At 32.0% G+C, this 136,611-nt stretch overlaps 5 protein-coding genes and 1 long non-coding RNA gene across 12 annotated transcripts; 3 read left to right on the top strand and 3 right to left on the bottom strand.

Annotated features, from left to right (window-relative positions):
- Positions 1 to 5,370: 5,370 nt before the first annotated feature.
- On the bottom strand, positions 5,371 to 13,074 carry LOC143047033 (PI-PLC X domain-containing protein 3-like). The gene is made up of 3 exons (XM_076220021.1): positions 12,899 to 13,074; positions 7,852 to 7,981; positions 5,371 to 6,438 (listed from the first exon to the last, which is right to left on the bottom strand). Exons 1-3 carry the CDS (start codon positions 13,013 to 13,015, stop codon positions 5,597 to 5,599), a joined length of 1,089 nt encoding a protein of 362 aa, XP_076076136.1. The 5' UTR covers positions 13,016 to 13,074; the 3' UTR covers positions 5,371 to 5,596.
- An 8,783-nt stretch (positions 13,075 to 21,857) lies between these two features.
- Positions 21,858 to 24,465, top strand: LOC143045756 (uncharacterized). 4 transcript variants are annotated; one of them, XM_076218480.1, is made up of 2 exons: positions 21,858 to 21,991; positions 23,211 to 24,465. In XM_076218480.1, exon 2 carries the CDS (start codon positions 23,342 to 23,344, stop codon positions 24,206 to 24,208), a length of 867 nt encoding a protein of 288 aa, XP_076074595.1. In that variant the 5' UTR covers positions 21,858 to 21,991; positions 23,211 to 23,341; the 3' UTR covers positions 24,209 to 24,465. The 4 variants fall into 4 exon arrangements, with proteins under 4 accessions (XP_076074595.1, XP_076074597.1, XP_076074596.1 ...); XM_076218482.1 differs by lacking the exon at positions 21,858 to 21,991 and adding an exon at positions 22,799 to 22,872; XM_076218481.1 differs by lacking the exon at positions 21,858 to 21,991 and adding an exon at positions 22,872 to 22,958.
- Positions 24,466 to 32,471: 8,006 nt separating this feature from the next.
- On the bottom strand, positions 32,472 to 35,883 carry LOC143045755 (ribulose-phosphate 3-epimerase-like). Its single transcript, XM_076218479.1, has 2 exons — positions 35,810 to 35,883; positions 32,472 to 33,485 (listed from the first exon to the last, which is right to left on the bottom strand). Exon 2 carries the CDS (start codon positions 33,466 to 33,468, stop codon positions 32,770 to 32,772), a length of 699 nt encoding a protein of 232 aa, XP_076074594.1. The 5' UTR covers positions 33,469 to 33,485; positions 35,810 to 35,883; the 3' UTR covers positions 32,472 to 32,769.
- A 2,310-nt stretch (positions 35,884 to 38,193) lies between these two features.
- Positions 38,194 to 67,674, bottom strand: LOC143045754 (uncharacterized). The gene is made up of 11 exons (XM_076218478.1): positions 67,604 to 67,674; positions 63,516 to 63,622; positions 61,402 to 61,515; positions 61,068 to 61,173; positions 59,953 to 60,126; positions 59,115 to 59,223; positions 57,962 to 58,140; positions 57,107 to 57,181; positions 56,120 to 56,237; positions 42,318 to 42,440; positions 38,194 to 41,903 (listed from the first exon to the last, which is right to left on the bottom strand). Exons 2-11 carry the CDS (start codon positions 63,593 to 63,595, stop codon positions 41,767 to 41,769), a joined length of 1,215 nt encoding a protein of 404 aa, XP_076074593.1. The 5' UTR covers positions 63,596 to 63,622; positions 67,604 to 67,674; the 3' UTR covers positions 38,194 to 41,766.
- A 313-nt stretch (positions 67,675 to 67,987) lies between these two features.
- LOC143045753 (unconventional myosin-VIIb-like) lies at positions 67,988 to 128,194 on the top strand. 4 transcript variants are annotated; one of them, XM_076218475.1, is made up of 26 exons: positions 67,988 to 68,074; positions 79,454 to 79,879; positions 96,645 to 96,772; positions 103,419 to 103,585; positions 103,874 to 104,048; positions 104,747 to 104,821; positions 105,178 to 105,262; positions 105,707 to 105,813; positions 110,214 to 110,283; positions 110,382 to 110,438; positions 111,090 to 111,208; positions 111,616 to 111,754; positions 113,089 to 113,219; positions 114,676 to 114,849; positions 115,127 to 115,230; positions 115,565 to 115,764; positions 116,311 to 116,365; positions 117,265 to 117,364; positions 117,980 to 118,079; positions 121,720 to 121,823; positions 122,779 to 122,873; positions 123,311 to 123,484; positions 124,822 to 124,903; positions 125,398 to 125,497; positions 126,002 to 126,138; positions 126,893 to 128,194. In XM_076218475.1, the coding sequence occupies exons 2-26, from the start codon at positions 79,600 to 79,602 to the stop codon at positions 126,923 to 126,925; spliced, it is 2,991 nt and encodes a 996-aa protein (XP_076074590.1). In that variant the 5' UTR covers positions 67,988 to 68,074; positions 79,454 to 79,599; the 3' UTR covers positions 126,926 to 128,194. The 4 variants fall into 4 exon arrangements, with proteins under 4 accessions (XP_076074590.1, XP_076074588.1, XP_076074589.1 ...); XM_076218473.1 differs by lacking the exon at positions 110,214 to 110,283 and having other exon boundaries at positions 110,312 to 110,438; XM_076218474.1 differs by lacking the exon at positions 110,214 to 110,283 and having other exon boundaries at positions 67,992 to 68,074; positions 79,530 to 79,879; positions 110,312 to 110,438.
- LOC143045752 (uncharacterized) lies at positions 70,335 to 75,393 on the top strand. The gene is made up of 3 exons (XR_012969020.1): positions 70,335 to 70,628; positions 72,239 to 72,460; positions 75,083 to 75,393. It is a non-coding gene; the product is annotated as an uncharacterized LOC143045752 (long non-coding RNA).
- Positions 128,195 to 136,611: the final 8,417 nt, after the last annotated feature.

The following is a 136,611-nucleotide window of genomic DNA, read 5'->3' as shown; positions in this document are numbered from 1 at the left end:
GGGGCCAGCTTTAGCACGCCTCCTGGTGCGGGATTTTCTCGCTGCATTAAAGTCTCATTGGTGGTCTTCGGCTGTTATCTTCTCTCTGGTCGGGTTGTTATCTCTTTGACACATTCCTCATTTCCATTCTCAATTTTATTGTATGTTAATACATTTTAGTTTATTTAGTTGTATATAAGTTTAGTATGACCTCCCTTTTCACTGAACTAGTACACATTTCTGTTTAGGGGCCAGTTGAAGTGTGCATTATGATGCGGGATTTTCTCGCTGTGTTGAAGACATGTTGGTGGCTGTCGGTTCTTTTTTTGACTCTTTGGTCGGGTTGTTGGCTCTTTGAAACATTCCCCATTTCAATTCTCTATTTAAATATGTAACCTTCCAACTTTTTGTGTCTATCTTCACTATATATGACATTAAGCAATGCAAGAAAAATAAATTACACAGTGCAGCTTCCAACAGGAATACAACAAGAAAATTCATTATAAAAATGCGGTCAAAAGTCAAAATTTTCTCAAAGTGAAAAAATGCAACAGCTTGATATTCAATTGAAATAAAATAGTTATTATGATCTACACAACGTTACTTTTTCCAATAACAACATTCGAATTATTTTTTTTTTATTTTTTTTTTTATATTAGTTTACAAAATTTTTACAAAGACCACATTGTGACTTCAAAATTAAGTAGATCATAAAGCCGATATTCATTATCTTTTTTCTGTTGTAAGTTTAATTTAGTTTTTTTGTGTCATGAATTGGTATTGATGCCATCTTGTATGTCCCGGTTGTCCTATACGTCAATGAGACATCAAAAACGACCAAAACAAATAATAAAAAGAGACAACATTCATTTTTCAACAAAAGAATACATCACAAGAATATATTTTTGTTAGAAAGGGACCAAATTCGTGAGAAGTTGTGTAGGACTTGATTGGCCAAAGCAAACTGAAACTGACAAATATCTGAATGAAACGATTTATGGTATTAAGTATTAAAAAAACAATACAAATGATTTTTTAATATCAGGAATTATTCACAATAAAACCGACATGTATGCATTGAATTAATAGAACTTTTAACTGATCACAACTAAGAAGTATTTATGCTCTTAATCAATAAGATATTTTGTGAACTAACCCCGTCAACTTAAATTGTTTTACAATTAATAAACGTGTTTTGTTTTATGATGTCAGCTCTGAAAATTATTATTCTTAAAATTTGAAACTGTTGTATGTGGTGGTATAAAAAATATTTAAAAAAAAATCCCTTTATTAAGTTTTGTGAAAAGAAAGTTTCATTAAAAGAGGGACGAAAGATATCAAAGGGACAGTCAAACTACTCATAAATAGATAATAAACTGACAACGCCATGGCCAAAAATGAAAAAGACAAACAGACAAACAATAGTACACATGACACAACATAGAACACTAAAGAATAAACAACGCGAACCCCACCACAAACTAGGGGTGATCTCGGGTGCTCCGGAAGGGTAAGCAGATTCTGCTCCACATGTGGCACCCGTCGTGTTGCTTATGTGATAACAAATCCGGTAAATAGTCTTAATTCGGTAGGTCACATTCATGAAAGGGAAGGGGATTGTAGTTACGATGTAAGGAACATATCCGATATCATTTGTGAAACGGTTATTCCATTACGGTCAACCAACTCGTGATGGCGTCCGTAAAATTTACGAAGGGATGATTTCAACTTCACCATTTGGAACTCTTGGTTTTATAGCTTCCTTGTGAGCAGCAACCCTCTATCAAGAAAATCATGATAGGAAATGCAAGCACAGGAATATCGTATCAATTGGGAGATATATATCCCGTATGCAGGTGCTGCTGGAATGTTGCTACTTAGAAATGGAAAGTTCACAATTGGAAAGCTGAAATCATCTCTTTTGTCGTAAAGTTTTGTTTTCAACCGACCCTCATTGTCAATTTCTAGATGTAGGTCAAGATATGAGGCCGACTTAATTGTATCTGTAGTATCCTTTATCTCTAGTTCGATTGGATAGAAGCGTTCCACATAGTCACCAAATTTTGAATTATTTAGTGAAAGAACATCATCTATATAGCGGAAAGTAGAGTTAAAGGATATCGCTAACTTCTTATCTTTCTTCCTTAGAAGTTCCTGCATGAAGTCAGCCTCATAATAATAAAGAAACAAGTCGGCAAGTAGAGGGGCAGAATTTGTTCCCATTGGAATGCCGACAGTCTGTTGAAAAACACGTCCTCCGAAGGTAATAAGTATGTTGTCAATCAAGAAATCAAGCATCTTGATAATATCAGTTTCAGATAATTTTTTGTTTGAATCAGAGTGATCCTTTACAAAATAGGATTAATCCCTCCCTAAGACAAGATACTTGTATCTACGTTGGCCATTCCTTTTTATGAAGCAAAGCAATACCAACTCTTTCAATTTGTCTTTTAGTTTGGAATGTGGAATACTTGTGTAAAGAGTAGAAAAGTCAAATGTTTTAATACTGTTACAAGATGAAAGAGAGTTAGATTGTATGTACTCTAAAAGATCTTATATTTACGATCTGAAAGATCTTTGGAATTTTTAAGTATCCAAATCTGGTTCACACCACCTCTAGAATAGGCAGTTTCACAAAAACTTTGAAGCCCGTCTTTGATTGCTGATCAAATAGATGTTAATAATTTAGAAAGAGGTTTCGTGGTGCACTTGGAAGACCCAGCAATATACCGTTGTTTGTAAGGACATTTATGTAGTTTATGTATCCAATACAGTGATGGAAGATCGAGTTTTTCATCTTTGGTTGAAATTCCAAAGGAACATAGAACAGACCTATGATTATCCAGGATTTCCTCTTTGGTAAGTGTCGTGAGGGTATATGTTGAGTTTCCAAGTGAATTGTCGATACATAATTCGTTTATCAAGCAGTTAATGTAATGAGTTTTACACACACAAACGATGTTGTTTGGGGCTTTATCTGCGGGGACAACAACATATTTGTTATAGAGGTAGGATAAGTGTTTTGCAACATTTTGGTCTTTAAAGATTGACGTAGCATGGGCATTGATAGACCCATTCAGTTTCTTAATTCTGATTCGTCTCAACGACCTCACTGCCTAATTATGACTCATTAAATTTATCGAAATGTGTAACAAGTGATCATTTAAATCCCCACTGGACGTCCTCTGATCTCTGAGTAAGCATAAACTCATTGTTAACGATAGCCGATGACAAACAAGTTATATGTAAACTATTCAGTATTATTACCAACAAAAGGTTTACGGGTGCCTACACTGTTATGCATATGATTCTACTAAGAATACGCAATTCTGTTCGAAATCTCTTGGGAGCTGTATGAAATGGAGATTGCATTTACATGGGAATTTTGAAGAAGAAGATATGTAATCAAAGAATATATCCCTTAATTTATATATTTTATACAAGTCCTGAACAATTTGAAACTTCATAAACAAATTTCTTAATATTGATGTACATAGTTATCAAAGGTACCGTAAAATCAACAAACCTTTCCGCTGACTTACTCTTGCTGCGGGAAAAGTAAAATCACAAATATGTATAGTTTTTGTTATTATTGATCCAGGGCCTCAATATTAGTGACTTTGTTTCACACTTGATCAAAAAATGTGTCATGCAGATAACCCTGCCTACTAACCTGACATCGCTGAAAAATAACATAGGGATAAAAAAAAGTTGTGGCTATCATTGTTTTAACCGTTATAAATAGAGAAAATCTGAAAGGAAAACATATGTTTTGAAAAATGAGCTCTACCAATTGTCCATGTATACGTCAAAAATGTTCTTCAAAACAAATTCTTATAGGAGTAATTGCCCACAAATGACAATTTTACGATTTTGTCTCAATATAGGGATAGTAAGCTGGCGTTAACTAACTTATTCAAAGCTTTATATTTTAGAAGGTAGAAAACCTGAATGCTTCATACTTTTTATAAAGATGCCTTATGTTATGAAATTTCCGTCGGTCATATGTCCATTGTCCTTGACCTCATTTTCATGGTTCAGTAACTACTTTAAAAAAAAAGTTAAGATTTGTTTGTAATATTAATTTCTCTATTATTATAAGTAATAGGATAACTATATTTGGTATGTGTGTACCTTGCAAGGTCTTCATGCCCGTCAAACAGTTTTCACTTGACCACAACCTCATTTCATGGATCAGTGAACAAGGTAACGTTTTGGTAGTCAATTCCATATATCAGATACTATAAGCAATAGGTCTAGTAAATTTTGTGTATGGAAGATTGTAAGGTGTACATGTCCAACTGGCAGGTGTCATCTAACCTTTACCTCATTTTCATGGTTCAGTGTTTATAGTTAAGTTTTTGTGTTTTTGACTGTTTTTCTTATACTGTATGCAATAGGTCTGCCATATTTGGTGTGTGGAATGATTTAAGATGTACATGACCAACTGGCAGGTGTCATTCGACCTTGACCAGATTTTCCTGGTTCAGTGTTGATAGTTAAGTTTTTGTGTTTTAGTCTTTTTTATAATACTATGTGCAATAAGTCAACTATATTTGATGTATGGATATATTTTATGATGCTCATGTCAGTCTCGCAGGTTTTATTTGACCTTGATCTCATTATTGCGGTCATTGCTCAGTGTTAAGTTTTTGTGTTTTGACTGTTTTCTTTAACTATAAGCAACAGGTCAACTATATTTGTTGTATTGAAGGAATGTAAGCTGTACATGTCTGCCTGGTATGGTTCATCTGACCTTGACCTCATTTTCATGGTTCATTGGTCAATGTTTAGTTTTCATGGTTAAGTCTGTTTCTTAGAAACTATAACCAATAGATCAACTATACTTAATGTATTCTCTTAGTGTATTTCTCGTTTGGTTTATATAACCTTGACCTCATTTTCTTGAATCATTTTAAGTTTATGTGATAGTTGTAATAAAACTTTAGGACTATCAACATAGTATCAATAGTAAGTAAAGAAGACCAGACATTTCAGCATGTGCACTCTTTTTTTTCCTTCATTTTTTCCTTTTATAATGAAACTATGATATTTAGAGAGAAACCTTTTCTGTTATGCCTATTTATGATAGATAAATAAACCCTCTAAATTACCAAAATGATCAGAAAGTCAAGATCTATTAATATGTCAAAAAAAACTAAACAGACCAACAAGATCAGTTATACAAGATCAACAAAACAGAGATTTTTGTCATTGTCTATTCTCGTCTACAATGTTGGAGAGTGTTCTTTGTTTGGTATGCCCTTAGATCACCAATGTGCGCGAAAAGGCTCTTAAGAGGATCTAGTTTAATCTAGTAATACTACAACTGAAGGTTATACGATACCTTTACACTTTGTTGAAATCTAGCAACAAGATAAACTATGATGGTGGTGATTTTTTTTTAATTTCCCTCTTATAAATATTTTACTGTTCTCATTTTCCAAACATATATACGTGTGATGAGTAAGTCAAATCAACACATCAACATGATGACAATTAAAAATCACCAGTGTAAATGATTAAATTTTTAACATGATATAATAATGTGTTTCCAGGAAGGTGTAAATTTTATGTTTTATCTTTAACACTTGTTTTTACAGTGCTGTTGGTTTGTTTATAGAGGTTTATTGTTAGCACGTATAACAGTTTTAATAAAATCATGCTCTTCAACGAAATCCGCAGAGATGATGTTAAACGGAATATTCGGACGAGATTTTATCCACTCCACCATAATCTCTAATATTGGCGTGACAAATTCCTGAAGATTTGAAAAACTTTTCATTCTTTCTAAGTAGTAATCATCTTCGAAGGGAGTCAATATCCCAGGCCACACAACTATAATATCTTTTCTAGAAAGGTTTTTGTATTCATGTATAAGATTGTCCACCACTGAATATTTATTTGCTGTAAATGGCCACAAAATATCAACTTCATCACGAGACCATATATGCTCGTGGTCTTTACATTTATTTGCACTACCATACAATACTATTACACGTGCGTTCAATTCCAATAGTTTTGACAGTGTTATTTTACTTACAGTCATATTATTATACAAACTTTTTTTCCTATTTAACATCATTTCATTGAAAGATTTTTCAATGATCGTACAAAGGGATCTGTGATTATATTTTCTCATATTGTAAAAATGATTGAAGTCCAAAAGGACTACTTCCTTCTTATTTTTATCAAGAAATCTCCGAATGTCTTTCAGGTACTTTTCGACCGTTTTATGGCTGAACAGCCCGTGGACAAAATGAAAATTCCCTGTCACGGGGTGCTTTATAGTCCTAAGATCAAAGTATCGAACGCCAATCTTCAATTGCTCGGTAAAATCTAGGTTTTGTGTTTTAAACCATCTTTCGAACTTTTCTTCGGCCAATTCAATGTTTGACGTGTCGTCGTTTGCTCTTCCACTTCCCGGGTCAAGGTCGAATGATGCAGAATCATGTGATCCTACCAATGAAATGCAAATAAATAAAGGCAACAGTAGTATACCGCTGTTCAAAACTCATAAATCCATGGACAAAAAACAAAATCGGGATAACAAACTAAAACCGAGGGAAACGCATTAAATATAAGAGGAGAACAACGACATAACACTAAAATGTAACACACATAGACAAAATCCCACGAGAATAACAAATATAACATATATATATAACATCAAAACCAAATACATGAATTTGGGATAGACAAGTACCGTGACACGTCTTATCGTAATGTGAATTTACACTCAAAAATAAGAGAAAACAAACGACACAACGTTATAATGTAATACATACAGAAACGAACTATAATATAACAATGACCATATTCCTGACTTGGTACAGGGCATTTTTAAAGGAAAAAATGGTGGGTTGAACCTGGTTTTGTGGCATGCCAAACCTCGCACTTTTATGGCCATGTGAAATATAACGTCACTTAATTGTTACTAACTAAAAACGATTACCGGAATAGTCCAAGTAAATGCTTGCTTATATATATATATTTATCTTACCTCCTATAGATTTATAGAGATATGATTGGTTAAAGGACTACACGTGGTGACTATGTATATTTAATATAGGGTGTCCTAAAACTATTTTGATCTGAACATCACTGATGAGTCTTGTGTAGACGAAACGCGCGTCTGGCGTATCAAATTATTAGCCTGGTACCTTTGATACTATTTACACCACTGAGTCGATGCCACTGCTGGTGGACATTTCGGCCCCTACGGTATAACTAGCCCAGTAGTCAGTTCTTCGGTGTTGACATGAATACCAATTATATTGTCATTCTCATAAATTTGCTGTTTGCAAATGTATGAATTATTCGAAATACTGTGGATTCATTATTATTCGTTGGATATCAATTTTCGTGGGTTTCGTGGGTACAGGTGAACCACGAATTCAAATGTTTAAGGAATAACATATTCTCAATAAGCTTTGTATACAGAGGTTGGCAAAACCACGAAATCAAATATCCACGAATATGCAAGTTTTCAGCAATCCACGAAAATTGATACCCACGAAAATAAATGAATCCACAGTACTAAGGATTTTCTTATCGCAGACATATATTTCTTTAGCGGTATTTGGCACGTTTTTGAATTTCTGGTCCTCAATTCTCTACAACTTTGGCTTTATAACTATTTCGATCTGAGCGTCACTGATGAGTCTTATGTAGACGAAATGCGCGTATGGCGTATCAAATTATAAGCCTGGTACTTTTGATAACTAATACATAGCATCTTCATCATATTAAATTTTCCTAGTATTTCAAATGACAACAGACATTAAATTGAAAAGACTTATAAAAGTGAAAATATCAATAACCATGTTAGCATTAAAAGCTACTATCTTACACTTTTTATGTGATTGTTACCTGGTATTACAAGATCTTTCATCTGGGTTTGCTCTGTAACGTCTGGCGAAAGATATTCCATCCATTTTTCAGGGTGTTCCTCCGGAAGACTTTTCCCGACTTTAATGCTCATTTTTTCATTACAGGATACCTGTAGATTAAAATATATATATATATATAACTCGTCCAAAATAACAGCCCAATAATATTAGATCTGTAAATTTGCGTTAGTAATTTTTTTGTTTGTTATTCCCTGGCCGGGATTTGGACTCAATTAAATTTGCTTCTGCAATATCGTTGCACCAAATCGCTATGCACTGTGCCCAACGCGCTAGACTACTCGACCACCTACGAAATTGTTATATATATATATATATATTTATATACAACTCGTCTAAACATCAACCCAACATTGTTAGATCTGTAAATTTGCTTTCGCATTTTTTTTGTTCTTCCCTCGCTGGGATTCAAACCGATGCTAGTGAGATATCGTGACACCAAATCGCCTGCACTGTAGCCGTCCCGCTAGACCACACGACCACCTGGGCTTCATAAAAATGAAGCTTTCGGTGGCCGGGTGTTACCTTTCCACGTCAGTTTTAATCTAGCGTCGTACTACAGTACATGATATAAAAGGCATGAAGATGTTATTCTTACAGATCAGCTAAATTATCTATAGTAAAGGATCCTATAAATTAATGTAAGATACAGTCACAGAAAATAATTATATATAAGTACGTCTGAGCCAGTGACAACTCTACAATAGATTTATCCATCGGATCACCAGCAGTGATGATGATACATGACTGTGTACATTGTGTATATACTACTCGTCTAAACATCAACCCAACAATGTTAGATCTGTTAATTTGCTTTCGCAAATTGTTTGTTCTTCCCTCGCCGGGATTCGAACCCATGCTACTGAAATATCGTGACACCAATTCAACTGCACTGTAGCCCTCCCTCTAGACCACCTGGGCTTCATAAAAATGAAGCTTTCGGTGGAAGGGTGTTACATTTCCACGTCAGTTTTAATCTAGCGTCGTACTACAGTACATGATATATAAGGCATGAAGATGTTATTCTTACAGATCAGCTAAATTATCTATAGTAAAGGCTCCTACAAATTAATGTAAGATACAGTCACAGAAAATAATTATATTTATAAGTATGTCTGAGCCAGTGACAACTCTACAATAGATTTATCAATCGGATCACCAGCAGTGATGGTGATACATGGCTGGGTACATTGTGTATATACAACTCGTCTAAACACCAACCCAACAATGTTAGATCTGTAAATTTGCTTTCGCAATTTTTTTGTTCTTCCCTGGCTGGGACTCATGGGTTCGCTAAAAATGGAAATTAAACAATAATAATGATTTTCCGATTTACGATGAATACATAGAAATCCGTTTACTAACAGTTCTGCATGCATTTGGATTAAAAAATTACAGACAGTCTACCCTCTCGGTCTTAATGATAATATCATGGGAATTGGTAATATATCTAGAACCGATTCCGTTAACATTTTGGATATAGTTTCTAAAACTGTTCGTAAAAACCGTTCTCACGGTCGTAGGACAAATCGCAATCAAAGAATTATATTTCGGACCAATCATACCAATATTTCGGACCTAATTTCTATTTAAAAAAAACAACGGCAGACATTATCTGTTAACAAAACTCTGTTCATTACCGGTTAATAAGTTAAATAAAATTTTGGAGGATTGCAACACAATTTCATATAGCAGTCCTAAGCATGAAATTGTTCAAATTATTATGGCATATTGTTATTCTAAACTATTTCCCATAATTGATCGCCCTGAAGATCATAAAAAACATTTTATTAAAATAAAGTATGTCAATAAAGGTTTTGATTTTGTAAATATTGCCGGTATATTTAACGACCATTCTGTTAAAGAACAAATTCCTGGATATTTTGACAATACTGAGCTACCTCTTATTTGTTATATTTACAAGAAATCTACCCGGAAATTTGTGTTTAATTATAGTCAACTGTGTAAAGATGTTAATATCAGTGAAAATACACCTACTTCATGTAATTGTAGTACCTCCGAATATATTTATGGACCCATTTCCCATGTTATAACAGGAGATCTTAACATCGTTCAAGACCGAGAGTTAAAATAATTCCTCAGTAAAGGACCTAAATATCGTCCCCCGTCAATAATGAATTGGAATGAGTGTCGTAATATCATCCACGACTCACTCCATACTTACTGTATGAAATGATCTGAAATGGATAAAACGGGAAAAAGCTGACAAAAAATCTTTGGACTCTTTTTTAAGTCAGTAATGAAGATAGTTGATATACGTATTCAACATTTTAAAGAACATTTTACTCTTAATAAAAACTACAAAAAAACTATTTCTCGTATCAAACATAAACTAAAAGAACTAGCCAAGAAATTTGTTTTTGTCCCGGCCGATAAAGCTGCTAATAATATTATTATTGTTTGACGTAAATTTTACATTGAGGTTCTGAAAAAAGAAATCACCAATTCACCAACATTCCAACTGACTCCATTTTCAGAAAACGACATCTGTAACAAACATAAACTTTTAGCTACCGCTTAACAAGCAGAGCCAAATACAATGAAAGTCCCAACTATATACTGGTTTCCGAAGCTACACAAAACACCTTACAAATATAGATTTATTTCGTCTTCAAGCCATTGTTCCACTACTAAATTGTCTATTCTTCTTACCAGCACACTTGATACAATTAAAAACCTGATAATAAATTGTTCAAATAAGGCCTTCGAAAATAGTGGAATTAATTACTTTTGGAGTGTCAAGAACTCGTTGGAAGTACTTAATAAATTGCATGCTTATATTGGTGATTTTAAATTTTCCACCCTGTATACCACATTGCCTCACATTCTCATTAAGAAAAAATTCACACACCTAATTAAATGGACATTTAAAAAGTCAGAATGTGAATATATATGTTCAAACTCTTTTAGGTCATTTTTTAGTAGCAATAAACAAAAAAACTATGTCAATTGGACATGCTTTGATACTATATATGCCCTTGAATTTTTACTAGATAACATTTTTGTTCGCTTTGGGGATTCCGTATATCGTCAGATTATCGGAATTCCAATGGGGACTAACTGTGCACCACTTATTGCGGACCTGTTTTTGTATTGCTATGAGTTACAATTTATGACAAAAATAAGCAAAGACCCATCGAAACAACATCTGATAAACAAGTTTAATCATACTTTTAGATATTTGGATGATATTTTGGCTCTCAATAATGACGACTTCAGTATGTATATTAAAGAAATTTATCCTGTTGAACTTACTTTAAATAAAGCTAATACTAACAATGACTACTGCCCTTTCCTCGATCTTGATATCTATATCACTAACGGAAAGCTGAATACTAAAATTTATGATAAAAGAGATGATTTTTCATTCCATATCGTTAATTGTTCATTTTTAGATGGTGACGTTCCCTTGTCACCATCTTACGGTGTTTATATATCTCAACTTGTACGATTCGCTCGTGTATGTAACAATGTTTTAGATTTTAACGAGAGAAATTTATGTATTACTGAAAAATTATTACACCAGGGTTTTCGATATCACAAACTAGTCAAAACATTTACTAAATTTTATCATCGGTATAAGGACATCATTCGTAAATATAGCTCAACATGCAGACTTCTTATACGTTCAGGTATTTCACATCCAATTTTTTATGGAAATATTCTTTATAAAGCACAAAGGTGTCAGTATTCACCTCAAAAATTAACAAAACATTTGAATAGACTTATTAAGAAGGGATATAGTTACGATACTGTTGTCAGGTCATTAAAGATTGCATATTTTGGCGTTAATATTGATTCACTTATAGGGTCTTTGCATCGGAACTAAACACATTTATTCAAAAACCAGTTGTTGGCATGACACGGGTTATATTCTTCTCATATATGTTATGATGGTATGATACTAAACCCCTAACGGGAAGGATTGTGCCTGATGTTCATATGATGAACTCATAATCTTTCAGTCAGTTTATAAATTGAAGTCTGGAGCTGGCATGTCAGTTAACTGCTAGTAGTCTGTTGTTATTTATGTATTATTGTCATTTTGTTTATTTTCTTTGGTTACATCTTCTGACATCAGACTCGGACTTCTCTTGAACTGAATTTTAATGTGCGTATTGTTATGCGTTTATTTTTCTACATTGGCTAGAGGTATAGGGGGAGAGTTGAGATCTCACAAACATGTTTAACCCCGCCGCATTTTTGCGCCTGTCCCAAATCAGGAGCCTCTGGCCTTTGTTAGTCTTGTATTATTTTAATTTTAGTTTCTTGTGTACAATTTGGAAATTAGTATCGCGTTCATTATCACTGAACTAGTATATATTTGTTTAGGGGCCAGTTGAAGGACGCCTCCGGGTGCGGGAATTTCTCGCTACATTGAAGACCTGTTGGTGACCTTCTGCTGTTGTTTTTTTTTTCTATGGTCGGGTTGTTGTCTCTTTGGCACATTCCCCATTTCCTTTCTCAATTTTATACATGTATTGACACGTTGTTATATAACATAATAATATATTTACCCGGTGTTTGTGGTGTGTTGCTCCGTCCTTGGTTTTCAATATTGTGAATAAAGTAAAATCACAAAAATACTGATCTCCGAGGAAAAGGTGTTAGATTAGAGCGGGTATCAGATACTGTTGTGTATCTTTTGTTCTTTTTCTTTCTTTGCCATGACGTTGTCAGTTTATTTTCGACTTATTAGTTTGAATGTCCCTTTGGTATGTTTCGCCTTTCGTTTACAAACACTTTTGTTTACATTTTCATATTTTCCCACTATATATGTTCTTTTTTCCAATATACATTTTTTTGCTGCGGTTGTTTGGGTTAAATATAAGCAAATTTTAAGTACTATTCACTGATTTATAATAAATATTAGTATTGAATAAAAATAGATGTAAATAAAATCCGGTGTCCCTCTAGTCCTGATCGACAATTAAAAAAATATTTTTTTTTTGCCTTGAATTTGATTGTGTACTTGGTTAGTTTCTTACCTTGTTAAAAACAAAACGATACCATGATGTACAGCTACCAATTATAACAGTCAAAAGAAATACTTTTGATACGAAATAAAGACATCTCAATTGAAAACAATGCTGTTGAGTTCGCATATTGCACGAAACATATATGACAGTTCATATAAATATGAACAAAATAACTGTTAACACGGTTAGGCCTAGGGATTCAATTTCGATTTTGAGAAGTGTGTCTTGCAAAATCGATGCAACATACTATGTGCAGTATTGAATTGAATAAGATTACATCACACATTGTGTCGATTTGTTTTTGGGGTTTACCAAAGGTTTTATGTTACGGGAAAATTGGGAATATTAACTATTGTACTGAGCAAAAATATAAAAATAAGCTGATGTAATGTGTTTGCCAATGTGACATCAGTAGGGATATCCGCGTCGTACGACCCTTAAAACTCAGACGTCGGACGCCAACGCCATATTAAGGCCTGACCACGGAGGCCAACGCCATATAAGACCCTTAAATCGGGACACGAATATCATACCTTAGGGTTGGACCATGTGACTCTGACCTCGAGACGCCGACGCCATATAAGCCCTTTAATTCAGACACGAACACCATACCTTAGGGTTGGACCATGAGACTCTGACATACCTAAATGTTGGACCAGGCTACCCTTCAAGGTGGACACTATAAGTGACGTCACACCCTTGAAAGTGGATAAACACTCTCCCACTACCAGATACAAGATCTGGTTCAGGACGGACTTGAGACCTGCTACACATACATGTAGGTGGTTTAAGATTGATATTTTTATTTTAAAACGGGGTCAGATCCTTCATAGCTAAACGCTTTAATTGAACACCTTTATATCCCCTTTATTTAACCATAAGCCTGCACTACGTCGTAAAATGAAAAGTGTATGATGCACAAGTAAGGCTTTTATTTTGAAAAAAAATAGTGGCCATTAAAAGGGCCGTTGTGAAATTCCCATATATGATGGGACCATTGTTAAAATCGTTACATAGTGACCGACCATCTCCATATGGCCGCTCACCTCGTTGGTGGAAACCCAGGTACCATCGGCTCTATAGGTCACACCAACCAACTCCTTAAAATTTATAGGAAAACTTCCGGAATCCATCAGCTCCCTGCTTAGTTTCAAAGGCCATCATTTCTTTACTATTTAAAGGCAGCTTGTTCCATTATCTCTTCATTCCAAAACAGGGATTTCAATGGAAATACTTCCGAATTGACTTCTACATTGGTAATAAAAATGTTGCGTCTTGCAATATAGAACTTTGTTTTAATGCTTAGTCTGCACCCAACTATATGTTTATACTTACAAAAAATGTATCCAACAACACCAAATACAAAGTAAAAGGTAGCTATAAATGTAATTATTCATAAATATTTCGGAGAACAGATATCCTTCCTCACGATCACTGCTGGTGATCCGATGGATAAAATCTGTTGTAGAGTTGTCACTGGTTCAAACGTACATATATTATATATATATACACACACATATTTGGACGAGTTGTATATACAGAATGTACACAGCCATGTATCACCATCACTGCTGATGATCCGATGGATAAATCTGTTGTAGAGTTTCACTGGTTCAGAAGTACTTATATTATATAATTATTTCTGTGACTGTATCTTACATTAATTTGTAGGATCCTTTACTATAGATAATTTAGCTGATCTGTAAAAATAACATCTCCATGCCTTGTATATCATTTACTGTAGTACGATGTTAGATTAAAACTGACGTGGAAAGGTAACACCCGGCCACCGAAAGCTTCATTTTGAAGCCCAGGAGGTCGTGTGGTCTATCGCGCCGGTTACAGTGCAGGCGATTTAGTGTCACGATATCTCAGTAGCATGGGTTCGAATCCCGGCGAGGTAAGAACAAAAAAATTGCGAAAGCAAATTTACAGATCTAACATTGTCGGGTTGATGTTTTTAGACGAGTTGTATATATATACACATATATATAGTAACTTCGACAATGTGTAGTTTGACTAAGCTATGCTAAACAAAATGTGGGTACAGAAATTATCAATGCGTCAAAAAATGGCCTACGCTTACAGAAGAAAGGTATGAGAAAACTGAATAATGTAAAATAACACTTACACATTCAGTGTATTTGGAACACTATTCTGCATTGGTATAACTTCAACGGGAATGTACAAAAACAAGAAATTGGAAGATGTAAATAATTAATGAAACTACGAGCTACTGCTCACTGATGATGCACCCGCCGGCCAATGAAGTTGTTGAGTGATGAATCTGAAAACCCATCACCCAGTATAGCTGACTATTAAAGTTTTGGAACCAAATATCAGAAATCCTTATGATGCATTTTCTGAGAAAGATGCAACGAAAAATGTTCATGGGACAGACGGACGGAAGGGACAGACAGACAGAGGTAAAACAGGAGATCCGAAAAACGCATGGGGTAATTAAAGAGATGTGTAGCCAACCGGGACCTGAATGTTTACAGCTGAGAACTCACAAACATTTATTGATAATATTACAAGTGCTTTGAGCAGTTTTCATGAAACTTTGGTGACTGGTTTCTACCTATTAAATTAAACCTCCTTTAATTCTTTTTTATTTATAAATTTATAACATTGAGGACTTATGGAACTTTATTCTTTAAAAAGCGTCCAGCATATCATGCGCTCGTGGCAGTCAGCTCTTAATTATCTAATCATTGACAATTTGGAAACCTTTTCTCTGATTTAGACTAATTGAACGAAAGAAAAGTTTCTGATTGTCAATTTGGATATCTTCATATTACTTTGATTTAAGTATATTTTTATTTCAATTTACTAACTGTTGTCTCATAAATATAAGAATTCTTTTATTTTGTATTACAGACCCCTGGATGAGCCCAGATGAAAGTTCAGTCCTACACCTGAAGGAAGACGGTTTCATTTTAGTAGCCAGATAATGATGATGTAAGTATTTGCTCATTACAATTGTATTTGAAACTTAGTTAAAATTTGTTACATAATAAAAAAATAGTTTTCAAATTGGTTGGAGAAACAGCTTGAAAATTAGTTTTCAAATTAGTTGGAGAAACAGCTTGAAAAATCATTACAAATTAGTCAAAAATCTCTTTTTCAAATTTATACTTGAATGAAATATATTTTATAATTTATACAAGGAACGTATATATACTGTACCAAGGTTTAACGGTCAGATTATTTATACAATATTGAAAACATAACATTTATGAAGCCATGATGTTTATTTTTTATTGAATACATCGCATAATATCATTCATTACGACTATGTGTTATGACCAGCAACAACTTTTCAAAAAGCTCCGTCTTACATGGTAATCATATGGTCATCTATATTCTCCCGAAAAAAAGCTAAAGAGAATAAATTATATAGTGTCACCATTGTATGATATACTGTTTTGACAATTAATGCCATTACGCCAGCATGTTTCTGGAAATTATTCTCAATCGACAAAAAAATATATTTCTGCACATAAACTTCTTCAAAGTTCTTAACAGCTTCCAGGGACTTGAAGGACCTCGTTCCTTCTTTATCAAACATTTCGTTTTGGCTATTTGCAAGCAGTAATTTCAAATTTCTTTTCCTATTTTCTCCCGTAATTTTAAAACACTATGTCCCGAAATTTTTCAAAATATTATTTATTTTACTTTATTTCACATAAACATAAACAAACAAAAAACAGATGACACTCAACGACTTCACAGGTAAATGGGAAAGCGGCAGGCGTCCTAATAAACACCTATTAAACACCGAATATTGATGTGTACCATATATGACTGTGCCCCCAGTTCATCCAAATCTCGCATATTCTCGTATGAATTTCAATTAAACGCTTGACCCACTTAGAATTCTAGGTCGCGAACAAGCTTTCCTGAACTAGAGTATTGCGTCGTCAAGGGCCATCAAGGGACCGTATCAAAGAAGACCTGTATAAATGACCGAAAACTTTAGAGACGTTCCGAGAATTTTATTCTGACTTTCGGCCGAGAGATATCGAGTGGCTCATAGACACATCCAAAACTCGCCAATATATAAGGTTCATGCAAAAAAAACCCCGAAATTCTAAGTAAATTCAGAACATGTAACCAACCATACTTTGTTTAGAGAAAAATATACTTTATAAACTCCAGCGATATACTTAATGAATTTTATACTTAACTGTTTTGCTATTCTCGGTTGAAATTCGAACGTAGAGTGTATATTTGTAAATATCTAAATAGTTACAGAGAAAAACCATTAGTTTTTAAAAGCGTGTTTATTCTTAAAATGTATAGATAAAAAGGTTGACCCCTTCTAGTACATGCATTCAGTCATACTTATTAATAATTTGTACATATTTCATAGTACATTGCATACTACTTCTTCATTCACGTGCACAAATGATGCGATTAATGTTTCTTTTTTGTTTCTATATTTCGGGGACAATTTGCTCCGTTTATGATACGTAAATTCTTAAACCAAACGCTTAGCTCCTGTGTAACTTTCTGTATCTTCGTTTTATAGCACGAAAACACTAAAAGAGGAATATGCAACCCATCATAACTTTTTGTAATTATTACAAGTGTGGACACAGATCAATGTGGATAATATGTTTGAATGTTTGACGGTGTTTTCTGATTAAAAAAAATCTGTTCCCCCCCCCCCCCCCCATAGTGTTCCACAGTGACAGCCATCTTCAATATCAGATCAGTACCAAACACTAAAAATGTGTAGTGTTGGTTTTTTTTTTCAATATTTGGGTTTTATGTTCAAGATTATCTTGGAGGAGACACTTTTTGTACACAATATATGGATTACCAAATGATTCTGTTAAAATGAGATCCACTACTTTACTTTTGGATAAAAAAAAATACAAAAAAAATTAGTAGAGGAACACATAAGCTGCATTTCTACATTGTTTGTAATTTTGATATGCAAGATGGTTTATAAGAACCTGTATGTATGTTCTTCTCGTATGGTTCTAATTATGTCCATTGTGATGGGCATTTCTTACTTGGAACACTGTAGTCAAGGATCATCCCAGTATCATTAGTGAAAGATTCCCTTTACATGTTCGACATTGTTTCTTAGATGTCTAATAGTTCAAAGTGATGATAATACCTGGCATGCACATGGGGCTAGATGAGCAAGAAAGTACACTTCTGGTGTATCACACATATATTTTAATTCTTTCTTTGAAATTGTCTTTATCTTAGATTCTCCATGGCCTGATTGAAGTTATATAAACATGATAAAAGACACCAGAATGAAATAATTTTAATTACATGGTATATCCAATTTATTTGTTTATGCTAAATAGATTATTACAAATAGTGTACACTATAAAAAATATGAATAAGGTTTTGCAGAATTATTCTTGTTTCAAGGTTTTTGGTATGTGGATAGAAATATAAATGAAACTTGTAGGATGCTGTTTTGTTGTGGCCATGGTATAAAAATAAACGGTGCTGTAATCCGTCAATTAACATCAACACAAATTAAAGAACCTTAGTGAGCGCGCTCACATACCCCACGCCCCCACATTGTCACTGGACAAATAAAATAACTGTAAGAAAAAAATTGAATCATAATTTCCTGTCAATAAGCACATCAACATAGTATGTCCTTATTATCTAAAAAGTTTCATGAAATTCTGTTGTGATGTTTCAGAGGAGTTTTGATGACAAACTGTTGCATTAGTATATTGAGGCAAATAAGTTCAAAGGGGAATACCTCCTAGAAAAAAATTGGAATCATAATTCCCTGTCGATATGCACATCTATATAGTATGTCCTTATTATCTACAAAGTTTCATGAAATTCTGTTGTGTGATTTCAGAGGAGTTGAGATGACAAACTGTTGCAGTAGTATATTGGTGCAAATAAGTTCAAAGGGGCGTAACTCCTAGAAAAAAATTGAATCATAATTTCCTGTCGATATGCACATCTACATAGTATGTCCTTAATATCTAAAAAGGTTTCATGAAATTCTGTTGTGTGGTTTTAGAGGAGTTGCGATGACAAACTGTTGCAGTAGTATATTGAGGCAAATAAGTTTAAAGGGGCGTAACTTCTAGAAAAAGAATTGTATCGTAATTTCCTGTCGATATGCACATCTACATAGTATGTCCTTATTATCGACAAAGTTTCATGAAATTCTGTTGTGTGGTTTCAGAGGAGTTGCGATGACAAACTGTTGCAGTAGTATATTGGGTCAAATAAGTTCAAAGGGGTGTAACTCCTAGAAAAAAAATGAATCATAATTTCCTGTCAATATGCACATCTACATAGTATGTCCTTATTATCTAAAAACTCCTCTGAAACCATACAAAGTCAGAAATATTTGTGATATGACGTATAAATGTAATGTCTTGTACTTCCTAAATTTGTTTTTGAAACAATCTTTTTTTCCACAGAAAATGCCAATTTTTGAGAAAATATCTAAATTCGGAGACCGTTATCTATCCGTGTCTTATACGCTTTCGCATGCTCAGTCGATGTACTGCCCGCAGAATTTAACTTTATATATAAATAATATAGGACAATGGTGTAGATTAAAAATTACACCATTTCAGGCCCTTTTGTTTTCCACATAATTAATATTACCAATAATTAAGAAGTTGCGGGTCGAATCCGATACCAATTCCAATAGTATATTTCACAAAATTACCTGATCCCTGTTACATAATCTGTACATTCCGCCTCTGTCAGGCGCACAACCAAACGGTGTATTGAGGATTTGCTATAAACATGGGTAATAATCACACCTGAACTTCGTCATTATACAGGGAATAACTGTGCAGCTTATAATCAGCATGACTTTACCAAATGACAATACGAATTCTAAAAATCCAGGCTAAAACTAAGGGGTATATCTTTTTCATCCGTTTTATCCGGTACGCTTACGTTAGGTGTCCGTTTTATGCGTTACTCGTCCGTTGGATGTACGTTCGACATCCGTTCTGTCCGGTACGTGTCCGTTTCTCGTACGTTGCATATCCGGTGTGTGTCCGTTATGCATCCGTTACACGTCCGTTTTATTCAGTCATTACATCAACGGACTCCCAACGGATAAATATTTTGTCAACGGACAACTTTTATTTTCATCCGTTAAGCGTCCGTTCGTGCTATCCGGTAAGGTGTGACCGAGGCTTTAAGTAATGATATTTTTTGTCTATTTCGATTTTACCAAGGTGGATATGCTATAGCAGTGTGACCAGTATATAAGAATCTAATAGGTCGGTAGACTATTTGCAACCGCATTTAAATTCCGCCATTGCATCATCACTTCAAATAGAATTAGTCGGTTAAACCATGTGATTGAAAACAATAGACTGAACAGGTTGTTAACACTTGCAACTATTAATAGGGTCAAGCAACATTTTCGAAATGATAAGTTCATGTAAGCGTTAATTTTGTTACAGTTACGAAATTTTAGTGATATTGATCCAAAAACATTAAGCCAGTAATGATCTAGGTTTGCGAATTATGTTTGCAGTTTTCTTGACATGCATTGTGACGTGTCATCGTATTCATTTTATATTAGAAACCATAGCAGTTATATTAGAAAAATATCGCATTCATAAATTTTTGATATTAAAAAATCATCGCTATGATATAAGACAAATATCGCATTGATATAATAAAATATAGCAGTATCTTTGACTTATAGGTGATTTTGGCTTAGCAAACAATTGAATTCATCTCAATTGCATTCCACTGAATTTTCTACATGATATTTATATAATGTGTACATCTACAAATGAATAATCGTGCATTCATGTTGCATTTATTCAACAATTCAATTTTCTCGTTTAAATACATCTTGCTTGTTATTACATAAAATAATTCATGGAAATTATACACCAGACGTATGTCGTGTTAAATGTCACCCAGTTTTAAGAAAAAAGTCATTTCTTTATACCGAGAAATTTGCCTTTCTTCGTACAAATGCTAACATTCGTCTGAAATTTCCCACAATGCAACTCGTTGATATAAGACAATATCGCTCGTTGATATAAGAAAAGTTTTTATCGAATCGCTTCTTCCATAGACTGAAATATATAAAAGATATTACTGACACTATGCTTAAATCGCGCAAAATAGCAAGTTTGTTGTCCCCGAGATACCAGCTCGTTTTCGAATTATTAACCACTAGAAAATTAACGATACAGTGGAAGCAAATAAAAAAAAAACAAGCATACGATTTTGCTGCGTTAGAACCAGAAGTCAGAAAAAGCCAAACATAAATAAAATACAAGGGGGAGGGGCTATATAAGATGAAAGGTTGTTAAAAGAGTAGCTAGAACCAACTACAATTAATTCTATCAGAAAGGATTTCGAATTAAGATTTTAATTTAATCATTATTATAAAAGAGGGACGAAAGATACCAGAGGGACAGCGGCAAACTCATAAATCGAAAATAAACTGACAACGCCATGGCTAAAAATGAAAAGGACAAACAGACAAACAATAGTACACACGACACAACATAGAAAACTAAAGAATAAACAGCACGAACCCCACCAAAAACTAGGGGTGATCTCAGGTGCTCCGGAAGGGTAAGCAGATCCTGCTCCACATGTGGCACCGTCGTGTTGCATATGAGATAACAAATTCGGTAGGTCACATTTATGAAAGGGAAAGGGATTGTAGTTACGACGTAAGGCCGTTTAAAGTCAAATGAAAAGAAGCAAAAGAAAACAATTTAACATCTAACATGTTTGTCACCATCCGTGAGCCTAAATGCGGAATACCAAGTTGGTCTATATCTAACTATAAATTAAAAATCTTTCAAGCTTATATCTACGTTATCAACGTACACACCGTAGTAACTGTATTATTAACCGAATTTAAATATTCGATGTACTAGTCGAACGAACAATTGCTATTCAAAAGGTTAAAGACAATGACAGATAAATTATAGTATTGTTGCCTCTTCAATGTGGTATTTCTTTAAATATTGAACTCCATTTATTTAAACACCGTCAATTTAAAATTAGAGATAACATCCCTACCCGAATATACTTCAATGGAGGGATTATGTTGTGAAATTAAATAAACTATGGTATTCATCCTTTTAGATATTGAACGTAAGTAATAACGAAATGTGTATTTTGAGAATTCTTCTGTAATAGTTTCTTGTTATGATGAATATACCAGAAGATACAGCAACACACCTTAACGAGTTGACAAAAAGGACATCTACAGCTCCGTTACCATACGATCTTGCTAGACAAACATAAAAGCTGTAAGCATGGTAATTAGGTACGGCAGAAATTGCACCGAGTCTTGACGAGTTGTAAATTCAACAAATATCTGACAATATTTAGCATCAAATTTTCGTTCAATAAATAAAAATATATGCAAAGCCAACTGTACCCACTGACATGATTAATTTAACATCAACAAGTATTATAGAAAAATGGAGAAAGTGGGAAAGTAAGACAGCACTAACAAGTGGCGAGGTAAGACTTGACTGACATTCAAGGGACCAGATCAGACTATACTTCCACATCAACAAGTGGCTAGGAGAAGTTTTTTTCTTTCTTTTAAGTTATACTAGTCATAAATTATTCTTTATAAAAAACCGGAATGTGTGTATGAAAAAAATGTTCCACTTGGAATAAGGTCGGTGTCACAACAACACAGCGGACCCACAACACAAGATGACAAAAATAGTCAGATGTTGATTTTTAAAATATGAGACCTCCAGTTAGACATACATTTTGAATAACTTAATCATTTAATTAAGTTTAACAGATAACGATGTCAAATGTATAAAATTGTTTTTGTCTTTGCGTACCCTGATCTAAATTATACAAACAAAGCGACCATTTACTCGGCATTGTGTTTTTGACAAATGTTTGATATTAATAACGATAACAAGTTAAATGATGTCAAATATATTTCTGTCATGTCTGTGTAGGAGAATTTTCTCATGCCTTGATGGAATGAATTTATTCAAAAATCGGTAAGACTTATAATGACTCTTTCCGATGAAGACTGAAGCAGCGAATGGTTCTTTTATGTCGGTTGTAAAATTAATTTTAATACTAAGTACGTCTATCAATTAACTGCTGAACTTAAAATCATTAATTTCTCTAATAAACTTCTCTCTTCTGCAACTTTAATGAGTGTGCATTGAGATGCATGATTAATGTTAAAATTAATTTATCAAAAAAAATAAAATTTTTATAAGCTTTATAAGCAAACAAGACAGGGGATAATATCAAACTATAACAACCGCTGTATGTACAGGTTTATTTAATTTAATTTAAATTTATCTTTTTTTTTTTTTTTTTTTTTTAGAAAATTACATCATGAACACTTAGCTACCAAGGATTAATGTGATGGACGCGTGAAGATAATCTTACATCATAAAATTATACTAAACAGAATTATAGTGTCAGATTTTTTCAAATACAAAAGAGTCACCAAAAATGAGTAAAATAATGAAAAATCACAATTTGCAGACTAGAAAAAAGGGTGTGATGAAAGATATTGAAGACTGGATAAATGAAAAACACAAACGTGAAGGAGAGAGTGATTTTGATGACTTTATGAATCGTAGTAGTCATAAGGATTCTAGAATGTCGGGAATACTTCCAGAGAATGTTACAGAAGAACGATTGCTGAGATCCAGACTGTTTGAACTCGGAAATGAACGTTATAAATTTCTGGCACGATTTACATTTGAAAAACAGCAGTTTCAGGATAAGAAAGTCAAACGAATCAATGCAATGAAAGCACGTGTTATGTCAGCGTCGTCTGCTCCAGGTCGTCTTGGAACATCCGTTTCACGACAGTCGATGATGTCGGAGAAAGGTGACATGAGATTACGTCGCTGTAACGATGCAGAATTCTATGACACAGGAGAAAGAGATCTCCCTTCACGCGCAAGAACTGTTCATTTCATGCCATCACAATCAAGAAAACCAGAATGCCGAGTTCTGAAAGCTTCTACGCCCATGGGCTATCATCATACAGGATCAAAACTAACTAAGACAAATAAGTTCAGTAAATTTGGTGGCGCTATACCAGGACTAACTAACGATCCAAGGTATTCATTTTTGGAAAAGTCTTTGTCTCCAGCGTATGTTGAAGGTAAAAACAAAAGATCTGTTCGTGAAATTGTCAAGAGTATCGAGTCTTTACATAAGCTTCCAGGAAATGGAATCAGAAAAGTAGACATGGGTGCAAAAATTCAGACTTTTGTGAAGGAATGCAAACTTTCGTTTTCAGGTGTTGTGAAGCAACAAATGATAGCTCGACGTTTAGTGAAGAAATCTTCTGAAATAACTGTATAGATCTGTATAGTTAAAAGATTCACATTTAAATTATAATAAAGAAAACTTTGTCAATGAATTCTTGAATTATATGCTGATGAGAAAAGACAATTAGTTTTCCCTTTTTGAAAATGTCAGTATGTTGGTTGTGTGATAAAAAATGGAAACAAAATGGCAAAAAACAACAAACAATAACAGCAAGGTAGATTGTGACGTGCTTAATGGGAAAACCAGTATACCAGTATACTTTATAGAATAAAAAAGTATTAAAAAAAATAGTGATATTATGTACTCTGGAAAAGTAACCTAACAGTCAGTCTACTTGCGTTTAATTTACGTCATTTCCCGTGTCTTTGGATAAGAGATCGTAATCATCTACGAGAGTTCACCACTCAAAAAGTTCTATAATCGTGATCCTTTTCAAAGTCGTTCACCAGAGACTTAATAAAAGTAAGGCAGTGTCTATTTTGTCGGCTCTGATTAAATTATCTTAATTCAAGCCGGCAAAATAGCATATTCTTGTAAAAATGGCTATTTTACCGACACTAGATTTTTGTAGTCAAAATGACGACTAAAGGCAATAGACATTTTTAGATCTTGTATATTGCAGATAATTTTCTGTTATGTACATTTCAAACCAATCTATTAAAGTTTTCCAGATAATAGGCAAAATTAGCCAAAAAATGTTCATCATTTATTAAAGGGAATTAACTCTTATCAGGGGCGGATCCATGATTTTGGAAAAGGGGGGGGGCGAAGTTTTTTAAAGATTGCCGAGCGGAGCGAGGCGAAACATTTTTGGGTCCTTTTTGGGGCTAAAAAACATAAAATAAGTGTAATATGTACTTTTTAAACGTTTCCTCGCGTGGTGCATGTATATTTTATAGTTGCTGTAAAGTGTAAGGGTTGGACATTTTTTATGCTGTACTCTCCCTATTAATTGTTTATCATAAAATTATAGTATGGATCTTAAGCTATGTATACTGATATAATTGATGTGGGATTTGTCAGTAAAAAATAAACATGGAAATTCTCGCCGGTTTGTTGTAAGGTAAGTTATCATAACCTTACAGATTTTTTGTGGTAAACAAGATAAGACTATTAGATGAAATTTACAATACGACCGACACGAGTCAAAAAAGACAAATTTATTGTCAAACGAGCAGTTTTTATCCAAATGTTTAGTTGATACGTTCCACCCAACAAAATTACGGGAAGTGAGGGGTTCCAAATCAACCGCCAAATGCTACGAATGATTCTGTAATGACAACGAATTTATGAATGACAGTCGACAAAGTCACACCCAGCAGGCAGGTAACACTCTGGTCTTGAAAAAAGTATTCAATATACAAGTCCGGCGAAACAGACATTCCGGTCAGACATGCAAACCCCGGCTACAAAAAATAATCGCCCGTTTTTTATTCATCATGTTCATTTAAGGCTAAATAGTTTTGTTGGAAATTACCGTTTCTAATAGCAAACATATGGACAAGTCTCTATAGACTATTACACTCTCATGTAAACACCCTTTACGCCCCCTCTGAATCCGCCGCTTCTTATAACAAGGCATGTTGTGACATCGACCTTATTTCAAGTGGAACATTTTTTTTCATATAATAATGACATAGTGTCTATAAGGGAATATTAAGGGAGTTTGCTTCTCAGTTTCAACGTAATTAACTTTTCAAAACACTAGTTTGTATTGATAGAGGATTAATTAAGGAATCAAAAGAGCAAACAAAAAATATATATAGGTCACCGTGCTTGTTTTCGAGATATTAGCCATTGAAATTTTGGCGGGAAAATATTCTCTCTTGACTTTTCATACAAGGCCGTAACTACCATTGAGGCAAGTGAGGCAATTGCCTCACTAAAATTTCGACATGCAGTGATTTTTTTTTTATGGTAAATATTAAATACGAAATATAATTGTCATTTGTTGTTCTGTCTCAACCTTAATTTCCATAACTTGTCATCATTCATTTTAAATTATTCTTCCTGGATATAACTCGGCATCCCAATGGGTGATGTTTCTCAATTAAATCAACCTAGTAACGATAATCATTGTGGATCTCTGGTTAAAAACAGGCTCTTGCAGAAAAAATAAAAGCGATACTGAAGGTAAATAAAGAATAATTCTAGTAAACTAATGCTGTTTGTGAACAGAATCTGAGTATTGAATATAACTTCATTGGAACTAATCCAAAAACCATAACATGGATAAGTAGACTGACAAATCAAGTACTGGGCATCGCAAGGGGACAATCCTGTCTGCGTATTCATTTCTCCGTTTCACCAACTTTACTTGTTCTCTGTTTACAGATAAACAAAATATAAATAATATGAAACATGCATGGATTAATTTTTATCCATGTTTCTTTAACCTTAAAAATTGAAAGAACATCCCGTATTCCAATTTGACATTAATGAGGAACGGTAGGACCTTTAAAACGGCATTTTGTCTTTACTTATTCAGGACTACGGAATTTCGTGTCTTTATATTCGTGATTTCGGAATCGGACACCCCAACCACTAACCCCTAAATTTATAGATTCTGGAACTAACATATCTTACCACCGACTATTTCCCGAAATAATTTGAAATCACGGACCTACATGGAAACGGCGAAAACTCCATTCCAATTCCCCTGTACCCATATCATACAAGTAAACTAACTCCAGATAGAATCATATTCATGTATCTTATCTCACTCTATTCCAAGTTTGTTTACTCTTTGTCAGCATAAAAGCGAGTTTAATATTTTGTAACAGCGACAGTATGATGGTGCTAACAGAAAAGCTAAATTCCCTTTTTTCCAACCCAACTGTTACTACCGATGCTGCTATCGAATTGTTGATGGAGAAGGAATCAGAAGAAAACGTCGATCATTATGTTGATGATAGTGTGCTACCGCTAAAAACACAGTCTGTCCTGAAACGATTGAAAACTTGGGAAAGGGCATGCATGGGTGGCGAGAGATTGTGCTGTCTTGCCATGCTCCATGTTCATCGCGATAAGGATATCAGCAGACAAAATGTTCTGAATCGATTTGACGAAACCGGCCATAGAAAAATTGGCAAACTTTACTGAAGTGATGTCTGTTCTGGCGACAGACTCAAACTGATATTTGAATGTTTATCTGACATTTAAATTTAGATAAAATAGTTAAAAATTTAATGTTTGTAAATGTTTTTAAATATGAAAAATTTATATAAAAAGTGTCCAAATTCAAAACATTGTCAAGCTCTCTTGAAATGCCTAGAATGCAGGATTTTGCACCATTCATTTCATACTCTCAAAAAAAAATTTCGCCTCGCTTCGCTCGGCTCAATTATTATGCCTCACTAAAATATAAGGCCTAGTTACGGCCTTGTCATAGCTTTATCATTGACAAGTTTAAGTTCTCAAAAACTATTAAAAAATAATTAAAATTTTATAAGACTTTAACAGATGGCTTATCATTATACATGTAAAAGATTTACAAAAAGAAAAATGGGGGTCACCGGGCAACTTTTTTTCAAGGCATTCAAATGGATAAAACCAGAAGATTCCGAAAATCTGACAAAAAATCCAAAACATGACAAGCCAGCTTCCTTAAACTTCTCAATGATCAAAATAATTGTTTGTCAAACTGCTATATAACCAGTCTAATTTTTCTGATAAAACGGTTGGTTCAATTTGAATTTTTTATATTTTTGTCAAAGGGTCAAAGTAAATACTTTGTCAAAATTTGAAGAAAATTAAACGAGCCAAATTAATTTTAGGTAAAGTGTTAGGTACCAGCTTAATATGGTAGGTAACCCAAAACATATTGATAAATTTGAGAAGATATTGTATAAGTTTTAATACATATTTTAACAAGAATGAGTCCCAAGTACACGGATGCCCAATCCGCACGAACATTTTTCTATGTTCAGTGGACTGTGAAAATGGGATAAAATCTCTAATTTGGCATTAAAATTAGAAAGATCATATCATAAGGAACATGTTTAATAAGTTTCAAGTTGATTGGTCTTCAGCTTCACAAAAAACTACTTCCGGACCAAAAACTTTAACCTGAAGCAGGACAGACGGACGCACGGCTTAGAAAACATAATGCTCATAAATGGGGCAAAAAATGAAGTAAAATATATAGGGAATGCGTCCCGTGATAGGACACAGATGATATCCCCGCTTGCATATCATATAATAAAGTTATAAAGAGACATAACTGAAAAACACGGTAAAAGTGACCCTACCAAATTTTGTACTTGATCTGAGTTTTGTGGTATAATAAGCATTGTGTACAAGTTGCATAGCATTTGGTTGAGGCAGACTAAAGTTAGAGAATGGAAACGAAAAATTCTGCAATTTGTGAAGGGGCATAACTCTAGAACGGTTAAAGTGACACCTGCAAAATTCTCAAATTTGATTTGTATTTTGGGGTGTTGCTAAACGGCGGAAAAGGAAAACGGTATTTTTTGGTAATAAGCATTGCTAAGGCAAACTTAAGTTAGGAAACGAAAACTTAAAAAATAGCATTTTTTTTTCATTTGTAAAAAGGCATAACTCTAGAGCGGTTAATGTGAAGCCCCTAACATTCATACTTGATCTGTGGTAGTTTATAGCATTGTATAATTTTTTTTACAGCATATGGTTGAGCTAAACTAAAGTTAGAGAACAGAAACAATGAAAAAAACGTTTTTGTTTAGTTTGTAAAGGAGCATAACTCTAGAACTGTTAAAATGACGCATCCAAAATTCAAACTTGATCTGGGTCTTTTGGTAAAAACGTTGTGTATAAGTTTCATTACATTTGGTTGAGGCAAACTGAAGTTGGAGAACGAAGACTAATTTTGGGTCGTACGGACGGACGTGCGTCCGTTCGTTCGTCCGTACAGACGGAAAAGGATCATAAAACTTAATCACGATGGGTGCCCGACATGTAGAGCAGGATCTGCTTAATACCCTTCCGGAGCACCTGAGATCACCCCTAGTTTTTTGGTGGTGTTTGTGTTGTTTATTCTTTAGTTTTCTATGTTGTGTCATGTGTGCTGTTGTTTGTTTGTCTTTTTCATTTTTAGCCATGGCGTTGTCAGTTTGTTTTAGATTTATGAGTTTGACCGTCCCTTTGGTATCTTTCGTCCCTCTTTTTTAATCCCTTTCAGCTACGACGGGGGCATAAAAATTATTTTGTTAACCTACTACTGTTAAAACTTAACAGATATCCCTAGTCTAGTTCAGGGAAACCTTGAATTTTAGATAATATTAAGATGGTGTATGAAATGAGAAAATCACATTGCATGCAAGAGAGTTTTGTATAAATATGTTTGTAGAAAGCACTTAAAGTTATCTTCCCACAAGACTAACCAATCTTTATATCATTATTTAAAATTTTAATATAGTTCTTTCACAGATGTTTCCATAAACAAATCGTACCTTTTTAAAGTTTCTAAAGGAATATAAACCCATAGCAACCTCAAATACCAAATGGACATTCAATCTAATTAGTGGGAAAAAAACTGACAATGCAATGACAAAAAAACTCACCAAAAAGCATTGAAATGACAAAAAAACTCACCAAAAAGCATTGAAATGACAATTTCATAATGGTGTCCTTGAAAATTCCATATGTTTTCAACTTCACCAAAAAGAATTGTTTGAGTAGCTTCATTATAAGCAGAAAGCCTCTATCATGTCTATCACAGAAATCATGATGGGAAATACAAGCTCTGGAAATTGCAAACTCTTCAGAGCATCCTTTACAAATGATGTTACATGCAAACTTACAAAATCACTGTCAAAAGTTTAAACAAACAGGCTGATATTCTAAGTAGTTCCAACTATTGTATCACTAGCTTGTCAACAGTGATGTTGTGAGTTCGAATCCTGCATGTGGCAGGTACTGTACTCCAATCTAAATTGACGAGGGTTGTCAGTTTGTATGCCAAATTTGGATGGTTCTCTCCAGGCACTGCAGCTTTTTCTGACAATAATGAAAGTGTTTGAACACTGACAATAATGAAAGTTTTTGAACACTGAAGGAAAAAATATTGCTTAAATTTATCAGTGGGAAGAAAAAATAAACACTGCATTGTATAATAAGCAATGGTTGTACAAAAAGCCGTTGATTCGACTACAAAGGAAGATAACTCCAATTTTTAGCTCATGTGAGCGTATGCCATCACTTTGCGTCCGTCCTCGTCCGTCATCTGTCGTCGTAAACTATTTTAAAAATCTTCTCCTCTGAAACAACTGGGCCAAATACCTTCAAACTTTAAATTAATGTTCTTTAGAGTATTTAGTTTATAAATGTATCCAAAGTTTTGATCCATCGACAAACATGGCCACCATGGCTAAAAATTGAACATAGGGGTCAAATGGAGTTTTTGGCTTATACATGTATCTCAGATATGAAAGCATTTAGAGCAAATCTGATATGGGGTAAACATGTTCCAAAGGTCAAGATCTATCAGCACTGAAATTTTCAGACGAATCAAACTACCCATTGTTGGTTTGCTGCCACTAAATTGGTAGTTTTATGGAAATTTTGCAGTTTTAGGTTATTATCTTGAATATTATTATAGACGATATAAACTATAACCAGCAACAATGTTCAGCAAAGTAAGATCTACAAAAAAAATTGATATGACCAAAATTATCAATTGACCCCTTGAGGAGTTATTGCCTTTTAAAGACAATTTTACACATTTTTTTCATCAAGTTTGCTGCCACTAAATTGGTAGTTTTATGGAAATTTTGCAGTTTTGGGTTATTATCTTGAATATTATTATAGACAGATATAAACTATAAACAGCAATAATGTTCAGCAAAGTAAGATCTACAAAAAAATTGATTTATTGACCCCTTGAGGAGTTATTGCCCTATAATAAACAATTTTACACACTTTTTTCATCAAGTTTGCTAACATTTAAAAATATTCTCCTCTGAAACTATTGTGCCTACTACTTCTCAACTTTGAATGTTCCTTTAGCAATCTAGTTTACGAATTGTATCTGAAAACAAACATGGCCACCATGGCTAAAAATAGAACATAGGGGTCAAATGCAGTGTTTGGCTTATATCTCAGAAACTAAAGCATTTAGAGCAAATCTGACATGGGCTAAAAATGTTCAAAAGGTCAAAATTTATCAGCCCTGAAATTTTCAGACAACTGAAACAACCCATTGTTGGGTTGCTGCTACTTTAATTTTGCAGATTTTGGTTATTGCCTTGAATATTATTGAAGGTAGAGATAAACTGTAAACAGCAAAAATGTTCAGCAAAGTAAGATCTACAAAAAAGTTTTATTACCTAAATTGTCAATTGACCCTTTAAGGAGTTATTGCCCTTAAAGGACAATTTATACAAGTTGTTTATGTTTTTTATTAACTTTAAAAATCTTCACAAATGAATATAGTTTAAATTTTGTATTTTATTTCCCTGGTACATAAAGAAACAAAGACACTAAGGCTAAAATGGAACATATGGGTAAACTGCAAAAATAATCATTGATGAAAGATTTAAGCAAAAAATAACAATAGGTGAGCGATTCAGGCTCTTGAGAGCCTCTTGTTAAGACTACTTTAACGATGACATCAATGATATTTTTAGAACCAATATTAGATTCCTGCACCTTGCAAAAGAATTTAAGATATGTAATTTTCTTGACAACTATAACATTTTGAAACTTGAATTACTGAGCATATATAGTGCATTGATAGATTTCTAGAAATGTTCATGGATAGGAATTTAAGAATGTTAATAACATTGTTATGATCAATGCACTATATTTTGGGTATCTCAAAAGTTTTGATAAACCTTAAAATATATAGATATAAAGTCATTACTATAGAGTTTCGATTGCATGAAATGCAATCTTTACCAAAAAACTGTCCTCCACAAAATAGCCGTAATGCATTAGTGCTGAAAGTGGCTTATAACACCAATTAATAGAAATATTCAACATGTTCAAGAGGAGATAACAGTTAACAAATGGACTGATTCTACTAACTTCATCTAGCAACAGGAGATTAAACAACCTTAGAGGCAGTACAGTGACCTATAGTTGTCCTTTTGGCATTGGATAGCTGTCTCATTTGCAACCATACCACACCTTCATATTTTTCATTTAAACTGCATAACAATTCCAAAAGTATTTGTTGACGAAAAATTCATTTTCAACTTAAATTGATTTTTATACAGAACAGCAACAAAGTAAATGATGTGTTTTTAATCGTTTCTTCAGAAAAAAAACTTACAAAATAACAAAAAATACTGTTATGCCTGTAGGAAGAAAACAACCCTTAAAAGAATCATATTTTATTATGCTTGCTGGAAATATCTGGTCATTGTAACAATTCAGATCAGAAGTAAATAAATAAAAAAAGTATTTTTTTCAATAATTTTTCCTTGTTTCATACTCCAATCAAAGAATCTATCAATATATAGGAATAATTTTGTTACCAATAGTGACTTAAATCTATAGATTCTCACTACACTTTTTAAAGTAAAATTTATGCTTCATCATGATCATGTTTTAGTCATTCAATTCTGAAGTATGAAAATATCAAAATTCAAATTAAGTTAGCTTAGCTGTTAATTTTATCGTTCAAGTTGAGATTTTTGTATTGAATCCTCCACTGTGTTCCTCAAAGTTTGCATTACTTCCCTTGGATTATCACTTTTCATTAATGCACTCCCAGAAACAATCATATTAGCACCGGCATTTGCACACATTTGAATTGTATCAAGACTAACGCCACCATCTACACCTATATTTAAATCACTAAAATGCTCTCTCAAATATTCTATTTTAGGCATCATGTCTGCCATAAACTTTTGACCTCCAAAACCTGGTTCAACTGTCATAATCAAAACTGTGTCTACAAGGTCAATAAATGGATCCAAAACCTCAACTTTTGTACCAGGTTTAATACTTATTCCAGCCTTCATGCCAGCCTCCTTTATTTTCTGCACACATCCAGGAACATCCTGTGTTGCTTCATAATGAAATGTATACATATTTGCTCCACTGGCTGCCATATCCTCAATCCATCTTTCTGCAGGCTCTACCATCATGTGCATTTCAAACATTGCATTTGGCATTTTGGGTCTGAGACATTTAACAATTGGGTGGCCAAAAGTTAAATTTGGTACAAAATGACCATCCATAACATCTAAATGAAGATAATCTGCACCACTATCCAGCATTCTTTGACATTCTGATGCCAGGTTAGAAAGGTCAGAGTTGAGAATCGACGGACCAATTTTTCCACTCAAACATTTTCTTGGTGATGACATCTTATAGCTGGAAAGTTCTGTAAATGAAAATAATACAAAACAATTAATGTAGAATTTTTATTATTATAAGAAGAAAAATTATTCAATCATTTCTTCAAAGTGATATTACATCAATAGACAAATAGATTCATGTATTAGTTCCAGGTAGCATATAATGAAATTTCCACTAGAAGTCAAATGAACAATAGGTGTACAATAAGAGCATAATGTGGATGCATTGTTATTTGTGGTGTATAGGTTGGGGTCAGACCTAGAATCTGATAGTCCAGTAGTCTGACAGTTCCTGTCCAATAGTCTGATAATCAGACAGTCTGTCTCTGATGGTAAGACATGAATATGTGCTGAAGCAGATGATTGATCTATTAAAGGAAATCCTGAATATTTCAGACATCGTATTGAGTGATTTGATCGTTTCCTCTGTGAAAAATATTTTCTATAGGCTTGTATGATAAATTTAGTTAAAACCATTACAAAATATTGATGTTTTTTTGTTATTATTGAAAATGTAGTGGCCATGGTGGCACACATTTCAAGTATGTACAGGATGGTAACTGTTAAAATTTATGTAATTGATTACATGTTTACCCTAAGGTCACTGATGGAAAGTAGATTGTCACTAGAAATAGGTATGTTGGATAGTGTCAATAATTTTTCCTTGCAACAGAAAACCTAGGGACCCCTCAGAGAGTTGCTGCAAGCGTTCTTTGACATGGACAGAGAGTGGAATTCTACCTAGACATGAAGCATCTGATTTAACGCCACATTCCGTTATGGATGTCCATAAGGTAAAATAGATTTATCATTGCTTGCTTACATGCATAAGATACAAGCGAAGGTAATAATCCATCAAAATTTAAAGTGTTGATTTGTCAGACATTGCCATATTAGGCAACCAAAATTCATTGGAAAATTTACTCCATGTACTCAAAAAGCAAGTCATGTGAATTTAATAGCAGTTGCAAAGGAAAACTAATTTGCAGTATAATCAAACAGACAGACACCAATGGCATTATGCAGGGCATGAAATTTAAAGCAAATGAAGGAATTGAAGGCAGGTTACTTTTCCTTAATTATTACAAAAGTTCAATGATGTCATATAACATGTATAATGATAGTTATTTGTATGTTAAATGTTTTGATGTACATGATGTACATGTGTAAGGTGTGAATATCTGCAAGATGTTATTCATGAATAATTTGGAGTTTAGTATGACATCCATTATCACTGTACTAGGATATACACTTGTTTTAGGGCCAGCTGAAGGACAACTCCGGGTACAGGAGTTTCTTGCTGCATTGAAAATCTATTGGTGACCTTCTGCTGTTTTCTGTTCTATGTTCGGGTTGTTGTCTCTTTGACACATTCCCGATTTACATTCTCAATTTTATTAAGAATATAATACGACAAAATTAAGTACAATACAGATACATGTACATGTAAATTTATAGAATCTCCAGCATCTTAACCATAGCTTTTCTGTTTTAAGTTCTAGCATATGCCTATACACATTATCGCTATTTGTCCGACATTACTGGATATCACACAGGTTTCTGTAAAATTTTGACGTCATAAAACAAAATATCTGACCCCACAATGGAAAAGTGATTGTGTATGACGTCAATAGTTCAAGCGGCCTGGTCAGCCGGGATTAGCGATAAGGTGTATTGACCACCCACCCCTCCTAAAGAAGTTTCAAGTAATATGGTGTAAAACCAGAAAACATCATTCACACACCTTCAGATACACCACAGGCACTTGTCTCAGAATATTTTTTTCTGTATACTTTAATTTTAAATATTAAGGGGAAAAAAATTTGAGACAAATGCCTGTACAACACATCTATCTAATCAGCCTATCAGGTATATACATGTACATCCAACATTTGTCCAAAGGCTCCTACAGATTTTAATTTTTCCCATACCTAAACATCTAAAGGTGTTAATTCACAGACAGTTGATTCTTTCAGACAGCAGTTCACATGTGCTGTTCTCTTCCCTCTCATTTAAATATTTTAAACTCACGTAGGCTGTACATACTATGCCTGTTCGGGTTCTTTGCAGCTTCTTTATTCACTTTACAGTATAATAAATTGTTGTATATATATACCAAAGTCTGATCGTCGACTTTGGTATATTTTTACCCCCTTGTTGATAGGATTTCAAACTCCTGTGACAAAAACGAACCATAATAACTACAGTGTCAGTGATTTTTTTGTGTGTGGATTGTTATCCTTGTTATCTTTGAAGTCGTCAACTCTTTAACAGCATTCAAATATATGCTAAATGACACATGACTTCAAGTTGTAAAGTGTCTATCCTCTTTTAATTAAATTTCACATACCTTTTCCGGTAATTTAGCAGAAACCATCAGAGAGAAGGGAAAGATACTATAAATGTACGTTTGATTAATAACTTCTCCCTGTCTACACAAGAACCTCCTATGTAAGAGCACCGCCGTTTATTAACTAAGGAACGAGAAACAGACTGCAGTAACTGTATCAGTTTTGGTCAATACAGTTAATTTGTGCATTGCTTTAAAGCTCCATATACCTGTCATAACATGTTTATTTAATATACAAGATTTATTCAAAATAAAAAAGAGAAAATTATAATAAAAATTCAGAATACAATGGTGAACAGGACATCATTCTTTTATGGGGGTCTCATTGGGGGAGGGGGGGGTGTTCTGATCCCGGATCCCGCTTACTGTTTTTTCAGATTCCTGCATCCTGGTAACACTATGTACGTAAGCAATTCCCATTTTTTTTTGCAATTTCCAGTTTTCATGGCACAATAATTTGCCTTTCACGTGTCATGCTTACAAAAAATTGTCAATCCTGCGTCACACTTAGACCCCAATGAGACCCACTTCCATGTTCAGTGAACCATAAAATCAGGATAAACACTTTAATTTGGCCTTACATTTCAAGAATTATCCTAATGAACATGTGACTAGAAGGGAGGAAAACAAAAAAAAGACAAATATCAGTACAGACAACTAAAGACTGAGCAAAATGAACCTGACCTTAAACCAGAGGTCAGCTCAGTTGCTTCAGAAGTGGTAGCAGATACTGCTCCACATGTGACACCTATCATGTTACACCTATAAAATATTGCTTAGTTATATCATGGAACAAGATTTCATGCAATCATGGATTTGTAAATGACTTTTAAAATCTATTGATTTTTTTCAGATTCCTGATGTTTTTTTCCCCCTGCTTTCCTAATCTTGATAGTGATATTCCTTTGGCCATCTCTAATGTTCAGTGTGCCTATGCTGGCCTGTGTTTGAAGTGTCACTTTAATTACATATCAAAGAACACAATCTTTGTATACCTAGTAAATCATATAATTATAATTAGTTTTTTTGAGATAAAGGTTATCACAAATTTCCAAGAGACTGTTTTTACTGAATTCTTTAATTATACATTAGGAATCAGATTGAAAGATTGGTTGTAGGAATAACATTACAAATTAAGCCGCCAATATCACATCTTATTTTTTGTTATGATCAAATGTATTTCAGTGGTTTTCCTTGGTAGCTGTCTGCCTTTTTTTTCTTTGTTTTGAACATGAATCAGCCTTTACGTTTTCCCTTTTCAATTGTTTAGAATTTCTTAGTGGCTGGGCTTTTCATAGCTTACAGTATGAGATGAACTCATTGTTTAGTGCCATATAACTTACATTCAATGCCATACAGTTTGATTTCTTGTTGTTTGGTCTCCAGTTGATAGTTATCACATTGGCACTCATACCACGTCTCCTAATTTTTATAATGAATATATGACAAAATATCGTAATTTTATAATAATAACTCATATTGAGAAAAAAAAATCATGTTATAACAAATGAATTTTCTTTTATGCAATCCTTGAAATTAAAATATTTTAAAATATAAGCTGTTTAATACAATGTAAAGTTTTTGGTTGGTTTGTTCCACTCAATCAACAGAAAGGTTCACATTTGGACTTGAAGTTATATAACCCTTCATAGTATAAATCAGAAGAAAACTTGATAATCATTGGAAATCTACAAATAATTTTGGAAAAATTCAATATAGGGACACCAGCTTATGGTGTTTTTTTTATATATTCTTCATTTAAATCACCTGTAATGTTGTCATTCGAGAGAATCAGATAAAGTTTTTTTTAAGTGTTTTTACTCTCAGCCTTCCTGCTGAAGATTCCAAAAATGTTTGTCAAATGCAAAACACTCGTTTATAAAAAAAGAATTTTTAACTTTTAATTATAATTGAGAATGGCAATGGGGAATGTGTCAAAGAGACAACAACCCGACCATAGAGCAGACAACAGCAGAAGGTCACCAACAGGTCTTCTGTTTCCATTTAAAAAAAAATAGCCATTTTGATTATGAATTTTTCCAAACATCTGCTAAAGTTATGCATTTGTTTCCCAGAGCATACTGTGGATTCCTTTATTTTTTGGGTACTAATTTTCGTGGATCATTAAAAAAATACATTTAATGGATATTTAATTTCGTGGTTTAGCCAAGTCTGCATACAAGTCTATAGAAAAATTTATAATTGGTTGAATATTTAATTTTGTTGTTAGCTTCATCTTGTATAAACAAAAATCAACGGAAATTGGTATCCAACAAATAATAATGAATCTTCAGTAACTTAAAACCTGATTAATAAATGTAAAATGCATACTGTAATTCGATTAACCTACATTTATTTTTGTGTGATAATTAAAACACAACACATTGTAAGATAGTGGTAAATTTTATAAATTAATCAATGATTACATATGTCCAATAACAAACAAGTATTTTTCATTAAAATATTTAACTTGTAAAATGAAGTAAATAACAACATCAAAGTGTATAGATTATTTGATAACAACATCAAAGTGTATAGATTATTTGATAACAAATACAAATGTGTATAATGAGGTTCTAAAAAATATGATTGATAATACGTCCTGAGATAATTAACAAATATACTAAAATAAGTTAATAAGAATAACTGGCAACAAATTTATAACACAAATATATTGAAGAACAAAGATAGATAAAAATAAAAATTATGAACTGTATATCATCAATAAAATACATAAAAATGTTCACATTTTGGTTTTAGATTTGTATATAATTTACACATTTCAAAGTATTAAAGATATATAATAACAAATTTATTGTAAGTTGGGCAGTATTCAGCCTAATGAGTTTAAAATTCAATAATCTTCTAAAGACAAAGAGAAGGAATTTTATATATTGAAAAGAATATATATAACTTAATTTCAAATATGTTGAGGAGAAGAAAATAACAATAGTGTTTCCTTAAGACATTCAAAAATTATAGTATGTATTCTATATTGGTCAATTACGTGATATATACTGGTATAAATATTTTCAAAAAGCTTTCATAATAAAAATGGTTGGATCAAATAATTTTAACTATATAACATGACAAAATATATAAGAGTCACCAAACAGATGGTCTTCATGAAGTAATAAATGTAACTGATTGGTAGTGACCATAACAAGTATAGGATTTCTGCTGGCTGTGAAAATTGTAACTGGCAAAGAAAATAATTGGTGTATGGAACTTTAGGTTTCCTTCACTGAGGTTGACATTATCAATTTTTTGTATATCTGTTTTTCATTATGAATGATGGTTTCTAAAGATTCTTTGTCTAAAAAATAATCTGTCTGAGGAGACATGTGAGGTATAATAAAAAAAAAACAATACAGGGAAAACCCTGTACATATTTTACCACAGACTGAAACATGAACATTACATTTGTGCAATCATATAAATACACACACATATATCACAGAATTTTTAAAGTATTATGAAGTATATATAAAAAAATGTAATACACAAAAAAATTACCTTGATAGTCATCAAGCATCATTCATCAAAATCATGATGAATACGAGGACTGATTAAAATGTTTATGGACAAAACCAGGTGCTCCGCAAGGCGCAGCTTTATACGACCGCAGAGGTCGATCCCTGAACAGTTGGGGCAGGTATGGACAAAACATTTAAGCGTGATACAGCTCTGAATTTGGATTGTGATCAAATTTTTGACATTATATGGGTTTTTTACACAAAACAAATGTCAAGATTTTACAAATCAATTAAAGATTTCTTCTTCAAACTTATTTAAATCTAAAATTAAATAGTTGACACAGCATAGTTTCTGACACAGAATGAATGTGGTCTAATGAACTTAAATTTTTTTTTTTGCCTTTGAGCAATTCATTATGCTGTTGAATATTAATCCTGTCAAAAAAATGTTTGAAGAAATTTTCTTTTTATTTATGAAATCTGAAATGAGAACAAGTATGGACGCAACTTTTAAGTTTGATACAGCTATAAATGTGGATTGTGATTAAATAGTTGACACAACATAGGTTTATGTCACATTATGAATTTGGTTTAAGAAATGAAAATTAGAATTTAAAGTTTTTAAATTTAATATTAAACTATTATGGTTCAATATCCAAAATATAAATAGTCATGTCTGGCAAATGTCCAACATACATTATCTAAAAACATTTTAGATAAGATAAGGAAAAAAAGCTTCATTACCAACATTTTATATTGGCAAATTTCCAATGAAGTTATTTACATAAAGTTATTGGCAAATAAAAATAGAAAATGACATCATAGTCATGTCTGGCAAATTTCCAACATATATAATCAACTACTATTCTATACAAAGAAAGATAACTCCAATTGAAAATTAATTGCTATTGCACAATATTGTGCAATTAGATATTTCTTGCTATTGTGCAATACTGTGCAATTGAAAATTTCTTGCTATTGCACAATACTTGATATGGAATCCTGATTTGGACCAACTTGAAAACTGGGCCCATAATCAAAAATCAAAGTACATGTTTAGATAAAGCATATCAAATAAGCCCAAGAATCTAATTTTTGTTAAAATCAAACTTAGTTTAATTTTGGACCCTTTGGACCTTAATGTAGACCAATTTGAAAACTGGACCAAAAACTAAGAATCTACATACACAGTTAGATTTGGCATATCAAAGAACCCATTTATTCAATTTTAGATGAAATCAAACAAAGTTTAATTTTGGACCCCCATTTGGACCAACTTGAAAACTAGGCCAATAATTAAAAATCTAAGTACATTTTTAAATTCAGCATATCAAAGAACCCCAAGGATTCAATTTTTGTTAAAATCAAACTAAGTTTAATTTTGGACCCTTTGGACCTTAATGTAGACCAATTTGAAAACGGGACCAAAAATTAAGAATCTACATACATAGTTAGATTTGGCATATCAAAGAACCCCAATTATTCAATTTTTGATGAAATCACACAAAGTTCAATTTTGGACCCTTTGGGCCCCTTATTCCTAAACTGTTAGGACCAAAACTCCCAAAATCAAACCCAACCTTCCTTTTATGGTCATAAACCTTGTGTTTAAATTTCATAGATTTCTATTTACTTATACTAAAGTTATGGTGCAAAAAACAAAAATAATGCTTATTTGGGCCCCTTTTTGGCCCCTAATTCATAAACTGTTGTTACCTCAACTCCAAAAATCAATCCCAACCTTCCTTTTGTGGTCATAAACCTTGTGTTTAAATTTCATTGATTTCTATTTACTTATACTAAAGTTATTGTGCGAAAACCAAGAATAATGCTTATTTGGGCCCTTTTTTGGCCCTTATTTCCTAAACTGTTGGAACCAAAACTCCCAAAATCAATCCCAACCTTCCTTTTGTGGTCATAAACCTTGTGTCAAAATTTCATAGATTTCTATTCACTTAAACTAAAGTAATAGTGCGAAAACCAAGAAAATGATTATTTGGGCCCTTTTTGGCCCCTAATTCCTAAAATGTTGGGACCAAAACTCCCAAAATCAATCCCAACCTTCCTTTTGTGGTCATAAACCTTGTGTTAAAATTTCATTGATTTCTATTCACTTTTACTAAAGTTAGAGTGCGAAAACTAAAAGTATTCGGACGACGACGACGCAGGACGACGCCAACGTGATAGCAATATACGACCAAAAAATTAAAATTTTTGCGGTCGTATAAAAAGGAAAAAAAAAGAATTGCTTCAAAATCAAGATCTCTAGTATAAGGAGTTCAATCACTACAATGTATCAACATATCTTATCATCATACATACAATGTTTATAAGTGGAAAATAAAAAAAAATAAGAACGAGTGTTAAAGCTAATGGAATGCAATAAGTATGGCTAAGTAAACACCATTAGTGGAACTATAAATAATTGTTGAAATCAACATGAAAATATATTTTTTTAATGTGTTACATGAAATTTATTTATTATATTTTCATCTTTTCCGTCATTTTCTGTATAAGCTCTAACATCAAGCCTTGAGGAAGTGATGTAAATGATGGTAGTCGTACTACCTCTGCCATGTTTTCCTGCATGTAATTCTCACAAATAGTTTTGATACTTTCTGAAAGATAGAGGCAAAAGTCTTTAAATAACAAGTCTAACCAATGAATTTTATTTACTAAGAATTCAGTATACAAATTCCACATATCTTGAATACAACATCCTCCTTTTAGACAATATCATATTCCACTCAATTTAACATGTTTGAGCAACAGTTATCAGATACATATTAAACAGCCTTACATGCCCATTAAAAACTTCCCCTAAATATCACAGATTTTTTGTTGTTGCAGAATATTAGGGGGAAAAACAACATTGAAAACTACAATTTTTCTTACCATGAGTATCATGGAAAAGGGGATAAAATTTAAATCTTTAACCTTCTTGTTTATGATATATAACTAATTGATTTAGGTAAAGGTATAGATTTATTTCTCTTTACAGCAAGGCATTTTTATATGTTCTAATTTCTTACCTATTATAGGAAGTGCAGAGATAACATCTACATATACCTCTACAACATTCTGTATAGTTAATGCTGAACTCAGTTCAAAGATGGCCAATGACTTCAAACCATCTAAAGAAAACCTGTCTGCAGCTACAAATAGACCAATATGAATAACATGTGAAGTATTGTGGATTCCTTTAATAAGTGAAAATGTGAAGTATTGTGGATTCCTTTATTTTTGTGGATTTAAGAAAAACTGTATTTGAACACCATACCTAATGTAATATAAAGAACTACTTTTTTCATTTTTAAATCTTTATACAAATTCCCTATCCAAAAACAACAAAAATAGACAAAAGAAATGACTTGACATCCTTGATTCAAGGTTTCTTTTCCTGACAAGCCAAACATAATTGATATAAAATCCATTTCCTAGTATAACTGAGGTAATCCAATATTTGAAATTGAATTAAGTTAATGTTTATAAAGCGAGTACAAGCAAAAAGGTTTAATGATAAAAACTTATAGGGTGGTTTGCTTCTAGCTTTTGTTAGTTTTGTATGATTTTAATTTTAGCTTCTTTTATATATTTTGGAGTTAAGTATGACATTCATTATCACTGAACTAGTATACATTTTTGTTTAGGGGCTAGCTGAACCAGCATCAGCATGTCCAGTGCACGATGATTATTCAATATTTTAGATGTCACGATATCTACAATGTTAACATGATGCATACATGTGATAGACTGTGAAACTCAGATCAGGAGATTTGGAAATTTTGGTCAGGAGATTAGGACTCAGATCAGGAGGTTTTTTATCGACATAAATTTTTTTGTAAATGTAACTGTATGATGTAGAAATTGTGTTTTTTCTTCAAATTTCCATCAAATTGTAATATGTTTATAGTACCCTTATTGCCTTTCTATTGAATGAAATAAAATATTAAGAAGAATCTGTTTCTTGTTTTGTTTTGTTTTTGATAAATGGTTGTTCACTGCTTGCAAATAAATCATTATATTTATTTATCTTATCTGTATAGATTTGTATTCATGACTCCATCTCCTTATCATTGGTAACTGTATAGACAAATAAGAAAGAAATATGCTCTACATGTATATTTGCAACATCATAAATTAATTAAAAAAAACAATAGTACTGCGTGGCTTTTAAGCATTATGAAAATCATATTTCTAGAAACTTTAAAAAGACTTAAACAGTGTAAATGTTTTGCTATCTCTAACTAAAACAATAAAATATAAACAAGTGAAACTGCGAGCTACTGCTCACTGATGATACCCCCGCCGCAAGTGGATAATATTAATAGTGTAAAAATATGCAAGTGTTCAGTAAACAGGAAGTTGTCAAGTGATGAATCTGAAAACGCATCACACGGTATAGCTGACTTATATAAATCCTGAAACCAAATTTCAGAAATCCTTGTATTGTAGTTCCTGAGAAAAATGTGACGAAAATTTTCAACTTGGCTATCATGTGTAAAATCATACAAGTGTTCGGTAAACAGGAAGTTGTCGAGTGATGAATCTGAAAACGCATCACACAGTATAGCTGACTTATATAAATCCTGAAACCAAATTTCAGAAATTCTTGTATTGTAGTTGCTGAGAAAAATGTGACGAAAATTTTCAACTTGGCTATCATGTGTAAAATCATACAAGTGTTCGGTAAACAGGAAGTTGTCAAGTGATGAATCTGATGCATCACACGGTATGGCTAACATATATAAATGTTGATACCAAATTACAGAAAGGGTGGATGAGTAGTTCCTGAGAAAAATGTGACGAAAGTTTCATGGGACGGACTGACGGACTGATGGACGGACTGACGGACGGACAGACAGAGGTAAAATAGTATACCCCCCTTTTTTAAAGCGGGGGTATAAATGTACTAACATCTACAATACTCAATCCCAAGGTTTTAATTAATTCCTAACTATGATTTTTATTCAGTCTAAATGTACATGTTGTATATTCCAATCACATATTTAACAGACAGATTTAATAAATAAACTTCAATTTAATCCTTGAAAGGAAATCTAGATTGCTAAAATAATTTATAAATTTATATTTTTTTATTTGTCCCAAAACATTCAAATTCATTCAATTACCATCCTTTTATGATTATTTGATTAAAGTATTAATCATTTATAGTCTTTTTACAATTTACATTTTTAAAAGCAAAATAACTGAAAGGCACTGGCTACGGTTACATGGAAATGTAACAATAAAAAAAATATTATTGTTACATTGGAGACTAATTGTCGGAATGCAAAGTTGGGTGAGGAACCGATTAATTACAAATGTAACAATAATTACTGAGGCTACGGTTACATTACGTTATTGTTACATGAAAAACAGCAATGTACGCTAGCTAGATTGATTAAACTTAAAAATCTTCTATAGTTGTATTGCTTCATTCTTTCATATGTACTAAACAATACTTGTAATTTAATACTGATAAATAATAAAATATTATTATTCAACAAATGGTGTACAACTTGAATAGTTTTACTACGTATTAATGGTTTTGATGTTCTTAAAGATACTACTCAAGATTAGGAGTGTGACTGTCAAAGGCGAAAAATATAGTTCAATGGTTTCACTTTTTTAAAGTATTTAACTGCACACCTACTCGTATTACTGTCATTATACTTTTGACCAATTTTGTTTATGGTGAAAAAAATAAAACTTGGGATGCGTTTTAAACGAAACTGAAACAATAACAAGACATCCATTTCATACAGCTTTATAACTTGACGCAAATTGATAATCAAAAGCAAAGTTTGCTAAGAAATTATGTATGTACACGTATCCGTGGAGGACGTAATTTCGTTCATCAAAAATGTGTCGGACTTTAAAACAACTTACTGGATTTGTAGAAATTGACATTGTAAATAAAAAATTACAGTAAATAAATTGTATGTTATAAATGTATGTAATAAATGTCCTCAACTTTTATTATTTAGTACATATTACTAGTCCCATCATGCAGTCTGCACGGTTAGCCACTAGTCCGATGCCCCAGACTAGTAAAATTTCATTCGGACTAGTAAGTTTTTGCAAAACTTTGTTTGGCCAAATAAGAAAAATGTCAGAATATTGGTCTACGGACTAGTGGTTGAAAAAGTTTTTGGTGCAGACTGGCCCATCGTACATTGCTTTTTTTCATGTAACAATAACGCAATGTAACCGTAGCCTCAATAATTATTGTTACATTCGTAATTAAACAGGTCCTTAACCAACCATGCATTCCGGCATTTAGTCTCCAATGTAACAATAATATTTTTATTATTGTTACATTTCCATGTAACCGTAGCCAGTGCCTAACTGAAAACAGGATAAAACAAAGGGAAGTAACAAAAATGTATTTCAATTATTTCCAATACTCAACGTCTTTATTAAACAACGGCAGTTAGCCAGAGGTAAACATCGTTGATTACCAGTATGTTTGACACTCAAGCTGTCAAGTGAAGCCATATAATTATACATCGTCTTTGATTTACAGGTAAAATTTAACACAGGTGTCAATTACACCCGTACAGTAGTAAAATGAAAGTGAAATGATCAAATATGGTGTCCGAAAATTTTCGTTCATGAAATATTTCATACACGGGAGGACGGGAGGAGACCCCTGAAAACGGGACTATTGTACTCCCGTCGGGAGGTTCACATGTATGATGATGCTGTGTCAACATCGTTTACATTGTTTGAACCCTTGTATATTGTTTACATCGTTGACATTGTTAACATCGCGATGTATACAATGTTAACGATGTTCAGATTTGTTCTGGTTAAAATAATGCAAACTATACATGTAATCTACAGACTTTATTGAATAATATTGTAACAAACCTAGGGTTACTATAAAACTTTAACTCATTGTGTCGTTCAGGAGGAGTGGAATCATTGCTTAACTCAACAGCAGCGTGAAGAAACACTAAGATTTGTAATACATAACAATAGTATTTATTTCAGTCGTATTTTGACTCAGTTCTTCTTTCAATATAATAAACATCAAATACACATTCATCATTCAACAGATAAAGCAATAAATCGGGTGGTCAATATAAAAGGTAGTTGACGATTCAAGAGATTGATTCAGAATGACATGTGTGTCTACAGGCTCCTATTTATGTCTTTTGGCACTTACTATGACGTTAGAGTAAACATCTAATCGTCCAATCAAAAGCAACGTTTCTTACGTCTTTTGGCTTGAAATGTTCAAGAAGACAATCAGATTTTGTTATTATTAAATAAAGACTCGTTATTGAGTTATATACTGCAGCTGTGCTATTTGAGCAGTCAAATTGCATTGACTGTATATTCATATGTGATATACAGTCACTGACCGTATATCACCTTGTTTATGACGTTGACAATGTGTTTCCGTAGAGTTTTATTTATGACGTCAATAAAACATACAGGTTCGCGGCAATTTTACGTTGTCCGCTCACTATTAAAGAATGACGGTTTTTACCCTAAATACTTCATTTTGAACAGTTATAAGAGTTGCAGTATATAAAGAATAACCATACATTGTCTCGAAATATCAATCTGTTATTTGTACTCGGCTCGAAACAGGTAGAAATGCTCGGCACAGCCTCGCTTTCTACCTGTTTCTAAGCCTTGTACAAATAACATTGATATTTCGAGACAATGTATGGTTATTCTATATGTCCTCATTTTGTCCTTCTTGTCCGAATTATATTTAAAAGCAAATAAAACCAAAAGGACATTTATACATAATGCTATTTTTAAACGGACAGTAAATTCCTTTCTCGATACGGCGTATGAACTTGGGTGTAATTTACATAACCTTACGCATTAGATATAATGCTTAAATGAGATCAATGAAAACCCTGTTCTATCATAAATAAAAACAATGTTAATGAAAAGGGAGGCACAAACATAATAAATACGCAATTTACCTGCATTGATAAAGTGTTAACTTGAACAAATAATAATATGAGATCGCAAAGTGAAAGTACAGAACGGTGTCATGGCAGATGTAAACAAGTTGAATCTCACGACGATATTTGTCAAAATAAATCACTATATGACGGGATAATCAAAGTATTACATAGGTAAACATTACCAAGATATACATATAAAACTGGCCCTTATCACTTGCAAAGTACAAATAGTTTAAATCATGAGTATGAAAGTCAATGCATTTATCAGTGTTTGTGCACACCCGAGAAGTTGACCACCCGGCAATATTCAAATAAATATATGTAATATACAATTAATAATACAATAAATAATAACAATTATCAGTCCAGATTTGTCACAATTTCCCCCACCCAAGTCTTAAAATACTCCTGTATTTTCTGGAGGTAACAGTATACCAGTACTTTTATTTTTGTTTACTTAGTCTCTGTGTTCTTTAGTCTTTAAAGGGAAACTTCGCAAAAAAATCAAAAATTGATATTATGTTCATTCTGTATAAAAATGCTCAAATTCATAGATATTAAAGTTTTATTCCGCTAGATAAGCGATCGCCATCGATTTTAAATTTAGAGTATCAATTCTCTGCGTTCGGCCATTTTGTCTTCTTTCTCGATTAATAACAACGATATGTCTATAAACCACAAAGGAACAAAACGACAGTAACCGATGTAGTCGTAATTGCGCGTCGATATCTTGTCACTCGTACGGTTGTTTTATCCGACTAACTAACTTGATACGGAAAATATTCTTATTTTTTTTTTAATTACCATGGTCTGTTGTTAATATTGGAATTAGGTAAAAAGTCAAAGTTGAAATCATAAATAAGTGTTCCGTGAAAATTGTTTTCGAAAATCTAATTTGTTCATAATTCTTTAAAGTAATAAACTTTTTTTCATATAAATTCTGATCTTCCCTCATCTAATCACCAGCATGGCTAAAGGTATTACTTCCAAAGGTATTGTGAGGGGTGTGAGGTCACACGTCCAGGTATTCAAGCGATTTTCTGTCGGGCTTGCAAGTTCATGCATCGTTTCACTTCTGCAGGTATTGATCAGTGTACACGGCCGATAACTTATAACTTTCCATTTTGAACTATCAGATGTATAATATATAAGTCTGTCTTACTTGTCATTACTAAACTCATACGCTTGTTTATAAATAACATTTCTGGTGTAAAGAATATTATTCATAAAAATATAAATAATACCCCAAAAGATAAGATTTGATGAAATTAAAATCTATTTAAATATTTTTTCCACGGGTGAATTTGGGAAAATGTAATATATACTCGTTGTCAATAGTGAAGGACAGAGTGGAACATACCAGAAATATTGATTTAAAAAATGAACGCACTAGTCTTGTCGACGATTCGTTTATACGACTGGGTAGAAAGTTACGGAACTATAGCGCAATCTAAAATATATACATGTATACATTGAACATAAGAAAAATATATATATTTTGAATAAATTGGGGTAAAAGTTTTGTAAATAGACTAATCCACGTATGCCAACAGTATGTAATCATCGAATGTCGATAGACTATTGTATACCAAAAGAAGAAGAAGAAGCGAACCAATTTGAATTTAATACAGGTCGATGTATAACTTGCTTTGGTTCATCGAAGTTGTGGACATAGTAAAATCACAGATTTATATTTCAATAAGATTGTTCTCGATCAAAGGAAGGAATTCGTCATCACAATTGTTATATATGCCACTGGACGGACACTAATTATAAAAATAAATTGCTTGTCCGCTAAATAGGGGTATTCTTGTCAGATAAAAGACTTTTAGTTATATTAAAAAAATAGGGAAATATGACATTAAATTGGTTCTGTCTTTTTTTTTAAACATCGTTAAAAAGATGTGTGTCTAAGGTGAACGCCACAAGAACCCTGTAATAATAGTACGAGAGTATAGCATGTAAACATTCCTTCTCAATAATATGGTTGTATTGGAAATCTTTTCATACAGATTGACAACTCATGGTCCGATATGCATGTAATATTTGCCACATGACGCCCATAGTTCTTTCTACCATCATCATCTTATTCTTTAATATTGCTGTTAACATCGATGGTTCATACCCAAACAAAATGGGAGTGATGTACCTTCAGAGCTTCTCCGTGTTATAACTTGTGAATCTTAATATATAGACGAAATTTCGGTATTGAAATGAATCTACATCTCACAAACAGGATGTTTAAATAACGATTTTGAGTAATCCCCTAACGAACCAATATAAACGTATGGCAAGATATAACCATGATTGAAGGAATTTAGTTTTTGTCAGACGCAAGAACTCATCACTATCATAAACGTATACGTATATATGCATGCAGTTTCAAATATCAAGAACAAGCGGTCGATGTCGATAGTCCGTTTTCTAACTGTTCAGAGTTAGACATGTCACTTGTTCATTCTTGGAAGCCTTCATATTCCCCGTCCAACGATTGGAACTCTTTCTGGTTGTTTTGACTATATATGCTTGTATGGTTATTCTGTCGTTCAAATTATCTGTACAACTGGTTGCATTTCCTCTCCTTTCCCAACAAACAAACTAACGAAACGCTACTAGTCTGCTTTCTCTTGAGCTCATCCTCAATGGCGCTTATACGTCGGGAAACTTACATGTATACTAATAATTATTGTTTCAAGAACAACGATGTAAGGACGAACTATTCTAATTTCGTCAATATTAGTTATGCATGACTAAAATATAAGTGTTATTACAACACTGTATTTGGTCTCGAATGTATGTTAACTAATTAATGTGTTTTTATAGACTAGCTCAAATCCTCATCCAAATAATATAATCTATAGGTAATAATCGTTTCCTACCACACCGAGATTTAATGCCAAGCGGTAGACATATTTTAGGTACTAATTAAATAATTAAATGAACAATATTATTGATAACAATAATTAATCATTAATGTGCAAAGATTAAAAAAACAACAGTAGTTTTTCTTTATATGTACGTATTATATTCCGCTTCGGTAGAGTTATCTTCAAATAGTTTCAGATAATAATTAATACATGGGTTTCAAAAGTCTAAATGTAAGTATTCTCGGACATTTTTTTGCCTAATAAAGACAATCAAAATGCTTTAGTAAAGCTATTTCTAATTTCTAAGTTCCCCTTTTTTATGAGACATAAATCAAGGACAAGAGGTGTATATCATTTCATTCTGACACATGAATTAAGTTTCCCGTCTTTAACCGAAAATTATTTATTTCTTAGTAAATTAATTTATTTGAATTCAAATAAATAATAGCACCAAATATAATTAAATAATTCCACGGCGATCTATTTTCATTTGTCACCAACTTGAATATGTATTTTAAATGTGTGTATTAAATGCTCCCTTGTTTTATAACCTACTGATCCAAATAGACAGTCACACCTGGCAAGGTGTGCCCTAGAGGCGTGGTTAAATACCGAAGTGCAAATAACAATTTACCTTTCAACAAGCCATCTACGAGTATTGCCACAGAACCGTGAATACACACATCGTATAAATCTAGTCATAGCAGAGACAGTAAAAGGTCAATAAGAGTACACCAACATATTGTCTTTACAGATTATTGTACTTTAATTTGTTCACCTTAACAGTCCGAAAATGCATTAATTAAAAATAAATTTATAACATTTTGTGTTGTCTAAAAAATTAATTTGAATATATACGTTTAACATAGAAAATGTATCTCATGAATATGTACAATTGCACGTCTGTGCGTTTTATCTTCTTATTATCGGCTGGTTATTAGATAAAGCAGAAGTCATCGACGCGCTTACGATTACGTTAAAATATGATTAAAAACCAAGACTTTTAATGATTGTATTTTAAATCCCGGCATGCAAAAACCAGGAGAAAACGTCACGACCTACAGGAAGTTGTTAATATTTTTTCATTGATTATTGAATTTCTCCTTAATTACTGCAATTATAGCGATAAAACTTTGTGAATATATATATTATGTCATAATGAACATATTTAAACCATAAGTAAAAAATCGCGAATTTTCTCTTTAATGGAATATATTCACACTGTTTAATTATATCATCCACACTTCTGTGTCTTCAGGGAAATCATCTTTCTCTCATCTGTAGATAATTTTCGCTATTACACTCATAGCAATTTCTGATAAGACATCGGACACGTTTTAAAAACCATAGAGAAACACTAGAGCCATTCACGAATTTCTTCCACTTATCTACAAAAACACAGTATCACTTTAACATCAAATAATAATTTCTGTTGACGCTGCAACTATAATTATTAACTACCTTGGAAATATCACAATATTCCACCAAATTTTCTAGAAAACCCCCTCTTTTCAACCAACTCTGGGGTGATCAGTCCCTATAGGCAAATCTGGGCTACGTTTCTAGAAATATCACATAACAACTGGATGCATTCACAACACTGCACCAATACTTCTTCATATACACTATATCTCAACATATGAATAATCTTATTCATAAAAAATAATAATAACGAGTGATACACATTTATACACATAAGCACAATAAATTTTGAATGGCGTCTTGTCCTCTTCTTTGGTTTTAACTTTACTTCTTGCTAGATTATGAGACACTTTCTTTTATCACTTTGAACTGTTTCCAATATATTCTGTGAGTCTATATATGTGAAATACTTTTCCTGGTTTCTTTGTCACTTCAATATTCGATAATTCACTGGTACTGCACAAATTTAATTAATAAATCTTGTTCTAAAATTTTATCAAGGTAATATCCCAAATAATCACATTATTTTCATAAAACATATTTTGCCAGAGTTCTCTTATGTTTGTCCATAAACTGAACCATGCATATGAAATCAATTATCTGTTATTTTTCTTGACCCCCTATTTGATTTATTCTGCTATTTATAATTGCAGTCTGAATTTCATTTCCAACATCTTTAAAATCATTTAATTAACATAAAATACGACTTCTGTAACCGTCAACTCCCGACCTATTAATAAACGGAAGGTTGTCTCCCTGAACCGTTTCCATAGTTGTATTTGGTCTGAAATTTCTAAAATTCTGTGAATTCGGGGGTTTATTCTCCCTAAATTCATGACCATTAGACATAGAACATTGTCTATAAAAATGATCAGGCGAGTCACAAATGAAGCAGGTCCTTTGATTCTGTGTATTACTCCCGTTTTGGTAATTGTTGCGGCCAAATCTAAAGTTGGATCGGTTGTTCGTATTCCGAATCTGATTTTCTAACTTATACATTCTACTTAAAATCATTTGAATGGTTTTGTCATTATTTGGCTGTTGGGAAATTAATCTGATATTTGGGTCACCATTATTTTGCCATTCCATGTCTAATTTATTTTCACTACAATTTTCATAAGAAACTGAGCGGACACTAGTTTTCTTTTTATCACTTGACTCCCCTAAAAGAGCCTCATATCTTTCAATTATATCTACAGCGTCAGCGACCGTTTTACATTCTCGATCTACGCATCGACATTTCATTTCTATAGGAATCGACTTGTATAACTGATTGAGCGCCAACACTTCTTGTGCCAATGAATCCAAGTTACAATAAGCTTTTTGTACCATCTGACGGAGGTCATCATCGAGATCAGCAACTGTTTCACCGGAATTTCTTGTTCTCATTTCAAAACGCGATAACCATCTGTTTTGTTGACGGGCACTTCCGAATCTTTCTTCTAAGCGTCGGACAAGAATACTATAAGGTCGGCGTTCATGTGTAGGAAGACTCATATAAAAAGTTCGTGCAGGGCCCTTTAAACTTGCAGCAAGTGTCAATACTCTATCTTCCATACTCCATCTGCCGAGTTCTGCACAATCTTGAAAATGCGAAAAATATTCTTCCCAGTCATCTGATCCACTATAAGCATCTGGACGAATTGTAGCAGGATGTCCAGCAATCGTCAACTGTTCACGGCAAAATCGTGATGCATTTCCCCATTTTCGTTCATGACTGTTATTATTTTCAAAATACGACACACCTGGTTCACCTTCAAAATTCCTTTCCACCTCTACTGTATCTCTCTGTCTAGCCATGTCGTCTCGTACGTTGTTATTAAATGCACTTTCAATACCACCTTGTCCCTGCTTTGCTGTATTTAATGCAGAGTCTTCATTATTTTCCTCGACTGTTTCACGTTTATCCATATTAAACTCGATTTCTGAATCAGATTCGTCAGACATTGAAAATTATTACTAGTTCGGGACTAGTTCACTATTTAAATATTGTTGAAAAATTAAGATTTCTATTCAAACTTAACAATCACAGGCAAGGTATTCGATCTCTGGATGACAATTATTTTTGTCATCCCACTTCTGACACCAAACTGTAACAAACCTAGGGTTACTATAAAACTTTAACTCATTGTGTCGTTCAGGAGGAGTGGAATCATTGCTTAACTCAACAGCAGCGTGAAGAAACACTAAGATTTGTAATACATAACAATATTAGTTATCTTGGTGTAATCAGGGGTGTACAGAATTTTACACCGTTGTTGAAAATTCATACACCCTGAGGCGCAGCCGAATGGGTGTATGAATTTTCAACAACGGTGTAAAATTCCGTACACCGCTGATTACACCAAGATAACGAATTTATTTCTTATGAGTTTTCAAAAAAACAAAAAAACAAAATATTTTTTAAAAATTAAAAAAAAAAAAAAAAAAAAAAAAAAATTTTTTTTTAGCATTTTCTAATTTTAATTTTTTTTCTTAATTAAAGTTTTTTTCTTTATTTTAGCAAAATTTTATTTTTTAATTTTTTTTGGCATAATTTCATTTTTTTTTAATTTTGGAAAAATTTTATTTATCCCCGGGTGAACAAGGGTGGGGTGTTATTTACACCGGGGTAGTCAACCAATCAGATTGCAGTATTTTTGCTCCATAAGAAATAATAGTATTTATTTCAGTCGTATTTTGACTCAGTTCTTCTTTCAATATAATAAACATCAAATACACATTCATCATTCAACAGATAAAGCAATAAATCGGGTGGTCAATATAAAAGGTAGTTGACGATTCAAGAGATTGATTCAGAATGACATGTGTGTCTACAGGCTCCTATTTATGTCTTTTGGCACTTACTATGACGTTAGAGTAAACATCTAATCGTCCAATCAAAAGCAACGTTTCTTACGTCTTTTGGCTTGAAATGTTCAAGAAGACAATCAGATTTCGTTATTACTAAATAAAGACTCGTTATTGAGTTGTCCTCATTTTGTCCTTCTTGTCCGAATTATATTTAAAAGCAAATAAAACCAAAAGGACATTTATACATAATGCTATTTTTAAACGGACAGTAAATTCCTTTCTCGATACGGCGTATGAACTTGGGTGTAATTTACATAACCTTACGCATTAGATATAATGCTTAAATGAGATCAATGAAAACCCTGTTCTATCATAAATAAAAACAATGTTAATGAAAAGGGAGGCACAAACATAATAAATACGCAATTTACCTGCATTGATAAAGTGTTAACTTGAACAAATAATAATATGAGATCGCAAAGTGAAAGTACAGAACGGTGTCATGGCAGATGTAAACAAGTTGAATCTCACGACGATATTTGTCAAAATAAATCACTATATGACGGGATAATCAAAGTATTACATAGGTAAACATTACCAAGATATACATATAAAACTGGCCCTTATCACTTGCAAAGTACAAATAGTTTAAATCATGAGTATGAAAGTCAATGCATTTATCAGTGTTTGTGCACACCCGAGAAGTTGACCACCCGGCAATATTCAAATAAATATATGTAATATACAATTAATAATACAATAAATAATAACAATTATCAGTCCAGATTTGTCACAATATAATTGAAAAAAAACAACTTTTTTGTGAATATTGTCAACATTACAATGAGTGATGTTGATGATGTAAACGATATAAACAAGACATTGTCAACATCATTATGTAAACAGAAAGTTATAGAGTCGATCATAAGCACAATGTTGACACTATATTGTTAACATTCCGTTGTATACGATGTGAACGATGTAAACAGAAAGGTATGGACTCTGTATACAATATAAACATGAAGTTGACACGATATTGTTAACATTGCGCTGTAAACGATGTAAACAGAAAGGTATGGACTCTGTATACAATATTAACACGATGTTGACACGATATTGTTAACATCACGATGTATACGATGTGAAAGATGTAAACACAAAGGTGTAGACTCTATATATACAACATTAACACGATGTTGACACGACATTGTTAACATCATGTTGTATACGATGTTAATGATGTAAACACAATGGTACATAACATATAGATAGGATACAATGTAAACACAATAACGACACTATAAAGGTGACATTGCAATGTTTAAAAATATCGACAAACATCGTTCACTGGACGCCTTTAGTGCAGAATTTTCTTGCTGTATTGAAGACCCAATGGTGGCATTTGGCTGTTTTCTGCTCTTTGATCAGGTTTTTGTCTCTTTGGTCAGGTTTTTGTCTCTTTTGACACATTCCCCATTTATATTTTCAATTTTATTAGTTACTTACTTCTCCAAACTTTTGGAAGACTCTGACTTTGACAGTTCTGTGGTAGCTTGTTTGTGTAGATGTAATGTAATATGATTGAGAACCTCTGTCATTATTCACTCACTTCTCCAAACCTTTGGAAGAATCTGACTTTGACAGTTCTGTGGTAGCTTGTTTTTGTAGATGTAATGTAATATGATTGAGAACCTCTGTCATTATTTACTTACTTCTCCAAACCTTTGGAAGAATCTGACTTTGACAGTTTTGTGGTAGCTTGTTTGTGTAGATGTAATGTAATATGATTGAGAACCTCTGTCATTATTTACTTACTTCTCCAAACCTTTGGAAGAATCTGACTTTGACAGTTTTGTGGTAGCTTGTTTGTGTAGATGTAATGTAATATGATTGAGAATGCTCTGTCATCCACGTCCTTTAACTCAATTGGTTTCTGTTAAAATAAAAATGGTCAATCATAAGTAAAATTTGTCTCCAAAGCCTTGTGTTTATGGTAGGTAAAGTTAACTGAAATCTTCAAATATGTGGAACCTTTGCTATAAGGTTGTGAAAGAGGGAGAAAACAATGTATTGTATATAGAGGACAACAATGTCTTATCCCACCAGTTAAAAGTCCCTATCTGTTCAACCAAATTTTGCAATTTTCACAGCTTTCTAAATATTTTACCTTAAGTTTAACTTAAAAAAAACTAGGTATATGCTGAATTGTACAAATGTCACCTTTCTGTATGCCAATTTTCAACATACATTCAAAATCATATAAGAAAAAAGAGAGCTCCCGGAAGGAGGTACCACTAGTTAAAAATAACCCCTGGTTTTCTGGAAATCTTAAATTAGTGTACCATGGAGCGCATTAATCCTCAATTTTAAATGCAAAATCCTAGACAGGTAAAATTTGGCATCAATTGGTCTTAATATATTTCTCTTTCAACAAAAGTTTCATTTCTGCAAATTTGTTGGTTAGTTTAGGTGAACAATGACATCAAATGCACTATTTTTTGTCCAAGTAGGCCTACTTTCACATACATTCTAAATTTGAGGGAGTAATTGGTGGTATGACACCTATAAACAATTATCTTATTGAGTTGGCTATTTTACACATAGTGAGCTTTTAACTTCAGAACAAAATTGAAAATTATGAAAACAAACTAAACCAGAGTTTAAAGAGGCATAAATTTTGTAAACATAGTCAAACGAAATCAATACAGCCTTATAAAGTTTTAAAAAATATTAAGATAGTGTTATCATTCAAATGGAGCTTCAACTTGGACTTATTGGACAATATTAATCAAAGCATCTTACCTCATGTGACAATGAAAGTGACTCATATGATGGAGGAGATTTGTCTGATAAATCATAACTTGTTGCTGATGAATTCTGAAAAAAAGAAAGAAAAATGTTATGGCTAAGCAGGACTGTAAATAGAGAATGTCATCTGGGTTTTACTATATCACACCTGTATCAACCCAAGACACCAATAATTGAATATAATCTCAACTGCTTTGCTCAAGGGATTATGTTGGTAGATAGTTGATACAGAGTGTGATATTGAAAAAAAACCCATATCAGGTGACATGACGTAAATCATATATAAGGGGTTTGATAAAGCCCTTGTAAAAATTACTGATATCAATGATGTGACATCATAAAGATTAGTGGTTTGATAAAGCCTTTACAACCATAACTGATATCAATATCATTACAGGTGGCATATAGTCAAATACAGCATTATTGCCATTGATTGTATTGCACATACAATTTACTTGTATTTGCTACTAAGCATAGTTAAAACTTGGTAAACCAAACCCTGATAAAATCGAATTTCAGTTTAAACCAAACAACCTAAGACAATTATGAGGTCATTATTTGAAACCTGATTATAAACATGATAAAATGATGTAGGTAAAACTGTACCATTTCATTTTACAAAATTTGATCAGATGTATCAATGTGTTAAAATATCATACTGATAGGACCTTAAAACAAAATTCAAATTAACATTCAATAAATCATTTTGGATCCCAACTGGAAGGCTCATCTTATTTTTCTATTCATTTTAAAAAATCTGTTTCCTTAGTTCATTTATCCTTACATATCATTTTATAGATGTTTAATTGTTATACAATATATGTAGTTTTTAGTGCTCTTAGTTTTTACCTTTTGACTGGAACCATCAAAACTGAACATAGCTCTGAAATATTCTGATCTCACAGACATGATAGCTCGGTGACCATGGAATATATTCCTGTTTACATTAAACGACACATCACTGAACTGAGAATTGTTCACCAGCTTGGCCAGATCATTGGTAATATCAGCTGGAGAAGGCGGCAAGTCTGTAACAGAATAACACATTTATCAATTATACTTTAGTTTAAGGTTTCAATTTTTAAATAATGGTGTCATACTGAAATGAGCAACTGTGTACATCAATCTATCAATATTTATATTTCATGTGTTTACTGTTAGATCCTTGTTTATAGAGAAATGGTAACTTTCTGTATATAATTATATTAGATGAGTGGTCTATGAAGAAGGTCAATATATGGATCATTTGTTAACCAGACTTAATAGTTGTGAGTTAGATATGAAGACAATAGAATTTGGCTTTTTATTGCATTTCATGCTAAAGATCTGAAGTAAGCTTTTAACAAAAGTTGAAACAAGAATGTGTCCATAGTACAGGGATACCCCCACTCGCACTATCATTTTCCATGTTCAGTGGACTGTGAAATTGGGGTCAAAACTTTAATTTGGCATTTAAGGCAGCAACCATTTGATTTTCTGGGGGGGGGGCTATGGTTTTTTTTTTTCTGGACAAATTTTTTTTTCGCCTGCGGTGAAAAACAATCTATTTTTTTCGCGACAAGTCGAAAACAATTTTTTTTCTTTCAATTTTAGCATTACATATAGTGGCAGCTGAGGGTGAAACAAACATTTTTTTTTCTCAGAATCAAAAACAAATTATTTTTTTCTCCAAAAACTGGAAACAAACTTTTTTTTTCAAAAAAAACCATAGCCCCCCCCCCCCCAGAAAATCAAATGGTTGCTGCCTAAGTTAGAAAGATCATATAGGAAACATGTGTACTAAGTTTCAAGTTGATTGGACTTCAACTTCATCAAAAACTACCTTGACCAAAAGCATTAACCTGGAACGGGACGAATTGACGAACAGACAAACGAGAGGGACAAACAAACGGATGCACAGACCAGAAAACATAATGCCCCTCTACTATCGTAGGTTACCATAGGTGGGGCATAAAAAACCTATAAACAACAATATATACATGTATGTAGAATATGAAATTACCAAAGTTGAATTTTGTTCCAGATATTTTTACAGCATCAATCTCACACCAGTTACTAGCAACTGTGCAATCAACCTCTATCCTAAGTACATTGCTCTGGAAAGACAGTCTCTGTAAAATGTTAAGAAATAGAATCAAGATTAGAAACAATTTCAAATGAGAATTATAGTGCATGTATTTTTGTACTTTCTAAATAACAACAAATGTGTTATAAGAAGGAAAAGAATGGATGTGACTGATTGATTTATAAATACTTTATGTCTAGTGGAAATTCCAATAGGGGTTGAGAAGATAAAATTTTTGGTCATTGGAATACACTCTGCTTTTCTTTAGACTGATACAATAAATTTCAACTTAAGCATGCTAGTTCACCAGGTAGTTATTTATGAAGACATGTCTTCCTTCCATGAGACATTATTCTGATTCTTAATTATTCATTCTTCTGAGTGCTTAATGTTTGGTGGAGAAACAGTAAATACCAATTTTAAAGTAATAATTTGACACAAACCTACAAACTAATGCGCTAAAGGGAAGCAATCTAACATGAAATAATTGAGATAGTTACTATTTAGGATAAACAGTGGATGTACACAGGGCAGAAAAATATCTCTTGCTAGTTAAGGAATACAAAACCTTAATAGATCTTTGCAACAGTGTTCCTTTTGCTGTTTTATTGAAAGCAACCAAAGAGATAGACGCTTTTTAACATGTTTTTGTCCTTTGATTGCTATGAAAATTTGTGCATGTAGAAAATGTAATCAAAATGCATTACATGTATTATGCTTTTAAGATTGGTAAATTTAACCTTTTAATATTGGATTTTTTTTTACATAATTTTACCTCAAAATCTGGTGAAAATATCCTACTATGTGTAATACAACTGACTTTGGGAGTATTCCATACTTTAACCCAACTTCCATTTGGATGTTTTGCCTTTATACACTTAACCATCCCTGCATGGTATGTCTCATAAATATCTATTTTATCAATGTAGATCTTCTCTTCATATTCAATCTTAAAAAGATAAAATTTTCTTATACAATAGTTATAATAACACATGAAAAAAAGAATTGTTGGATAAACAATGTACCATAGAATAAGAAATTTGTTTTCTGAATTTGTTTATGCATTTGTTGATCAATGAACATCATCTTCATTTCCATCATTACAATGTTAAATTTCTGTTACATTGTCAAAAGATAGAGAATTTTGCAATATTGATGTTAATTATTTTGGTATTTTAATTGAAGAAACTGTAAGATTTTTATACATCTTTGTTTTAGAATTTTTTTAAATTTAAAGATTTCACAAGAATGTTTAGGGAAATCTTTAAATGGGTAGCAGGGGCCTCAATGGCAGAGTGAACGGGTGCACTTGACTCCAATTTTAATTCATTATTGACTAGGATTGTCAGTTTTCCCATCGAAAGTTGGTGGTTTTCTTGTAGCACTCCAGGTTCCTCTACCAATTAAAACTGGCCGCCACAAAATAACCCAAAAGCGGTGCTTAAAAGTGGTGTTACTGAACTGTGTAGTTTTTTCTTAATACTAGTATTTATAGAATAACTAGTCAAAGAATTCAAATAGAAAAAAATATTCAACGAGTCACCGCACAACACATTAATTCACGAATGCGCATAGCGCATGAGTTAATTATCAGTGTTGATCGATCACGAGTTGAATATTTTTCGATATTTCAATTCTTTGATTATTTTATTCTTTTTATTACATTGGCAAATGACTTTCTTTTATAAAATTTATGTAGAAAATGTAAGGAACTATATTTTATTCCTACACATTCACAATTTATTTTGATCCGATGTCTTGACAACGCCTATTGTTGTATGACGTCAGAGAGTGAAATAACCACGTTTATTTCACATGTGAAATTATCAATTTTTATCTAACTGGGAAATCAATGTAATTCATTGCAACCAATGTAATAAATAAATATACCTCAATAAACTGATTAGCATCTTTCTGTTTTTGAGCCCAAGCTCCAGCTATATCACCATACTTTGGGTACACCCTAGGTTTTCCTTCAACACAAGATGCTGGCCAACTGTAATAAAAACACAGATGATTGGGATATACATTGTATCAAGGTGATCACTTGCAATGAAATACATGTATGTATGTTTTCCACATTTTTTGCACCATTAATACATGTCTGTTTGGTTCGGTTCCTAAGTGTCATCACTGCCCAATGCTGGCTACATCTTGCAACAGCCAAAAAAGGCAACTATGCAAACAAATAGGAAATAATGGTAATATGTGAAAGTTAGTTTACCTTTGAGAATCATACTGTGAAGAATAGTGAAGGACTTTAGACACCCACTGTTCTACAAAGTTTGGATTGTTTCCGTTACTGTTTGTCACTGCCTTGTAAGCCATTTCATTAAGTCTGAAAAAGTCTCTGAATGTTAATACTCCAGCATTATAAACACCGTGTATCATCAGTACACCAGACATAGGTACTAACCAAGTGGGCATGATCGATTTTGACCTTCCACGGTAACGAAAATTTTTGTTTTGCTTTATCAATATTCAATGTATATTTCTCAACATCTGAAATTCCTGCTCCCAAATAATTTTCGCATCGATTTTTTCCTTTTCATAAAACAACTTTGATTTTCTAATAAGAAAAATTAACTTGTACATGCGCAAATAGTTGTGAATGTCAACACCAACTTTCAATTTCGATACAGTTCTTAAGACATTTACATGTTTTATCTGAAAGAAACCTAATACAGGGCAAAAGTAATAGTTACCAATCATAAACCTACCTGTGATTACTCATTCCTTGAAACTTTTTGGGTAATAAACGAGTATGAAAATAAAGTTTTTGTGTACGGTGTACAACAACTTAACTATGCACCGTACATAAGGATTTATGTGGTCAGCTAAACACCGTACACAACGCTTCTTTAGGGATAAAATATTGAAAAATAACATATGTATGAAAGATTTCAATGCCAATTATTGAAACAGCTATACTTATTTAACACACACATTGACCTTCTATCAGAAAAAGAGTTGCAATGAATATAGAATTATATCGGAATGAGACGAGGGTCAACTTCTTTGACAAGTATTTGCACATGCTTTTACAATGTTTTAGTAATCCCTCTTGTTTTGGGAAAATAATGAGACATCTGTAATCAAAAAGTACAAATTGATATTATGTAAACAAAACAAAGATTTTCGTTACTGTGTAAGATAAAAATCGCTCATGCCCGCTTGGTTAGTACCTATATCCGCTGTACGATGATACACGATGAGAAAGTTGTTATACAAATGCAATGCACAAATTTTCAACATTTAAAAAAAACTTTATCTCAATGTACTGTAACACCACTGTCCCTAGTTAAAGGGAGGGTTGGAATCCCGCTAACATGTTTAACCCCACCACATTCTGTATGAATGTGCCTATCCCAAGCAAGGAGCCTGTAATTCAGTGGTTTTCATTTGTTTATGTCTTACATTTTTGTTGTTTGTTCATTTTTGTACATAAATTAGGCCGTTCGTTTTCTTATTTAAATTGTTTAACATTGTCATTTCTGGGCCTTTTATAACTGACTATTTGGTATTGGCTTTGCTCAATGTTGAAGGTTGTACAGTAACCTATAGCTACCTTTTTCTGTGTCTTTTGGTCTCTTGTGGAGAGTTGTCTCATTGGCAATCATACTACATCTTCTTTTATTATTTTTAAAGACCATTTTGCAAAACTTTAATATCTGAACTCATCCATGTGTAAAATGAAAGTCAAAGTGACTTCATTTTAGTGTAAAGGCTTAAGTTTTACAGTAAAAAAGAAGTATTATCTGTCAAAACTTGATTTTTTTTTATTTGCAGTTACTATGGTTGGAAACCTAGCACAAAACTTGACATGAACAAAAGTAAACAAACAGACAAAATGCTATATTGAATATTCCTCCTTAATTTTAATCTGGAGAGAGGTTAATCATGTTAATAATTTGTTAAATGTTATTATTGTTGTTGTTTGCAAAGAACATTCATCTCTATTTTTTCTTAAAAGTTTCTTTTCATTAAAATAGCATGTAAATTTCCTATTCTTCTAGCATGTCTAGTAAAACAATAACTAAAGTCTTTCTGCAACTACTTTTAGGCTTTTTTTTTTTTTTTAAAGTAAATTAAGAACATTTTGCTTAACTGCATATATAGTTTCCTTACATTTTGATGTATGCTAAACACTTATCTCAAGGTGACTTAATCTTAGTGTGGACTTTCAATATCAATGACAGAAGATCATTTCTTTGATTGTATGTAGTTGCTAAGATCTGAAACTTAACAATTATTCTACTATATCACAAGTTACTATTCTGGTACTTTCTGTAAATATAAGTATTTCAATAAATATCTTTATTTTTCACATCAACATACTGATCTTGATTTGAGTGCTTTCCTTTCCTTTGTATACACTGTGTGAGTAAGGACAAAATGGACCTTTTGGAATCTGTCATCCATAAATTAACTCTGCCTTATTCAGTCTGTAAATCAGAAAGAAGAAAATAATACATATAAGTATTTTTTTATATATAAAGTATTAATATATAATAAACTGTTTGATATGTCTCACCTTTTTGTTATTTTGATACATTGCAGTAAAACGCAAATGTTGAAATTTAAATAGCCATACTTTAAGATGAAGGTTATACAAAATATTCTGTTAATAGACTATGACTGAGGCCAGTGAAGGAGCTGGACCAAATAATCTCCATGGAAATGAGATGTGCCAATGCTAATACAACTACATACAAAATGTACCAATTATCATTGAACTACCACTAGCAATTTCCCATTAACTGACATGATTACAAACAAAGACATGAAAACTTAGTAAAAGTTTCAAAGTCAATAGACTGTGGGGGCAGGACAAATAATCCCCATGGAAATGAGAAAAGCCAATGCTAATACAACATTTCCTAATTATATCTTGATAGTTGTGGATATCAAAACCTGCCCAAATTTAGATATGTAATTTCTCTAACAATTTTGAAACTGCTCTTTTCAGGATGTTGATATAATATAACTTTGTAGCCTGATTTACTACAATGGCAATGTGTAGATCTTTCAATATGGCATAACAAGTTAAACAGGTTGGGGACAACCCACCAAATGGGGAACTGTTCCCCAAATGGGAAACAATGCCTCATGTGAGTAATCTTTTGGTAGTGCTAAAAAACAAAATTTTCATAACAATTACTGTGTCTTTTTTTTTAAAATGGCACAATTATTTTTGCTGTTGTTGTTATGAAGTTCTTGTATAAATTGAATTAGTTGTGATTCACGTGATTTCGATTTTCAGAAACCATGTTGGAGGTCGTAGAGTATGTTATTTGCCTCTAAATAGTTCATGATGTTACTTGTCACAATATGCTCCATCAATTTACAACAAATACAAGTGAGTGAAATTGGTATCCAGACCACTTGCTTTGTGTGGATTTAGTTTATGTAACAATTTTTCGACACCTGGTGTTGTGATGTTTATTTCTGGCATTTTTGTGTATGGGCTTGGACACTTATCAGGAATATTAGATGGTGGTTCGTTAGTAAATACTGACTGAAATTGTTGTTTAAGAATGTCTGCTTTTTCAGTAGTGTCTGTTTCAAGAATACCTTCTTTTTTCAGAGGCGCAATTCCTGTATTATCATTTCTAGTGCTTTTGATGAACTGAAATAGCTTTTTCAGTTTAGTGTTTGTGGACTGATGTTGGTCCGGTTCATTGATTGGTAAATCACAAATAATTTGTTCTATGTAGTTCCAGTATGCCTTCCTTTGTTCTTTTTGGACTGTTTGTTTTAGTTTCTTGTATTTAGAAGGATTTCTATTTCTGTTTTTATAACACTTATTTTTCTTGTTAATGAGTTTCCTAAGGTTGTTGTTTATCCACGGTAGTCTATGCTTGTATGTGAGAATTTTGTGAGGTACATTTGACTCTATTGATTTGAGAAGATTGTTTTTGAAGGTGTTCCATAGTGTATCTGCATCACTTGAGTCATACAATTTATTGATGGTATTAAGTGTGGTAGTAAGGCCATTTTTTATGTTGTTCCAGTTAGCCTCTTTATATTTAAGTATTTTTCTTGGTGTTTCTCTTACTCTTTTAAGCCAGGTGCCCATTTCTACATAAACTATATCGTGATCTGCTGAGCCAATAGGTGGTAAAGTGTTAAGTTTATTGATGATAGTTGGATTGTTTACAAGAATGAGATCTAATATGGGGACGAAGTCCCCAATTATGGTAGAAAAATAAAAAAAAATAAAAAAATTGGGGAAAATTTCCGGAATTTTTCATTCTACTAATGAACTCAAAATCGTTAACTTTTTTTTCAGATCTACTTCCTGTTCCGGTTTTCCCCGCATTCGAGCAGAAATCTACTTCCTTTTCTGGTCTTGTTTGCATGAGACTTTAAATAAAATATATATTTATCAGTCTAGTAAAATATAAGATTGGAACTCACTTAATACAAATTCATTTTTAATAATTGTTTGATATGAAAAAAACATTACCTGATGGAAGCGTTTCTTTTGTTGACATTGGATATGACGTCATAACTTAAAGAACGTCACACCTAAATCAATAACAACAGAACCAAATCGGGAACGTTACGGTATTTCTGTTTCCTTTATCAATATGTTTGAATTAAAAAAAATAATGCATACAGACTTCGTCCCAATTCACAGGTTATGCCTGCCTCATATTATGGGGACGAAGTTCCCAGTTATGGTAGAAAAATCAATAAAAAAAAAAGAACAAAAAATCGGCAAAAATTCCCGAATTTTTCATTCTAATGAACTCAAAATCGTTAACTTTTTTTTCAGATCTACTTCCTGTTCTAGTCTTGTTTGCATGTCCGGTCTTGTTTGCATGAGACTTTGAATAAAATGTATATTTATCAACATATCCACAATTATAGGAAGGAATTCAACACCTAATCATTTTTAATAACTGTTTGATATGAAAAAAAACGTTACCTGATAACAGCGTTTCTTTGTTTACATTTAATATGACGTCATAAAAATAACGTCACAACTAAATCCCTAACAACAGAACCAATATCGGAAACGTTACAGTATTTCCGTTTCTTTTATCAACATGTTTGAATTAAAAAAAAATTAGTACAGACTTCGTCCCCATTCACAGGTAATGCCTGCCTCATATTATTCTGTCTTTACGTGTTGGTTTGTCTGTGGCTTGGTGTAAGTTATGATTTGATATTATGTCTAATAAAAGCTGATGTTGTTTAGCAGTCAGGGGACTTACTGAAATAAGTGATTTTTAAATCACTTATTTGAGTAGCAAATTCGAGGTTTTGTCACAAATTGGGATTTTGTAGTTTTTTCAAAATTTTAAACATATATAGGTTTAAATAACATCTTTTAATTAGTAAAATTAAAAAAATATGAACTTTTTGCTTCTTTTAAGTAGCAAGGTTTATGCCTTTGATGCTATCATTTACCTGAAAATTCTATTTTAGTTGAAAAAATGCTATAATAATGGCTTTACATAATGAACTGATACTTTCTTAAAAGATTTTTCACAGCAGAGGGAGTATTTTTCCTGTGAAGTTCAAGGTTTCATCTTTCAGATTATGTAATAAAATTCTACTGTTCGCGATAAAAATTTCACTGTTCGGGGGTGTTGAAATTAGTGGGGGTTATTAAAAGAATGATACTTAAAGAAGTGATTTTTGGGAAGGAAATTGAGGTCTGATACTTAAACAAGTGATTTTTATGTCATTATCCTAGATTCAGTACAAGGTCATCACCTGACATGACCTGGTCATCCTAGACAACACAGATGTTGGTTCTGATAAGTTTAGAAACATAATTAGTCCCTGGATCATTAGTATTCTATATTTAAAGCTACACTAATATTAAATCACTTCATCTAGTGAATAATTTGTACCACTTAAATAGGTAATTATTAAAGAAAGACAACTCTAACTTCCAACCTTTATGGAAATAATGTTACTTGAATCAGTGATTTAGAAAATCACTTGTTTAAGTAAGTCCCCTGACTGTTTAGCATCTGGTTTGCCTAAGATGAATGCTGGTATTGACCAGTCTATGTGTCCAAGATTAAAGTCCCCTCCTAACCATATATTAGTGGTTGTTGTATTATCTAGTCTATTTAAGGAGATGTTGAGTTGTTCCAAAGATGTACCTTTATCTGATGGGGTCTATAGTAACTACCAACACAGATCTTTTTTGTGCCACAGATGGTTATTTCTGCCTATACTATCTCACAATCTGTTTTAAGTTCTACAATTTCAGAACTAATAAACTCTTTGGTGATAGCTATTAGAACACCACCATGGCTTTGATTTTTGTTGTTTGCTGGTCTATCATTTCAGTATACATTGACATTGTACAAGGTTTTTTTTTATTACACTTAAACATAGTTTTTTTGTTAGTTTGTAAAACTGTGTATAATGAATAATTATAACTTTGAACTCTACATTACTTTCATAGGCTATGCAATATGTCTTGAGCTGTTCATGGAAGAGAAGAAGTGTTGTGATGGTCTTCAAACAGTAACGGAAGTAAACAATACTAAGGTAAAATGCGGAACAAAAAGGGTGAGAGAAACAGACGGAAAATATACAATATTATCTTCGAGGCTTTGAAATATGTAAACATAAGTTCGATTAATGCTTTTTATTGCATTTTTTTAAAGTTGTAATTTTTGTTATTCTCCTGTCATGTATGTAAAGGACAAGGAATGTTATAGTATCCAATCATGATGGCAAACTGATTTCATTTTTCTGACGGAATCTTAAATTTTCCCGTATCGACTCTAAAAATACCTTCTTTTTTTTTTTAAAGAAAAAATTATAAACACAGAAAATAACAACACTGTCAGTCATGGCTGTCAATAGGACTAATGGAAAGTTGAAAGCAGTTTATTGTATTATCATAGCTTTCTAAATAAGTGGTATACACAATATATTTAAAATGAGGAAAGAATTATAAACGTTCCACTGTATTTTATAACTAAAATTATGTCCATGATCAGAAATATCATCAAAATGATTATTTTATCCCTCTAAAGAAGGATTATCCCTCTATAAAGGTAAAAACACCATATAGAGGATTTGTTACCAACCTGATGATTGCTTTCGAAATTTGAGACGTTTCGCCTTTGGCTACTCAACCAGTTTGTGAACAGTTCGGCCACTGGCACTGTCGATTGTGTCGTTCTTTTTTCGCATTGTTCTTATGTATATGGGTATAACGAAAAATAATAGAATTTGTTCACCCTTATCAAAAATTTATTTAAAGATTATCGTTGATCATGTCAAGTTCAATGTATGTATGTACTCGAGATTCTGCCAATTTAGACGCACCCCTTGATTGACTGCAAGGGTACAGCGGATCCATGTACACTCCCTAAGGATTAATGGAGATGTATCCTTTACAATATTATCCCACCACCAGAACAATCCCCACCCAACACCGCCCAAGGGAGCGTGAAGGACACCGGGAAGTCTGTTATTATAGTGGAGGAAGCCGAAGTACTCGGAGAGAACCACCGGGCCACTCGGTGGAAACAGACAAACCAGAGAGATATCAGAAGATTGATCTCCAGGTCAAAGTAGGGGACAACTTTGACTAACCGAAGCCCCCTAAGTACCCATTCTAGTTTAAACTCCAGTCTGGGTACCAGAAATGTGTGTGAGAGGGTGAAAATTACCCTTCTGATGTACTGATATTTTTAGCACCCCGAGTGAGAATCGAACAAAATAACAATGAGATAGATTTTCTCCCTTGAGCCAGTACTGTGAAACAAATGAAGATGAACAAAATCATTTATAGGAAAATATTAAAAAGTACATTTCCTAATATACATGTAGATACTTCGGGTACCCCTTTATATAGTTTTCAAGTTATTTACAAATGTATATCAATACCAACTTTTATATACATTTGTATTTCGAATTACATGAATAAAAGTTACATCAATAAATGTAGGTAAATTGAGTCCTTTTTTTCAGAGTATGCTGTTAATCTATATATAAGTATCTTTATTCATCAAATTTCATTTGGATTTATAAACTATCAGTGTTGTAACAACCGATTCTCTACAATAAAAATACAAATACACATTGACATACACATTATACCAAACATACTAAAGGAATCACTTTCTTTCATGCTTTATAAAATAACTTGTTAAATTAAAAAGTTTAATAGTTGAAAATTATTAAATATTAAAGTTCTGTTACATTTCTTATTAAAAGATACAATAGATTCAATGAGTCACAAACAACTTGCAACTAATATATAGACAACTTAACATATGGGTCAATATCTTTTATTAATTGTTTTTACATAGGTGGTAATGGTAATGTTTTCCTTGTAGCTCAGTCCATATCATAAAGTTGAATATATGTATGATAGCTCGTTTTCGAAGCGATATGTCAGCATGTATATATCACACATATATGTGGTTAAATTTTCGGGGTACGAAGTGAGATTACTTTTTCCTTAAAATACATATGTAGCATATCCTAAACATCTTTTCGTGATGTGGTTCCTCATGGTAAAAAATCCCTTTTTTTACACAATAAGTTCTTTGAAAATCTAATACTTTGAACACATTTAATACATGTAGCTCCATAGTTTTTACACATTTATTCTATTATAGAATTTCTATGTTCCTCTACTTTCCTAATCACCACAAATGGTTCAAAGCTCAGTCATTTGTAAAAAATAGAAACATGTCCAATATCACTACACAGAGATTTTTTGTTTACACACAACTTTTGAGTTCCTTTTTTCAATGTGCATTAGGGATATTGACCCATATGTCAAAGGTGTAACATCATCAAAAGTAAAAAATTGAAAAATTACAATTTATACATGTATGTGGCGCTATGCTACATATATGTGCAAATACCAGTAGGACAACCGGAAGCGCCTGAGTAAGGATTTCGGTGCTCAGTGATACGGTTCACTAGACGACGTTGTCAACACGTAATGGCGGCCATTATTTGACGTCGGATTTGGCATTCCTCGTTGAAAGTTGCATTTATGACATTCTTGGATGCTTAAACTTTGTGCCACACAACATAAAAGATAAAAATTAAAGCTTTATTCCAGATATTGCAGGTAATTATTTTCATAGAAGTCGTATCCCAAGAAATGATTTCAACGGCAAAAGTGTAAAATAATATGTGAAACATGAATATTGAAATCCAAGTTTTCATCATTTCCTTTTCATGTAATGAATTTACTATTTATCACTTTTATTATTTTATTACATTCGGATTTCGGTCTGGGGTATCCGCCCTTGTCTCCGGAAATATTATACCCACTGTCAACATCCGTTTTCAAACTGGACAGACAAAATTAAAAAAAGTGTTCTTCACGATCTCCCTGGAAATAATTCACGCTATCACTTTGTGAACATTGTAAACATGAAACTGCAAATACGGACCAAAACGAATCAAATTTGAAAGCGTGGATGATCATGTTTCATGCCGACTGTAAGTTCTCTAAAAAAAAGGGGGTGGGGTGGGTGGGTACTCAATGAATTTTGCTGCACGTCAAAGACGTCCATGTACTAAATCATTAGAATGTAAGACATATTCACTTTAACTCTTGGCTACTTTATACCTGGTCTTATATAAATAAATTCCCATTTTATCTGGGAACAATTAATTTTATCTTCATTATAAACTAACTATCTAACTAATTTTATTCAGGATAAAATCCAGTACAAAAGGATCATCGCAGAAACACATGAACACATATAAAAACATATACAAAACAAAACAACAATAAAACATAACTTTTGACACTTATAACAACATGAACAAGCAAGAGACAAAACTCATTATATGTTAAGAATCAGAATGTACATGCATGTATTGTGTATATTGTTGTTATTATTGCCCGTCAGGGGCCCTTAATTGGAAAATAAAGAATTTTGAACTTTTATATGTCCCTGATTTCATTTATATAATACATGTACACTCAAGTTTAATATTTTATCTATAAAAATTAAATCTTTTATGAACACAAATTGATACAATACAAAGGGAAAGGGATTATAGGCACTTGTTTCTGACAATGGGGGTTCACTATCCATACTCTTCTTTCCCATATATAAAAAAATAAACCAGATACATGTAGTATCCCCATTGTAATTAACCAATCACCCGTCACCCATTTGAGAGCTTACACAGTGACATACAGTTGCATGTCAGACCAGAAACTAACAAATTTCAGTGGCAAAACCAGAACTTTTCATAAAAGGGGGGGGGGGGGCTCCAGTCATGCTTCAGTCCCTATATAATCAACCAAATTTTTTCCAACAAGGTCTCAATAGTCATGACAGTGGTGGTTCCATGATTTTAATTGAGAAAAACTGGGTTGTGAGTGCCCCCAAAATGTATATAATTTTAGCTTGTATTGTACATGTTATGATATTTATGTACACTATAATATAATTGAATATAAAAATGTTAATGAAAGGATTGTTAACACTCAAATCTGCTCCATGTTATGATATTAAACATTGTTATCTAACATGTTTAACACCGCCACATTATTTATGTATGTGCCTGTCCCAAGTCAGGAGCCTTTAATTCAGTGGTTGTCGTTTGTTTATGTGTTACATATTTGTTCTTCGTTTTTTCATAAATAAGGCCGTTAGTTTTCTTGTTTGAATTGTTTTACATTGTCTTATCGGGGCTCTTTATAGCTGACTATGCGGTATGGGCTTTGCTCATTGTTGAAGGCTGTACAGTGACCTATAGTTGTTAATGTCTGTGTCATTTTGGTCTTTTGTGGATAGTTGTCTCATTGGCAATCATACCACATCTTTTTTTTTATATTATACATAAAAAATAAATTTTCAAGACTTGGAAATATTTTCTTTGCCCATTATTGCCTTTAACTTTTATGTATTGAGCAAAATGCTTGAGGCATAATTATTTATAATACTTAGTAAAAACATGTATTTTCTTGGTAATTCATATGGCAAATTTGTATTAATGTGTTGATAATAACAATGCAAAGTTTAATTTTGCTTTGAATAATTTAGTATATAATTTATTTAGTAATTGTATATACATTTGCTTTATATTTACAGGAAGGAGAAAGATGTTCACTATGAATCAAAAATTCAATACATACATGTAGGACTTTTATATATCAACAAAAAACACTTGTACATGTACATGTGTACAAATGTATGTGTGATATACATACAACAAGAAAACAGTAATCAAATGGAATGTCAACGACCAGTGTCCAGTAATATTGAAAGCAAAATGATTTTGATAGAAAACAATAGGACTAGAATATATTAAGGGTAAGTAATCCAAAAGTGTCTGTTTAGGGTAAAAATAGTCAGTTATTTACAGTGTGCTATGAATTCAATCCCATAAATATGAAACAAAAACATAATATACATGGTATGCAGACTGTTTTCATAAGGGAATAGACTGAAAATATCTACATTTAACAGTTAGACATAATTATATACTAAATTATTCTTTTTTATATATAAAAGTTGCCAATGGAATAAATTGAGGATGGAAATTATAATTAATGAGATATAGGTAAAAGAATCATACACAGACTTTAAGGCCGAATGGTATTCTTTTAATAGTTTAAAGATTTTATTCTGTTATCTATGCTGTATACCGGTAAATGTCAAGATAGTTACATTTGGATTTAAAACCTAATTTCAAGAATGAAGGGTACCATAATTTAAATTTAATTTTTGATAAAAAAAACAATATAAGGGAATTAACTCTTACATGATGTGCATCATATCCATGCAAATGAAGCGTTTTAATAAATCTGACCATTTTTATACGACCGCAAAAATTGGTCGTATATTGGTATCACGTTGGCGTCGTCGTCGTCCGAATACCTCTAGTTTTCGCACTCTAACTTTGGTAAAAGTGAATAGAAATCTATGAAATTTTAACACAAGGTTTATGACCACAAAAGGAAGGTTGGGATTGATTTTGGAAGTTTTGGTCCCAAAATTTTAGGAATTAGGGGCCAAAAAGGGCCCAAATAAGCATTTTCTTGGTTTTCGCACTATAACTTTAGTTTAAGTAAATATAAATCCATGAAATTTTGACAAAAGGTTTATGACCACAAAAGAAAGGTTGGGATTGATTTTGAGAGTTTTGGTTTCAACAGTTTAGGAATTAGGGGCCAAAAAAGGGCCAAAATAAGCATTATTCTTGGTTTTCGCACAATAACTTTAGTATAAGTATAAAGAAATCAATGAAATTTAAACACAAGGTTTATGACCACAAAAGGAAGGTTGGGATTGATTTTGGGAGTTGAATTCCGAACAGTTTAGGAATTAGGGGCCAAAAAGGGGCCCAAATAAGCATTTTTCTTGGTTTTCGCACAATAACTTTAGTATAAGTCAATAGAAATCTATGAAATTTAAACACAAGCTTTATGACCATAAAAGGATGGTTGGGATTGATTTTGGAAGTTTTGGTCCAAACAGTTTAGGAATAAGGGGCCCAAAGGGTCCAAAATTAAATTTTGTTTGATTTCATCAAAAATTGAATAATTGGGGTTCTTCAATATGCTGAATCTAACTGTGTATGTAGATTCTTAATTTTTGGTCCTGTTTTCAAATTGGTCTACATTAAGGTCCAAAGGGTCCAAAATTAAACTTAGTTTGATTTTAACAAAAATTGAATCCTTGGCCAAGTTGGGGTTCTTTGATATGCTGAATCTAAAAAAATACTTAGATTTTTTATTATTGGCCCAGTTTTCAAGTTGGTCCAAATCAGGGTCCAAAATTAAACTTTGTTTGATTTCATCAAAAATTGAATAATTGGGGTTCTTCGATATGCCAAATCTAACTGTGTATGTAGATTCTTAATTTTTGGTCCCGTTTTCAAATTGGTCTACATTAAAGTCCAAAGGGTCCAAAATTAAACTAAGTTTGATTTTAACAAAAATTGAATTCTTGGGCTCCTTTGATATGCTGAATCTAAACATGTACTTAGGTTTTTTTATTATGGTCCTAGTTTTCAAGTTGGTCCAAATCAGGATCCAAAATTATTATATTAAGTATTGTGCAATAGCAAGAAATTTTCAATTGCACACTGAGTATTGCGCAATAGCAAGAAATCTTCAATTGCACAGTATTGTGCAATAGCAAATATTTTCAATTGCACAGTATTGTGCAATAGCAAGAAATATCTAATTGCACAATATTGTGCAATAGCATGAAATTTTCAATTGGAGTCTTATCTTTCTTTGTTCAGAATAGTAGTTGAATCAACTTAAATTATTGTTTTATACAATATACAATGTATATTCACTTTTACTACCAACTGATAAATTAAAACAATCTTTACCATTCAATGATTACAAGCACTTTCTTTACGTTTTAATATTTTATGATGTATTTAAATGAGTAGTTATTGTTGCAAACTCCATTAGAAATTTGAATTGAGATCAGTTTTGGAATAAGGGAAAGGGGGATGTGAAAAAAAAATTGGGGGGGGGGGTAAATTTTTTTTATTTCAGATTTCATAAATAAAAAAAAAATTTCTTCAAACATTTTTTTGAGAGGATTAATATTAACAGCATAGTGAATTGCTCAAAGGCAAAACAAAATTTTTAAGTTCATTAGACCACATTCATTCTGTGTCAGAAACCTATGCTGTGTCAACTATTTAATCACAATCCAAATTTAGAGCTGAATCCAGCTTGAATGTTGTGTCCATACTTGCCCCAACCGTTCAGGGTTCAACCTCTGCGGTCGTATAAAGCTGCGCCCTGCGGAGCATCTGTTTTTTTTTAGATAAGAGAATGACTTGAGCAGACTGTATTGAGGTCATAGATTGCAATAACAATGAAATACAATATATTATAATTATCATTCTTCATTACTTTTTGATTGAATTAACAAACTTAATTTAATAACAAAAAATTTCATTTTCAGTAGACAACACATCCTGTCAGAGGAATAATTTTACTGGAGGATAAAAATTTTGATACCTGGAATCAGCAATTTATATGAAATTTGTTATGAGAGATATATTCATGTACAGAATGCTATCCGAGGTGGTTCAAGTGATTATAAGCGGACATTTTTGTTAAACTAATGCAGGATTTAATAAATGAAAGTTTAACAGACTATGGGCTCCAAAGTTTAGTAACAAGAGGATTTTTTAAATATGTGAGACTCATCAACATTAAAAAGTGCAGAAGTGAAATGTCACCATATTTATTAAAAAAAAATCAGATTATTGACTCAGTTGTTTTCATGAATATTTTGTTTTAAGCAATTTCACTGTTATATAATTAATAAGATTCCACGTTTATTTTATACTTCTGACAACCGAATAGTATATCTTCCCTCTGGCCTCAAGTGTTTCCCTTTTATTTTGCATGAGTGTAATTTAAAAAAGCTCGCTTTTAGTTTTGGGCAAATTCAAGTTTTGCCATTCCAGAATTATTCGACTTTTTTCCTGGTAAATTAGACATGTACCCACATGTTGTATTTTGCTTTGGTACTTTTTCAAGAAATTGTGGATCAAGGCTGAATTTTATCAAATAAGATCATTTTTGGATATTTATCACATATCACATACTTGAATAATCTTTAAAATTGAGAATATAGAAGGGCAATGTGTCAAAGAGATAACAACCCAACCAAAGAGCAGAAAACGAGCAGAACCAGTAGTATGCTTATATTGATTTACTTCACTTTTGCCTTGTTGTTGAGATTGAGTGAAAGAATTTTTGTTTTGTTTATTCCTATCAATTAGGGGGTGGGGACCAGTATTCAACACTACATAACTAAATGTATATCCCATCACCAGATATGAAGCAGCCAACCATACAAAATAGGCCCCCGTCACTAAAAGGAGAAAAAGATGCACAACATACAAAATATTCCATAAGGCTAGCTACATTGTATCATTTGAAATTGTTTTTTGTAAGTAGTTATTTATTCAATTCAAGGTAATAAATACAGTTACCTTTCAGTAATATGAAAATTAGAAAATTGGGGTATGATCAATGCCAATAAGACAACTCTCCACCAGATATCAAATGTCTAAAAAGATTAACTTGAACAAAAAGCAGTTAGTGAGCCACATGTATAAAAGACCCTGTTACATGACACAAGACAGGCTGAAAAGGAATATTCTGCATCTGTATGCAAAAGTGAAAATATGTTTAGAAATAAATGCATGCCCCCCCCCCCCCTTTCGTGGGAAAAATTTGGTTGATTATATTGGGAATCATTGAAGCATGCCCCAAGAAACTGCAAAATGAATTTTTAATAAGTTTTTAAAGTCATGATGAGTTTGAACCTCCACTGTAACCAGAGATTGAAAACCATGAGCCCTAAAAATGACACATGCCTTTGACAAAATAAAAAGAGCATGCCCCTGCCAACGCCCCCTTTTAAAAATAAGAAACCAAACAAAACACACAACGATAATTATATTAACGAAAGGAATATCAACAGCTTTTCTATGACCGAATCAGATTAAATGTTCATTAAAAACTCAGCGGCAGGTAGCAATATTCACGGAATGAATCTTGTTTTTTATAAGTTACTTTGTAAACTTTTAGTTAAAAGTACGATCATGATTTCAACAAATCAGTCGGGGTCCCATGATGTGTAAGCCTAACACTCTAGGGTACCAAGTATGGTATAACGTTGGTATGGATTCAACATATTGCATGCCTTCCTTGGCATTAAGATTAACAAAATTGCTACAAAGAAGAAAAGAATCCAACTTTTAATGACATTTTACGTTGGCATTTTCGGCGCCGGAAATTGACAACGTTTATCTATATACTGACACAACTTCGGTTGAGGTCGATTCCGGCAATTCTGCTTAAAAAATCACATCCAGTAAAATTTATTGATGTCTTAACATATATTTGATATGTTTCAACTATTTTTAGTGGATAATTTTTCGAGAGATGAATTACTATTGTTTTCTTCAGAAACAATGTAAAGGGAGGAACAGGGCCCCCATAGTGGGGACATACAAAGTAAAGATGACCATTCTCCATTTCTACTCGATAGAAGTGCCTAATTTTTTCAAAACACATACATTTTGTACCAAAGATTAGCATATGAAAGTTTTAAAAAAATTGAGTCGGAGATTTTTTTAGAAACACCTCATAATTTTAGCATATCAATAGACGTAATGGAAAAATAGCCAAAAATGGCGCCTTCTTCAATTTCGAAAAAAATCTATAATTTTACAATTCAGTGACACAAACTGCTATATTTAAAGTGGTTTTATACCTAATGATTCACTTTTTCATGATATTTGAATAAATATTTACTTTAAAAACAGAAACTCTTCCAATTTTCAAATCTACCGACCATGCAAGGAAAAACATATAAAAGATTGAGACCCCTACTTTAAAATGGGAACAAATTTTTGCCCTGGCTTGGACACCTCTGTTCTTTACGAATTTCGATGCAAAAAACTCGCGAGAATAGGTTGTAAAAAATTTTAGCAAATCGAAGGATAGGTATTTTTTTGTTCCCATTTTTGATATAGCCATTTAATCCTATAGTGCAGAAAATCAAAATCCGAAATTCTATGTTCAGATGTAAAAAAATAAGATTTCCTTATGTTTCAATGATCAAAAATGAAAATAATATGTAAACTCATATATTTTTCTCATGTAGATATGCTTAAAATCGACAGTATTTATCGTCCGCACTTTGCCGCAAACGAATTTAAAAAAAATACAAAAGCGCGCCATTTTTCAGTTGACGTCGGCCGACGCAAAATAGTCCAATTTTCGGCGTAGGACTACTGAGCGCCGCCGAATCACATTTTGGCCGAAAAGGCACATCCGGTTGTCCTACTGTACTCCAAGTAGTATCTACAAATATTACAAATAAAATAAATAAATTCAGTAATAAGAAATGAATAAACCCAACAATTTGGAACAACGTTTCATATCTAATACATTGTTTACTTCCACTTAAATTGCTGTCAATCAAGCTTATAGCTGATTTAGAAAATTAATATGCTTTCAGTTTCAAAATTAATAAATTACAAGAAATACTTTAGAGAGGTCCATCAACACAGCAGCAAAACATAAACTCTTTCTCATCCTGAATAAATTTAAGTAGTGCTGACTGGCAGCCATATCCTGGGCTAATGGCAGAAAAATATGGGTGAAATATATTTTGAAAGAAATTAACCAGCATCTGAATATTGCTCTCTCTTAAAAAAAACTTTTACCCAACAGTTAAAATATTGACTGTCCTGTATCTACCAACTTCAAATAGATACATTGTATTTGCAATCAATAACTAGATTTCTAATAACTAGATTTCTAATAACTAAATTCCTAATAACTAGATTTCTAATAACTAGATTCCTAATAACTAGATTTCTAAGATTCCTAATAACTAGATTTCTAATAACTAGATTCCTAATAACTAGATTTCTAATAACTAGATTTCTAAGAACTAGATTTCTAATAACTAGATTTCTAATAACTAGATTCCTAATAACTAGATTTCTAATAACTAGATTCCTAATAACTAGAGTCCTGACTTTGTACATGAACATGATGAACATAATGATGTTGCAATGTTTAAAATTTATATATAACTTGCACACTCAACACTGATGAGGTGTCATAGGGTTTCACTGTAGAGTTCATAAAAGGGAATCATTCACAGTGCAGATTTGAGTAGAAATGAGGATTTTGAACAAGTGTGAAACATGTGAAATGATCAAAATTTATTTTAGAGTAAAACCAAAATTAAAGTATCTGACATGATGTCAATCATGGACCTCAGAGCATAAATAAAAGGATTTAAAATTGTTTTATATGAAAATATCTTTTCAAATGGGATAAAAATGTTATTTTAGTTGAAAAGAGGTCAAATAGACAGGCATATCAAAATAGCTTCCCTTAAAAACTTTGGCCACTTTTAACAAATTCACTATATTATGATTAAGATTTGTGCCTTGAAACCCCTTGAAACCACCATCAGCCATCTGTTAGTGAACAAAATTTTGAAAGACTGAAGTTCCCGATGAGATGCTTATGCTCTACCTATCATAATAAGGAACAGATTTCTGAAACATTTCAAGATGGCAAAAATGGTATTTTCTGTCAGAAGTTGGGACTAGATTGTTGGAATGACTTTATGTGAAGTATGATTTTTAAATATTAATATTTGAATTGATTTGTTGTGAGAGTTCTTCTCAAGAATATGCAATAAAAATTGTTATCAAAGTTCAAATGTGAAGTATATAATATATTTATGTTCTGAATGAAAATTACTATTTATTCTAATATTTTATTTTAGATTCTTATGAAAGATCATTTTAAATCAATAACTTCCTAGAATTGCAACTTTTGACAAATTTTCATCCATCTTACAGACTGGAGTTGCTGCCTGAAGTGAAATTCAACTATAACATTGATGGTTAATGCTGAACAGTTCCAAATATAATGGGTGAGTCATCAAATGATAGTGATGCAGCAGCTTCATCAGAAACATCAGTGTGGTCCATGGGAGATAACCCATACTGGTATGACCTACAGGACATTCCATCTGCACAGATACCTCATCTAGAAAGGGGAGTTCAGTCCAATAGTCAGTATTATGACAGTGATACAATTTCTTCATCTACAGAAACCTGGTCATGGGGAGACAACTCATCCTGTTATTCTACATGGACCAATGGTAGTTCTTCAGATAGCAACATTTCAGACATGCAGAAACTAAGAGGTAACATTTATTAATATTAACATATAAAAAAAAAGAATTTTCTACTTTTAATTGCTTAGATATTTCACTGGTACATGTATATTCTTACCTTGACAATAGTCATTAATCTTTTTAAAAAAATGTGCATGTACTGGCATAAAACCTTAGACTTATATTTCAGCTCACCTAGTGTGTAGGAATACTTGGCATCAATCATGATTCATGAACCTTTAGAATTTCCCACTGATTAATAAGAAAACTGTTTATATAAGTGGACCTGTTAGTCAATTGATCAATTTAAACTTATTTAAATATAGTTGTAATAATGCTTATCAAAATGAAGAGTGTATCTCTTAACCAATTTCAAAACCAAAAGGGCACTATACTGCTATAGGCTTGGATTAAACAAATTGATGTCTAGTTATGTATAGTATATGATATTTGAAGTATTTCTCATGCACAATTTAATCTATGAAAATATTTGAATTGTAACCATCAGATAATAATTCACCTCTCATGGTCGGGTTCTATATTATTCTTGCAGATTTTATATTTGATGTAAGTATGTGTTTGGCATGGTGTTGGAGTAACATTCACTTGTTGTTTTGTAGCTTTATTGTGTCATTTTAGATTTAAGGTTTTGAAGCATTATGAATGATTTTGATATAATTTTACAATGACATCTGTCCGACATACATGACAGTGTTCTAGCCAGGATTTGAAAAGGGCAGGGTGCTGGTCAGAAAAAGGGCAATTTTACGTGTAAATCTATACTATTAAACGAGAAGACCTCATTTTTGGTGTCGCTTCTATCCTTTCCACAATAAATTAATCAACACGCCTCTGTGTCCTATAGGTACAGTGCATTGTCGCATTTGTCATCCATTCATATGATTATTCAGATTGAGTTATTTTGGTAGAAAAACGAGAAAAAAGGCATCCGGATATTGTCCCGTCATTGGACAAAATTTTAAGTCAGATTAGACTTCCGGTTTGCGTTTTTCTGTATACTTTGAACATACATATACAAAGAATAAAGTGTATTTTCAGAATTCTATCTGCTATCATTTTCAAGTTTACTATCCACGGCGGTCACAGAGTTTATTAAATAGAGAGGGTCTGTATACTATATCAATGACCACAATAGATCGATTAGTAAACTTAGAATTGAAAGTAAATACACTATATTTATATAGTAATGAATGTTCATAATATACAGATAAGCGCTAAAAATATTCATGTGAACTTTTGATACCTTTTCTGAAATTCTCCAGTCATTAAATCTTTTACAAAATTCATTGATTACAAAAAAAAGAAGATGTGGTATGATTGCCATGTTGAGACAACTCTCCACAAGAGACCAATATGACACAGAAATTAACAACTATAGGTCACCGTACGACCTTCAACAATGAGCAAAGCCCATACCGCATACTCAGCTTCAAAAGGCCCCGAACTGACAATGTAAAACAATTCAAACCAGAAAACTAGCGGCCTTATTTATGTACAAAAAGTGAACGAAAAACAAATATGTAACACATAAACAATTAAACGACAACCACTGAATTACAGGCTCCTTACTTAAATGTTCATAACATACTAAATGAAAACTATGTTCATATTGAAATTGATAGAAAACCGAAAATTGGGAATTTTGGAAATAAAGGAGGAGGCCACACTCAGGAGGGATAAAAAAAAAGCATTTTCCTATCCCAAATAACCTATATATGACTTATGATACTTTTGCTGAAATTCTCCAGTCATTCAATATTTTACAAAATTCTTCCAACAACCCTTTACATACTTTAAACTACGCTCTGAATGCCTGCGATTTCGCGGGTGTGTTCTAGTGTCATTGAAAATAGGGCCATTATTTAGCCTCATAATTAATTAGCATATAACTCAGGCACTATTGTAATATCAATTTTCAATTAAAACGAAGTTATAAGGTTCAAATTTTTGGCTCAGTTTTTTATGGATGACTTTAAAAATCTCAGGTCAATACGTATACACATTCATTAGAAGCTGAACTGCAGTATTTAGGGGACGTTATATACTTGTATACTTGTTTGGTACACCAATTTGTATTTATAAGAATTGTCTCTTTTAATATGTTTTAAAATCAGTTATGAATAGAGATAATCTGACGGATAGATAGTTTGGACTATTTCTTATCTTCTTGTTGAGTAATAACTGTAAAACTTGGAATAATAGAGTTAATCTGACAGATAGATAGTTCGGACTATTTCTTATCTTCTTGTTGAGTAATAACTGTAAAACTTGGAATAATAGAGATAATCTGACAGATAGATAGTTCGGACTATTTCTTATCTTCTTGTTGAGTAATAACTGTAAAACTTGGAATAATAGAGATAATCTGACGGATAGATAGTTCGAACTATTTCTTATCTTCTTGTTGAGTAATAACTGTAAAACTTGGAATAATAGAGATAATCTGACAGATAGATAGTTCGGACTATTTCTTATCTTCTTGTTGAGTAATAACTGTAAAACTTGGAATAATAGAGATAATCTGACGGATAGATAGTTCGGACCATTTCTTATCTTCTTGTTGAGTAATAACTGTAAAACTTGGAATAATAGAGATAATCTGACAGATAGATAGTTCGGACTATTTCTTATCTTCTTGTTGAGTAATAACTGTAAAACTTGGAATAATAGAGATAATATGACAGATAGATAGTTCCGACTATTTCTTATCTTCTTGTTGAGTAATAACTGTAAAACTTGGAATAATAGAGATAATCTGACAGATAGATAGTTCGGACTATTTCTTATCTTCTTGTTGAGTAATAACTGTAAAACTTCGAATAATAGAGATAATATGACAGATAGATAGTTCCGACTATTTCTTATCTTCTTGTTGAGTAATAACTGTAAAACTTGGAATACCATCCTAGGTTTTAAATGATTTTATAAGCAAACAGAAAGATAAAAATTATAGGTCAAAACATTAAAAATAATTGTTATCCACTCATGACAATTTAAGTTAGCTCTTACCAATATATATTCCTCTCTCAGTTTACAATAATCAACAGAAAAATTGTACTTTTTGTCTCAGTTGCATGGAGAGTCATGTACGGTGTGACATAGATGTTGCTTGTCATGTGTGATTATCGTAGGCGTTGTCAGTCAGTTTGATAGGAACTAATTGGGATAGATCAATGAAATTTTGTATAAGTTTCATTACTATCATTACTTATCAGTTTGACAACAAACTTGAGGCCCTGTCCCCGGGGTCCATTCCAGTGACTTTGGATTTATTACAATAAACCTTGTTTTATTAATATTAGGGATGAAGTCATTTTCACAATTAAAAGCTGTGGTTTCTTTCAAATTTGTTAAAGTCTTAGTTGGTAAAAATATTTATGAATTCTTGTTGTTTTTTTTTAAAAAAGAATTCAGTTATAGTAACAGGAGTTCAATGTAAATGTTCGGCTTTTGAGTAAGCATTTCTACTTAAAAAATAAACAATACCAACCATAAGAAACATTTTTGATCATACTCCTTCTTTAAAGACCAAACAGCCTATTGTTTATGCGCATCAACTAACGCAACTTGGTAGTGACATAAAAGCTCAATGACGTTGTTTCTAGCAATGAAAAAACGTCAAATTATAACGTCCTATTTCGCGTTTTTCACGGATTCCAACATGGTGTACGCTTAAAAATATGTCTCCCAAGTATATAGAGAAATTAAGCGTCGAGCTGATATCTTGTGGAAATTTTACACAAATGGACACAAAAGATACTACACTATATTTAACCTTTGTTCTAATAAAACAATAAAATATAACTTTTGATCTCTACTTTTTTGCGCCGATCTGCATTTCATTTTTAGCTCACCTGGCCTAAAAGGCCATGTGAGCTTTTCTCATCACTTGGCGTCCGTCGTCGTCGTCGTCGTCTGTCGTCGTTAACAATTTTTCAAACATCTTCTCCTCTGAAACTACTGAATGGATTTGAATGAAACTTAAAACGATTGTTCCTTAGATTATCCTGCACAAAGTGTGTGCTTCGATTTTTGATCCGTCAAAAAACATGGCCGCCGTTACTTAAAATAGAACATAGGGGGTCAAATGCAGTTTTTGGCTTATATCTCAAAAACGGAAGCATTTAGAGCAAATCTGACATGGGGTAAAAATGTTCATTAGGTCAAGATCTATCAGCCCAGAAATTTTCAGATGAATCAAACAAATCATTGTTGGGTTGCTGCCACTTAATTGGTAATTTTAAGGAAATTTTGCAGTTTTTGGTCATTATCTTGAATATTATTATAGATGAAGATAAACTGTAAACAGCAAAAATGATCAGCAAAGTAAGATCTACAAATAGGTTAATATGACCAAAATTGTCAATTGACCCCTTAAGGGGTAAATGTCCTTTAATGACAATTTTTCACAATTTGTTCATCATATTTGCTAACTTTTAAAAATCTTCTCCTCTGAAACTACTGAATGGATTTGGATGAAACTTAGCATGATAGTTCCTTAGATTATCCTGCACAAAGTGTGTGCTTCGATTTTTGATCCGTCAAAAAACATGGCCGCCCTTACTTTAAATAGAACATAGGGGTCAAATGCAGTTTTTGGCTTATATCTCAAAAACAAAAGCATTTAGAGCAAATCTGACATGGGGTAAAAATGTTCATTAGGTCAAGATCTATCAGCCCTGAAATTTTCAGACGAATACCTGTTTGCCTGGCATGGTTCAATATGTTCAATAAGGCATTGTTTACCAGGTGAGCGATTCAGGCTCTTGAGAGCCTCTTGTTTTTTTATTCTTTCACATGCATAGATTTTGTCTTGTATTTCCGCCAATATGCATTTCATTTTTTTTTTATTCTTTCATTTTGTCTTTCATTTGCGCCGATTGTGTACAGGTTACCGGGGTTATTAGATAGGTGAAAGTTATTTGTATGTCCAATATATGTTTTCTGGTCTGTGCGGCCATTCGTTCGTTTGTCCGTCCGTCTGTCCTGCTTCAAGTTAAAGTTTTTGGTCAAGGTAGTTTTTGATGAAGTTGAAGTCCTATCAACTTAAAGCTTAATACACATGTTTCCTATGATTTGATCCTTCAAATTTTAATGTCAATTTTTCAAAATTCTAAAAAATTGAGTATTCAGAATGTCAGGCCGATAAAAAATTATTCCTAGAAGTTTTGACATACTGGCAATGTATGCATGTAACTAATGTCTGGATGATTCTCGTAAAATAATGTCCGATCTTGCAATGAAGTTAAAATTTATTTATACTGCTTATTTGACAAAATCTTATAATTATGACAAAGGGTCATTGTCGTTTGTCATTTGTTTCATTTCAACTTGTTTTAAGAAGAAATGATAAACATTTCGCCTGATCTCACTTAAGCTTACAGCTAATTTCCTACTGTATATCATCACTTTAGTTAGTTGCTTGCTTTGTTGGTATATTTTGTTAATGTCCTATTGTATTATCATATATACAGGTTTACATACCTATATATGAAGATGTCAATCTTAATTACAAAGCTTGAATAAACATTTATACAAACAAAGCAAGGAAGCCAACCAAAGTTTTACCCTACATGCATTAGGAAATTAGCTGTAAGACAAAACATATAAAGTACTTGTAAATTTAACTTAATATGACACAAACAATTGCTCCAAGAATAATATCCAACATAAAATCTCTCCCTTTCATTTAGCTAAAACTATGACTGGAAAGATAGAAAACAAATTTCGATTTTCAATTCCGGCAACAACCTTGTCTCTTTTTTTAATTTACAAAATTTGCAATTCAGATTTATAATATTTTATCCTGTTGGAGAAATCTAACTTTGTAGTTTTCAACAGAAAATGATTTCTAAGTTAATTTTTGAATTAAAAACTTTTTGTATTTTATATTGACTGTCTCGTTTATTCAAAACATCGCCATGTGAGGTAGTTATAACAGGGATTGTATTTCATGATAGATGTATAACATTTTAGAATAAAAAAACTTTATTTCATATATTATACCTTAATTTTAATTTCCCTATATCTTAAATATTCAGAAATAATGACTTCACAAACTAGATGGAATAATTTTTATACGTTGGTCTTTAATAGTCGAGAAATATAATGAAATAAAGAAGTCCGTCCATGCTTTTGTGCGTCCGTCTGTCAACAGTAGAAAATGAGTTCGTTACGGCAAACTTCTGAAATTGACGCGAAAAAAAAACACACACATATAGTCTGATATAGTCAAATACTCTGTAGTTAGCCAGTGCCATCTTTCATTTATTTTCAATAATTTTGCTAATGAGGGACAGAGGACAAAAACAGACTTTCCTAACAAAAGCGGTGAGAAAGGTTATTTCAAACAATTTTCCATTCCGACGGATGGGGTTTCTGAAGGTTAATATTGTGCGGCAACAACATCATAAGATCTTATACTGACACATTTAATCTCTTGTATTACCGAATAATAAAGTAGGTGATTATAGTTGTTATTCTTGGAAATTTAAATGTGGGTTTCAAACGTTCAATTTTCGATTTGTTTTTCAAATAGTGCGCCAGCAAGGGAACTTTGTACTATGACGTCAGATGCAATGTTCTGAAGAAAGACAACTCTTTTCTTCAATACGAACAAAAAAAAAACATGAAAATTGCTTATAACTTTTTTGAAAGGTCGGTGACATACACTTTTTTGGCTTTATTTTGAAGAGTACATGTGGCACTCTCCTTCTTCAAATTATTATCAAGAAATCACTGGTAGATATTTTTTGATACTGGAAACGTTTTTCATTTTTACGTTTTATTTTTGGTGGGAATGAAATAAATCATATTCTTAAAGATCAAAACAATATGAGGCTTAAACTCTTGAACATGTATTTAATAGATACAAATCTACTGTTTAATGTGAAACAAGAATTATGCTTGTAGGTTTTATATAAAGGATTTTTTGGAGAGTTTATATAACAAGCAAATATTATGTCAATATTCGGGAAAACACGAAACTGAGGTTGCTATAGCAACAAAACTAAGTCGGTGAACCCCAATTTTTTTCATAATTTTTTGTTCTTCATATCATGAAATACCTTCACACAAAATTTTAAGGAAAAATCACTGGTAGAAATAAATAGGCTGTTTGGTCTTTAATATCTATAGCAGACAATAAAAGAAATCATCCTTTACTTTTTTTTGACAATTACAATGATGATCAAAGATGATAATAATAAATTGTGTGTTACATTTTGACACAAACAATTCTCTACTACTACAAAAAACTAAACTTTGATAAAAAAAAAGTTAATGATCACTGTTAAGTGATACATTGAGTCTGTGAACTGTGGAAAGTGATTGTGGTGTGGGCTACATTGTTTACCTCATCAAAGACCATGTTATTGTTACACGGTACATTACCCTCTGTTTATATACTACATAAATTATCATATAAACTATTTACTTACAAGGTTGTTTCATTTTCTATTTATTTCTAATTGATTTAACTGAACTTCCTGTTTCATTGTAACCACTATTTATTAAATAGAATTTATATATAAATACTAACATAAGAGTATCCTTTGCAGATAATATTTATTTTGGGATAACAGATAGAACCAAACAAAAGTTATATTTTAATCTTTTCTTTCGAAAATGAAAATGTGCATTGAACTGATTTGAATTATTGGGTAGCCATCAAGTTCATTCCACACATCTCATGTTCTTCTATATGAATTATTGGGTAGCTATCGAGTTCATTCCACACATCTCACGTACTTCTATATGAATTATTGGGTAGCCATCGAGTTCATTCCACACATCTCATGTTCTTTTATATGAATTATTGGGTAGCCATCGAGTTCATTCCACACATCTCATGTACTTCTATATGAATTATTGGGTAGCCATCGAGTTCATTCCACACATCTCACGTACTTCTATATGAATTATTGGGTAGCCATCGAGTTCATTCCACACATCTCACGTACTTCTATATGAATTATTGGGTAGCCATCGAGTTCATTCCACACATCTCATGATTTGAATTATTGGGTAGCCATCGAGTTCATTCCACACAGCTCACGTACTTCTATATGAATTATTGGGTAGCCATCGAGTTCATTCCACACATCTCATGTACTTCTATATGAATTATTGGGTAGCCATCGAGTTCATTCCACACATCTCATGTACTTCTATATGAATTATTGGGTAGCTATCGAGTTCATTCCACACATCTCACGTACTTCTATATGAATTATTGGGTATCCATCGAGTTCATTCCACACATCTCATGATTTGAATTATTGGGAGCCATCGAGTTCATTCCACACATCTCACGTACTTCTCTATGAATTATTGGGTAGCCATCGAGTTCATTCCACACATCTCATGTACTTCTATATGAATTATTGGGTAGCCATCGAGTTCATTCCACACATCTCATGTACTTCTATATGAATTATTGGGTAGCTATCGAGTTCATTCCACACATCTCATGTACTTCTATATGAATTATTGGGTAGCCATCGAGTTCATTCCACACATCTCATGATTTGAATTATTGGGTAGCCATCGAGTTCATTCCACACATCTCATGTACTTCTATGTTACATCCTATAGCAATTATTATTTTACTGAATTGTCATAAGATATGTTAGAAGGAAAGTTGTTTATCTTATTATAATTATTGTTATAATTATTTGGTGTTCCCATACCAAATACAGGGGCGGATCCAGCCATTTTAAAAAGGGGGGTTCCCAACCCAGAGTAAAGGGGGGTTCCAACTATATGCTCCCATTCAAATGCATTAATCGAAAATAGGGGGGGTTCCAACCCCCGGAACCCCCCCCCACTCCCCCACCTGGATCTGCCACTGCCAAATACATAGAATCTGTCAGTTTTTCTTGTCTAAAAGTTTAAATTTTATCTTAAAGTCTACAGCAGTTCGAATTTCAAATGATTTTTTCACTTTATTTTTTAATGCCTAAATTCCTTCTGTAAACTTATCCATGTAAAAAAAAATAAGATAATGGATATACATGTACATCAATTTATAGACAGCAACACAACAAATAATAAATAAAAAGAATCTACAGAGCAACATACATTTACTGATATGATTTTTCAACAATGGTCTACTAAGTATATCAGGTTCTTAATCGTAGGAGTTTATGAATATTCTTATTATTTCTTTCTTGCACAGAAAGGTGTTTATATTTAATTTTTTTGAAGCAAATGGACATATAATGCTTTACTCTATTTGATAAACACATTGATACATAGATTAAATTTAGGGTTTGCCTTTTTGAAACACATCTTTTTTTATAATATTTTTTTTTAAACATGAAAGTGTTGAAATAAAACTTTCTGCTCCAAATGTTGAAAAAAGGTTTTAGAATATGATATATTACAAGTGTTTGTGTACCTGCAGTGGGGAAAACAATTATAATAATATCAATAGTTATGTTTTCCTTGTATGTCTAATATAGGAATATAAATACTATATAATAATAAAACACCAATAAAACCAATATTTCTTTGATATCTTGTTTTGACCAGTATTTAATGAGATATTTATCTCATGAACACCCAACCACCCTCTATCATTTTTTTTGTAATTCACAACCATATTTTGATGGACAAGTTTCATCCTAAAATTATGAAAATGTCTGTATGTTTGCTTACTCAAACAAATGTATACTAGTATTATGAAGTATTCACATTTTCTATAAAAAATCATTTAGATGGAAGAAAAAAAACTTTGGTCAGTCAAATTAAATGCATGATTTCAAAAGGAAAATATATCAAAAGATGAACTTAAATGGTAAAGAAAAGTCAGTGGGCTATTACAATTAAATTGAAATCCAGGTACATTCACAGGATTGGACAGTTGGTATAAATACTTTTATCAGCTACTTTAATGTTCAAAATATACATTCTCTTCTTGTGAGTTTGAGGTAGGAATTTTCTTTAATGTATATAAGAATATAAAGTATTAATAAAACAAACTGCCTATAATAATTGAAAAATATGTAAAAGAGAACTATTATTCTTATTTTATTATGCAGTTATAAATATGGTACACTTTTTTGTAACTTATTTTGATTCGTACTTTGATCATTGAAATTAAAGGCTAACGAAGAATAAATGTTTCTATAGCTTTTTTATGTAATAGGAATGTAACTACTTTTGCATGAATAATTTGATCAAATTATTTAAGCTAGGACACAGTTTTAAACACAACAAATAAAATAATATTTTTGAACCGATTTGTTCTTCTGATTTAAAGTTTTAATTAAATTGAATGCAAAGTCAAACAGGTCATAAAGAAGTTAATAAGTATTTGTACAGATTTTGCATAAGTATTTAAATGTACAATACCCTGAAGCAAATTCTAACATACAGTAGTTATTCAATGTGTTGTAAGACCAGATAGAATTATCAGCTTTGTTAAACTTAGGTAGACGAATCTATTGTGGTAATAATCCTCAGATTTGATCTGTCCCATGTGAACTATTACAAGTTATCATTATATCAAATTTTCACTTATTTTAGACCTTCTGTGAACTTTTGAAGTCAGGATTAAGTTAAAGCTGTTGTTATTGGCATGTGGTCTTGAGAAAATAATCATTGATTGCTATCAGCTATATAGATATATAACGATAGACATTTTAACAAATGTCTTAGTATGGATGAATTCATCTTTTTAAAAAACCGCCAAATATGTCCGACTTTAATGAAACAAGATGATTCTTTATCAGTGCAGATCTATATTCATATTGAAGAAAACCTAAATCTACAAAATACATGAAGTAGAAGTTTATAGTTATAAAACGATTGTCGTACACCAATCAAAATAATTATCATTGTTAATCACAATATTGTTATACACTTCTGTGTTGTTATCGTACCAGAGGTCATCGTTGGAACAGGTACAACAAATACAGAGCCGTATTGTTTTTTTTATATCAAAATCATCCAACTGGAATGTACCCCAGTTTAATTATGTGAGATATTTTCTTTTATATTAAATTGGGAGAACAAAAATTGATTAGAACATTGCTCAATTTGAACAGAATTATTTACAATTAGAAGATAAATTTTGATGGATTAATGTGGAGGAAACAATTTACATTGGATAAATAGATACAAATCAGATCAGGGTACTGTGACATACCACTGTAAAGTATACATTAGTGTAAACAGATGTCCAGTTTACGACTGTGAAGTGACATGCAGGCTCCGTTACCTATGTTTTTACCTGGCCATCAAATGTTTTGAAGTGTGACATCAACTTAAGACCACATTTGATGAAGTTTTAAGTATCATTTAATAATGTCTATAAACAAGCACTACAGAAGGTAATATCACTGTAGTACTATAGGATTAGTACTTAAAGACAAGTTTGGATTTCCTCAAATACCATGTACAATAGTTTGGTGAGAAAGTTGCTTCATAAAGATACAATCGAAGGTCATTATGTTGTCATAAAAAATCTATAACCTGTTTAAGGAGATGTGCTGATAATAAAATGTTGACATCCACGACATAGGACAAGGGACATTGAATTATCAAGTACCAGTAGATGATATTTGGAAATAAGAGATTGTATAGAATTTTTGTTAAAATGGATCTATTGAACCAATTTACATCCAATATTGATTATTATTATATTCGATAGTTATAATAGAAAAGTATTAAAATATTATTCAACTGTAGATAAATAACTTTTTCACAGTTTTACTCAGTTCATGAAACTATGCATGTGCAATAATAAGGATGATATGGGATAATATTTTCAGCACTTGTTAGTTTAGGAAATTTAAAAACAAAGAAATGACACTAACTTGATTGATGTGATTAGAAGCTTTATGTGGTCAGTAATGTTTGGAGAAGATTTATGTTATATCTGAACTTATTTGTTTTGGGATGTGTATTCCCATATAGATTGACAGCAATCGCTCAGATTTGTAACTGGAATTTATTACCTGTAACTCGTGAGATAAACAATGGCATGCAAAAGTAAGTCAATATTTAGAAAAAAATAAGAAGAGTTTCAAAACTTCAATATTGAAGATTTAAAATTGTCTCTACAATTTACAACAACAACTAAAAATGCATTGTTAAAAATGCTATCCTTGCATGTTTTATGCTTCAATTGACACTTTAAACTATAGACCGACCGTAAGATCATTACAATGCTATAGTTATCTCAGATTAAACAATTAATTCTTTATAATTTTTTATAATCATTTGAATATTATACCAGGCAGTTATGGATTCATACAATTTAAAAAAAAAAATGATTTAATAAAACATTTGGACTGGCTGAAAGCAAATAAATGTTAATAAAAATTAATTTATGTCCAGTATGATTAACATTTAATTAACTTTAAACATAGTACAGATTGACACCATTACCACATTAAATAACATTCTTAAGTCTTAAAAAGAAATAACATTGAAAAGCTTTTATAAAATATCTTAAGGGTATGTCCTGGACATCTTATTTCTACATTTTCGTTTTTTTTTTCTTCTCAAAAGTAAATTTTGATTCAATGTTTAACACATTTAAATTGCTTTTTTTTTGGTGAGAAATATGAAGATTTAGTGACATTCCAATCAGTGTATGTTGAAAGAGATTTACAAACAAAAACATAAGACTTTAGAATGTATGCATAAGAATTAAATTGATAAAGGAATCAGGAATGTCAGATCTTTTAAAGCAGATTCTGTAAATTCACGTGTTTTATTTTGATATTCTATTAACATGTTCATGTTCTTGTTGCAAAAATGTGTTTGCATTTGCAGTCTTGCAATTCTGCATGGCAGAGTTAAATTAACTTCATTTGTATCACAATATCACTACAGCAATCATTTGAAAAATTTAAATATCATTTTGGGGATATATGTGTAGAATCTGGTCATAAGGAAGTGACGAACCATAAATACAGTATGAAGGTTTATAACTGCAGATTTGTAACATTAAATTTGGTTTCCTCTTGCTCTATCATGATGATTTATACTGAATTTGATTAAAATGAGTCAGTCTTTTTTATTATTGAGAAAAAAGCATAAGCTTTCAAATTTGGAATGAAAGAATCCGAAATGGTTTTATACAATATAATTTACAGACTGGTTATTTTTCTTTCATTTGGGTGACATGAGAGGAAACATCAGGATTTCTCTTATATTTTTCTAGTCCACAACTTGAAGAAGAAATTTATTTGAAAGAGATGGTATCTTTGAATGGTTTTCATGAAATCATAATTTGTTTATAAATTTGAAGACCTCTGTCAAATAACATCAGCCTCTTTAGGCCCTATTGCTGAGGTTCAAGCTTTTGATGCTCCAGTCATGCTTCAGTGATTCCCAATATAATCAACCAAATTTTTCCCACAAATGGTGCCCCCCCCCCTTGAATCCGCCTATTGTTATGGTTTATATGTTTGTTTATAGATTTCAATATCAGGAGACTGAAATACATTTATGCATAGCCATAATGCCTATTTGACATTTCTCTGTGTCCACACCTTCCAGACTGCTGCATGGACTGTCTTTTAGTTTTATATGACAATGTTCTTTACAGATAACAAATGATTGTATTGATGAAGAGACTTAAATGCAGACATAATGTTTTTCCAATAAGAAATGTTTTTACTTGTCTAGTTTTTGCTAATCATTGTCTAAGGTCTAAATAAACTGAAACTTTATGATTGGAGAATAGAATTACATATCTGATTATGTCAATAGCTTTATGAGTGCAACATATTTAATTTGATGTCCTGTGTCTATATTGGAAATCAACCATTGTAATTGTATTTGTATTTCTTTATTTGACATATAATTGTTTTGGGAGTCCCAGGAGAAGAACAAACATAGAAATTTAATAAATGTAGTTTACAATAGTAATTTCTTCCATTATAAATATTTAGTTAGCAAGATGTTTTTTTATGTAAAGATTTTAAGAATATAACAAGGTGCATTATCTTATATTTGCTTTAAACAAACAGTAGATGATGCTTCAGTCTGGTAAACAAACAGTAGATGATGCTTCAGTCTGGTAAACAAACAGTAGATGATGCTTCAGTCTGGTAAACAAACAGTAGATGATGCTTCAGTCTGGTAAACAAACAGTAGATGATGCTTCAGTCTCGTACACAAACTCAATTTCCACTTTTGCTATAGTTAACACGAAAATCTTGTACCATGGTTTAATGCAATTTTGATTTTTTTTAAAAATTAAAGGAGATAACTGAAATAATTGCATACAATTTTGTATTAAACTAACATGAGGGAAATTACTTTCAGTTTTAAAATATTTTAAAATATATAGTTTATATGTTATGATTTAGAAAAGTTGAACTTATAAAGTCTAACTGCTTCTGAACTGAAAATAAGGCTTTTATGGAAAGTTAGGCTCTGACAACAAAATCATTATTAAGGATTAACACTAAGAGATGTTGCACTTTATGAGGGCTTTTGATAAGTAGTAACACTAAGAGATGTTGCACTTTATAAGAGCCTTTGATAAGTAGTAACTTGTAAGAGGCTCACTAATGTACCTTACATACAACACTATTTCTATATTTATGGTTTTAAACCTCAAAGCAGTACTCAACTGTTAGCATTATATAACATTTCTTTTGATTGTATGCTATTAACACTTTTGATATCTGTTTGCATTGATCTAAAATAGGACCAGTATTTCCTTCATGTACACCATCCTGAACATGCATGAAATATTTGCCACTGGATTTTAAGCAACCAAGTACATTCATCAAGTACATATATTACTACAATTTATCCGAAAATGTAGTTTACTGTGCAAATATTTCTATGAACCAATCCAAGAGAAAATCTGGCATGTGAAATCAGGTTGTTTGACTTGAATTTACATAATGTGAGTGTTGAAATGTCCTTTTACTTACTATGATGTATGTTTATGTTATACGTAAATCCCTTCCTACGGTTAACATATCCCAATAATTTATTTTTGATTGGCAAAACTTAGTCGGACAGTAACAGCTTTCATTTCTCAAGCATTAAATCAAAATCAAATTTAGATTTAACAATATATTCCTCATTATCAGTAAGTGGAAATTTATTTTTATTAATGGTTACAGGTCCTTCCATATTTTATTTATAACACACTTTTTGAATGAACATTTTTGACATTTTCTGACATTCAAATTGGCCCTCAATCATTGCATTCCCACCTTTTGTATAATAAAATCTATTTTTACAAATACCTATATATTTAGTTAGTTTACAAGAACTTTTGATTCTGAAATTGCAGAAAAATTGCATTTGAAATGTACAGGTTGAAACTATTTTTTGTTATAATGATTTAATACTTCAACTCATTGAATTGTTTTCTCCCATTATTTGGATTACTTATACTCACTGGAAGGTATGCATATATGATTCAGGTAATCTATAAACAAACTCAGTTAACAATGTTGTAAGGGTTAAAGGGAAACAAAGTATATTGTTAAATTCTAATGTGCAGAGTATAATACATGTTGCTTGAATGCTCTAGTTTATAGATTTGTCCGTTTTGAATTGTTTTATGTATCTTCACAAAATTCAAGAAAGTAGACATTGTTATGTTCTAATATACAGATGTCCATATGGATAGGATATTCTGGTCACTTTTAACGTTTACTTTTTGGGCCTGTTAAGAGCCCATCTTGTTTTGCAATTACACTTGCATGGTAAAGTTGTATCTTAAATTCTACATGTAACTTGTGAAAAATAAGGAGACGTGGTATGATTCTCAATGAGAAAAATATCCGGCCACAGAAAATTGGAAGACAGCTCTCTCACTAGCAAATGACCCAAAATTGTGAAATGTAAGGACATACCGATACACCATAAGCATGGGGACACATTTGACTGCACCCACACAGCACAAGCAACAGTTACCCTGCTATCAATATAAAAATCAGGAAATGAAGCAAGATTGCAAGTGAGACAATCATCTACCAGAGTGAGAACATTGATTGAAGAATTTTAACATGTTCAGAACTTTGGGGTGGGATCATTTCACTGAGCTATGCTGGTGTTTCAAGATTTGAATCAAATGAAAATGAAGGTACAAACAGCAAGTTGTTAGAATGCCCTGGGGAATTAGCAATGTAGGAACTCTTTAGGATTTATTTATGGATATGATTCTTCTTAAAATGTGTAGGTTGTAGCTGCTTGAAACTGTAGTATATTTTATTGTAAAATGTGTACTAACACACACGTTTGAGGTGTTTGTTGGGGCTTGGTGTAATCTTGTTGAAATATGCTAGTTCTAACTATGCTAATATCCATGAAGTAGGCTTTCCAAATTTCACTTCACTTCTGACTACTAATTTTATAAGAAGGGAGTTCCAGTTAAGTATACATGTTGGAGGTCAAAGGTTTACACAGGAATCCAACGACGATGGAAGTTTTTAACAACTTTGACTGGCTATACAGCCCTTGCACAGTTGGTAAGGGAATTCAGAGTTCCTCGGCCAGTTAATGTACTTTAAAAAAAAAAGCTGTATCCTGATTCCTTTGCAATATCCATGCATATTTTTAGTATTCAACACAAACAGTTGACGTGATTCCTGTTTATTGACTTTAATAGCTTTTTTTACAATCAAAGATTAATTTTTAGAACAAAAATAAAAGATTGACAAATGTCAGTACGTTTTTATTTTGTGGCTAACCACTGCAGTGACATGGACAAAAATATTAATTTATTTCGAATATTTAAAATAGTTTGCTTGTTCTATATGAATTATTTCTGAATTATCTTTTACAGACCAAAGAAGTGCTGTAGATATGAGTGTGTATTCCTGTATAGAAGATCTGACACATTTAGTGGGTCCAATGACAGAAGATACAGTGGTCAGGTGCCTTCAGGCTCGCTTTTATTCACATTTATATCAGGTAATTGTTTACAAATATGTCGAATTTCCCTTGAACTGTAGACTGAAAAATAGGTAATCATTTTAATTGGCATACATTCAATAAATGTGTGAAAAACCTGATTTTCGTTATATTGACAGATAATTTTTTTAACCATAAAAAAATGGGATTATTCACTTGATATTTTGTGTGATCAGATGTAAAATGGTACATGTAGCATAAGTGCTATACAGTAAACCCCAGTAAAGAAAATGTACAAGCTTTTTAAAAAATACAGAATGAAGGAGCCTCATATATAGGTGATTTGGGAACTTTAGTGAAATGAGCACATCTGATGCTATAGAATTATTTATTTTTTTAACAACTGCTCAGAATAGTATGATTGCATGAGATCTTCACGTCTGTCAGTTATTGATAATAGAGTACTAATTTGAAAATTTCAGACTTCACATTTACTGTTCAAGATTTGTAATTTGGCAGACATAGTAATATTGCCTTCATTGTTTGAATAATTATATTTGTAAGGTTTCTAGATGTAGTTTAACTAGGATTCTGTCTAATTTACTATTTTCTTATGAAAGATACCATATGGATGAATGAAGTAAAGAATGGTAGTTGGTGGGACCTTTTCCCATTAAGTAGTTAGACCCATGCTGAGGAGACATCAGTTTGGTGTGTTTGGTGTAAAATACAACACCAAGTGAAGTCTGAATAGAATTGAAATGTCAAGTATGATGTCTCAATATGGGACATGCCATGCTCTCTGTAGTAAAGTACTCTTGTATTAACTATTTCAGGGTCTTTGGGGGACCTCTTGCAATACTTTTTACTGTGTCAATACACATTTCCACATTATATAACATTTTTGGATTTATTGTTGAAGAATATGCATGAAATATTTTACACTGTAACTAAAACATGAAATAATCAATCAGTCATTCTGTTGAAATGATATTCATCTTAGTTGGACATTTCAAAGTTTCCAAATGTTATCATATTGAAGTTATTACTAACAAAATCTATGAAACTTTTACACAATGTTATAGCCCTTGAATAGGGCACAATCCTGAACATGCATGAAATATTTGCCACTGGACATTAAGCAACCAATAATCAATCAACAAAATAGGACAATTTGGGTTTTGATAGGTTATTGAAAAGTTATGACCATTTAATATTCAAATTTCTACAGTCTTGTTTAAGTCACAATTATAGGTGTAGGTGGAGGAATATCTATGATTACTAGACCACCTAATGTTGGATGTTATGACATTGAGTGGTGATCTAATGACTGGTAAATAGAGGTTATGAAAAAAACTAGAGCATAATACCTATAATCTTAAAAAGTGAAATTTGAATAGAAAAATAAATGAAAAATATTTAAATTTGATATTTTCAGTTGAGAAATGAAAAGTAAAATAGAAATTCATCATAGTTTTACAGATAATCTGTTTTAAAAGGATAATAATAGTTCTCAGCTAGAATGACCATCAATTTACTAGAAGGAATTTTAATTTACAGCCAGTGATGTAGAACTATTAAAAATAAATAAATAATGGTCAACTAATGTAATTATGATCTAATGGAAAGATAATAAACACAACTTTTCTTGTATTGTGAATTACATTTTTAAAAAATTTCTGAAATAGTCATGCCTCATTCTGTAAAAAAACTTTTGATATAATCCTTTAATTTCTGTGTGTGGTTTTGAATTAATGTCTTTTTTTTTTATTAGAAGATGATTATTAGTGGTTATCTGTTCTAATGTGGATCGGTGATCAAAGTATAAACTGATTTATAACATAATTAGATTGGATTTAAAGGAATTGAAATTAAAAGACAGTTATTTCATTGACTTTTAAAAGTAAACTCTGGCTTATAATATCAATGAACTGATTCTGGGATATGAGAACAACAGTTGCATAAGTATCTGTGAATATTCTCCATTTGCAAAATATAAATAGTTTGTTCACTAAAATATCCAACAGTGAACTTATTGCTATATAAAACAAATCTCTCTTTAAAATATATGTTTGAGACTTCAAAAGAATATTTTAGAGATGTTTCTCAAAATGATAGATGTTTTTATGCCCCATCTACGATAGTAGAGGGGCATTATATTTTCTGGTCTATGCGTCCGTTTGGCCATACAGTTTTTACCCCAATTTCGTGGTCGGCTGAATATAAAAAATGATAGTACGAGTGTGAACTGGGGACATATTCTTGTTTGAGCATTTTTCTGACTTAAAAGCTTAAGGAAAATCTTGGTTCAAACCTATGATTCAAAATGATCTGTAATCAAAAGGTGCCTATGTTTACCATTTTATTGAATCCATAGAAACAATGATTTTCTGTATCTGATGTTACAACACAAATAATGCATGGATTGCATGGTGAAGGATAGTCATTCATATAACTCAATAAAAAAATTGAAGGCCAAAAAGAACTTATTTTATACATGTATCACAACTAGTTCGGTTAAAAATTTGAATTTATGTCCAGTTTTGAACACCAAAAAAATCTATTCCAACCCTTTGTGGATCTATTCCATTACATATGGTGAACACATTAGGGAAGACAGCTGTCTATTGCTGAAGGCTCAATAGTTTAACCGTTGATGTCTTTTTAATTTTTGTGTTCTTGGATTGCTGTCTCATTGACATAATTTTAATCTTATGCACCACTTATGGGCATTATGTTTTTTGGGTCTCTTCATTCATTTGTCTGTTCATCCGTCCATTGGCTCATCCATTCCTCCGTCTGTCCCTCTTCAGGTTGAGTTTGTTTCAAGTTTTTGGTTAAGGTAGTTTTTGATGAAGTTGAATTCCAGTCATCTTGAAACTAAGTACATATGTTCCCTATGATATGATTTTTCTGATTTTAATGCCAATTTAGAGTTTTGACCCTGATTTCACAGTCCAATGAACATAGCAAATGAAAGTGCCTGATTCAGGTTTAATACTTTGGTTTAAGTTTGTCAAGGTAGTTTTTGATAAAATTGAAGTACAATTAACTTGAAACTTAGCACACATGTTTCCTATAATATGATCTTTCTAATTTATGCCAAATTAGAGTTTTTACCACAATCTCACAGTCCACTGAACATGGAAAATGATAGTGCAAGTGGGGCATCCGTGTACTATTGACACATTATTGTTTTTAATAAAATCTTCCAATGTAAAGACACACAGATAGTTCGAACAATTATTACTGTAGCTATTTGTAGAATTGTGGAAAATTTCCCTTTATGTATACATTGTATATTGTTTTGCATTATTACAAAGCGATCATGAATTTATGGTTATAAAGTACATTTTTGTAGAGGACTATAATGATGATAAAGAGAATTTTTTACCATTAAATTGCAGGAAATTTGTCAATAAATGATCAATAATAAATCATTCATGTTTATCAATCACATTATTGATGATCTCATTTAATTAATCTCGATGATTTCTGGATTTTTTTCTTTTGTATGATTCAAAATTTGATAGTAGAATTTATAAAGAAGAGTAGAAACAGATTTTATGTATTCAATAACAACTTTTAATTGCTTTATTTTTCATTGACAAAAGTTGTGGCCACAAAATGACATATGTACAGATATATTTTACTGGTTGTTTTATACAATTGATTTATTACTCCCACATGTATATCATCAAATACATACATGTGGCCTATGTTGGTGAATATCAATGATTGAAATTGGAATCCTCCAAAATCTTTAAAAAAAGTGGAAAAAAAAATCTCAAATTTTGAACTCACCTGGCACGAAGGGCCAAATGAGCTTTTCTCATCACTTGGCGTCCGTTGTCCGTCGTTGTTGTCATTAACTTTTTACATTTTGAACTTCTTCTAGAGAACCATTAAATGGAATGAAACCATACATGGCATGAATGTTCCTTATGAGGTGCTGACCATGTGTTGTTACTTTGTCGCCGTTCCAACATCCAAGATGGCCACCAGCGGGGGACTTTGTTTAACAAAGAACCCCAAGGGAAATGCATACAAAAGTTTTCTCCTAGAGAACCACTGAATGGAATGAAACCAAACATAGCATGAATGTTCCTTATAAGCTGACCAAGTGTTGGAACTTTGTAGCCGATCCATCATCCAAGATGGCTCCCAGTGGGGATTTAGTTTAACAAAGGACCCCATGAGAAATACATACAAATGTCTTCTTTTTGAAAACCACAGAAAGGAATGCAATATTAAACCAAATTTTATCTTTTTTTATATGATTTCAAAAACCCAAGTAGAGTCAGGTGAGCAATGCAGGCTCTTGAGAGCCTCTAGTTTTTTTTCATAACTTTAGTAAAATTTAAGAATTTTGATATAAGCTGGTTGAAAACCTGAACAACCTAATCTTATGCTGTCTCATCTTTTACTTGAAAAAAAAAGAACAAAGAAGCTGCATGCTTTTTTATTTTATTACTTGTCAAGTTTTGCGATATTTGTCAGATTTTCGATATTCTCTGGTTTTATCCATTTGACATGCTTAACATTTTTTACCATTAACCCCCATTTTTCTTTTTATAAATCTTTTACAATTATTATTAAAAGCCATCTGTAAAAGTCTTATAAAATCTTTGTCTTTTTTTTTATAGTTTTTGAGAACTTAAACTTGTCAATGGTAAATCTATGAAAAGTCAAGAGAGAACATTTCCCCGTCAAAACTTCAATGGCTAATATTTCGAAAACAAGCACATTGACCTGTGTGTTTGTTTTGCTCTTGTGGTCCTTTATTAATCCCTTATCAAGATATATACTAGTGATATGAAAAGCTTGTTATTTTGAAACTGAATAGCTAACCTCCTTTAACACAATGCTGTGGAATTAGGGTTTAATTAGATTATGATTATCTTTTTTTGCCAGGAGAGCATCTAGTTTTGTAGCTTTTTGTCCTTAATATATAGCTATATAGGAATGTATCCAGATGAATTTAAGTATTTAAAGAAAATAGTTGTTGTAAACAATTTAAGAGGATTATGGATGAAATATGTCTTTTGGTTACATTACTGTGCTTCAGTGGTTTTTGTAATTTTGTTAAGATGTTGAGATGTTTTTATATCATTCATTGAGGTAGACAAATGTCTGTAGTAATTAGGTGTCAATGTATCATAACTACTTACAAAAACTCCTAAACCAGGGTTTTAAATATTATGAAGTATATTGACATTATAAGAACTTTAATGGTTAGTTTACACAATACTGATGTTGTTTGTTGTTTTAATGTTGTTTTTCACATCATCATTTAAACTTTTATACAAATGATAGTATCAGTAATTTAAAGTTTAACATCAGATTTAGTCATTTGAAGTTTAACATCTGATTTGGTACATTGACTATATTGCCAAATAACATGAGTTTATATAATTTTATTGGAAGCAGTTTTGATGGTTTTAGAAAAGATTGCTTTTATCTATAGATTCTTTTATGGTTTGATTGTTTGCTTGACATCTATAACATATGATGTTTTCATTTTTTGATAAGGTGAATCTGTGCCTTATCATATGCTGTAGATTTTAATTTGAATTTAAAGATGGCTTTAATAGATAACCTGTTTTTTGGGTAATGATTGTATGAAATGCAAGCAAAATCCTATGTTACTGACTTGACATCTCTTTCTTCCCAGATTGATCACTCCTTTGATAGTTCAAAATAGCATGCAATTTATTGATAATATGTTATGCTTTGATATTTAAGAAAAGTCTAAAAAAAAATTGGTTTATAATTGTTACAATAACAATATGATGTGTTTTAGATTACTGTACTTGTCAAGAAGACATTATTGTTCAAAGTTAATCTAGTTATTCATGGTGTATGAATCTGTTATAAATATAGGTAAAACTACAAAGATAAAATCATGAACAAAGGAAGATAACTCCAACAATTTTTTTTAAGTTGCCTATCAAAATACAATAGACAACTTTCAAGTTTGATGCATTTCCGTCAAAAACTCTGTTTTTAGTGAACATCACTAATGCCTTTAGGGGCATGATCGTCACTTCTGTTCCAATGTTGAGCCAGTGGTTGTAAAACTATAATACTATATTGCACGATTTATTCAGCATATTAAATTTTCCTAATTGACAATTAGCACTGCTGTCATTAGGGAATTGTTATTAAGCCCTTACAAAATAAACATTATTTCTAGTTTATCATGCACAATGATGATCACTAAGATGCTTGTTGAATGTTTATAGTGCAGGGATACAGGCGATCCCCTGTATCTGGTAAATGTCGTCATAAAGGTGCGCATAATTGACGAGTTTTTTCTATTGACGGATGAACTTGAAAGTGGTCTATTTAATATTAATTGAAAAACCCACCAAATTGCAAAATGAAAGCAATCTTTAACTTTTTGTGCTCACACGCACTTTGATTCATATATGCACTTGATTTATATCTAGTCTAATATTAAAAGTAAAAATGTTTGTTTCGGCCAAAAAATGCACTGTTAAATCATTTACTTGTAAAAAAAACCTCAGTAAGGGTTTGTTCCTCCTTTATTTCTTGATATTGTTCCTATTTTCTCTGTGTGTTTTTATTTGTCTACAAAATGGAAGTATAGCATGATGACAATGTTCTGCCTTCCTTTATATATAACAGGAATAAGAATGTTTTCTTATTCAATTCTTTTAACATTCTCTTAAAATATTTTCAGAACAAAATAGGACCAGTAATAGTATCCGTTAATTGTAATCGTCACAAACCGTCATACAAAGTCATGGTAGATCCTGATAGTCAACCATCACTGATGATGAAACGTATGATAAGAGAGGCTGTGTCACAACACTCAGAAAATGGTCATTCACAAGCAGTCATTGTAAGGTATGGAAATATGGTCAAAGTGAAATAATTTTAAGTGAGTGGTACGAAAAAGTGGAAGACAAAATTATCCAAAATACAAGGTATATTTTAGAAAATCGACAACCCATTTACAAAAGTTAATAAAATATCATATTTCTGAAAACATAGACTTTTTCCCGGAAAAGTTGTCAGAATGTAAAACGCAGCTATTTTTTCATTTCAATAGATTAATGAAATTTATTGTCAAATTTTAAATATGTTAATTGAATATGATTTAATCTTTATAAAAACAATACTTGTATTATTCAGTGGTGAGAGTGGGAGTGGTAAAACACATTGTGCCATGCAGTTACTACGACAATTGTTTGACATAGCAGGTGGAGGACCCGAGACTGATGCCTTCAAACATCTGTCAGCCACACTAACAGTACTGAGGTCCCTAACTAGTGCTGCAACCATTACAAATCCTGAATGTAGTAGAGCAGTAAGATGTTTAAATCATAAATATTTTTTTTCACAATTGTTACACACTTTTTTTTGGGGTAACTATAATATTAAATTCTAATAAGAGACTTTTAAGGATTGCATAATTTGGAACATAAAATTACAGTACAGAGAGTATGTAGCAGATGTTCTAGAGGACATACCAATAAAGTGTTCCCATAATTGATAGTTTGTTGTATATATTCAACTTCAACTTCTTTAAGTTCTGCTTTTTCATCTTTTGAAGACCAATTAACGTTAAGTTTCATGATTTATAGAGGATTTTTAATGAGTGAAACATATTTATTAAGCTGGAACATACAGTCATGCTGTCTTTATAAAATCAAACAATTATCTTGACTTTTTAGTTTTTTGGTACTTTAGTGTACAATGATGGCTTACAGGTATTTGGTTCTAGTTGATCCTCTTTCTGTAAATATGCTGTAAATATGCTGAGGTCTAGAGATTTCCAGTTGAGTGTATTTTTATTAACACTTTAATTGGTGGATGCTGCAAACCAAAGTTTCATCTTTTTATTCTACATTTTATTCATGAATAGTTGATAAAATGTTTGGATGTTTCAATTTAAAACAGCGACTTCAAAATAACTGGCATGAGCAACATCTAATCTTCAAAGGTCCTTATATACTGATATGTAAAAAAAAGCAACCTTTGATATGAAAACTTTTTTTTTTTCAGGGAATGTTTGTGGAGAACTTTCTTACTGATGCTGCAATTTATCGTACTAAAGTTCATGCATACCTTCTGGATAGGGTAATATTAATTAGTCTGTTAATCTTTCTTCTACGATTTTCTCATTCAAAGGACAAACATTTATAACCATCTAATCATCAATCAGTTACAGTGTTATGCAATTAAAAATTCATCATCTACAATTTTTTACTAAATATTTTATACAAAAAATGTTTTGAAGGCTTTTATGGTTTGATTTTTGCAATTCATGTGTAAAAAGACACTTAATTGTCTGAAATTTTTTTGTTTATTTTATAGGATACTATTATTAATGCACCTTCTTTCTTAATTTAGAATTTATATAACCTAATGTTATTCCTTCATCTGCAATTTCCAGACAACAAATACATTATAAAACTTATAACTGTTTTTTTCAGTCAAGAGTGTGCAGTATACAAAGATTTGAGAAGAACTACCACATATTCTACCAAATGTTATCTGGTCTTTCTGCAGAGGAAAAGGGTAAAATTATATTTTTAAGAAACATTATTTATTAACTAAATGTTTCATTGAAAATTCAGACTATTGTTTATCAATATCATGCTATTGGTCTAATATCCCTTTCAGGGATCCTGTCACAAGATACTATCCCGCATAAAACTCAATATTATATCCTTCAGTTGGAGCTATACTGCAATCATCTTGTCTGTATTTTCATCCGTCTGTTCACCTTGCTCCTTTTAAGAAATTTCACTAGAGAATGACTTCATATTTGGTAAGCAGCTTGACAGTGTTGAGTTGTAACTTGTTAACACTTATGAATCACTCAGATACCTACCGATACTACCTTGTCTTTACTTTGAATTTTTCAATATGCTCAACGAATCAGTTTTAATGATGCATTTGATTATAAATGAATTTGTTTGTACATACCACTGTTTGATATATATCATCTTCTCTTCACAGCTAAGTTACACCTGACAGGACATTCTGTACATAATTTGAGATATCTGAGTTGTGGAAATACAGATTTTAATGACATGGAAGATAAATCTAGATTTGATTCATGGAAAGTAAGTTGTGAACATTATTGTAAATCTTATTAAAAAGATAGGCAGTGATGCTGGATTATTGTAAAAGTTAAAAGAAGGGCATTAGTATTTCCACTTATTGAAGAGTATCTATAAATATGCATGTAATATTCACTATATTCAAAGAGAACGTCTTTTCTTGTGTGATATGCAAAGATTTGTTTACCGGTAGTTATATAAATAGGTTTGTCTCATTGAATTTGACAACAATGTGAAAAAAACGTGCACTCCACACTAGGCCACAATTTAGGAACAATCCTTCTAATAGCAGTAAACATTTTATAAAAAAAAAATACCTTAAGCCAGAACACACAGTAACATACTACTAACTTTTTCAGGTAATAATCAACTGAACATTGTACCCTCCTTCTAATACTGTGAAAGTACTTTAATTAGTGGGTATCAATTTTCGTGGTTTGAGCAATATTTACTTGTTCGTGGGTTTTTAAATTCGTGGGTTTTAGTTTTCTGAAAAAAAAATTAAATTAAAAATTAAAGCCTTTATAAACGAAGGTTACAAATAGTCTGGATTGAGGAAATTGCAAGGTAAACACTGACCCGTGTTAATGTGTTAATCGTAGTGATAACATTAATTAATCCATGATAAAGTGATCAACAGATTAAAGCCCATAAGAGGTGTTAATTAGGCCATAAACATGTCATCTAAAGAAAACAGTAACATAAACAAATGCTATAAACGTATCTTAAATTGTCAAATAATTCTTATGAAAATCATGCCCAGCATGAAATGATAATTTCCCATATGTACGAGAACTACGAGGATATAAGATGAACACTTTATAATACCAGCATATCAATACCGGAAATTTGACTTTCATCGATCAAAAATATGTTTAAGAGAATTAAAAGATCAAAAGTTGTACACTTTAGGTTATTAAAGATTAAATGGGTATAATCCTGCATGGGGTTGTAGTTCTGTGACTGCTATGAAATATTTTACGTTATTCAATATTTTCTCTAGACCATATCAGTAGTCAAACCTACCGATGAGGATCTTTCCATTCTTTCCATGTCTTGATTTGGACAATGGTTGTTTTATTTCGTTGGACACTTAAATTCGTGGATAAAGTCATCCACGAAAACCATGAAAATTGGTACCCCACAATAAAAGTACTTTCACAGTAAATGTTTTGGAAAAAAAGGACTGACTTCATCTCTAATCTAAATATTCTGATATGTGCAAATAATTACAATGGTCAGATAGACATTTCTATTCTATATACTCACCTTTAGAAACTGTGGGTATATCAAATGTCTAACATAAATTTAAGGAATGAGAAACATCGGGTCAACTGAAAAACATGTTCTCGTTAGAAATTAAAAAAATATTCTGGTCCACCCTTTTCAGACTTAACATCTTAAGACTGATAGTGAATGACTGAGTAAGGATAAAACAGGTTTAGACAAAAGGAACAGATAACTTTTTTTTTATTATGTATAAATTGTTCACTTAACTATTTCAGCAGTGGAAGTCAAATACTTTTTCAGTTGACAGTGCAAATGTTTCATTTAAATTCAATAGTGTACACACGAGTTTTTTAGAATCTTTAAGGGCATCCGATACAGTTTCTCGATTAAATGTCATTTTTATAAATTTGTAATATGTTGTAGGCCTTGGCGAGATATGAAATAAAACACAAAATAAAACATAGGTCACCGTGCTTGTTTTCGAGAAAATTGAGGCTAAAAAGTGGGGATTTGTGCAACTTTGTAAAAAAATTAGGCAATGTTAAAATTTTTTTGGAGCAGATATGTTTGGTCGTAAATTATTAAGATAGGGTTCAATCTGAAGCTGTGATAAGTGACAAAAAGGAAAAAAATAAATCACTACATGAATAACTATACAATTATTCAAGCCTTGCTTGTCATTGCGGACCAGATGCTCAAAGTGGTATTTTTTTAAACCTAAAAACATAGAAATAAACTGTTTCTGAAAATGTCATTTTTATGATTTTTCTGCATAAATTGCATTTTGTCATTCTTTCTCCAAATCCCAAATAAAAAATATAGGTCACCGTGCTTGATTCCGTGATAAACGCGATTTATCCTAAAAATTGCGTCCCCCCCTTTGTAACCTCAACGTTAGCACTAAAGTGCACGACGTCGCTGGCAGACAATTTCGACGTTATCTCTGCAAATGACCGGAGACATTTTTCAGATGTATAAATATTGCTTGTAAGATGTGTTAATTACTATCTATAAATTGGTAATATTGTTTCCGGAAATAAAATCATGTGAATAACAAATCCCTCTCTCTGTTTGTGGTCTAAGTGAGAAATAAACATCTCAAGAAAAGTTATTACGGACTGTTGATAATTTTTACGGCTTTTGAAATTAAATATTTGGCAATTTAGAACTTGACATACAGGTACATTTACTGTACACAATCGTATATTATTTCATACCGTATGTTGACCTCTAGACTTATTTTGTTTTGTTTGGTGGGCTGCTGTTTCATTACAAATAATCCTTTAAATTCTTTTATTCACGTTTTAATCACAGAGAAATCCGGTTTTGTTGATACGAATTAAAAGTTAACGTTGGACAGTAAATCAAATTAAACGCGAATTAGAATTTACGTTAGTACGTAAAACATGACTATAAGGTACAGGATTTGCTCATTGTTGAAGACCGTACGGTGACCTATATTTATTAATTTCTGTGTCATGTTTGTCTCTTGTTGAGAGTTGTCTCATTAGCAATTCTACCACATCTTTTGTTTTATGTGGTCAGAAAACAAAAGCAAAATCTTATAAAGGATAACTCTTCAATTTGCTAAAGAATGCGTTTGTCCAAACAATGAAACTATAACTTTGATTTTTTTTTATTTGGCAAATACGATTCGATTAGTTGCGATTAAAATTCTTCTCTCATAGCGTTGGTCAATAACTATATATTTTTTTCACCATATAACGCGTACATAAAATATCGCACGTCCATTCCACATTTTTCAAGTGTACAATTCTTGTTAACTTTCTATAAAACTGATATCGTATAGACACGCTCGAAAATCAGTGCATATCAACTATTCTTTAAAAGAGTTATGCCATTCGGAAATATTGATTATATTGGAAATTGCGTTGTATTTGCTGTCATTCCGTCATTTCTCTAATATATTTATAAAAAATATAAAAAAAATAAAAAAATAAACAGTTTCGCTACGAGCGCATGATACGCCCGTCGTCTTATGATTTTGAATAATATGCTGTACCATGTTTACGACGGACAGACGGACGCGGGCATTTGTATACCATGATATGTCCCGTCAAAATATTTACGGATGTATAAACATATTGTTGGCTATTGCCTTTTGTTAGATAAAATACGTGCAACGTGGAAGAAATAAGAACTTTGTTCTTTTATAAAAGTTGTATCATTGTTTATATTTGCGGCGTTTACCTACATTTTCCGTATTAGTTTTAAAATATCATTGGTTTCTTGTGATGTAATAAAATGTCAATCATAGATGATGAATGATAATAAAAATGATAATTGACTTGCAACAATTGGGTCAGTCGTCTTGAGATTGCTCACTATACGATATTTTGTTGAAGATCTCAAAGAAACAGTAATTTGTTTTATTTCTTATAAGGTTATTAGACTGTTATCCTGTTAGAATCGAATGAACTAATATTAATGGCGTAGAAGTTAGCATGCGGGAGAAAGAAACAGAAATTGGAGCATAAAAATTCCACATTACGTTTCTTATTACAGAACATTACACGCATTACGTCCCGCAAAAAGTGACGTTTTGCGGGAATTCGAACGCTTAATGTCGCGCCAAGAGTTAACTCCCTTGAAACTGTATCGGATGCCCTTAAGTAGAATGGTATATTAATATAGAACTATGTTCTAATTTATCTATATTTATACTCCCGCTTTAAAAAAGGGGGGGTATACTGTTTAACCTCTGTCTGTCCGTCCGTCCGTCCGTCCGTCAGTCCGTCCGTCAGTCAGTCCGTCCCATGAAACTTTCGTCACATTTTTCTCAGGAACTACACATCCACCCTTTCTGTAATTTGGTATCAACATTTATATATGTCAGCTATACCGTGTGATGCGTTTTCAGATTCATCACTTGACAACTTCCTGTTTACCGAACACTTGTCTGATTTTACACATGATAGCCAAGTTGAAAATTTTCGTCACATTTTTCTCAGGAACTCCAATACAAGGATTTCTGAAATTTGGTTTCAGGATTTATATAAGTCAGCTATACCGTGTGATGCGTTTTCAGATTCATCACTCGACAACTTCCTGTTTACCGAACACTTGCATATTTTTACACTATTAATATTATCCACTTGCGGCGGGGGTATCATCAGTGAGCAGTAGCTCGCAGTTTCACTTGTTTGTTTTAGCTTTGCCTGTCAGTTCTTGGTATACCTTTCTCTGATGTTATGAGGATATTTGCTGCTGTATTGTTATTATGTTTTAATATACCTATATTTTGTTTTAGCTTTGTCTGTCAGTTCTTGGTATACCTTTCTCTGATGTTATGAGGATATTCGCTGCTGTATTGTTATTAGGGAATGTTGAGTTTGTTGAAGGGACAGGATTGGAGCTTGATATTGTTGGCAATAATGGTATTATTTTATATACTTATCATTGATTCTAAAATTTCTTAAAGAACGTAGATTTAAAAGGCAAAAGTTAAAATACTAAAATGCTATATGTGAAGTGTCATATTGTATTAATTTTGTAGGAAGTCCGAACAATCAAACAACAGATTAAGATATTCAGTAAAATGCATATTTTTCTATTAATTTTTTTCAAACTATCATAGGCATTAAGCATTTATATTCCTGTGAGACGGTATCCAAACAATAAATTATCTGAATAACATCCAATCTTCCTCTAGTTATTTAACATTTTTTTAAAACAGCTGACTGCTTTGGACAGACAGTTATTTTTGTGTCTTTAAAATAATTATACTAGATCCTAGCTGAGCTGAGTTGAACACCTTGTATTTTATATTTTTAGCGCTTGATAAAATGAAATATAGAATTAACCTCATTTAAGAAAATTGACAAACACCTGTATGGTTTATGTTTATAAAAAAAGTAAGTTGCAATAAGAAAGAAATGAGCTACAAAATGTCTGAAAGAATTTTGAAATATGTAAAATAATCTGGACCTCAAAATTGTGATGACAGCAAAAAAAATTTCATGCAAGACTTTATCATAACCAAAGTTAAAAAAAAAAAATGATTGACATAGTCTCCTTTTATACTGTAGAAATAAAAGCTGTAGCAGCCTTGCTTGGAGTGTCTGGTGTAGCCTTATACAGAGGTTTTACTACAAAGACAAGAAATACTAGAGGACAAGTTTGTAAATCATTGGCGGATGTTAATACAGTAAGTATAGCTTAGACAAAATAGAATTCAAATAAGTGGTAAGAATTTTACAAGACCATATAGACAGAAGATAATGAAGTTATTCAAAATAATTTTATGATATGTACAATACATTGCATGGAATGATTAATTGGTGTTTAATGTCATTTTCATTTCATATTGGCTATTTCATGGTACTCAGTTTTTATTTTTGGAGTAAACTTGAGTGTCCAGAGAGAACTATTAGATAGGAAAACTGATTATCCTAGTCATTTAAGATTGTAATAAAAAGCATCTGTCATGTGCAAAATTCTATCTCACCACTTTAGATTACTTTCAAGTGTAAATTCAAATTGAGTGTGAAGACAATTTATGTTATACTTCATCATGTGTATTTTGTTGTTATCATTGTACCTTTTATTTCCTAGGCAAATGCTACACGAGATTCATTTTCCAAATCACTGTACTGTAGAACGGTATCAGCCATACTGAAGAGAGCCAACAGTTTAAAGAGACCAAGTATCAATTCATTATTATCAGATAGTACAGAATCAAACATTCATCAAGGTTTGTTTATAATATCAGAGACATTAATGATAAAATTGTATGACTAAAAGTAAAAAAGTATTTTATGAAAGAAAAAGAAATCGTAATATTAAATTTAGTAAGCTGTGGACTAATGTGCTTCCAGATAGATTGTGTCAGTCTGACAAATGATTTTTTCAAACTTGACCTTGTCTCTGACTATACTCTTAGCCTATATAAGCAATTCTGTTTATTTATTCATCTGTCTTTACCTCAATAAATGTAAGTCCTGAAAAACATTGATCAGTAATATTCAAAGAGCAAAGTGTTAAAGGTTATAGAGCACTGAAAACACTACTGGAATCATACGCTTCAAACTATTTGCTCGGTTGACCTGCAATTTCTTATGTACATGTTTAAATTTAATGATTTCAGGAAACATAGGTTAGTGTCACAGAGACAAATGATTGTTTTCTCTTTTTCACACTCAAGAAACATTTTGCTTAGCTTTAAAAATTGCTGTAATTATGATGGAGTGTAATTATGATGGAGCTCAAGGGTTAAGATTGGATTTGGGTATTTTTTTCATCAGCATCATGAATCTTTAAATCTACAGTAGAAACAAAAATGGACTTGTGCATATTTGATAATGATTTTTATGAACATTAGAACTAATCAGTAGCACCTTAAAGCCTCTCTGCCTTCAATTAATTGTTTTGATCTGATTTATTTTTTGAATTTCCAAAAACAGATTTTGCCTTATCCACATCACTATTACTAACTTGTGCCAACTATTTGAGCTTGAGATATTTCGAACATTTTACTTGATGATCAATAAATTTATGTGATTAATAATATAATAAAAACTATTTTTGCAATTACAGAAATATAACTTTAATTAATCCTCAAAAGTAAATGCTTTGGTATAAAAGGGGAGATAACTCAGATCATTTATTAGATGACAGAGGTTCTGAAAAGTTGGCTGCTAAACAGCGTCCATGCTTTAACTTATGAACGGTTCGTCAAAAGCTTTTCAAATTCTAATATGTTGTTACAAATGACAAAATGGAGGTCAAGTTCGATATTGATGAGTTTCACTTTCACTGTTCAGCAGTAATTGTCCTTGTCATAGGACACAAATAAATGTTAATAAATCCGGTTTGCTATTGCCCTGACAGCCTCTTGTTTTCTATTCACATTATAATGCTTTTTTTCGTGTATAATCATTACAATATATGTTAATTTTGCACAGTCTGAAGCATCGGAATAAGAAAGGTGATCATTACTTTTTATTATACTTTATTTACAACGGATTCTTCTTTAAATAAATCATATCCGCAGATAACTTAAAACTATGTTATTGTTGATATTTTTAGAACCTACATCGCCTGACTCTATATCAAGTAGAAGAACATCATTAACATGTAGTACATCTAGTCAGTTTGAGAAGACAAAATATGATGGTTTTATAAGTATTGTAGATATGTTTGGTTTTGAGGTGGCTGAGGTAATTATTCTTTATTGCACCAATCAATTAAAAAATCTGTATATGTATAAAGTAATATACTATTTAAGAAAAAAAAACCACTCAAAGTTAAAAATTCATTTAATCTCTTTGAAAGGTTGTAGAAATAGCATGTGTCCTTATTTTATTGACTCTTTTGCATTACCAACAGTCTGATTAAAAACCAATCTAAAATGGAAGCAATAAGATATTTCTTTTTAATAACATTGCATCATCAAGTGTTAAATAAGTTGTAACATACTCACAACATCAATAAGATACTTTAGGAAAAGCAAGACATTCAATGAAAAAGTTGTTAATAGTTTATGATAAGGGGTCATGTAGATTTATGGATGCAAACAACAATGTTATAATAATGATAATAATTCATATTTTTTAGCTCATCTGGCCCAAAGGGCCAAGTGAGCTTTTCTCATCACTTGGCGTCCGGCGTCTGGCGTCCAGTGTCCGGCGTCCGGCGTCATCGTCCGTCGTTAACTTTTACAAAAATCTTCTCCTCTAAAACTACTGGGCTAAATTAAACCAAACTTGGCCACAATCATCATTGGGGTATCTAGTTTTACAAATAAATCTATACTACCGAAATGGTCAGTTGACCCCTTTAGGAGTTATTGCCCTTTATAGTCAATTTTTAACCATTTTTCGTAACTCTTAGTAATCTTTTACAAAAATCTTCTCCTCTGAAAATTCTGGGCAAAATTTAACCAAACTTGGCCTCAATCATCATTGGGGTATCTAGTTTAAAAATTGTGTCCCGTGACCCGGTCAACCAATCAAGATGGCCGCCATGGCTAAAAATAGATAATAGGGGTAAATTGCAGTTTTTGGCTTATAACTAAAAAATTAAAGCAATTAGAGAAAATCTGAAATGGGGTTTAATTGTTTATCAGGTCAATTTCTATCTGCCCTGAAAATTTGAGATGAATCGAAAAAACCAGTTGTTGGGTTTCTGCCTCTGAATTGGTAATTTTAAGGAAATTTTGCTGTTTTTAGTTATAATCTTGAATAATATTATAGATAGAGATAAACAGTGAACAGCAATAATGTTTAGCAAAGTAAGATTTACAAATAAGTCAACACGACCGATATGGTCAGTTGACCACTTTAGGAGGTATTGCCCTTTATAGTAAATTTTTAACATTTTTCATAAATTTTTGTAGATTTTTAGAAAATATTTTCCACTGTAATTACTGGGCCAAGTTCATTATAGATAGAGATAATTGTAGCAACAAGAATGTTCGGTAAAGTAAGATCTATAAACATATCACCATCATCAAAACACAATTTTGTTATGAATTTATCTGTGTCCATTGTTTAATATGCACATAGACCAAGGTGAGCGACACAGGCTCTTGAGAGCCTCTAGTTTACATTTCCATCATATGCAACGAAATGTCTATTTAAGATTAATATTTGTCAATATGTCTTTATTTTACAGACAAATCAATTAGAACAGTTATGTATAAACTTGTGTGCAGAGACAATACAACATTTTTACAATACACATATATTTAAAAGTACGATGGAATCTCTGAGAGAGGAGGAGGTTCAAACTGACGTGGATGTTACTTATTTTGATAATGATCCTATATTAGAATTGTTATCATCACCAGTAAGTTTTCAAATATTAAATGTTATAAAACAATAAAAAATACCATTTATTATTACAATGTATCAATTAATGCTCTATAAGATTCTATTTTTTTGTACATCTGTAATGCATTTGGATTAATACAGAGAACCAAACTTTTAAAGTTGTGTATCTTTATCCTAAATTGAAGGCTTCTTCGAGATTTAAGCAGTTTTAATGAGTTTTGTTTTTAATCATTTATCTTTCAAACAGGAAATTTTATTACTCAAATGAAGAATTATTTTCTGTATATTTTCAGAGAAATGGAATATTTAACATTCTTGACACAGAATGTACACAACCTAAAACTTCATCGGAGTCATTTGTATCTAAAGTTAAAATTCATCATAGAGTTAATAATTAGTAAGTATAGCTATGAAAGCTATGAAAGTTATACATTGACTGAGAATGCACTGAACTGTTCATTGATATCAGTTTCGGAATGTTTATCTTGATTATTCATAAAATATGATATATTAGTAAATTTTTGCATTAGAAAATACATGTTAGTTGGAAAAGCAGCCTGTTATTGAGAATTTATTTTCTGGTAGAATACTTCATCTACAGTTCAAAGAATAGATTTAAAAAATATGTACACATGTTTGAGGTTCTCCAGTTAAATTTTGTTACAGCCACAAATAAGGAAAAAATGAAGATGCATTTGAAAAAAGTTTTCTGATTATTTTATTTTTTTCAGTTTCTTTGAACCATTGCCAAAGTCAGATCATCAGTTTGGTATTCGTCATTTTTCTGGTCGTGTAGTGTATGATGCCAATAATTTCTTACCAAGTAATCGTGACCACTTACCAGATGATATTATGTGGGTGCTCTCCAAACAGAACTGTAACTTTGGATTTGCTACTCATCTTTTTAACCAAGAAATAAAACAACCAAGAGGTATTTTGTTTATCTCCTATAGAATGTTAATACAAATGCATGATCTATATACAGTATTTAGGTGTGTTAATTTATGATTTTAGAAAATGACCATTTTAATGTTTATTAAGAGTATAGAGATATTACTTTCAGCATATGCATCTTATTTACAAGAAAATAGTTCCACTTAGTTGCAAAGAAGAGAGAAAGATTTATCTCTAAGCAAATAAATTCATAGGGAACAGTGTTCATTGTTTTTAAAGTTTAATATTATCTAAAATTACACTTAATAATGGCTACAGTTCAGAATATCAATAATGCCTTTAAAAATGACAGTAAACACTTCAAATAATTATTAAACCATCATAAAACAAATTCAACAGTTGTTTCTCAGAACAGGTGTCTACTCAGCTGCAAAATTTGGTATTTATTTTTATGAAAATGTACATGCTACAAAAATATAAAATCAAATAAGCTGAGAAAAAATGGTTATGCAGCATATGAAAACTATTTATAATGCTTTCAATAACATATTACTTGAAGACTATAAAATTATTTTATTTACAGAGAATGGACCAAAAGGTCTGAAACATAGAATTTTGCCTGGTGGTACAAGTAAAAGGTAAGTTAATTTTACTGTAAACGTGACACTCTCTGTTAATTTTGAAAGTTCAAGTTCATTGTTGAAGACAAAAAAGCCTGGAGTCGGTTTCACAAAAAAACTTACGACTAAGATTTATCTTAAGTATACTCAATTTTTCATGACTTACTATCAATCTTAGTCGTAAGTTTTTTTGTGAAATCGACTCCTGTACTCAAAGGTAGGGGGATCCAAATGCTCATAATTTTTATCCCCCCTCCCAGCGGCAGAAGGGGAATTAAGTGTTACCAATGTCTGCCTGTATGTCCAGAAATTGGTTTAGCTCTCTAACTTTAGTTTGCTTCATCCAAATATGATGAAACTTTATACCAATGCTTATTACCACAAAACACAGATCAAGAATGAATTAGGATGGCATCACATTTACCGTTTTAGAGTTATGCCTTTTTACAAATAGAAAAATTGCTGAATTTAGGTTTCCTTTTTCTAACTAAAGTTTGCTTAATCAATATTCATGATGTTATGTCACTTATACACAAAGCTTTTTACCACAAAACTTAGATCAACTTTGAATTTGGGTTTCCCATGAGTCACTTTCACCATTCTTGAGTTATGTTCCTTTATAACATTAAACAAGCATGGGCATCATCTGTTGCCCAGGGAAACATTCTCCATTCTTTTGTTTACAAATTCACAATCTAGTCATATAATCTTCCAATGTTTTATAAAACTGCTGTTGAATTGTATTTAACACAGATAAATCTGAATTTCCTGCCATAAATTTAAATAGGGGACATAACTCAAAATATTTTCAGGGTAAATATTAATAATCATGTACATGTACATGTATATGCTAATTTCAAATTAAGAATATTCTTCATTACCATCGACATACCATGAGATCTATTTTTTTATTTCAGTGAATGCAAGGGATCAGTATATTCTGACTTCCAGTTGAAGATCAACAATTTATTGAAAACACTTGTGCATGCTAAATGTCATTTTGTACAGTGTTTAAAGGTAAACTACTATAAAACTTTAGAATTATTGGTTTTACTGAAAGTGACTTCAATTTTGTGGATTCTTTATTATTCAATGGAATATGAATTTGTTGTAGTTAAAGGAAAACCCCAAATTTAAATGTTAAAGGAAGTAAACATTTTCTTTAAGCTTGTATGCAGATATTGGCAAACCTTGAAAATTAAATATCCATGAAAATAAAATGTTTCCTTAATCCATGAAAATTGATACTCACTGAAATATTGGCAAGCTTTCCTTAAATATAAATATTTTTATAATTATCCTGAAATAATCCTTGAAAAAAAACAGTCAACCATTTTAAATGTTATAATTAGCAAGAATCAGCATCTCACCTTTTGATGAGTGATTGTTGTTTGTTTTACATCCAGTTGACCTAATATTGAAAATATAAAAAGTAAGCAAGTCAATCCTGCTTTTTTTATGTGGCATTTATAGATAATATTTACAAAGAGAGCAAATAAACTGAAGTAGTCTTTTAACAAAATCTAATGACTATAACTCAATAGCTAACTTTACTTAGTAAAGAAATTATTGTTTTTTTTAATCTTTGAATGCTGTAACTTTATTATGTAATTTGTTTATGTGTATTTTCAGTCCAATGATAGAGGAGAAATGGATTTATATGATAAAGATGTGATAATCAGACAACTAAGATCATTGCAGATTTTAGAAACAGTTCATCTTATGGCAGGAGGTATATACAGAAGAAAGCAAAATCTGTTACACATATTTTTAATTATGACAAAACATTTATAAAATTAAAAAATGATTTTTCAATATAAATTTGCACTGCTTAATGAGTGAAATGAAATGTATTCCAGAAAATAAAAACATGAATATATGCATAAATATCAGGTATATTATACTTCATATTTAATTTGCTCTGATGTATTTATTGAACATCAGCTAGGCGATATATCTTACATCAGAACAGGGCAGTAAGCTGATTTTATTCACTGTGATATCATGAATATTTTATATAAAACCCATTGAAAAAGAATTCTAAATTAAGCATCAGTAAACATTGCTTAAAATAATTTTAAAAATATACAGTCCGCCAAAAGTTAAGCACCACCTACTTTTATTGCATCGATTTTTTTTCAAATTTAAAAAATCAATTGTTCCTCGAAAAATAGAAAACAATCATATAGCAATTTTGCTAATGTATACCATAAACAAATAACAAATATAATTTTGGTCACTTATGAAGGTTCTATGCATATAGGTTTTTCGTTCATAGAAATAGTGTAAATTACACAATTAAGAAATGGAATTTAAGTTTCACTGTGATTTTATTTTTTTACAACAATTAATCACCCAATACCATTAAAATTTTCTACACATAATCTTTGGTATGTTTGGCAAATTTAATGTCAATATTTGAGTCAATAGCATGTGTAACAACCTCATTTCCGGTACAGTTTCATAACACGACCTATCTTTCTCGGTACAAGCCTTCAAAACTTTAGTTGAGGAAATCTGTTGCATTAAACAACAAATGCCACTTTTAAATCGACAAACTTTTGTAAAGGTGAATCTCTGCGATTGAGATTTCCGACAATGGCATCTCAGACATGTTTGATAGGGTTCATACATGGAGTCAAGGAAGGCCAAAAATTAGTGTAAATGGCTGGTTGCTCTTTGGACTCGGTTAAAATTCTTGCCCTGCGTGGTATAGCGTTGTCATTCAGGTACAAGTGTCTTGACAATGTTGACGCAAGTGGGGGATTACTAAAATGACGGACTACAATATGTTAAGGCACCAAATCTCTGTATGTTTGTCCGTTTATGTTACCCTGCAGAATATGCATACCCAGCTTATAACGGTATAAGAAGCAACCCCGTACTGGAACACAACCAGCAATGCATGCAGTCCTTGTGCAAATATTGTTTTTGGTCATAGGCCGTTTTTTTCCCCTGCGAAATTCGTATTATGGCGTCTTCTGGCAGTAGAGGAAACTGACTCCCATCTGACCAATAAGTGTTTTGTCAGGTTCTTATGTTCAAGCATAGATGTTCATTATCCCATTTAAACCTGACGGTAGAGTGCCTGCTTGAAGGTACAGGTCTCTATACACCACGACATGCTCTTCGTTTGCCTCTATAAAGTCGACGGACCAATGTACGAACACTTACACGACCACCTGGAGAAACAGTGTATTTATAAACGCACATATGACCTTTGATAAAAGGTTGGTTGACTGCTTTATCGGAGTGCAATCTTTTTGGTCGTAATGAATTTTATTAGTGTATGTTAAAGGTAATTCATAACACCAAACATTAATATTTTTTTTGCAATAGTTAAAAAAATATTGCCAGTTATATTTCGGTGGTGCTTAACTTTTGGCGGACTGTATATATGAACAGTGAATTGATGAATAAATTCAGGGATTCCCCCACAAACTTCTTATACACAACTGTGGACAACATTTGGTTTTTATACGACCGCAAAATTTGAAAAATTTTTCGTCGTATATTGCTATCACGTTGGCGTCTGCGTCGTCGTCGTCGTCCGAATACTTTTAGTTTTCGCACTCTAACTTTAGTAAAAGTGAATGGAAATCTATGAAATTTTAACACAAGGTTTATGACCACAAAAGGAAGGTTGGGATTGATTTTGGGAGTTTTGGTCCCAACATTTTAGGAATTAGGGGCCAAAAAGGGCCCAAATAAACATTTTCTTGGTTTTCGCACTATAACTTTAGTTTAAGTGAATAGAAATCTATGAAATTTTGACACAAGGTTTATGACCACAAAAGAACGGTTGGGAAGTTTAGGAATTAGGGGCCAAAAAGGGACCCAAATAAGCATTTTTCTTAGTTTTCGCACCATAACGTTAGTATAAGTAAATAGAAATCTATGAAATTTAAACACAAGGTTTATGACCATAAAAGGAAGGTTGGTATTGATTTTGGGAGTTTTGGTCCCAACAGAATAAGGGGCCCAAAGGGTCCAAAATTAAACTTTGTTTGATTTCATCAAAATTGAATAATTGGGGTTCTTTGATATCTAACTAATCAAAATTGAATAATTGGGGTTCTTTGATATCTAACTAATCAAAATTGAATAATTGGGGTTCTTTGAAATCTAACTGTCATGACTGTGTATGTAGATTCTTAACTTTTGGTCCCGTTTTCAAATTGGTCTACATTAAGGTCCAAAGGGTCCAAAATTAAACTTAGTTTGATTTTGACAAAAAATGAATCAGTTAGGTTCTTTGATATGCTGAATCTAAAAATGTACTTAGATTCTTGATTATTGGCCCAGTTTTCAAGTTGGTCCAAATCGGGGTCCAAAATTAAACTTTGTTTGATTTCATCAAAAATTGAATAAATGGGGTTCTTTGATATACCAAATCTAACTGTGTATGTAGATTCTTCATTTTTGGTCCTGTTTTCAAATTGGTCTACACTAAAGTCCAAAGGGTCCAAAATTAAACTTAGTCAGATTTTAACAAAAATTGAAATCTTGGGGTTCTTTGATATGCTGAATCCAAAAATGTAATTAGATTTTTTATTATGGGCCCAGTTTTCAAGTTGGTCCAAATCAGGATCTAAAATTATTATATTAAGTATTGTGCAATAGCAAGTCTTTTCAATTGCACAGTATTGCGCAATGGCAAGAAATATCTAATTGCACAATATTGTGAAATAGCAAATTTTTTTTTAATTAGAGTTATCTTTCTTTGTCCAGAATAGTAAGCAAGAAATATCTAATTTCAAAATATTGTGCAATAGCAAGATTTTTTTTTAATTGGAGTTATCTTTCTTTGTCCAGAATCAACCTAAATCTTTGTTATATACAATATACAATGTATATACACTTTTTACTACCAACTGATAAATTAAAATAATCTTTACCATTCAGTGATAACAAGCAGTTTTTTTACATCTTAATATTTTATGATGTATTTAAATGAGTAGTTATTGTTGCAAACTCCATTAGAAATTTTAATTGAGATTAGTTTTGGAATAAGGGAAAGGGGGATGTGATTAAAAAAATTGGGTTCAATTTTTCTAATTTGAAATTTCATAAATAAAAAAGAAAATTTCTTCAAACATTTTTTTGAGAGGATTAATATTCAACAGCATAGTGAATTGCTCTAAGAGAAAACAAAAATTTTAAGTTCATTAGAACACATTCATTCTGTGTCAGAAACCTATGCTGTGTCAACTATTTAATCACAATCCAAATTTAGAGCTGAATCCAGCTTGAATGTTGTGTCCATACTTGCCCCAACCGTTCAGGGTTCAACCTCTGCGGTCGTATAAAGCTACGCCCTGCGGAGCATCTGGTTGTAATTCGCATAATACTGTACTTGTCTGTATTTTCAGGAATCCCTCACAGAATGAGATTTAAACTGTTTAACCATAGATACAGAGTATTTATGGGATTACATAATCCTTACCAACTAACATCTCCCCAAGATCAGTGCAAGGTTAGTCCAATTTTCTTCTTGAAACACTAACATCATTTGATTCAGCTGTATTGAGTGACCAAAATGTTTTTCCTCTCACGAAATTTTAAATATTTCAGAGCAGATGATACTGTTGTGGAATCTCTATTTTTATGATTATTAAACAATAAGTAAGTTTTTTCTTTTCTAAGGATCTGCAAAACATCATGTTCTTTCTTCGTGACTTTATAAGCCATGGTTTCCCTTTTCATGATACCGAAATCATGGGAAAGCAAGAAAAGTTGACTGTACATTTGAATTTTGACCAATGATAAAATTAAATCAAGCAAACCATATGTACTGAGTTTAATTACTTCCTTACTTTTTTATTATTAAACTGTTACCCCAGCTTAAAAAAGGGGGGTATACTGTTTTACCTCTGTCTGTCCGTCTGTCCGTCCTTTGAATGTTTTTTGTGGCATTTTTCTCAGGAACTACATTAAAGGATTTTTGTAATTTGGTTTCAAGGTTTTATATGAGTCAGCCTTATTGTATGATGCATTTTCAAATTCATCACTTAACAACTTCCTGTTTACCAAACACTAACATCATTTTACACATAACATCCAAGTTGAAAATTTTAGTCCTTTTTGTCTCATTATAAGGATTTCTGAAATTTTGTTACATGGTTTAGATGAGTATGCTAACCGCTTTACCATGTGATGCATTTTCAGATTTATCACTCAACAACCTCTTGTTTACCGAACACTAATATATTTTTACACTATTAAAATTATCCAGTTGTGGCAGGGGTTTCATCAGTGAGCAGTAGCTCACAGTTTCACTTGTTAGTTAATATTTATAGTGGCATACTTTACAGAAGGGTAACAGGTCTTTGTACAAAAGTTTGTGACAGCAAATGTTCTATTCAATTGAATAACAAAGACATGAAAGATAGCATAATCTCATTATGAAAATCAATTTGTTTATTTTACAGATAATTTTAGAAAAGTTTCTAAAAGCAATGGATGAAAGTAAATTACCATATGTTAGTACACAATGGAGAATAGGAAAGAAACATATTTTCTTCAGGTAATTTGATAGAAAATGTACTATTAGTAAGGTAGTAAGGTACTAAGGCATTGGTAATGAGAAATACTCCAAGAAGGGTTTCAAAAATTTGGGGGGGTCCCAATTTTTTCAAGGGGTTCATATTTTTTTTCTTCAAAATTTTTCAAATTTAGTTTTAAGAAGAAAAAAGCAACTTTTAATTGCACAATAGATTTGTAAGATCTTTGACCACATTTTTTTTGTGTCAGAAACCTGTATTATGTCAATATGATCACAATGCAAATTCAGACAGTATCAAGCTTAAATATTGTGTTCAAATTTGCCCCAACTGTTCAGTGTTCAACTTCTGTGGTCGTACCAGGCTGTGCTCAGTAAGACAATTTAATGTTTGTTTACAGGAATGATGACTTTCTAGAGAAATAAGGACAATAATGTTGTATGATTGATGTTTATTTCAGTGAGGGAACTAGGCAACAACTAGAAGCCATGAGACAAGAAAAAATTCACAATGCTGCTGCTCTGATACAAGCTCACTGGAGAGGACTGAAATGTAGACTAGAATGGATAGCTGTCAAACCAAGACTTACCAAGCAAAGAGAAAGTTTAATGTCACCAAAACCACAGTCACATAAGTATGGAAACATTTTTTTTTACTTTCTGTTTACAATATGAATAAAGGACATAACTTCTTTTCATATAATTTATCAACACTGGTTTTCAACTTTGTACAAGACATTGCTTGTATAGACTTTTGATACACATATAGAATTTACATTTCCAAGGGACATAAGTCCTGTTAATATAATTAATCAATGCTGATTTTCCTATAAAATCTGCATTTCCAAGGGACATAACTCCTGTTTATATGCAATTTATCAGCTCTTTGATTTTTATCGAGCCTGCAACTTTTGTTGCAGAAAGCTTGACATAGGGATAGTGATCCGGCGGCGGAGGCAGCGGCGTTAGCTAACTTCTTAAAAGGTTCAAATTTTAGAAGGTGAAAGACCTGGATGCTTCATACTTTGTATATAGATGCCTCATGTTACGAAGTAACTGTCAGTCACATGTCCAATGTCCTTGACCTCATTTTCATGGTTCAGTGACCACTTGAAAAAAAAGTTCAGAATTTTTGTAATGTTGAATTCTCTCTTATTATAAGTAATAGGATAACTTTATCTGGTATGTGCGTACCTTGCAAGGTCATCATGCCCGTCAGACAGTTTTCACTTGACCTCGACCTCATTTCATGGATCAGTGAACAAGGTCAAGTTTTGGTGGTCAAGTCCATATCTCAGATACTATAAGCAATAGGGCTAGTATATTTGGTGTATGGAAGGACTGGAAGGTGTACATGTCCAGCTGGCAGGTGTCATCTGACCTTGACCTCATTTGCATGGTTCAGTGGTTATAGTTAAGTTTTTGTGTTTTGGTCTGTTTTTCTCATACTTTATGCAATAGGTCTACTATATTTGTTGTATGGAATGATTGTAAGGTGTACATGTCTATCTGACCTTGACCTCATTTTCATGGTTAGTGGTCAAAGTTAAGTTTTTAAGTTTTGGTCTTTTTTATCTAATATTATATGCCAAAGGTCAACTATATTTGGTGTATGGAAATGATCTATATGTCAGTCCCGCAGGTTTTATTTGACCATGACCTCAATTGCACGGTTCATTGCAAAGTGTTATGTTTTTGTGTTTTGGTCTATTTTTCTTAAACTATAAGTAGTAGGTCAACTATATTTGTTGTATGGAAGCTTTGTTAGCTGTACATTTCTGCCTGGCATGGTTCATCTGACAAACAGAAGGACGGACAACTGGTATTTCTATAATCCCATGTGGAACAAAATTACAATGTGAATATATGGCACTATCTATGTTTTAAGTTTACAATCTTACCGGTTTTATTTTTCTAAAAGATTTTTTTGTTGTTGTTTTTTCTTATTTTTCTATGTACATTTTTATTTCAGAAAAGATATGAAGAAAACAGGAGTTATTAAAAAGGAACCATATTTACTAGATCAAGCTTCTAAATATTACAATATAAGTATGGTAAGCAGTATTGTTTTTTATAGGGCCCTTGACCTCAATTTCAGAGAAATTTGACAGATAAAATGAAAAACTTCATTCACTTTTATATTGAGTATAAGTTCATAATTTAACAGAACATCTAATACTTGAAATAAACCAAATAATATTTTTAAATAACTTTAAAGCATATTGAAAGCTGCTACTTATTTCAAATTCACAGAGTATGCTACATTAAATAAACTGTCAGATGACCTAGATGTATTATTTGATCATCAAATTTTGATCTATTTTTGGTTTTGAACAGCCATTTACGATATGCAAGATGGTAACCAAATTTTGATTTAGAATTCAAAAAATGTATTGAAAAGAATAAAAACTGAATTTTCACCTTTCTATTGAAACTTGATCTACATTATTATATAGTGCTTTGCCCTACTCAGTAGAGTTAACTTTTTTTATTTGACAAATGCTGTCATCTGTTGTCTTTTTGTCATTTGCAACCATGTATCTTTCAGGAAGCAGCTCCAGACATCCCTAATACCAGGTCCTATTGTGTAAATGGTCAGGTCAAGCTCAGCTATCCACAGATCAGGGTCATAAAACATGATTATTCAGGTATGTGTATTTCAGGTCAGACTTAGCAATTTTTAGAGTAGAGGTCTTAGACTAAAAGCAGACTATTAATGTATATATGTAGAGATTCAGCCAACTCTTATGATTATAGACTCCGCTTTAACCTAATCAGAGTTTTCAACATGACTACTCAGGTGTATAGAAATATCAGACATATAGACATACTAGGCTGTTTTCACTGAAGAGATTTTAAACATGATGTTTTGGGTATGTTTGAGTGTGTTTTGTTAAAAGTCAGACTCTAGTTTTCATTAATAGAACAATAAAACATCAAAATATTTTAATCTCTATATTACTCATGAAAATCATGCACATATGTTACAAATTTCTAAGTTTTAAATTGGAGACTTTTTAAACCATAGAATTCCAGTAAACGTAACTTAAAGTTTCAGCTGAAGATTGACAATTTTCAGCAGGAGAAGTCTCTTAAATTTAAGAGATCTCCAAACTATAGTTACGGTAATGTTATATTAACTTTTTTTACAGCCAAAGATACTCCAGAAAATGTACTTAGAAAAGGTTCAGAGGTTAGAGTAGTTGGACCTTCAGCAAAGAAAGGACATTTAATAGTAGACCACAAAAACATTTGTTACCATGTTCCCTATCAGATGTTAGACATTAAGGTAAGGCTATGTGATAAGTACAAACTATATACATGTTATTTATGAATCTAAATTATTTACAGATACTGACAAGCAGGAACACAATAAAGGTGTCTGATTGGAATTATACAATGTGACTGAATTCAAAAACCCATAAAATATCCAGAGCTTTTTAATGCACTGCATTTAGCTATTCCCATTACATGGTATTTGTGGCCATCTTTTTAAAAAATCTGTCAAAAATGGGTAAAAATTACCATACTTTGCATGAATCATTATAGTATTTCATATTTAAAAAAAAACACATGTCGGAATGTGGTGAAAACGTGCATTGAATCATTCGTACAGTGAAGCTTCAATAAAACAACCAAAATTGGAGGACTTGTTCTATTAAAGTTCAGACAGACAGCAAATGTGGGTTTCGCATTTTTATGTCATTGTCCCTCACACTTGACCAGAGGGTTTATGGTAATGGTCATCTTCTGATTGTCTGTCATTCCATCCATTCATCCATATCTGTTTTATGTCGTTCTTCTGTCTGCCTGTCCTTCCAGAAAACATCAAAACTTGGAGACGGTTTGGAGTTATGGAGATTGTCTAATGCTGCTCTTTCTTAGCAAATCCTTAAACAATAAACTTGTTGGCTCCTTGCTTTTCTTTCTTTTGCCTAAGCAAATTTCTTTTGGTAGTTGTCTTTAGAGGTTTTATTGCTTATATCTTCATGACTTTTCATATCAATAAACTTAGATAGATAGATATATATTTTCAATTTCAGTCAGTACCAGAACTTCCAGGGATGAACATTTAGACAGACATATTAACATGTATTCTATGAATGAAAGTTATGACAGACTGTATCCAACAGCTGGTGCCAAAACCTCCACTGGATTTTTTGTAAATGACTGTATAAGAACATTCAAAGCAGGTGCAGGAAGTTTGAAGGATTAATATGAGGACAATGTATACCTTCCAGTGTTTAAGTATTGACAGTCTAGATATATTAATAGAATTCTGTACCAAAATGTTAGATGACAAATATAATCTACCTCAGTTTTTACAATCAGCCATCATTAGATGTCAGCAATTTATGTTTGCTAGAGATCTTGCCTTTGTTATGACAAGTAATGTGTATGTACCTCATCATTATTTAAAAAAATACAACCATTCTTATGAGTTAAATATTTTGGGGGAATTTTTATAGCTTTTATATCTAAGCATATTTTGATTTTTCTGTTTTAAAATATTTAAATTCTTAAGACTTTTTTAAAGCAATATTTTAGCTCATTATTTTTAAGTAGCAATTTTTCGGTAGATTGACTTTTTAAAAAGAAACGATAAATTAAGCATTATTATGGGCTTAATAACTTAAATTCAAGCTTTCCATCTTATTTTCTGTTTGAAAATCAATCTGTTCAAAACCCATTAATTTATTACTCAAGTCATCAGCATATTTCCACAGATGTCATTCTGTGTCATTTTAAATCTGCTTTCTTTCCATTCTACCTGCCACCAAAATATGATTTTCATTGACTTAAAAAGGACCTGGTATATATAGGGCCTTGTTACATCTACATGTACAAGCCATCATGTTCACCCTATTACTATGATACATTTGCCAAAAATTTTCTTAACCTATCCAAATCCATAAGTAGAGTTAGCAGCTCATCAATTGTAACATAGTTTCATACGAAAATTGACTCTTTCACTGATTCTCAGATTTATTTTGGGGTATTTTAACAAAACCAAACTGGAGGGTACTTTTATAATTTATTCAATAATGTTAAAATTTAGAATCTTGTGTTATACTGTGTTTACTGAAAGTATTTGTATATGGTGCTTAATGTGAGATTATATTTTTCACTAAAAAATTGTAATTCAATGATTGTTTATACACCATGTAAGGGATCAATACATTTATCATTATATTTATTCATTCACATTTAAAGTTGGTTGTCATGGTGATAATGTTATATGTAAATATTTGTTGTTATGTTACCAGTTTGTATTTACTGTGATAGATTGTTTATATATTTTACATATATAAATTGTTACCAGATGATATTAAAGAATTGTAAAACATGATTCCATCATTTATGACAATTTGAGACACAACACAACATGCACAAGGAAACATTTGAATCAGCAGATTTAAATAACTTTCTATCTTACAATCCTTAAAGAACCAGTCGATCTGTCATACATGTGCCAATAGATGTATTCAAATGGTCAATTGTTGAAAACAATAAACAAAAACTTCAAACTAAACCGGTAAGCGAACCATGCAACTATTTAAAGGGCTGAAAATCTGTAAATTCAGGAATGTTTGCTATGTTTTAATTTTTGCAAAAGATGCAGCAGGATAAAGCTTTGAAATTTTATTTATTTTGAAATGTTATTTTAAATTCATCTTGCTTTATTGTTCATTATTCAACAATCTAAATAATAATTGCACTCTGAGAATTATCTCATTTATAGTTTCAGTAATTATAGATCATCTATTTAATTGTTTTGAAAATGAGAAGGAGTTTCTTTAATACTTTACATAGAAGGGTGACAGCCCTGAGATGAGATGTAGCAGAGACATTTCCATTAGTTGAAAGACTAAAGAAAATCTTTTTTGTTGCTGTTTTCCTAGACACACTAAAGTCACAATTTAAAGGCGGCAACAAATTATAAAGTCTATTTCTCAATCTATTAGAAAAAGAGAAAAAGCATTCTCAGTCAAATCTCCTTAGAAGAAAAAATATATAGAAGATCAAAGCAAACTTTAAGAAAATAATGATAATAAAGGTTTTTAGTTTTAGTTTAAGAATTAATGATGGCATAAACTACAACAAGAACTGGTACCTGGCCTTTATTTTACAAGTTTGACAATGCTGGAAATTTTACAAAGAATAGCCAATGTATTGATACAAGTGTTTTGTCTTAGGGAGGGATAAAACCTACTTTGTTAACAAGACTGCACACACTGAAATGTCTCACCTTCTATACTAATCATTGCTATTATGTTGATAGTCCTAAATATAAAGCTTTACTAAAACTATCACATAAACTTAACATGATCCAAGAAAATGAGGTCATGGTTATATAAACCAAACAAAAAATACATGTTCACCTTACAATCATTCAATACACTAAATATAGTTAACCTATTGCTTATAGTATCTAAGAAATAGACTTAACCAAGAAAACTAAACATTGACTAATGAACCATGAAAAAGAGGTCAAGGTCAGATGAACCATGCCAGGCAGACATGTACAGCTTTTTGTATTTCTTATCAGTATTTCCTTGATAGAGGGTTGCTGCTCACAAGGAAGCCAAGAGTTCCAAATTGTGCAGTTGAAATTATGCCTTCATATATTTTAGGGACGCCATCACGAGTTGGTTGACTGTTTCACAAATGATATCAGATATGTTCTTTATGTCGTAACTACAATCCCCTTCCCTTTTCACGAATGTGACCTAGCAAATTAGACTATTTATCAGGTTTGTAATAGTTTAAGCAACATGTCGGGTACCACATGTGAAGCAGGATCTGTTTACCGCTCTGGAGAACCTGAGATCACCACCAGTTTTCGTTGGGGTTCATTTTGCCTTGTCTTTAAGTTTCCTATGTTGTGTGTTGTGTACTTTTATTTGTCTGTTTGTCTTTTTGGAAAGATTAGAACTTGTTCTAAATCTTTACTTAGGTACTGGTCTCCCTAACAACATGACAGGTTAGCTACTATTACTAAATATATTCACACTGAAATATAGTTCCCTATAGTTCTCATGTTTGTGCACATAATACACATAACAACTGAAACCAGATGCTCCACAGAGCGCAGCTTTATACAACTGCAGAGGTCGAACTCTGAACAGTTGGGGCAAGTATGGACACAACATTTATATAAGCTTGATACAGCTCTGAATTTGGATTGTGATTAAATAGTTGACACAACATAGGTTTCTGTGACAGAATGAATGTGGTCTAAAAACTTAAAAATTATAAATTGGACATTTACCTATTATGGTCAAATATCCAAAATCTAAATATATGGTTAGATTCAGCATATTATTGAACCCCAAGAATTCAATTTTTGATGAAATCAAATAATGTTCAATTTTAGACCTTTTAGACCTCAATGTGGACCAATTTGATAACTGGGCCCAAATATTAAAAATCTAAATACATGGTTAGATTCAGCATATTGAAGAACCCCATATATTCAATTTTTGTTGAAATCAAACAAAGTTTAATTTTTGACCCTTTGGACCTTAATGTAGACCAATTTGAAAACGGGACAATACTGTGCAATTGAATATTTCTTGCTATTGGGCAAAACTGTGCAATTGGAAATTTCTTGCTATTGCACACTATTGTGCAATTAGATATTTCTTGCTATTGTGCAATACTGTGCAATTGAAGATTTCTTGCTATTGCGCAATACTGTGCAATTGAAAATTTCTTGCTATTGCACAATACTGTGCAATTGAAGATTTCTTGCTGTTGCGGAATACTGTGCAATTGAAAATTTCTTGCTATTGCACAATACTTAATATAATAATTTTGGACCCCTATTTGGACCAACTTGAAAACTGGGCCCATAATCAAAAATCTAAGTACATGTTTAGATTCAGCATATCAAAGAACTCAAAGAATTCAATTTTTGTTAAAATCAAGTTAAGTTTAATTTTGGACCCTTTGGACCTTAATGTAGACCAATTTGAAAACGGGACAATACTGTGCAATTGAATATTTCTTGCTATTGGGCAAAACTGTGCAATTGGAAATTTCTTGCTATTGCACACTATTGTGCAATTAGATATTTCTTGCTATTGTGCAATACTGTGCAATTGAAGATTTCTTGCTATTGCGCAATACTGTGCAATTGAAAATTTCTTGCTATTGCACAATACTGTGCAATTGAAGATTTCTTGCTGTTGCGGAATACTGTGCAATTGAAAATTTCTTGCTATTGCACAATACTTAATATAATAATTTTGGACCCCTATTTGGACCAACTTGAAAACTGGGCCCATAATCAAAAATCTAAGTACATGTTTAGATTCAGCATATCAAAGAACTCAAAGAATTCAATTTTTGTTAAAATCAAGTTAAGTTTAATTTTGGACCCTTTGGACCTTAATGTAGACCAATTTGAAAACAGGACCAAAAATAAAGAATCTGAATACACGGTTAGATTTGGCATATCAAACAACCTCAAAAATTCATTTTTTGATGAAATCAAACAAAGTTTAATTTTGGCCCCTTTTGGCCCCTAATTTATTGGGACCAAAACTCCAAAATTCAATCCAAAGTTTCCTTTTTGGATCATAAACCTTGTGTTCAAATTTCATAGATTTCTATTTACTTTTACTAAAGTTAGAGTGTGAAAACCAAATGTCTTCGGACAACAACGACGCTGCCAACGTGATACCAATATACGAAATTTCAATTTTTGCAGTCGTATAAAAATGGGTATATTTTTGGAGCAGTTCATTTAAGAATGTATGTCATTAAGGTGTGTTGATGTGCAGGCTTTTTTAAAAACATTTTGATTAGGTAATTGAGTATTGATACAATACAAGTATAATTGACAACTGTCATTATCAACAAACAATCAGAGACAAGGTAGACCTTAATTACAATGCCCCACCTCCTAAACTCTCAATCAAATTGACCACCTTACCTTTCAACCTCTGTCTTGCATAATTATATAGATCCATCAATATACAATTCAATATACAAATATTTGACCTCATAATTGAATACACAAATGTGCATATTAGATGTTTGGTATAAATGTATATAAGGATGATAAATATATTTATTGCCTATTTCTTTTGATCTACATTACAAAAAGTGATTCTGTAAATTATGTCTGAAAGATAAATGATTAATGGATTAACAAGATCTTTTAAAACAAGAGTGCACACGCTGAAATGTCTCGCCTTCTATACTAATCATTGATATAATTATGTTGATAGTCCTAAGTATAAAGCTAAGCTTTATTACAACTGTCACATAAACTTAACATTAACCAAGATAACTAAACAAAGACCAATGAACCTTGAAAAAGAGGTCCAGGTCAGATGAACCATGCCAGGCAGACAGGTACAGCTAACAATGCTTCTATACAACATATATAGTTGACACATTACTTATAGTTTAAGAAAAATAGACCAAAACACAAAAACTTAATACTGTGCAATGAACCGTGAAAATGAGGTCACGGTTAAATAAAACCTGCTCGACTGACATAAAGATCATAAAATATTTCCGGGTCAAGTAGGATATACGGTACTGTAGTTCCATCGGAAGAAAATAGGAGTAAATTGGTTTAAATTAGAAGTAAATCGGTTTACATGTATATATATATATTTTGACATATTAACAGGTCGACAGGTCGACAGGTCGACAGGTTGACAATGAAAAGGTCGACAGGTCGACAGGTTGACAATGAAAAGGTCGACAAGTGTTAAAATCGACAGGTCTACAGCTTGACAATGAAAAGGTTGACAAACGACAAGTTTATAAGTGTTAAGATCGACCGGATAACAGGTCGACAAGTTGACAGATCGACAAGTTGACAGGCCGACAGGTCAACAAGTTAACAGGTTGAAACATCGCATTTTTGCGCCTGTCCCAAATCAGGTGCCTCTATCCTTTGTTAGTCTTGTATTATTTTTAATTTCAGTTTCTTGTGTACAATTTGGAGTTTAGTATCAATGAACTAGTATATATATTTGTTTAGAGGCAAGCTGAAAAACTCCTCCGGGTGCCGTAATATCTCGCTGCATTGAAGACATGTTGGTGAAATTTTGCTGTTTTAAGTACTATTGTCTGCTTGTTGCCGTTTTTTGACACATTCCACTTTTCCATTCTCTTTTATACAACTAATTTATTAATGTTTCAAAATATATAAAATATATTTGCAATGTGTTGTGTAAAAGAGGGACGAAAGAAACCTGAGGGACAGTCAAACCTTCTGTTATGTAAAATGTATAACAACAGCACAATTTTGAAAGAAGTTTCTTTTTATATAAAAAAGAATAATATTTAGATACATAGAATAACAATTACATGAACATTTCTAATTTTTAAAACCATGACATTTAACTATATCAGTTACAAGTCTCTCGTACACATCTCCATTTGATTTTCCGAATCTGTATCTATACATATAATCGTCCAATATTTCAGAAATATGTGATGGTAGAACTCCTTTCATTTTTTTAATCTTTAATTTAACATTCCCCCAAAGACCTTCAATAGTATTTGTACAACACCCTGTTCTAGACTTGAATTCCTTGCTATGGTTAACTGTGTCATGTGTATAACCTTCTTCATTAAGCGTGAAGTAAGCGCCCCATTGGTCAGAGAAAATTGTTGAACCTGTTTCTATATGCGATTTGATGATTGGAAGTAAGGTTGCCCTGTCCCTCTTATCAACTATTTGCATAAATGCATTTCTAGTTGACCTTTCCGTTGCTCCAAATACCCAAACATTCTGATTTCCACTTCCACGGTGATATTTTCTCTTCTTACCGAATAATGATTCGTCAATTTCAATTACGTTACCAGATATATCTCCTCTTAATTTCCACGGCATGTCAATAAGCACTTTGGAACATATTCCTCTTAATATACTGAACCATTCGATAACAGTGGTATGCGATAAAGAGTGGATCAGTTTTTCACATTCATATATTTGCAAGTCCATTCCAAAAAAATACACAACCATCATCAAATGCTTCAACTGGAGTCTTGAATTCTAAAAAATAAAGTATAACATAAATAAAAATGAGGGTTAATTCTTTCCATAATAAATCAATAATTATAGCATTAAAATCTATTAAAAGTAATAAAATGACCTCTGCAAGTGTTGTACTAAAAGCTTTCCCTTGTCCTTCAACTTTGGATTTTGGTCCACATATGCTTGCTGTCATTGAATGTTTTCCGTTTTTTATTATTCTAAATTTCTAATATTGATGACTTTTATTGTTGTTAAAATGAAATAAAAATGACTTGTGACTACATATTAATCTTTAACAACCTATTTTAACTACAAAATTGCACATAAAAAGTCACAGGTATACAATGGATTTCAACAAGATGAAAACATATTTTGTAAAATAAACTGCGATTACATGAACATAAATAACAAATGAAAATTATATTAAAACAAAACAGGAATATTGCGGCATGATTTATGTTCATTTCAGATCGTTTAAGAATCACCTTCTGTTATTGGGTAACAATGGCCAACATGGCATTTTTTTTAATTAGTTAGAAATTTCTTTGATTTTCAAAAACAGAAAACGGACTAGGTAAACTTTCGTTATTTACTACTTCATAATGAGTAGTGGGGCGTGATTACTATTTAGAGTGATGTCCCTTTAATAAAACGCAATCGCGAATCAATAATTAATAAATAATTAGAAGACCTGATTATGTATTAATATACTGAATGATTGAACACAAACAAATGGCATTAACTTACAGTTATCACTATGACTTAACTTAAAGGACTTTTACATATAATTAATGAATAGTGGAGCGTGGTTACTGCTTAGAGTGATTTCCCCTTAACATAACGCAATCGCGAATCACTAATTATTAAATATTACAAAACCTTATTATGCATTAATATACTGTATGATTGAACAAAACCAAATGTCAATGAAATGGTCATTGGACAGCTATATATAATTATTACATTTTTACACCGAAATGTAATTACTATACTATATATAAAAATATTAATTTTCGCGAACCATTTAGGTCACGGAAATTCCAAAATATGGCATCAGTAAGGAGAGTTGTGCAAATAATGTGAATACACAGAACCCCCATCCAAATTATCTCCAGCTAAAAGTATTCATCTTTTTCTATTTTATATGTACTAACAATGTTCCATTTTTCTATAATTTCGATTAAAATATTCCAAAATCTGAGTAAAATTAGATAGAATGCCCCAAATAAACATTGTCTGATTGGTTGAAGTACTGTGGCGTCGATGCTTAGCATAATAAGCCTCGATGTAAAGCACACGCTTCACAGGAAGAAGGAGAGTTTTACAAATAATGTGAATACACAGATCCTCCATCTTATTTTTATTTTGATGGAAATGTTGCAGTGTTCATCATTTCTGTTTTGATTCTGCTCACAAAATTCCATTTTTTCTATAATTCCGATTTAGATATGTGGAACCCGCAATAAAAATAGATGGCCTCAATCACGTGGTTTCAATGATTTAATAGCAACGCAAAAAATTCCATTAATCATGTTGTACTTTGTTACCAATCGAAACTACTCGGCCTTTCTGGTTGCACGAAGTGAATAGCCGAGTAGTTCCGATTGACGATTGTTACATAAGCCGAATCACACATACGATCTTTGCGCTCAAATGTAGTTCTTGGTGAAGTATACAGGTAACTTCGTTTACGAAAATTTATACACACTTTTTCATTAACATATTATCAGACTTTTGCATATTCACGTTTTTTTATGCTGAACTGTAGTCGAATTCAATTCTATACATTTTTTTTTACGTGAAGCAGTAGGAGTAAGAATATTTTTTCGCGCCAATTTAAGCAGTTTCATCACGAAGAACAAAATTATTTATTGTTATTTTCGTGAAATTTTAGTCATATAGTTTATCAATTAGAGAATTTTTTGTAAGTATTACTTATTCATGTTAAGGTTCTACTGATGTGCTTCTCTAGACCTTTTTGACGGTCCGTTTTATCCCATTTATCTCAATACTATCTCCGATGACAGAAATGTCAACTCGACCTATTCGTGTCGAAAGTGAAAATCCATCTATTTGATGAAATAATTTTTTCTTCAACGGTTCATGCATTATTTTTGTATTATTTGATAACCAATCACATTCACGTTGCATGTTTGCATGAAAATGGTTATGTATTGGTGAATTGTAAGGGCGATGCAACATGCGAGGTCTACTCAGTGCGCGATCACGTGACATTATTATTTGTAAACAAACATGCTCCCCGTGTAACACGTGTCTGGATTATCCTTTCAAAGTGTTGTGAATTTTTCAATCACTATTTTATGATATATTTCTTTTTGTTTTTAGGTTTGCATATTAGTAGTCCAAGTGAATTAGACATAGTTCTGAGTCGTGTGTGGTTTTTTTTTTTTATTGAATTAGAAGGTAAGTCTACATAAGTTATATTTAACTTAAGTTTAAAAAGATGACTCCACTTTCACTCTATATTTAAAACCCGCATACTAATTTAAACAGCATTTGCTCTGCTTGAATGTTAATTTGCCCCTTCTCCGTCATTTCCCAGTGACGGATCCAGGAATTTTCATATGTGGGGGCCCACTGACTGACCTAAGAGGGGGCCAGCTCCAGTCACGCTTCAGTGATTCCTTATATAAGCAACCAAATTTTTTCCCAAAAAGGGGGGGCCGGGCCCCCCTCTAAATCCGCCTCTGTTTCCCTTTTAAATTTGCGCAAAAGTCATACTTTCAGTCCATT

The sequence above is a fragment of the Mytilus galloprovincialis genome, chromosome 9 (genome assembly GCF_965363235.1).
Source record: "Mytilus galloprovincialis chromosome 9, xbMytGall1.hap1.1, whole genome shotgun sequence".
NCBI classification, from domain to species: domain Eukaryota; kingdom Metazoa; phylum Mollusca; class Bivalvia; order Mytilida; family Mytilidae; genus Mytilus; species Mytilus galloprovincialis.
This window is presented reverse-complemented; position numbering and strand designations above follow the sequence as displayed.

Excerpts from the sequence above, each read along its gene's own strand:
- LOC143047033 (XM_076220021.1), bottom strand. The coding sequence starts at position 13,015 with ATGCGAACTCAACAGCATTGTTTTCAATTGAGATGTCTTTATTTCGTA. Across the intron at positions 7,982-12,898 it reads ATCGTTTTGTTTTTAACAAG|GTATCCTGTAATGAAAAAAT; the intron begins GTAAGAAACTAA and ends TTTAATCTACAG. Across the intron at positions 6,439-7,851 it reads GAAAGATCTTGTAATACCAG|GATCACATGATTCTGCATCA; the intron begins GTAACAATCACA and ends TTTCATTGGTAG.
- LOC143045756 (XM_076218480.1), top strand. The coding sequence starts at position 23,342 with ATGAGTAAAATAATGAAAAATCACAATTTGCAGACTAGAAAAAAGGGT.
- LOC143045755 (XM_076218479.1), bottom strand. The coding sequence starts at position 33,468 with ATGTCATCACCAAGAAAATGTTTGAGTGGAAAAATTGGTCCGTCGATT.
- LOC143045754 (XM_076218478.1), bottom strand. The coding sequence starts at position 63,595 with ATGACAGATTCCAAAAGGTCCATTTTGTCCTTACTCACACAGTGTATA. Across the intron at positions 60,127-61,067 it reads ATGCTAATCAGTTTATTGAG|ATTGAATATGAAGAGAAGAT; the intron begins GTATATTTATTT and ends TATCTTTTTAAG. Across the intron at positions 56,238-57,106 it reads CACTTTCATTGTCACATGAG|AAACCAATTGAGTTAAAGGA; the intron begins GTAAGATGCTTT and ends TTATTTTAACAG.
- LOC143045753 (XM_076218473.1), top strand. The coding sequence starts at position 79,600 with ATGGGTGAGTCATCAAATGATAGTGATGCAGCAGCTTCATCAGAAACA. Across the intron at positions 96,773-103,418 it reads TTTATTCACATTTATATCAG|AACAAAATAGGACCAGTAAT; the intron begins GTAATTGTTTAC and ends AAATATTTTCAG. Across the intron at positions 121,824-122,778 it reads CTCCCCAAGATCAGTGCAAG|ATAATTTTAGAAAAGTTTCT; the intron begins GTTAGTCCAATT and ends TTTATTTTACAG.